The 133,431-nt window shown below is 38.5% G+C and overlaps 3 protein-coding genes across 5 annotated transcripts; 1 reads left to right on the top strand and 2 right to left on the bottom strand.

Annotated features, from left to right (window-relative positions):
• Positions 1-18,722: 18,722 nt before the first annotated feature.
• On the bottom strand, positions 18,723-20,272 carry LOC308691002 (uncharacterized protein; the record flags this gene model as incomplete). The annotated part of the gene is made up of 1 exon (XM_081365830.1): positions 18,723-20,272. The coding sequence occupies one exon, from the start codon at positions 20,270-20,272 to the stop codon at positions 19,055-19,057; it is 1,218 nt and encodes a 405-aa protein (XP_081221956.1). The 3' UTR covers positions 18,723-19,054.
• A 104-nt stretch (positions 20,273-20,376) lies between these two features.
• On the top strand, positions 20,377-34,170 carry ccnh (cyclin H). 2 transcript variants are annotated; one of them, XM_081365832.1, is made up of 10 exons: positions 20,377-20,991; positions 21,152-21,281; positions 22,945-23,067; positions 23,169-23,242; positions 23,336-23,546; positions 28,963-29,126; positions 29,217-29,287; positions 30,031-30,133; positions 33,159-33,222; positions 33,297-34,170. In XM_081365832.1, the coding sequence occupies exons 2-10, from the start codon at positions 21,165-21,167 to the stop codon at positions 33,327-33,329; spliced, it is 960 nt and encodes a 319-aa protein (XP_081221958.1). In that variant the 5' UTR covers positions 20,377-20,991; positions 21,152-21,164; the 3' UTR covers positions 33,330-34,170. The 2 variants fall into 2 exon arrangements, with proteins under 2 accessions (XP_081221958.1, XP_081221957.1); XM_081365831.1 differs by having other exon boundaries at positions 20,840-20,991; positions 33,159-33,490.
• rasa1a (RAS p21 protein activator (GTPase activating protein) 1a) lies at positions 30,176-92,055 on the bottom strand. 2 transcript variants are annotated; one of them, XM_081365828.1, is made up of 26 exons: positions 91,056-92,055; positions 69,614-69,766; positions 67,746-67,881; positions 67,504-67,574; positions 65,610-65,727; positions 65,483-65,514; positions 64,845-64,897; positions 63,773-63,923; positions 63,063-63,141; positions 62,851-62,974; positions 60,824-60,980; positions 60,564-60,651; positions 59,616-59,696; positions 59,128-59,285; positions 58,965-59,041; positions 57,690-57,862; positions 55,750-55,909; positions 48,308-48,450; positions 47,928-48,043; positions 46,629-46,715; positions 46,475-46,542; positions 39,974-40,062; positions 39,774-39,851; positions 39,528-39,662; positions 35,500-35,579; positions 30,176-31,731 (listed from the first exon to the last, which is right to left on the bottom strand). In XM_081365828.1, the coding sequence occupies exons 1-26, from the start codon at positions 91,421-91,423 to the stop codon at positions 31,683-31,685; spliced, it is 3,024 nt and encodes a 1,007-aa protein (XP_081221954.1). In that variant the 5' UTR covers positions 91,424-92,055; the 3' UTR covers positions 30,176-31,682. The 2 variants fall into 2 exon arrangements, with proteins under 2 accessions (XP_081221954.1, XP_081221955.1); XM_081365829.1 differs by lacking the exon at positions 30,176-31,731 and having other exon boundaries at positions 34,859-35,579.
• Between the last annotated feature and the right edge of the window lie 41,376 nt (positions 92,056-133,431).

Here is a 133,431-nt window from a genome sequence, read left to right as displayed (position 1 = left end):
CGATTGGCTGATTGGAATGATGTTCCAGGATCAACAAAGATGTTGATCCAGGAACATGTTGTAATTGGTGAAATCAGGTTCTGCTTCAAAGTATGCAAATCAAAGTACTTGACAGGGTCTCGGTTAACATAATGATTTTAGGAGTTCTGCCCCAAAATTTGGGCCTTGACATTAAAGCTACAATATGTATTTTTTTTTTCGCGCTAGGGGTCGCTAACCTCTTACAATAACAAAGGTGTCGGTTGATGACGCATAAGCGGAATTATGGAACTTGAGGATGTAATAATGTTTATGGATGAGTGAATACATTGATGTTTTTAACATGACTGTGGTATGAAGCAGGTCGCGATTGCTAATGAGAGACAGACATCAGCGCCACACCGAGTCCCGCGGATATAAAGGAATAAGGACATTTCATTCTACCGAACTGACTTACCCGCAAGAGCTGAATAACTACTCACACAGGTCAGTTTATTAGACGAATGAAACTTGTGAGGTAACACAGCGCTATTTCACTTGGTCATATCACACTAAACTGCATTTGAGTGTGTTGAAAGTTATAATGTTATTCTATGTGCTAGTTTATCCGTATGAGACTAGCAGTTTGCTAGATCAACATTAGAATAACATACTGTTCATATTCTAACATTTCATCATGTTGAGCTAAATAACATTGATTAGTTTTATGAACATTTGCTCACCTGTCTAATAAAGTAAATGCAAGAGCGGCGTCTCTGTCAAGTCGAAGTTAGTCGCGGACGTGGAGCTCTCGGCATCTCGAAAACGCCACACTGATATTGATCCTCGTTTTAGTTCTCCTTTTGTCCCAAAGTCTGCTTGTGATGGTCCGTAATGTTTGAACGAAACAACAACAGCGTGAGCGTGCCGCTAGACGTTATACAGTTGTCCACGTCTGTCGCCATGGTTACTATGGCAGTACGAGCGGAAACCAGGGATAACGCGGATATAACGTCATTGACAGGCGACAAGTGTACAGGAACGAGCCATTATTTAAAATTGGAATTTCTCTGAAATTAAAAATCTTCAGGAACTTTTGGGATATTGTAAGTGAAAAAAATGAAAAAAAAATTAATGTCCGCAACACTGCTTTAAACTCCCATATTTAATAAAAAGGCATATTTATGTAAGTACACAACTGCAGGAAATATATCACACTGTGCAAGTGATTTTTGGATATGTTATTACATTTGTTACATATTTATTATATTGTAGCTTTAACAATGACCAGGCAAGGAAGCATTTGTGAAGCCGATGTCTGATATGTGATTTTGGATTGGTGGGAAAGGGCACACAGATAGTTGTTGGGATCAGTTCACACTGCCGCCTGTCTGCTTCTCCAGACACACTGCCTATCTTACAATGGTGACAATAATGGCGGCCCATCCTGCCCCGCCACTCCAGACAATAGGCACGGCCCAGGGCCATATGCTGAGCCTCTTGACATGGGTTCGTTTGCAGGATTGTCTGTGGGAAAGCGGGGATGAGGACTACGGCAGACATCGAAGGTCACGGGGTCGAGCTCCTTACAAAACTGTTGAAAAGGGGCGAGGTAATTTTTGGGTGTATGAGTACTGATGTATTTTTATGTCCTTTTTTCTATGATTGAGATCTTGGTGAGCTGTACCATTATTGAAATCATAAAAATGCATGTTTTGTCCCTGAATAAAATGATATGAAATCCCCATAGAAGCATAGCTGCTGCTAATTACCACCATTACTAGCCATGCTATTTTAAGAAGAATTAATAACCTTCCCCATCATCTTTCAAACAAAAATATGCCATGGCTCAAAATGACTTTCATTATCAAATGCGGTGATTAGCATGTGCGCAATGTAGATTGGATGTACGGCTTTGTTCACACATATACAATTGCACAAAAGATGGACGGCATTAGGCTGCACCTCTTTACCCTTCCCCCACACTTCAGCGTTCCCACCTCCCTTCTTCTCAATGCTACGCAAATAAACATCTTGCTTCTGGTACCACATTAATTAGAGTGTAGATAACTAGCTGCACCCTCCATTCACACTTTTATTCTCTTTTATTTGCATGACACTGGTTAGTAGCCTGCTCTGCAACAATCTCATGGGCCCCTGATTAAAAAGAGGACCCCTCAGAACACAAATCTCCTGTCCCCTTTTATCCCTGGCCTCATATAACATAGCTCTCTGATCCATGCTGGCACTGCTAACTGTCAAGAGTACCTGTTCGCTTCCTTCTCATCACCTCCATCCAACCCCGTTCTAGTTTGTGCCTCTTCAAGTGAGAGTAATTGTTGCTTTCACCTGAAAGCCAAGCCTTACAGATTTAACTGTGACGTACAGGTGTCGCCCAGGACAAAAGCAACAAAAGAAAGCAGGTCAACGTTAGCGTGGAACAAGCCAGCGTCTTTTGTGAGGTCACTTTGTCGCTTGAAAATGTCCTCCTGTCATAATCCACTCTGGTTTGAGAGCATTATTCCTGTCTGGAATGGATCACACCTATCTCTCTCTCTCTCTCTCTCTCTCTCTCTCTCTTTCTCGTTGAAGGATCCAGACCCAATTGTGATCCCCTTTGCAAGCTCAGCTCAACAGGGTCTTCTCCTGTCTTGCTCTGATTTCAAGGTAAAACGTCTCATTAGCTCTGGCCCTTGAAAGACGCCCGCTCCATCTCATATTCATTTATACATTCCCTTTGAATAGCTGTGAGAAGAGAGAGAGAAAGGAAGGCAGGGGTGAGAGCTGATCCAGCTACCTGAGAGAGAGGGAGGGGAAGGCCTGCTGAGGCCTCTATAATTTCATGCAATCATTACTGCCTTGTGCCACAGACACATTGGACTGTCATTTATGCCTCACTTGAGGACAAAAGCTCTCTAGAAAAAGGAAAGTAGAAAGTGTCTCCACATTTGTATATTTGAGGTATGCTGGCCAAATAAAAAAGGGCACTTCTGTTAATGGTAATTGTTTAAAATAATGCTAAAAGGGATTAAGGAGCACACTAGGTGCTTTTTCAATATTATATGTTGATTATTTAGCTAATTTTTTAAGTGAAGATATTTTGTTATCATTAGCAGTAGTAATGTTATAGGAATAGCAAGAGGGTATAATTATTTTAAGACATTAGTTTCTGTAAACCTTTCAAAAGCCTTTTCAGATTTTTGAAGTTGACTTCCAAAAACATTTTTTTATTTTTTTTTATTAAATTAAAATGATTGTGCAAGGTTCAAAAACGTGTTTCTGTAAAATATTTTGGCATTAATCATGCATCCACATCAAAATCTGTTCAGTCGAGCTAGATGAAATTGTCGTCATCTACCCATCCTCAAAACTTGCTAAAATCTCAAATGACTTATTCCCCTAGAAAGTATTAAAATACCATGGCTGCTCTTTTCCATACAATGAAAGTGCATATATATATATATATATATATATATATATATATATATATATATATATATACCACCATGCTTAACTGTAGGCAGAATGTTCTTTTCAACATGCTTCATTCGCCTTCCTCCAGACTCTGATGAATAGAAAGTTTTAAAGAACAGCATTTATCTGAAAAATGTGTAAAAAAAAAAAAAGTCTTATGTAACATTATAAATGTAAAAAATGGTAGTATACATTAATTACTTTTACTCTTATATTGTTTTTGCTATGTTTTACTATAGTTGCATAATCTTGTCTAAAGGATACTCTTTAACTGCCAGAATAACTATTGCTATCCTCACAAGTTAGAGGTGACGAATTGTCTCCAATTAAAGTCATAAGGTCCTCAGATACCATCATAAGAACATTTGTCGACTTTGTTTCTGCCCAGACAAACTTAGACTGAGCTTTGACAAATAAACAAATGTATATACTGTATATAAACTCTGGTTGTTACTTTTTATCACTTTGTCTGCTGTCTTCTGCTCTTCCCCTGCATTTGCCTCTTGGCTGGTATAAGAGTTAACATAGACAAACTTTGTTGTCTTTGAATACCAGACAAAAGCTGATATTTCCTGATGGAGAGAAAGAGTATAAACAAAAGAAACCAGATATACACTGGATATGACAGACCCCAGATCAAGACTAAACCTATTCTTACACACCAGACCTGATCAGTGCCCTATATATGAAAGAGATGTTACCTGTAAGTCAAAGGTAAATCTACAGTAAATGAGGCCTTTAGTGTCCTGTCACTGATTTAGGGATGAGTGAAATCAAAGCAGAAGAAAAGAACTAGAGACCAGAAGCGGAACGCTTTTCACTGCATGTATCACTTCATGCCTTGCGGCACACTGCGGGGGCTGAAACGTTCTGCCCAACTGTAAGCGGCGTCTAAGCAAGCAAAAGGTGTACTGCGGATTAGCTGCCCGCGCTGTAGCCGTGGGCAACCTCTGAGATTCACATGTGGCCGCGTTCAAGCACGTTTTCCCCACACACGTATGCCAGAAGGGAGTCGCAGTGGATGATCGACTCAGACACACTCTTGTGGACGCCGTCAGCAGAATCCAGTCCCATTGAATGATTTCTCATAGCTTTGTTCCTATGGAAACTTACAGACACGCTCTCCAAAAAGGCATGTGAACAACTGAACCGACTTTCTTTTGATTAAAGTACAAATACACTGAAAGAGTTTTCACTTTTCTCCTAACTGATACCGATATATTGAATTACCAGTGTTACAATCCCAGATGTGAGGTCTGAGACACAGAAATTCAATATTTTTGCCACCCTTAATTAGCTTCAAATGACAGACGCTGCATTCTCACTGCTCTCTCTCTCTCTCTCTCTCTCACACACACACACACGTATAGACTCATAAATACTGTGATTCCCCACCGAGTGCCTGAGGAGATGAAAGCCATTGCAGCTGCATCCACCTCAGTGTTCTGCAGTGCCTCTCAGGAGGGGCTCCCAGCGTGACACAAAGCAATAGCACAACCCACACACACACTTACACACAGATTCACCTCATAAACAACATGTAGATAACCCCTCAGGACATCTAAACAAATAAATATATCACAGGTCACCAATTAAATGTATAGCTATCTTTAGAGCTAAATGGATTCAACACACAAAGTAACACAAGTTGTAGATCTTTTAGTGCACTCGAGACCACCATTATTTATTTGTATGCTTGTTAACAGGGACTGTTAAAGTTGTGACAGATCTTTTTTTAATCAGTTGAGTTGATCAGTTGAACAGATGATCAAAAAAGAACAAATGTAGGACTAAATGATTGGAGAAATCCTGCATACGACACTAGAGAGAAGTCTGTAATGTCCACCGAAAGATCCAGGAATGACATTTTGATAAAAAATATGAGGGCAATAAAAAAAAAAAAAAAAAAACATATGCTACATGGACAAATCATTCACAATAAGATCTATGACATGTATTTAGAAAATAGATCAGGTGGATTTTCATTTCATGATGTTAAAACATATTACCACTAAATTGCCTATATAATGTGCGTGTGTGTCTGTGTATTGCAAACAGCAATGTTAAACTATAGCCTTGCAGCAGCACTAAAACCATGTCTCTCTCTCTCTCTCTCTCTCTCTCTCTCTCTCTCTCTCTCTCTCTCTCTCTCTCTCTCTCTCTCTCTCTCTCTCTCTCTCTCTCTCTCTCTCTCGCTATTTATCCCATTGGTCAGAATCCGCGTTTAGCTAATAACATTAAAACTTTTGTTTGTGCCCATCAGTATTTTGGCTCCATTCATTCTTTCGAACAATCCCTTTAAGCATTGTACCAGCAGGGCCAACAGTGAACGCCCCAGTAATGGTGTGGGAACCTTGGCCGTCTGTATGAATATTTACTCTGTCATCATGGCAGGGTGATGCAGATAAATCTGCCTCCTTTAGCTGCCCATGGAAAGGATGGAATGGGGAAGGGGAGGATGACGTGAGTGAGAAAATGGCTGACAGTGAAGGAATCAATTACTGGACAGAGGCGGCTGTGAGATGAGCAAAACAAATGCAGAACAGTATGAATTTATTCAGGGCAGTTACACATATATTGAAACTTGTTTTTCAAATAAGAATCCCATTTTAGCTGAAATGTGATATAAAGAAACAAAATCTTGAGTGTTGAACTGTTTAACTGAGAGACAAATAAATAACCAATACACTTCTTCTTATTATTATTTAGCTGTTTTGTGTTGCCTTAGATTTACAGGCGAATTTTCATATTTACTTTGAGTATGTATGTTGTAAATTACACTGATACTGAAGTGGAAGCTATCTTTGATAGACTAACTTTTAAGTATAGATTTGTTCTTTTATTTATCCGATCAGATAGGTTCACATTTCATTCTATTGTTCCAGATGTTTCCAGTAGTTTACTGTGTGTCTCTCTCCCCTCATTATTGGTTGTTCAAATATGCGCTGGTGCTACCCAACCATGCAGCAATGACATCCCCACAGCATCTCATCTTGCTTCTCCAACAGTTTCACCCTACTTTCCCATCAGGCCATGCTTTTTCTTCCTTCATGTTTTTGTTTTCTCTCTCTCTCCATCTTCCATACACATGCTCAGTCAAAGAGACTCCCCTCCTCAATGCTCTGATTACAGACCCTGTGCACCGAAGGCCTTAAAAGGGGCAGCAAGCTGGAAAATAACCACATGCTGTCCCGGGAAACTCCACCACTCCCAGTTAAGCAGTTTCCCAGGGAGCCATTCAAAAACTTAAGCAGCAAGACAGGCTCACACCCCAGTTCTGTCATCCACCCAGCACTAACCCTCACTGGGTCAAACACTAGAAGAGCCTGTCTTTGAGGGACAATAGGGAACATGGGAAAAATGTGTGATGACTATCTGGCGGTGACCCTGCAAAGCAGGGAAGTGTCCCAGGAGACCCCCCTCTGAGATGGTCAGCAGAGACTGGCTAAACCAAGGTTAAATATTATATTTAAACATATTGATATTATTAATGAGGGACTACTATTCCAGAATTGATAGGGCTTTTTAGACAAACTGTTGAATACAAGCAAACTATTGTGCTTTGTTCAATTATTTCACAAAGTTCATTAAACACATTTCTTGTTTTGAGGCCCTTCACCATCTTATAGATACAAGTCAGCTTTTATGATGATCATGAATTGTACTGTTTTCCCTGTTAACAGTCCTTGTCATTTAACCTCTGACCTATGGGATGTCAACCATTCTACTTGCCCTGCCCTCCACAGGAACCTGAGTCAATAGATAAGCTGGTAAAATGACTCATTTTGGGTGAAAAGGGAGGGGTATTGAGAATTAGGGGTTTGACCAGTTCATCATCAACCACTTCAGTGGTCACTACCAATATGACCTTTAACCAGAGATCTTGTCAATGTCACAGACTCCCTTTGGGAAGGATATGACCCACCATATGGATGAACTTGGACAGAAGTGAATGCCACAGAGGAAAACCACTTTTCAGCTCATTGATATTGATACTTTACCGATACCAATCATTATAGCTTTCTTATCGTTGAGTATGTTCAAAAACGAAATACATTAACACACCTACCAATCAATATGTAGTCCCAGTTTGATATTATAAGCTACACTACATTTCCAGGGTTACAATATCCAAACTCTTGAATTTTATCATTTTTGTAAAAAGAAAATTTTTCAACAGTAAAACTGGTGAAAGGGTTTTTCAATCTCTAGTGTCCTCACTCTTCCAAGTGGTGTGACCATCTCATTAGTCAGACATCCCTAGCATGTGCCCACTAGGGTCATGTTGTAAGAACATACACAATTTGTTTGTGGTCAGCTCTCAGAGCAGACAATAGGCCATGTGTTTCTTAAAACCCCATGAGGGCCTTCTATCTAGGAGCTTAAACACAGGCCTGGTCAAAATTGGAAAGGGTCACAGCCCTTAACAACCAAAGCCTATGACCTTTTCCCAAAGGACCTGCCCCGTTGACTGAAACATAGAATATGAAGAAGAAGAAGAGAATTATGATATTTTTTAATAATACAAGGTATTCAAATATGGAATCATATTGATACTTATTGAACATATTGAACTTATGATTATTAAAATGAATTATGGACTATTAAATTACAGTGTGGAATGGTCACAAACATTGTAGAGAGAGAGAGAGATAGACCTGAATTGTAGCTATGTGTTGGGTGCAGAAAGGACCATCTCAAAGTAAAACATGTTAAAATAGTCTTTGTTCCAGACATGGCACACTTTATCGGCCCTCCAGGTCTACTCCAATATAACAATATTCTCAGTAAGACTGTTGGACTTTTGCCCCGACCCGAGATTTTGGGCCTCTCGACTGAATAAGTAGAGCTGCAGGAGCAGTTGACGCTGGCGCCTAGGCCTCTGAATAATCCCGTGCATATCCCCACAGTTTCTTTTCACACTATACCCCAGCTCTTCCCCCTTCCCTGGATTCTTCCCACTGTCCTCCCAACCCTGACTGTGCACCGGCAGGTAAGGACTCCGATCAGCCCGCCACTCACACTCCAGGGTGACGGATTAGAACACGTTCACCCGCCGCCCGCTTTCATCCTTTGCCAGTGCTCGGGTAGGGGGCTCGTCCGGAATAGGAGCGCTTTCTCCTCCGGCCCCTCCCCCCTTCTCGCCTTACCTCGAGGAGGTGGCTTGGGGTGTGGGGCAGGATACAAACCAAGTGGCATGAAAAGGAGGGTAATGGGGGAGGGGCGCAGAGAAAAGCTGGGGAGAAAAAGAACGAACATTGTCCTTTTCAAATGGATGGGAAACGATTCAGTGGGATTTGCTGGCAATTATACGGTGCAGGGCTAATCAATTCAGACTATTCTGGCCGTGGAGTGGACTGATCCGATAGAACAAAAGGTCGGTCAGCAGGAGAGGTACCTGAGAAATGGGTCCGCTCGGTGTAAGTAGCATGGGGCAACACCTCCCCCTCCTGAACAGCACCAGAGCATATGGACTGGCTATGAACTTATTAGCCAGCGGATTAAGGGGTAAAAGCAAGGGCTCGGGGGGGACACCACAAGCCCCTTTCACTTCGGCACTCAGGGGTTTTACCACTAATAAGAAGATGATGATACCATTAAAAAGACTTAAAAATATTCCTGGTGAAAGCACACATACTTCAAGAGGTGTGGTACTTTTTCATGTGCCATCCGTGCTCAACACACAACCCACAAAAACTCTATCTCACTAATAAGAGGGATCAGATTGCCCAGTATATTCATGAGCAGATTCCTCACACAAGGAGCTTCTACTTGGGACTTTGATGTGATGAGGTGGGTGACAGGTGATCATTGGCCCTTTCATGCCTGTCAGCAAGGCTCCATGCCCTCAAAAACCTCTCATCACATACAGACAGTCAGCAACCTGCTTCAATGGGCTTGAGGGACCTAAAGAGGCTCAATCTGGTGCCTACACAAGATGAGGCTCTACCTGGTTACTCTTGGTTCCAGCACAGGGTCAGTATTGTCATCATCTCAGCATGAAGGGGATAAACTATCAGTCCTTTGATAATTCTTACCAGAAACTAAGGACTTTGTACATGGCATTGGAACCACCTGGTGCCAAAGACCAAGAGATTGGACATAAAAGGCCAAATATACACCAACATAGAGGACATCTGGAGGTGGACAAAGCAACGGAAAAAGACACTATTTTTTATGTTCTGTGTGACTCTATCTACACTGTTTTCTTCACCCTTCTTTAAACGAATATAGCATGCTAGAGTTGTTTAGCCTTATAGTGGGGAATCATACATTGTGTTGATGTTTGTTTTTTACTTCACCTGTACCCCCACCTTTTTTTTTTTTTTTTTTAACCATAGAGGTCAACTTCCTTACAGAAGAGCTGAGAGGTTGCTCTTTAATGAGGAGGGATTTCAGTAGGACTCAGTCATTCTCATCTCCTTGTCAGATGATGCTGGGGTTATCAACTTCAGAGGCCTGCATCTTGACTGGAGTCTCTCAAAACTTCAAGGGGAATCATAGAGTATACCTCTCTCGCTCGTAAACATAAAGACAATGCAGTTTCTCCACTTCCCTTCCCACATAAATGCTGGATGAAAACAGATGATGGTCTAGCTGTCTCAAATCAAAATAAAAGACCTCTGTATGATCAGTGATGTAAGTTCATTGCAACTGTATGCTCATGAGTTCCTGCACATTTTTACCTTTGCGGTCTTTGACTTCAAAAGACTTTTTTTGATAAAAGAGCCATGGGCAGTAGGCCTATATAGTATGGTTCTATATTAGCATAATTGAAAGCCTCTATTGACTGGTGAACTCATGAACTAACTGTTAACAGCAAAGGCCACAGCATGTTATTATAACGAAGACAGATACAACGCATAACAAGCTCTGGTTCAGTCTTTTGTGACTAAACCTTTGACATATAGCTAATGCATCTATCATGCTTAATGATCAAAAAGATGCTCAGATGGCACAGAGCCACATCCATTATAGTCTGGCTATATTAACTGAACTAAATCAAGTTAGATCCTATCCTCTGTCTACAAGTCTTGCAGCTCAACCCTTCAGTAATGACACGGACATACTCTATTTAGCCTATCAAAACCACTGCAGCCATCTCGAGTGCTAATGTACAGTGACCCGTGTCCGGTAAGGTCACGGATGTTTGGGTGTGAACGTGTTCTGATGCGGAGGGTTTGGGAGCCTCTGTAAGAAAAACGTTGTTGACTCCCCAACACGCTCACACCGTGACGGACAAACGGAGAACTTCTGCCTTCCCCCACTTTTTCTTCCTGGCGCTGTCAGCCTGGGTCAGTCGGCTGTCAATGTGGCTATGTTTGTGTGAAGTACCGTGGCATCACGCCTGCCTGTCAGTGTGTGATATCATGCCTGGAGGTGACCACAGGGTTGTGGGTGTGCCAACCTCACCCCTCACCCCACTGTTATAGCAACTGACATTGCCCATCAATTCTTTTCCACGGGTTTGTCAATCAGATCATCAGTATAAAAAAAGGTAAATTACACAAAGCTGCTGTCTATAACTAAATATTAGATTCACTTACATTATGCTGTAAAATATCAGAGAACTGCACATGATAGAGTGCATATTGCATTGCAGTTTTCTTTACTACATGTTATATTTAAAGGATCATTAATACAAATATTGACAATTATATAATGTACTTACTCTCACGTTGTTCCAAACCAGAATTTATTTTATGTAAAGCACAAGAGGTGCTGTTAAAGCTGAATGATCATGATGCTCTTTGCTATACTATGAAAGTGGAGGGGACCAGGGGCTGTCTGCGCCATATCTGAATATGAATGAAATATTTGAATATGCAAATGAGATTTAAGAGCTACGGGGAAAGAAGAATTTCAGAGAATAATGACTCAAATTGTGGTCTCCAACACATATTGTATGTATGACCTTACAAGACTTACTGTGAATGTTGTTAACACACTGGAAGTCACTTGAACAGCATGAGGATTAATCGATGAATTTTCCCTTTTAGGTTCACTATTCATCTAAAATACATTTGCTTTCTAGTCTTCGAAAATGTATTTAGCCAGAATTAAGATTAAGGAGAAAAATTACACCTAAAATGGCCAAAAAAGATTTTTGCTATTGTAAGCTATATTATTTATGGGTGTCACAATATAAACAATTTTATGACAACTCATAAATAATATATACATTATATTCACAATATATCATATGTATTGGTTATTAATAAATATATTAATCCATGGTTATTAATAAATAAATTCATCATTGAATGGAGCTTGAGTTGACCAATTTTATTTCTATGGAATGTTTCCACTGCTTCACATTAACAGTTCCCCAATTAAAAATGAACATTGAACTGTAAATGTTAAATTCACGTAAAAAAAAAAAAAAACTGATTAAATACCGTATTAATAAATGCATTGCTGCTTTTTTTATTTTAATTTTCACTCTGGTCACTGAGGCTATACCATGTAATTTGCCATCCACACATAATCTTTTTTAAATATCAGTTGGGATAGTTTTCTATTATTTACTAAAGCCCTTAAGATGCCCAGGTGTTTTTAATGGGGGTACACAATTTTAAATCTGCCATCAAACATACAGTATAATAAAAATACTATATTTACTGATATAAAGAGGTGAAAATCCAAAGGAAAGGTGATCCAGAGGCAAACAGTATGACAGAGTGCTGATCAAAGCTTCAGTGTGTATGTGTATGTGTGTGTGTATGTGTATAATTGTCATGGATGCAGGATGTCACTCCTGAAGAACAGAGGCATGGCATCTATGTATTATGATGCCATACGCCATACATTTTCATTTTCCTCTTTTACACTCGGTCAATTATGGGTTCCCATGTCACTCACCAACACCAAACACTGCGTGAGGATGAGGCCAAAAAAAAAAAAAATCTTATTGAAGTTTTACTCATTTAAATGACAAAAAGGAGGCCTGCTAACACACTGATAATGGCACCAGAAATTAAAAGACAGAAAATGAGAGTCCAAAACAAATTAAACTTCTATTCTTGACCAATTAAAAAAAGAAAATCAATGTGAACATTTCTGCTTTTTGTGCTGTTTAATAAAACAAATAGAAAAGAAAAAGCAAGCATACAGAGAAACAGACATAAACTAATAAAAAGAGTTCTAAATTGTAGTATTAATCTGCAAGTAAACTATCACATTAATGCATATAATAGACATCTTTTTCTTTCTGCTTCTCTTTCTCTAACTCTCTCTTTCTCTCTCTCCCATGCTCACTATACACAAGAAACAAAAGCTAATTGAAGCGTACTGTTAAAAGGGTTTGAAATTTTAAGAGGGGCTCATACAGCTTTTGTTGATTTAGGTTTTGCACCATCTATCAATGGGTTCATAGGAAGAGGTTTAATCAGGTAGGAAACCCGGACAGAAAGAGGTGGGACGGGGTATTGTGTTGGTGTGAAAGCAGAACCAAAAAGGGGCGTCTTTTCACGTTTCTTTACTTTCACCTGCTGGGATCCATTTGGTCTCTTTCAAGGAGAGAAAGGGGCGAATGCAATGAATAAAGAAAGACAGACGAGTAGCCCATAAAGGCCAATAGCTTAATCAGCAGCCACTTGTAATCACCACCGTTCTAAACTTCCACTGTTAGCTTACAATTTGAGCTCCATTCTCGCTCATGTAGTTAGAAGCACATTAATCAAGCCAGAGAAAGCTAAATAAACTCTCTTAGTGTTGCTTTATTTTGTATGTAGTTTCCAAGATGTTGCAAAGCATGCTATGGAGAGCATTTTAGAAATGCCATAAAATCACATCTGGACAATTTTTAAGGGACTTTACCCAGTCAAACAATGAGGTCATTGCGCCATCTTGAGGTGGAATATTGAAACAATGAAATGTAAAGGTTATCTTTTTTTTTATTCTACTTTATTTACTTTTGTACTCCAATAGTCTTTATTATTATTATTATTATTATTATTATTATTATAATTATAACATTAACAGGCATCTCGAGGGAAAAATAGAATAAGGAAGGTGTAACAAATTCAGATTTCCAAGGCAAAAAAATCAGCATTGTTATGAGATTATGAATATTGTACCGCAAGTTATTCAAAATATTTTACCACATTACCACAAGGGGGCAATTTGCAATTTGATTATAGTACAGTGTAATTATCATAGTTTTTCAAATCAGAACCTTCTAAAAACTTAAAAATCATCTAGTCATATCAATACATTTATAACACCTTAACATTAACATACGGTTGCTTTTGGCCCACATTTATTCCAGAAACAACTTTCAGCAATTTGTGTAGAAAATTGTATTTTTAAATGGCATATTTTCATCTCTCAGTGTCAGTAAACCCTTCTTGCCCTAGGATGAAAACGCTGTCATTTCACATAGTTTGTTTTGAGACACTTTCAACACTCTCAAGGCTGTCAGGAAAATAACATTTTCACATGTCAAAGCCATGCAAATAAAACATTTATTACGCAGTATACCAAACATAAGAAAGACATTTTTTTTTTAAATTCCAGGGACAACATACAGACACACTCTCACAACACACACGGCTGGGTCAGAAGCCCAGAACATTGTGAAGACAGGTCATACATTACTCAGCCAGGTTTGTACACGCATCTATACCTTGAGAGCGCACTGGCTATTTGGAGAGCTACGGACATGGCACTTTGATAAAAGGGTCATTCTGCAGGCTTTGCGGGGGCTGTGTACTGTGAAGGATTGGATTTTCACATGAATGCTCGCACTCTCAGGCTGCCCGTCCTCTTCCTCGTCCACACAGAGATAGCCTTTGAATGGCAGATCTCAATTTCTGATTGCTGTCTGATTATCTATTCACCTCCAGCTATATTGACAGGGCACACTGCTATTGAGAAGTGTGTCAGAATGAGAGTGGCCAGAATTTAGATTCAGAGGTACAAGGAGTGTCCACTTAGCCTATATATTTTCCTCAGCCACTGCAGTAGTGAGGAAAAATAATTGAACTCAAACCCCCGGTTTCACAGACAAGGCTTAAGACTATAGTCCCAGAATAAAATGCATGTCTTAACTGAAAACAACGTATACTGACATATCTTGAAATACGCCAGTGTCATTTTTTTGTCTCAAGATTTGTTTTCCTAAGGCACGTTTAAAAAAGCTATTTAAATATCCTAATTGAACTAAGGCCTAATCCTGGATTAATCTAAGCCATGTCTGTGAAAACAGGCCTTAAAATGCTTAAAGGTTAGTTCATCAAAATGAAAACTTCCAAACCTGTATGACAATCTTTCTTCTGTGCAACACTATATATTCTCTACATTATGTATATATATATATATACATTATTATTTTACAACATTCTTGTGCACCTAAAAAAACAAACAATGGATTTACCAATGGGCGAATTGTGCTTTTGTGACTATTTAAACTAGTTTAGCCAGTTTTGAAACTAAAACTTAAAGTCTGTATTGTAGTGTGGTATTGTACAGCTCAAGTTGCCCTGAATACAAGAGGCAAATAGGATGCAATATTAAGCTGAGGAATCTAGACAGAGCCCAATTAGAGAGAGATAGGATGGGTGTGTGTGTGTGTGTGTGTGTGTGTGTGTGTGTGTGTGTGTGTGTGTGTGTGTGTGTGTGTGTGTGTGTGTGTGTGTGTGTGTGTGTGTGTGTGTGTGTGTGTGTGTGTGTGGAGCTGATGGGGGAAGGGTGTCCGATGCCAACCTGAGACATTTTGATCTCCACACTTGGATTCACAGGCATACATTACTCCGCTGGCAGACAAGGCAGACTAATATGCTTCCATACACACACATGCATAAACACACACAATTGGTCATTGCGGGCAACATGATCTGGGTGGCAACACAGTGAACACTATGACGCCATTCTGTCTAGAGCAATCGCCTTTTGAGGACCACAAGCCAATAGCATCCTGCTATCCTATGCGTTTCTCTCAAATGCATTTTTCAGTCATTTCCAAATATTTTGCTTTGTCGATATAACACTTCCAATGGTATGTCTGACATAAATCGTCAACGGTGTTTCATCATGAAATTGTAAGTAAGCTATGAATACATTAGATCTCTTGATCATGGCACAGTGCCAGCCAGCCTGCAAGCAGAATGGAGATTTGATGAGGTCATGTGACTTAGTAGCTGTTTGCTTCATGGAGAGAGCTGCACTTGTCCATATTGTAGCAGCTAATATCACAACAGCCCTCCGCTGGTGTCCATGGCAACGGGCGACAGAAAATGAAAGGAGGAAATTAAATCATGCTGTCATGGGGGTGCATGCATTAATTTTGCATAAAGAGTGGATGATATGTGAAAGGCTGGGCTTGCCTTTGTTCAGTGCCAATGTCTGGTATCCAAATATATGACCAAGACGAAACCAAAACCGTCAAAAAAAAAAAACATTTGACATTGGGAAAATTAATTGTTCTTTCACTTTGGAGGAGGAATTTGATTTTGCCGTTCTTGCATATTAATGGTTACTTGATTTTATTTATTTATTTTTCCCTTTTTGGCAAAAGCAACAAAATATCAAAAAAGAAAAAAAAATATTGCACAATAACTTTGCCCAGTATGAAAAATAAAATATAGATTTCCATGCCAATATATAGTCTAATTAATGGACAGTATTTGGATATTCTTTACTATTTCAGTAAATAAAAAATAAAAAAAGTAGGCTACAAAAAAAAAAGATTGGTTTTAAATGTGAATTTATGCATACTGTGAAAAATGGACATTATATATTGACAAAAAATAACAGCGTTTTTAAATATGAAATTTACCTTTGCAGTAAACTTAAAAAAAAAAAAAGTTGAATCTTGTATATCTTATACAAAAGTTGAAAATGGCTTAACTTATTTTGATGAGTTAAAGCAATGAGTTAAAGCAATGTAAAACATATATGTTGCCATAACTCATTGCTCATATATATATATATATATATATATATATATATATATATATATATTTTTATTTTTTTTTACAGTGGATAATGATAAATTATAGAATATGTGATGTCGGCCGATAACCAATATGTGACCCTGGATCACAAACCCAGTCATAATTCGCACGGGTATATTTGTGGCAATAGCCAACAATGCATTGTATGGGTCAAAATTATCGATTTTTCTTTTATGCCAAAAATCATTAGGCTATTAAGTGAAGATCATGTTCCATGAAGATATTTTGTAAATTTCCTACCATAAATATATAAAACAATTATTTTTGTGAGTGAATGCAGCACAATCACGAACATAAATGGACAACTTTAAAGGAGATTTTCTCAATGTTTAGATTTTTTTGCACCCTCAGATTCCAGATTTACAAATAGTTGCATCTCGGCCAAATATTGTTCTATCCTAACAAACCATACATCAATGGAAATATTATTTTTTTCCAGCTTTCAGGTGATGTATAAATCTGAATTTTAAAAAAATTACCCATGTGACTGGTTTTGTCGTCCAGGGTCACATAATGATACTGATATTGTGCATCCCCTTTAAACATCAATACAAGTCTCTTACTTTATGTAGCAACAAATAGGCTAAACGAGACAGAAAAAAAATAGGCTAAACATTTTATAAAGGAGCTCCTATATTGCACTAGGTTGGGTGAGAAGTGCTATTGGGTACAGATTTACATAACTAAACAAATTTACATACAATCTTGAGTTCTGGTTCTCTAGAATCTGTACTTGCTTTGTTATGCTGATAAGTTGAGAAAGGCCACAACGGATCATCTAAACAGACATTCTTGTAACATGCATGAGCCAGAATGTAGTACTTGTAGCCTATAGACAATCATTGTGATGGGTATAACGTTGACTGGCATTATGCAGATAAACACCAGGGGAGGGGTTTCAAGGGTTCGGTGCTGTCACGATCACAACTGAGCATATTGCATCTACTATAATATAAATAAGTGGTATAGGGTCAATGACACAATATTGCTCCATCAAGATGATTCGAGTTGATATGTGAAAAAGCACCGACACACACTTTAAATATGTGCATTACACATGCTTCAGCCTGAATACAACATAATAGTGTATTAAAGCCCTATAGAGCTCAACAAGGAGCCTCCATGCAATAATCTTTATTTTTTTCTGCCCATATTTGGTTGGTGAGGGCACAGTGACAGCTGTTCATCATGTCGACAGTACACAAGACATTTCTCTCTCCACACCATCAATTTGCCATGGCTGGACATTGATTTATTCATAACCATCAGTGTGTCTCATTTGTCGAAATTACGGAGAGGGGATATTGACGAATAAATAAAGATAAGCTGAGGCACTGTGGACAGTGTCAGACACATCTGATTTCAGTACAGACTGAAACAACAACACCCAATGACATCAGCTGATAACTAAAGTCATCTGCCAGAATATATTCACAATTTAAGGATAAAAGCTCTGGCACCTTACTCATCTCCACCTGCATTAAATACCAATACAGGCAAAATGTCAAACTGAGAAATTCCTTGGCAACCTAAAGCCTGCGTCTCTAGGCTGAAGGCAGTGCTGACACCAGGAATCAGATGCTGCATGACAAACAGATCATGCAAATGACCTCTGATGGATTCAGGAGTAGGAATCTTACATGTCGGCAGAATTCGACCAGACCACCTGATAATGATTAAAAAAAAAAAAAACTGACCAAGGTTCTTAGAAGCTGCCATCAAAGACATGTTTATATATTTGGTATCATCTTTGGTCTAGACAATAGGCTACACTCATGAGCACTTCACCTATACGGCAGAGCTTGGATCTCATCAATAATGCAACGAAACATCATGTTTATGCAATTCACACAACGAAAGAGCACTAGTACATGCTAGTGACTGCAGCCACATACTGACAACATCCCTACAAGCATTCAACAGCCTATGCCCACTCAAAAGCATGGGAAAAAATGGTGAGTTATTTAGGTAAAATCATATATACATCATGCCTCTCAACTACAGCAGGAGACTAGAGTGTAAAAAGGCAATAAACACTCACCTTTTGATTCAGTTTTGTGCAGGCTCTTATCGGTTCATGGTAGCACAGCACACAGGAAAAATAACTGTAGTGCCATGGTGATATGCAAATTATGGATCACGCTGAATACAAGGACATTTATTATTCATAAATTACTCATGTTTATGCAAATTAGGTTACACAGCCCTACTCAAGTAGGAGGTTGGTAATTTATTCTGTCTTGCTTCATAGGCTTCAGTGGCTTTTTTTTAAAAAAAGGCTATACTATTTTGTCTGACTGGGTGTTATTTATGTAAAAGAGGGAGAAAAAAGGTGTTACAACATGGTATTTTTATTAACGATTTTATGTAAAAAATAAAGTCATTTAACAAGGTACACAAATTCAAGCTAAATCAAAGGATCATGTAATACACATTCATGCTACAAAATAAAATGTGGATTAAAATTAACACTTGATGGAACCACTTTTCCAATTGGGAAATGTGTTATAGTTATAACAAACACTTGGCGCCCCCATGCGGTCATCTGGGAGAGCGCGTTCGTTTAGCACCTGTCCCGTTGTGGTTGTGATTACAGTTAGTAGACTAGTCTCTAGTAATAATCAGTTCATAAAATACTTCAATTCAGATACATTTAAACCAGGATTTTAGGATCCCAGGGTCACAGATCTTCTCACAACATTATCAACCTCTTTTTCAAATTGATGAAGAAGTGTAAAGTCGCAGAATCCTCTGTACAGTAAACCGGTTGCCAGTGTTTTCATAGCCTCCTTCATTTGCCACAGGGAAGGTACAGTGACAGAGTGCAAATCGCCGTTGAGCTCAGCCGTGATCACTGTTGGGTCGAGTTTTGGGATGTCCAGGTCCGATAGTGATTCGCTTTCATCGTTAGATTGGTTCGTTAGACTGACTTCAGACACGCTTGGTGTGTTTTCTGAAGGCTGGATTTTTAAAAGGCTGAGCCAATCTCCGTTTGAACGGAAGTTGCGGAAACCCATCATCCTAGCCAACCGAGTCGCTTCTGAACGAATCATTGATTCATTTACTGTGATTCCGTTCTCACGAGAATGATCGATCCATCTACAAAGCGCGCCTTCAAGTTGCCGGATCTTTGTAGATGTAAAATCCATCCATGGTATCGCCGTCTTTTTATTATCAGACGTGGGCTCTTTTTTTCGGTTGATCTGGAACATCCCTCGTATTACTCCCTCCCGGGTTTTAAAGCGCGTGAACCAGTCTGTGTTCGCCCTGAAGTTACGGTCACCCACTGTCCTGGCCAACCGAGTCGCTTTTGAGCGAATCGTTGATTCATTTACGTTAATGCCGTTCTCACGAGAGTGATCGATCCAGCGCCACAGCGCAGCTTCGATTCGATGCGTCTTTCTGGCCGTGAGGTTTTTCTTGGTCTCTTGAAACCGCTCCGCCGCCGTATTGCCGGATTTGGGCTCTTCTGGTCCGTCTTTTCCATCAAACATCTCTCGTATTACCCCCTCCCGGTTTTTAAAGCGTGTCAACCACTCTGAACTCGCCCTGAAATCGCAGAGACCCATTTCTGTAGCCACCTGAGTCGCTTTTTTACGAATTATTGAGTCATTTACTGTAACAGCGTTCTTGAGACAAGTATCGATCCACCTCCAGAGTGCAGCTTCTATTTGAGATGTCTTGCGAGATGGAAAGACAGTCCTAGGAAGTTTAGATTTGGCAGTTTTCATTTTCCTTTTCCGGAGCCAGACACAAAGCAGAGGTCCTGAGATGTTTAGCAGACGCGCTGCAGCGTTCTGGGACATTGGAGGGAGTTGATCGTATTTCTCCAGTAGACTGTTTTTTTCCTGAATTGATCTGCGAACATATTTCCTCGTGGCCATGTTTATGTGCTTTTGAAAAGCGACGGAGATTTGGACTCTCGAGTCGATTCTTTTAAGTTGGATATTTTCAGCGAATTGGTTGAACCGGTTCGGTCAGAATGATTCGTACACAAATCGCACTGAATCGACCCGAGCAGTGACAAACAACAATTTACAAATAAAACTCACTGGGAATGTGTTTATTACATGACTGTATTACTGTATTACTGTTTATCAACACGAATACAGATCATTTAGCGTTCATTGCAATTGTATGTCTTCCAATTCATTAATAATTTCTTAAAACGTACATGAGAATATTAATATGATTTGAATAACACCCTTGTTTATAAAACCAAATCAAAATAAAACAAAAGTATGTGTTTTTAAATAACTCTAATCTGTAATTTTGGAGGGCGAGATAAAATAAAGGCATGATAAAATAATTGCTGGATTGGTCGTTTGAACCGGTTCTTTGAAACAAACTATTTGAAAGAACCGACTCGATGAAATGAATCAGACTCGTGAGTTAGGAACACAACGTCATCATCCGAAGGCGCCTAAAGAGTGGCGTGACTAACCCGCGACGGGTTCTCGCGATGTTTGAAAACACGCATGTCGACTGTTGAAATTTTGGTTGAAACGAAGATCAGTAGCTGAATCTTTTACAGCCGTTTGATATTTGTACTGCAATCCTTGATTTAATACACAGGCGGAACCTCACCGTGTGCCCAAGAGGGGTGAGATTGAAGCATACTTTTAATGAGACATGAAATCATTGTTTTGGTTAACTGCCTCGAAAAATACAGTACATTAACTTGAATACTAAAAATGTGTATATTTATATGTGCATACTTGTCTATTTGGTGTGTAATCATAGTTGTATTGTTCCATCCACAGCCTAATATTCAACATGTATCACAACAGCTCACAGAAGAAATTCTGGACTTATGATAAAGAGGAAACATTAGATAAATTAAGAATAGAAGCAAATCAGAAGTTCTGCTCAAAAGCCCTATCCAGTGGTAAGGTAAGTCACAATGTGGAGTTCTTTGTATTCTTTTTTGCAAGCAAGACAACAATATCTATCTATCTATTTTTTCTCTCTCTCTCTCTCTCTCTCTCTCTCTCTCTCTCTCTCTCTCTCTCTCTCTCTCTCTCTCTCTCTCTCTCTCTCTATATATATATATATATATATATATATATATATATATATATATATATATATATATATATCAGTGGCGTGGCGTGGGGAAAATTTCTGAGGAAGCCAATTAAGACACAACCTCTAAGCTGTGTGTTTTAAGGGGTGGGGGCAGAAAATCATACGTTACCATTTATATGTTGCTATTTGGATTAACTATTAGAGCGCCCAGCATCATCTTACCGGGACTTATGCTTGTTACAATCCAACACTTTGAGCACGGACGCTCTCTCTCTCTCTCTCTCTTTCTCTCTCTCTCTCTCACACACACACACACACACACACACACACACACACACACACACACACACACACACACACACACAGTCAGTCCTCTTAAACATCTTTCATGGTGTTTTTTATTAAAACATTCGCAGATAGGAAACGCCAACGGTAAGCAACAAGAAGATAACCTTTTTCATTTAATACACCCTTAAATCGGTGTGACGCTCATTAAGGATATACAATAGCGGTTATTCACAAACAATAAACAACAAAGTGCACTCACATGCTGCTTAATCAAAGCACGCAAGAAACAGTAAGAAGAACTATAATCACATTAAAAAAAAATAACACATCGCTAAATGGGCAGTTCAGACCAGACGAGCTCTTTCTCTCTCGCTCTCTCTCTCTCTCTCTCTCACACACACACACACACACACACACACACACACACACACACACACACAGACAGTCAGTCAGTCCTCTTAAACATCTTATGGTCTTTTCATTAAAACATTAGCAGATAGATAGGAAACGGACGGTAAGCAACAAGAAGATAACCTTTTTCATTTAGTTTTGGTGTTGGCCTGCCATCGGATTTAATTCTGAGTTGCTGCTGTAGAGGCAGTTTAGTAAAATATTTTTTTATCAAATACGTCCAAATCTCCACCCTCCATAATTACAATTAATAATTTTAGCTAACTAGCTAAACAAGATGTCAACACAAATCCACAAATCTTCCGCTATTTCATTCATTCATTCATTGACGATGATAACGTGATGTGATTGGCCTGATGCCAACAAGTTCATGGCTTCCCTTGACACTGTCCTGACCAATCACAGGGGAGCAGTGTCGTGACATAGCGTCACTTGATTGGTTAATCATTCTTTTTTTTTTCTATTAAGGGATGCCAACTCAGCCTGGCCTCCTCACAGACACAGGGTGCAGTACCATGTTTTCAACGCTCATTCACCATGTCACTTTTATAGGGGCGCTGTTTTACACATCATAAAACGCTCAGTAATGAATGAAGAGAGACGATAAGGAGATGACAGGATTACGTAAACTGGGAAAACAAAAGTGTTTATTAAATGACGATTATATTCTGAAAAAGTGAGGAAGCATGGCTTCCCTTGGCCTCCGCAAGAAAACGCCACTGATATATATATATATATATATTCACACACTGCAATGCACAGTAAACCAGTCATTTATAGTGTTAACAGCATGCACCTCAATCACATTATATCTTCATCCGTTTTTCAGCCTGGAATAAATGAATCCATGTTGCTTGATGGACGGGAAGAGAAAGTGCTTTTCAGACACTACGAGAAGAGATTGTTAGACTTCTGTGCCATGTTCAAGCCCGTGATGCCTAAATCTGTTGTGGTAATCATTATCAGTTTTATATCAGTTAAAGATGAGATCATCTAGTTCTAGGTCTGGCTTCTTCTTTTTTTCTTTTTTTTTTACCTCTAAATGTTTTTCAGGGAACAGCTTGTATGTATTTTCGAAGATTCTATTTAAACAACTCTTTAATGGAATATCACCCTCGGACAATAATGTAAGTGTATCGACAGAGTGTAATAAGTCCTAAGATCATGATTTTTTTTTTGATAGATTTTGCAGTTCTGACCTTCTCAACTTATCTTTGCAGGTTGACATGTACATATCTCTCCTGTAAAGTGGATGAGTTTAATGTGTCGAGCACTCAGTTTGTGGGGAACCTTCAGGACAGCCCAGCGGGACAGGAGAGAGCTCTAGAACAGATTCTGGAGTATGAGCTGCTCCTTATCCAGCAGCTCAATTTTCATCTGGTTGTTCACAATCCGTATCGGCCCTTGGAGGGTTTTCTGATTGACATGAAGGTGAGCTTAAAGCCTGGTTGCAGACAGTCCTACTCCAAACGCACGTCATTGGCTTAGGCAATGTTATTATGTTCAATGTTGGGAGTAGCTAACTACAAGTAGCAACTCTACTAATTTAACTACATTTTTCAGTAGCTCGACAGTTTCTCAGTTGCTTTGAAAAAAGTGTAGCTTTTCCAGTAGCTAACTACTTTTTACAGCAAGTAGCGATGTAGCTCGACCAAAAGCTATATTCCGTTTTGCGTTTTGACAAATCTGCAGTGCATTGAAGCAGTATAGTGTCGTCGTCTTATTAGATCACAAGCTAAAATTGTGCATTCAGTTATTTGTAATATACAATATTTTTTATAGTGTCTTGTAGTATAGCTAACTAGCTACATTTTTCAGAAGGGTAGCTTGATTGTATCTTAAAGGTAGGGTAGGCAATTTGTTTTTATAAACACTTTTTGCTATACTGGTTGAAACTCTTCACATCCTGATGGCAATCAATAATAGAAGTGGTATAAATATTAAAACATGTACATATATGTACTTCCGTGGAAGTCTCAGGACCGAAAATTGTTTGTCCAATCATTGCATTTGAACCCTGCTTGTGCAGACATCACTCTTAATCAGCGCTTTGTAGACACAGTCACTGAGTGCTGTAAATAAACCGCAGTCCTGAGAGACATTACTGTCTCTCATCTCGTGACGCTTTGCAAACTCTGCTGTGTGCGTTCATGCGTTTTGAAGGAGACGTGGTTTTGGAGATGCTCTGAAGGGAGAGTAGGATCTAATGTAGGGCTGCAAACACATCGATAAAATCGATAATAACCAATAATGAAAATCATTGTCAACGAATTTCATTATCGATTAGTTTTGCTGCCCACTGAGCAAGGAAAACTTCCGCGAGCCGCGTCAAATTACAACACTGAATAATGCATTATGATGGAAAAAATGACTCTAAAAATAGTTGGGGAAACAGAGTGAGCTGTTGCGGGATAGATGCAAGATCCAAGCTGCCCAAAACATGAGAATTCTTTATTTTAACCTGTTAAGCTGCTACCCCACTTTTGAAAAATCCCAAGAAATTACATACCCAAACTGAAACAGATACAGTTCATGAACCCTTTGTACTAAAAGCACAAGTATGATCTCATTTGAAAGCTGACACCTGGCAGTTTATTGTAAATGTAGAATTAATTATTGTCATAATGACAAAAATTGTTATAAATAGCTTCAAAGTTTTGTAAAGTTATTAGAAATTATTTTTTATGAAATATCCTCATGAAAATAAAATTGAAGTTGGCCCTGGAGCAATCTAGAAATGCACTACAGCTAATGCCACATGTCTAAACATTTGATGTTTAAAATCTTAAGATAGTAAGTCCAAAACTCTGTATTTAGTGAAATGTTTTTCAAGACCATGTCATGTGACTTTATTTTGATTTGACGCTAAGATGCTTCTGATGTTTATTGCCATCTTCTAACCATCTATCCAGTATATTGTCTTTATTGTTTTGTGGTGCAAACGAGCCCCATTCAGTCTCAGTCTCCCCCTGAACACATTCACACCTCTCCAGCCTGGTTATGGCTGTAAATATGCATTTCTTTTGTCTGCATTATAGTTACTAACGACTGGCTATTCACAGGCTATTCATATGGTTTCACTTTCAATCACCAATTTCTTTTCTCAAAGTTCACCCTTACATTTTAAACTGTATCTAATGCATTTCTTGAATAAAGAAACATTTCAGTAAGCTTTCAAAAAATAATAAAAATATAACTTCTAGGTGGCAGGTGCACCTAGGGCTAGCTAGCATGTTAGCTTAGCACACCATCAATACACGACAATTTATGAGATTAAAACCATGTTTGTGCTTATAAACTTACTTTATAAAGCAAATCGAGTATTTTAAATAATTTTCTGTGATCTAATTTGGCTTCAGATAAAAAATCAGACAGAAAATATACTATTGTCAGAGAATGTCTAATACTGTTCTGCACAACGATTCTATATAGATTAGCATTACATTATAAATATAATCTATTATTATGGAAATACCTGGCATGGACTGAAAAACACAGGTAACTCAAATATCATAGCAAACATGTTTATTGTCTTCAAAACGTATGGCGTCATTTTTTAGTCAAATGTCATGAGCGTGTAAGACATGCTCACGAGCACATTATGTTATTTCACGCGCGCAAAAATGAACCTTCAGCTGGCATGATAAAAGTACTCGCGCACAAATTCAACAACCGAGAGGTGTACAGGTAGCTGCGAGCGAGCGCCTGGCATACTCTCATGCTTGTACAGTGGAATCCTGCTCGCGCGCAGTGGATTTCTGCTCGCGGAGTGCTGTTTTGCTCGCGCAGTGGATTTCTGCTCGCTCAGCTGATTTCTGCTCGCTCGAGTCTACATGACTTTTGACAATTTGGGGGCGGAAACCAAGGAGGGCACTGACCCTCTTATGATTGGTCACTTTCATCATGGAAAATCTTGGGAAATCCTAACCCCGCCCACCTTCAGACGCAGCGCGCGTCACTCAGCTCGCTCTGCTACTCCGGCTATCTCTGTGTATATTTTAGACAACGAAATATGTGATAAAACACCTTACTAACTATTTTCGTTTTCATTTAAAGAAATCTTAAACATGATAGCCACACAAATGTGGTTCATGCAACGCGTATTGATTATATTCACTGCACATAACGTTTGCCTATTAAAAACAAAACTAAATATAAAACACAAACCTGCCTCTTTTCGTTTTAAATATAATATAAAAACATTAAACATTTTAATATGGTCCAGGCAATATGTGCATTTGTACTAAACAACAGATTTTGCAGTAAACAACATTACAGTTTTTAAATTTTTAAATACAATTATTACAATTTAAAATGACAAAACTCAACCCAGTCTCTTTTTGTTAAATTTCAGTTTTTATCAATATTAGCCATGATAAAAGTATAAGTAAAAGGTATAAGAAGCTATACAAATAAAGCAAACAATTCAGTCAAACACACAAAGTCAGCGCTCTAGTAAAACCATACAACGGTAATGTTAAATAGCTTATAAAGTTATGAAACTTCCCCTCAGCCAAAACGATTGGCCACAATGGCCAGGGAATAAATTATAGATTCACGAGACCAAAAATCGCCCGTTAGATATACACAAGACGAATTATATCTCATGTTTAACCACTACAGAGACCCCAGCGAAAGCGGCGAACGTCAGAAAGACTATAACCGAGGAAAGGCTGTTCCAGGCGGCGTACATGAGCGCCGAGCGCCCGGTCATCGTTGTATGGTTAGACAAGAGCGCTGACTTTGTATGTTTGACTGAATTGTTTGCTTTATTTGTAGCTTATAGCTTCTTATACCTTTTACTTATACTTTTATCATGGCTAATATTGATCAAACTGAAATTTAACAAAAAGAGACTGGGTTGAGTTTTGTCATTTTAAATTGTAATAATTGTATTTAAAAATTTAAAAACTGTAATGTTGTTTACTGCAAAATCTGTTGTTTAGTACAAATGCACATATTGCCTGGACCATATTAAAATGTTTAATGTTTTTATATTATATTTAAAACGAAAAGAGGCAGGTTTGTGTTTTATATTTTGTTTTGTTTTTAATAGGCAAACGTTATGTGCAGTGAATATAATCAACGCGTTGCATGAACCACATTTGTGTGGCTATCATGTTTAAGATTTCTTTAAATGAAAACGAAAATAGTTAGTAAGGTGTTTTATCACATATTTCGTTGTCTAAAATATACAGAGATAGCCGGAGTAGCAGAGCGAGCTGAGTGACTCGCGCTGCGTCTGAAGGTGGGCGGGGTTAGGATTTCCCAAGATTTTCCATGATGAAAGTGACCAATCATAAGAGGGTCAGTGCCCTCCTTGGTTTCCGCCCCCAAATTGTCAAAAGTCATGTAGACTCGAGCGAGCAGAAATCAGCTGAGCGAGCAGAAATCCACTGCGCGAGCAAAACAGCACTCCGCGAGCAGAAATCCACTGCGCGCGAGCAGGATTCCACTGTACAAGCATGAGAGTATGCCAGGCGCTCGCTCGCAGCTACCTGTACACCTCTCGGTTGTTGAATTTGTGCGCGAGTACTTTTATCATGCCAGCTGAAGGTTCATTTTTGCGCGCGTGAAATAACATAATGTGCTCGTGAGCATGTCTTACACGCTCATGACATTTGACTAAAAAATGACGCCATAAAACGACTGTTTCTCCATGTTACAGCGCGATCTGTTGTTAGCTGTGTGTGTGTTCGAGGCTTCCTGGATTGTCACATGATTATGGCACTTCTTCATGTTCTAATACTGTGCACAGGGCGGCGAGGGCGCCCTCAGGCTATTGGTATGAATTGAAAACACATTAACAGAGTATGCAAACGCTCATAATGATTACATCGACGCATTTGGGTATAAATTCAATAAATATTATTCCTGTCTATAGAAATCTGATGTAAACCTATGAGAATATATCAATATTTCTCCAAATCTGCACATTTTTGAGCTAAAGCCTAGAAGGACGTTGTTTTGTGTATCGCTGTCATGACGACGGCACGGGAGTTTTTTTATGAATGAAAGCGGCTGACGCGCATAATTCATATTAAAGGTATCGACTCATTTTTTCATTTCATAACTCCTGACACAAATTAAGAAATAACTGTCGCTATAAGCTTCTCAGAATACAATAGTGGTCAAATACTGAAACTTGAGTCTTATATCTTTTTAATGATGTATAGTTTGTCAAGGTATAACATTAAATCTGATAGTAACTTTGAACTATATATAAATAAAACCGCTTCAGTGCGCCCGCGCTCTGGCAACGGTTAACAGGTTAAACTTCAAAATAATGCATAAGCGTAATGTTTAACATGGTTTGCCTGTCAGGCGCTTTGACAGATGCGTGTGCTGTTTAATGTGTGATATGTTTCCTCAGCGCAAAACTTTAATTTTATGGTTATATCCTTAACTGTAAGTGTTAAAAATTCACGCTATTATTTCCATTTTGCATGAATGCTTGTCCTTACAGTCTGCGTTAAACTTCAGACTTTACTGAATGAGCGCTGGCGCGTGCAAACAGACGGAAGGGGAAGTACTTAGGAAGACAATTAATATTCATCGCAAAAATATAAATTTTGCTGAAATAACTGTTGTTTGACCATGCAGCTCTAATCTAATGCTTTCAAAGCTAGGTTGCTATTGCTAGCCGCTCCAAAATTGCCTACCCTGCCTTTAACTACTTTAAATTTTATGAGTAGCTTGTCAAGCTACAGGTTCAGAGTAGCTTCCTCGACACTGATGTAGGGGTGCTCAAACGGCACCAGTGATGCAGAGATTAGGCACTTCATTTTTAAAAGTTGCTAAATAGATCATTTAAGGGAATTTAAATGCATGGTTTCTGTATTCTCAGACCAGATACCCATTGTTAGAGAACCCGGAGATGCTGAGAAAAAGTGCTGAAGACTTTCTCAACAGAGCAGCAATGACAGACATCGGCCTCCTCTTCTCTCCGTCTCAGATCGCCCTCACAGCCATCCTCAACAGTGCAACACGTGCTGGCCTGAAGATTGAGGCGTAGGTTTCTCCTTCAGCATTCAGAGATTCTAACACTTGAGATGGCAGGATGTTAAAAACATTTTTATATATATATATATATATTTTCAGATATTTGACCGAATGCATAGGGCTTAAAGAGGATAAAGAGACCCTCTCTAAGATCTATGAGTCTATGAGACGTAAGTATTTCCCCCCTTTTTTTACTGTTAAAATGTCACTAGATAAGAGATGCTTAAATCTGAAAACTCCTGTAAAATCTTTATAACAGGTCCTTCATAACACATGGTCAGCTGGTAAATCTTAAAAATGTGACCTGTAAATTCGTCAAAGTTATTTTATGGGAAATTTATCTCCTAAATAGCCATTTTGCTGTGAAATGCCATTCTGAAAACGCTATAGACTATAGAGGACCCGTTCAAAGCCTTCCATGCTGTAATCCTATGTAGATTTAATACACACTAGCACTAAAAAAAACTACTAGTATAAAAATATTAAGCAGAACTGTTTTCAACATTGATTAGACATGTTTGTTGAGCTCCAAATCAGCATATTAGAATGATTTCTGAAGGTGCATGTGACACTGAAGAAGACTGGAGTAATGATGCTGTAAATTCAGCTTTGCCGTCACAGGAATAAATGACATTGTAATTGGTGAGCAAGACGACTTTTTAAAAACATCTTAAAAAAAATCTTACCAACCCCAAACTTCTAAATGGTAGTGTATCATACATCAGATGATTTGATTGTTCTTTGTTGCATTGTGCATAATTGAAACTTTCCTCTTGGACAAACCAGTGACTTTTTGTTTGAAGCTTGTCTTATTTTGTGCCTGGTAAGGGTAATCTTTGGATTATCAATCATTTGCTATTGGTACATTTAAGGATACAGTATAAGTGTAATATTGTGTCTGTTTTCACTATAGGAATAACAAGTCTTATGAAAGCGTACGAGCTTCCCAGAGCTGAGGAGGTCGATACCTGCAAGCAGAAACTGGAGAGGATTCATGCTGAATTTGCTACAAACTTGTGAGTATTTGTGGGGAAAATAAAATGAGAGTACTTGGACTTAAAGCACACAAAACTAATCATACTAAGAGTTTTATTCAGCCAGGTTAGTCACTTGGTGTTTTGTATCTAAGATGCAAAAGTTGTGTTTTTTTAAGTATAAAATATAAAAATAAAAATACATGAGCTACCTGAAATACAAAAAAAAAAAAAGGTAAATCTGCGTCATGCTTTTTATAGATTTGCTGGGTCAAAAATGCAGCTAAATGTACTGTAGAGAATCCCCTACATCAACTCTAGGTACAACGTACACAATGGGTACAACGTGAGCTGTTTCAAGTCAGTGGTAGTGAATATACACCTTATACTAACATAAATGTAACAGGATATTACCATGATTTTAGCATACAGTACAATGGTTAAACCAGTTTTTTTGGACAAATACCATGGTAATATTTCATTACAATGGTGTATGTCAAGAGTACCATGGTATTAGCATCAGATCTCACCACTGTACACTTTTTTTTGTAAGGGTCTCAGTAAGTACAGGACAATGCAACTACCTGTCCAACAAAAATACATTGTAGAATCTTCTAAATTAATTTTTTTGCGGTTTTACATATTTCAGGGAATAATAATACACATCCAGAAACTGCCAAATTAACTCATCAAGCAAGTCTGATAAACACAAACAGGCTGATATAATAAAATAGCAAAGTTTGATAGTCAATAGGTCTTTCTTTTATGATGTGAAATAAACCAGGAAGTTCATAATCCACTCGGCCCATTCTGGTGAAAAGCTATAAAATGAATTTGAGTTGGAGTTTGTTGCTGTTGCTTCGGTGGAAGAACAGGGGCAGGTTATTAAAAGTGGACACATGCACCAACCTTGTGTAATCTATCCTCCAAAATTGAATCGGTCTCACTGATCTGCTCATGTATCACACAAACACTGGTTTGGAGATAAAAGCCAGGATGCAGCATCTTGTCAAGCGAAGCGGCTCAGAAGGTAAGATAGGAATCAGTTGCTATCTGTAGGATCTAAGCCTACCTGCGCCTGAAACCGCAGTCGAAAACAGGAAGAGGTTGTGCGGTACAGTTGAGTGTAGAGACGGTTTTTAAGGCTTGCACCATTAGTGCATCTTGCTTCCCTGATGGTCAAGAGCAATGCAGTGCCGAAGTTCTTGCTTGCTACAGATGCCAGTCTAGAACTCACGGCTCCCAGGTCGGTTACACCAGCGGGTGTGAATTAAAGTCGGACAGATCCACGTTGATTTTGCAGGTTGGGTCAACAAGCATTTGCGATTTACTCAATTTTGGTTATCCTCTTGGAGTGTTCATGATTTTCAGTCTTAGAAGACCCTAGGTATACTTTTCGACGGACAGAACCTCTAACCATCGATTTGATGGCTTATCTGTGAATTCAAGTTTTGAATCAGTTGGTTTGAGAGATTGAGATTGGCAGTGTGTTGCCTATCTAGAGTCCGAGCAAAACTTGGTTCGTGCATCCACCTTCTTCCTTCGCATCTGGTGAGAACAATCTTGCTTTCTTTGCTACCAATCTTTTCTTTCAGAGGATCTGGATTGTGGTGGCTACAGCCATAAAGGTACATTCAGTTCTGCAAAATAAAGACAAAATTGGGCATGGTGACCTTTCAGGATTATGCAAGTCTTGAGCGATTTATAGTGAGCCATAAGAAATGTCAAGCGCTTTCAGAAGGCCGTGGCATCGTAATGCCTACATGCAATGGATCAGCTTGTTTCTCACCCTGTGTGCGCTTAAAGGGGTCATATAATGGTACATGCACTTTTACAAGTTGATTGCACTGAAATGTCTGTTGGCAGTGCCTGTACACAACCATCCTATCATGATTAAAATCCATCCAGTGGTTTTGTTTTAATCTCCTTATATGTTTGACCATCTATGAAATCAAGCCGTTCGATATTGTGACGTCATAAGATCGTACGCCCCTCCCGCTATTGTGATTGACAGCCGTGTTTCAACACAAGACCCGCCCTGAGCGAGCTGTGACAGCTGTCGTCTGTAGTCCGCCATTGTTGATATGCAGGAGTAGAATGGCGTCTACGCGATTGTGCTGTTCTGTTCTTAGATGTAATAAGGAACACAGCAGTCATTTGGATGTTCCTAAATCTGAGCCGTTGAAGATGCAGTGGCTGAGTTTTGTTTTTGAAGCGATATGCCCAAAGGATTGACGCGGGGATTCCCTCACGGGGATTCCCCACGATCGTCCATGCTTTCATGTTTACGCGAATCATTTCACACCAGACAGCTTTACAAACGAGAAAAAACGGATCGGTACCAACGTATTACTGCTGAACCTCCAGAAGATGTGAGTGTAATGTTTTATTAACCTTTATATTAGTATTTATATTAATCTTTGCGAAATTTGCAAACCTTGCTGCAGGCTTCACGATGAATGCATCTAAGGTTTACACTCAGGGTACATTACAGCATGTTTTCTATGTACGACGTTCTCAATATAATTCATAATCCCACGTTTATAATGAACAACGCGTGGTTCTTGTGTTACAAACGGTGTACGCACAGAACAGAGGGGCGGGGTGAGCAAAGCTCATTATCATTTAAAGACACATGCACTGAAACGGCGTGCTGAAAACAGAGCTGTTTTTGACCAGGTAAAATTAGTGTTTTCTTACAATACTAATGAGAATTTTTAATTAAAGTATATTACAAACTTTTAATTTAGACCCTAAAGAATCATATTAGCTTGTACAAAAATGGCATTATATGACCCCTTTAAGATTTCTTCTTATTCCCAATATTTTTAAATGCCTACCTGATACTTTTCTGTTGTGGCTATAGTTAAACAGCAAATTGACAGACAAAAAAAAACATCTATGATCTTGATCTATAACTACACAGTTATGAGCTACAGTGATGCACTAGTTTGCATGCTTGGATGTGTGTGAGTGATGAGTCGCCAAAGACAGTCACTAAATGAATGCCGTCTTCAGATGATAACAGTGTATGGTTCTGATGCTTTCCTCTGTCCACGGCCTTCAGGAAAAGAAAACATGGATATGAAGATGACGATCACGTTGTGAAAAGGCAGATGGTTGCTGAAGAAGTAAGTTTAGATTGGTTCCTCAAATGCACATCTTCTGGCTGCCACTTGAAGCTTACGGATTTTCTGTTTTGCAGGAATGGACTGATGAGGATTTGGATGCATTGTGATGAAATTGTTTTTAAGTCAGCAACATCCTCAACAGTTATTTCATGAACGGGTTGAGTGATTCCATTTAACACTTGTCATGTGGTTCTAAAACTAAATTGTAAATATTTCAGCAAAATGTCATGTCTTTTACATCTCTGAAAATAAAATATTTTTTTTATTCCCATTAGTTTTTATTCAGAAGGGATGCATTCAATTCACCTAAAGTGACAGTAAATATTTTTATATTGTTATCAGAAAATCTCTCCAAGTGCTGTTTGTCTGAACTTTCTATTCATCAAATATCGAAAGAAGGTTTCACTGTTTCCACAAACTTATTAAAGGGGTCATCGGATGTCCATTTTCCACAAATTGGTATGATTCTTTAGGGTGTTCATGTAAAGTTTGTAATATACTTTGGTTAAAATTCCTCAATGGTTGTGTAAAACAACACCCTTTTTACCTTCTCAAAAACAGCTTTGCTCACAGTGACCTGTTTTGGTGAATGTCTCTTTAAATGATAAGCAACTGCTCACCCCCTCTTCCGTGGGGAGTGTTGAATGGCTGAGGGCAGAAATATGCTAATACGGGACAGTCCGTCAGTGGTCGTGGGCGGAGCATGAGCATTATGACATCAATTATAGTGCTCAGAAAATCCAAACTGCCTGATTGAGTGTTTAGACTTTTTGAGGATTAAAAAAAAAGTGAATGGATTTTTTTTCATTGTGTGGTGGTTGTGACCACACACTCCAAAGACTCATTTAGATGCAACACCATATAAAAGTGAATTTTGCATCCGATGACCCCTTTAAGCAGCACAACTGTTTTCAAAATGAATAATAAAAAGAAATGTTTCTTGAGCAGCAAATCAGCATTTAGAAATGATTTCTGAAGGATCATGTGACACCGAGGACTGGAGTAATGGCTGCTGAAAATTCAGTTTTGTCATCACAGGAATAAATTACATTTTAAAATAGAAAATTGTTATAAGAGGTAATATTTAATATTACTCTACTTTGGATCAACTAAATGTAGCCATGGTTAGCATTAAAGACTTGTTTCAAAAAACATTTTTTGAATGATAAGTGTACTGGTAGTTAAAACACTTAAGATCTGCTTGCAACTATTTAGCATATTTACAGTACACGTATAACAGTGACAGTCTTCTTAAAGAACTGGGGTAAAAGGGGAGTTCTGGGTTCAATTGACATGAAACAGATGCTGTCGATAACCATAATAATGGTTCAATCAAGAACTGATAACAGACAAACACTCTAGAATATTTTTTAAGAATAGTCTTATTTTCAAAAGCTGCTTTCATGAGCTGATCTGAGACATAAGCCAGTCAGTACTTTATAAAACATGTTTAATAAGTGCATGCATTCCTGATACAATCTTTCCTATTGTAAATTTTGTAAACATTTTTTTTTACCTTGAACTTTTCTCCTGAGAACATGTCTGGCTTTGAATTTGTCTCAGGGAAGACTGAACCAATCAAACACAAGTACAATATGGAAAACAAATCATGTTACCTCAAATTATATACTCATGATTCCAGCAAGAGAATTTATTGTTCTGATATAAAATAATCATACTGTCTGAGGATGATAAAAAGAAGAAGAAAAAAAAATAAATCCAGTCTACAGCACAGTTCAAACTAAACGGAACAGGATAAAGGACAAAGAACACTAGTCTGAGCACATTTTGGATATTCATAGCCATGTAAATCAGTAACAAATTACAGTATAAAAATCATTTTAGCTCATAATCCAGTTATAGAGAAGAATCGTTGCAGCCTTGTGTCAGTTCAGTTTCAGATCAAGCAGATGAAAAGATACACTTTGGCAACCTGTATTCAAAAACATTATTCTGTGGACTTATTGGGACATTGGTTGGTCGACCCCTCTGTTAGACTGATATGTACCCAGGATACTGCAAGCAGTCAAACCGATTTGGCTGTGTGATTATAATGTCATTGGTGTCGGACTTCAGGAGTCCAGCCGTTTTGTTTTGCAGCTGTAGTTTGCATAGTTCTCGTGGCACAGACAATGAGGCGCAAGGAAAAGGGATGATGGAAGATATGGGGAGGATGGGAGCTGACATGGGGATGAGGGTGGAGCATGCTGGGGTCCCATTGGCTACTCCAGGAAGACGGAGACAAACTGACAGACAAAATGACCGAGGTGGAACTACCTGTTGCTGTTGGACATGGCATAGTGCACCTGTTTCTGCTGGAGGAGCTCAGTGATGGCCAGCAGCTTTTTCAGCACGTGCTGTGAAGAAAAAGAAAAAGACAACGGGCAATGACTGCATTATAATCTTCACCTGCTGGGTTAAAAATGGCACAGCGAAGACTTGTTTCAACGTATTGTGATGTTGACAGTCATTTTCACATGCTTTCATTTCATTTCAATATAGATGGTATCCGATTAAAAAAGAATAACATATACAATCAATAAATACAGCCAAATCACAGAAACTGAAGAATGCCCAATTTAATATCAGTGTCAGGTAAGAGTAAGATACTTGTCTAGATATCACTGCTCACTTATGCAAATTTATTATAAACAGCCACTGCTATAAACTCAAAGTTCATTTACATACGTTTTTTATAATAAATTATTCAACCCCCATTGCAAATCAGGCTTATTGGCTAAATTTACTGACTTTAAAGTCCCTGTAAAGTCAAAATTAAGTATGTGTTCTGAGTTTGTCACACCACAGAAAAATGTGTTATTAGCCACCCAGTCAAATTTTAATGATAAAAAAAGCCGGCAAGTACATAAAATAAGCGATCAAAATCTTGAAAAAATGAGCAGTAGTCTCTGCTCTCAAACGCTGGGGGCGTGTCCGCTGGCTGCGCTGAAACCACGCCCACTCGCGGGAAAGCACGCTGCCGTCGACTCACAACAACACTCAACTGTCACCGCTACAGCCGGAATGGATGCTCCTAGCAGCTTAATTTGTTTTACAAAGCCATACATGTTCGAGCCTGGACTACCTACTATAAGTATAACATAAGCAAAGCACACAAGGCAACTTACACTCATTGGTGGGCACGCACTGACGACGATGGCACCAGTTGTCGGCGCGACGGGAGGATGAAGGCCGAGGCGGGAGATAGTCGGTTCGGCCACATTCACCAGTAACAGCGGATTATCAGTGAATGAATCCCAGTTGTCTCCGACGAAATCATGTAAAATGATCACTACAGAGGCGGGTTTTGGCGGTGATCCTCAGCTCTCCATCAAGGTGGCTCTTCACAAAATTAATCCACCTCTTGTTGATATGATAGTTTTTCGGAAATTTAAATAAGGACACCGATCTGTTTTGTACGTGATCGCATCCAGGTAATACGCATTTCCGTGACGAAGGCATAGCTAGCTAGCAAACTGTAGGATGTAGTAAATAATAGTACTGACAGTAACTCGCGATTGAGTTGCAAACTGATGCGAATGGGGCTCCAGTGCGTCATCAAGTAGGGGCGTGTCCAATAGCTCAGGGGGCCTCAGTGCGTCATCGAGCCCCCGTTTTAGCCCCGCCCAAAAAATCCGGAACACAGCAACGGTGAAAAACTGTTTAACGGTCTAACTCCACAATTCAGTACTTTACAGTGCATAGTCTTTGTAATATGATTTAGCAATACATTTCTAACATTTATAATGTGTTTAGAACTTTTTTTTTGAATTGCCTTTACAGGGACTTTAAACTGTTTGCAATGAACCAATCAAACTTCTGCAGTCTCAAAATTGTTCAACCCCCTGAATAGAATCCCTCACAACAACAACACATCTGCAAAACAGGTGTTGTCTCAAGCACACCTGATGCAACTAATCAAGGGCTTCATCAGTTGCACCAGGTGTGCTTGAGCTAGAACACATGAAATATCTGAACTGGCTAGGTTTATTGAGTGTCATGTTTGACTGAATGTTAGAAATAAGTCAAAAGAATGGTCCAAAAAGTTAAGAGAAGATATCATCGCCCTTCACAAACAAGGAACAGGATACAACAAGATAGCAAAGGTACTAAATATTCATAGAAGCATAAGCATAGTTCGCAAGTTCAAAGCTAAAGGAACAGTGGTTGCACTACCTGGACAGGGCAGAAAAATAAAGCTATCAACGGCTGCAACCAGATTTCTGAGAAAGCAGGTTCAGAAAACCCACCAGTGACTGCAGTCACTTAAAAAGTATTAAAAAGAGCTTGTGACAAAAACCTTGTTACTCCACAAACTGTCAGTAAAACCTCATAACCGCCTCAATCATGAATAAGTGCCACACGCAGTTTGGACTGACTCTGCTTGTTTGCAATGGCAGGGTAAAAAAAAAAAAAAAAAAAAAATTGTCTTTACTCAAAACACACTATATTTGAAGGCTAATGTTTATGTATTTGAGGAGCAGAGAAGAGTGTCTTAGGGTGCTTTCACACCCGCCTCATTTAGTTTGGTTGAATCGCACTAGACTCCGTTTTCCCCATTGGTGCGGTTCGTTTGGGCAGGTGTGAATGCAGTAATCGCACTCGGGTGCGCACCAAAAGCGGACCAAACAACCTCGGTACGCTCTGAAACGAACTCTGGAGCGGTTCGTTTGTAGTGAGAACGTGAACCGACCTCGAACTGAACCAACTGCCAAAGAACTGCACATTTTTGGACTAAACCAACTGCCGTAGTCATGAGTTACTGTTAAGCAATATTATACTACAGGGCCGTTGAATGCTTGAATCTGATTGGTTGACGAACGTTCTAAGGTGTGCATTATTTTCAGGGAAACGCACAGCTAAAGTAGTTCCAGGCAGGTCTTGACCGCATTACAGTTCCATATCACTTCGTGTAGTTAACGGTAATAACGGAAAATAGGATACAATTCATACGATTCATAACAAGAAAAAAACATTTAGCCGCATGAGCTTGATCTGGAATTTTCAATGTCTAGCTTCACAATCAATGGAAACATGCAGTTTAATTTGAATAAATAAAGTATATTCCTATCTATAATCAATAGAAAATTAAACTGAATATAGGCTAAATAAATGGATAATCCTGCAGCACGGATTATTATTGCAGATAATATAACAAATAAATAATTATTGATAGGCCTACTTGTTAAAAGGGCTTTGAGTTTCATTCACTTTCTGCTGAAGTGACTTGCGATGCGCCTTTACCACGTGCAGTGCATTAAAACATTATTTTCAAGCCGCATCCTTGCTTCATTCTCCAATGTTATTGTTTGCCTAAAGTGGTGTAGACAAACTATATAATAAACTATGACCAGCAGGGATACAATCAGCACACGCAGTCGTCTCTCCATAGTAAAAAGTGTTGTGTTGTCTGCTGGATTTTCCTTCTGTTTACTTCCGCGAGTTCTGTTGGAATTTTCCCGCACGTTAATTAATCTAAATGCAGTTATGGAAATACGTTCAAGATACATCTGGCCAACGAGTGATGTGGATGTTGTCACGTGACTGCATTTTGGTTCGTTTCATCAACTCATCAACTGATTCGGACCAGAGTAATCAGTGTGGTGTGAAAAGGAACTAAAACGGCTGAAAAATGCTACAAAGTATAATTGTTTGCCCTTGGTCCGGACCAAATGAACCGAACTACAGATGTGAAAGCACCCTTAGTCTAGCATTATGTTGTCGAGTCATAGCCAATACTGCCTTAAATAGCCTGTGCGTAGCACTTTATCTTTAATATCATGAGATGTTGGCCAAATGACAGAAAAACCACAGAGTAACCACATAAATTAAACTTTAAAGTTGACGAAAACAATGCGATGCACTTAATACCTCAGATGCAGCCGTTATAATGACGGACAAAACTTTGAAATTCGCTGGTCAAAAAACTCATAACACCATTTGAGCTTGATTTTGGTCAAATGTTAAAAATAGTGTCCTACAATATATAAAGCCACAATATATAATAATTAAACGAATACTTGATTCTGATTGGCCAATCAAGACATTCTGTGGTATGTGTTTATATAATGACTGCTAAACTATATATTTGAAGGTTTTCCCTGGTAACCTATTTTCTCCATAGCTGTGCTAGTTTCACGTTTCTCAAAACAGCCTCTTTCATCTCATTGACATATTCGACAAGTAGTTGTGTAATAAGCATGATAACAAAAAGTCAGTCTATACATTCATGTCAGGGTCCCGGCTGACTGCACATTATGTCTTATATATTTCTTACTATCATGCATGATGAGAGAGACGCATACCTGCTGTGCTCCTCTCTCGTTGCTGAGGGTGCGGAGTTCGTCAGAATGAGTAACACAGATCTCATGCAGGGCAGCAAGGTCACGGGACAAATCTGTCCTAAAGTGCTCGGTAGATTCCGGGAGATCAGGAACATTCTGGAGAAACAACACAGAGAGGATGTTATAGGAAAGCTACTTCACACAGAGCTCATAAACAGAGCCGCAGGTAACCCATGCTGCTTTAAAAATGGATACAGGGCAGTTTACCCCCAGCTCATCCAGAAACATGATCATCCTTTGTTTGTTGTTCTTGATGAAAGGATTCACCCCCTCCATGTAGGGCTCCTGCAACACAAACACATCACAACAAACGATGATATGCCACTGCTGTAACATTAGCATTCACAGACTCTTTGACGCCTTTTCAGGGTAACTCATTTTCTAACACAGCGTGAAAATCAAAACACCTTAGCGCCAAATTCCACCAGGTTGGCCAAGTTCTGCACAGACTTTGCTACCAGGGTGAGCGTTCGACCGGCTGTGGAGGATGGAGGGTCTGCAAAAACAAAACATTTTCATCATCGTTAATATCATAGTAAACTAGCAGCATTAACAATGTTTACACTATAGTCAGTTTTTTGACAAAAAAAAAAAAAGACTTGCACTGCATCCCAAATCACATACTGTCTGATTAGGAACTACATTTGAATTTGAACTTCACAACTATGTGTTTTATATAGTATGAATGTGGGTAGTATTAAATTGGGACGTACTGCATCCGCCATGTTGTTACTGTCACGTGACCTACCAGCATCAGTTGTGTCATTTCACTGCCATTCATAAATCCTATCCTGTGGCATCATGGGATAGAAAAATGTCCATCAAATGTGCACTTCAGAATCTCACCGGAAGAGTAGGTCATCCAGGGACTTTCCACCTACTGTTTTTCGAATAATATGCATTCGGACATACTACTCTGTTGGCATACTGCTTTTTTCGCAAACTATATAATAGGGAACTATTTGATTTCTGTCTTTTTTTTTTTTTTTGGTCATGTCACATTAGTAAGGGATTATGTAATTTAATGTAGTGTATTGTTTATTAACCTGTCAACTTCTATATGGTCTACGAAGTATAATGTTAAAGGTATAGCGGAGGATCTTTCCGAATTTTAGATAAGAACCGCCCTCTCCACTTTTTGAAAAAATGCACATGCGCAACACACTACATGCTCCCGAGAGGGAACGCCTATTAAACGTGTGCGAGGTTCTCCTCGTGCACGCTCTGTTTACAAGTTGCTGTCGGCATCACTCATACAAGATTACTTTCCAAAAGAAGATTTGCACTTTTTCACCAAATAGCATGCCAAACTTTACCTGTCGAGTAGAAACTTCGCGACTGAGGCATCAGTGGGAAGCCCAACCTGTGTTTTCAGCGCACGCCATCGTGTGAAACAATCTCCCAAAAACACTCTGATCTTGTTTCTCTCTTCTGAGGCCTTTCTCTTCTTCTCATACAGTTCGTACAAACTTTTTCTCTTGCGACCCTCAGACATTTTCAAAGGACCCGGTGAAACGGCGAGCTTCAATGAATGGCTTAAACCGTAACTCTAGCTCACCACCACACATAAACACCTGAAAGTGCGCATGCGCAGAAAGCGAAAACTAAGGGACGAGCACGTACGACGGCCTTACGTAAACATATCACCAGAATGATTGACACTTAGGTGGACCAATAGTTTACACTACCCACCCGGAAAAAGAAAATCCTCCGCTATACCTTTAACTAAAATTGGCATTTTAGTTTAAAAGTGTGTAACATGCATGTAAAACTATATATACTACCGTTCAAAAGTGCAGTCGATGAAATTTTTTTTGTTTTTGAAAGAAGACATTTTTTTAAGAAAATACAGTAAAAAAAAAAAAACAGTAATGTGAAATATTACAAATTAAGAGAACTGTTTATATATATATATATATATATATATATATATATATATATATATATATATATATATATATATATATATATATATTTATTTATTTATTTATTTATTGAGCGGTAAGAAGATTTGAAGTCAGGTCAACTTTATGGTAATGAGCTAAGACACGGTTCGCCGGCAACCAATCGGAATGTAGAAGTCCTCCACTTGAGAGGATTCCAGAGAACGCAGTCATGTAAACTTTGGTTCAAACCACATTAGTTCCCAAGCAAAATAGAGGAGAGGTTGATCATGTGAATTTGAAGGCGGCGGCGTGCAACACTATTTCCTACTTTCACATTTAAAAGATTCCATGAGGTTAACTTATACCCTAGTTGGTCAGTCTGCAAAATAACGATCAACATGCTTGTTTGCTTTGTGGCCCCTTTAAAGGGGCAGTAAGTAAGAATTACTCCCATCTAGTGGTGAATTTGTATTTTGCAATCAAACTAATTTTGCTCTCCAGCGCCTCGCGTTTTCAAATGCGCGTTGCATCTACGGTAAGCGATATGTACCAAAAAGCTTTGACAGGATGTCTTCTAATAGCACCTCGTCGAGTTTTCCTTCTGGTGAACTGGTTTGTTATTTCAAACAAACTACAACTTGACACAACGAACAAACGAATGTTACAGTTTTGAACAAACAAAACTTACAACCTTGTTTATAGGACCATCTCTACTTTACTCAATAGCTGCTATTCATCAAAGAGCCTGTTTAACTTTTAACTATGTTCTACTGTCTATATCAGTGTTTCCCAACCTTTTTTCAGTCAAGGCACCCTTTGAAATTTAAAAAAAATGTGTGGCACCCTATACTAGTGTTGTCACGATACTACTTTGATACTATACTTTGAAATGTGCTGGGGTTTTTTTTTTTTTTTTTTTTTTTGATGTGCACAAATAAATGACAGGTAGGCTACCATAAGATTTTCTTCTTCCTGTTCCTTTTTTTTTCTTCGTTCATGCATGTTACAAATGAATGAATGATTTTTTTTTTTTAAGAATTAAACATTTTTAATTTTATATAATATATAATTTTGTTATAATTGCACAAGATAGCTTGTTTTTACTATATTTTATGTAGCCTAATAATTTCACAGTAAATCTCCAAATTAATGTAGAAACATCATAAAGACAGTATATTTCAAATAATTGTTTAATGGCATCTTTTTATGAATGAAGTGTTATTTGATTCTGATGTCACTGCTGCACTGTCACATGTGGATCCCACAAGCGTCCCATTTTCTCACAACTCTTAACGTTCATTTAAGACTTTATTTAACTAATTAAAGACTGCTCTCATGAGGATACTCAAAGCGAAAGCTCGAAAGAGAAGTCGAGTCTGGCGCGCGTCGTGTCAGCATCACAGACAGCGCATTCTCTTTTGTATTTTCTCGCTTGCATGGTTAGAAGCATTTGCATGAAGAAGAACGTGATTATATAATGTAACGCTAGCCAAAGGATGACAGAAAAAAATGCTGCTTTAATTGCGTTAAATATTTTTAACGTGTTAAATTGAAAAATATTAATCGCACGCGTTGCGTTGACAGCAGCACAACCGATGTGAATACGCGGCAAGACGGACGTTGTGACAATTCGTGTGTATTTGACTGTAAGCGCATCAATGAAAAATAGGCAGCTTTATGTGGACGCACTGGGAATGAGGCACGGGAATAAAATCACATGCAAGCGCAACCTCCGCAATTCAACACCAAAAACTTATGATTTGCATTTGTATTATAAATTTGTGCGCATTATTTGTTGTTATTAGAGACTTCCGACGATCCGAGATTGATGGTAAAGATTTGTTTTTTTTTTTACACAGTTTCCCGCTGGGAAACGCTGGTCTATATAGGCTAATAAAAAAATAAAAAGCCTGTAATTAAGACCTTAACATTGACTTACCTGTCGAGAAGAAAGCAGGCAACTTCAGCGTCTCTTTTGAAAGCTTTCTCCTGCATTAGCTATCCCGACATTATAGCTAATAACCCGTGTTTTTGTAATCTCCGATCACGTTTCCTTTTACGGTCTTATTGTGGAGTTTTTCGACTAAGAGGACTCGTTATCCTTTGACTTAACCGTGCAGTGCAGCCTTTTAAACTTGCCGGGGCAGTGACAAAAGCGCCTCTCACTGCTCTGCTCCGTTTCTGCTGGTTTCAGTCACTTGACGCGGGCTCTGAACGAAAACGCGTTGTGGAAACGCGTTGGCCTAGTACTTTTTGTCCCTCTCTGCTATTATAGTTTTTCAAGATGGCGGAACTACATGGAAGCCTCCGTGGACCTACCCGTCCCATGCATAGACATAATATACATAGACGCCCTATTGGCCGCTTTGGAACGTTGCTGCGATACGTCAACGCGTCCGCCATTTTGTGGAGGGCAAGACTGCGCTGTAATCAAATGCAAGTAAACTGCTGAGCTGCGGTTTTTCTTTATAAAAACCAAAAAAAAATACATTTATCAACCGATTTCGGTGGTTTGTATGTGGTGTACAAAAAAAGTTCCATCTGTAGTTAGTTAAACTCTCGATAGATAGACTTATATATATATTTTTTTTTTTAATAAGGAATGGCCAAAGCTCTTGTCATGTATTTAGCTTTTCATTCTTGGATAAGAATTGTGAACACCCCCATACTGAGATATAATTTAATTTTCACATTAAATTAAATAAAGTTTCTTATTGTGGGAAAAGCATATTCTGTCATTGACCCGATTTTAGCAATAACAAAGATAACTGATGGATCATTTTATGGTAATATGATATGGTACAACTACAGTGCAATGCAAATAGTAAATATAAGATAAAGTGAGAGGTAGGCTAATAGTAAATAGTTTAGTCAATAAAATAAACAAACAGTATACAGTAAATAAAATAGTAATGAAAAGTATAATTATATAATATCATATGTACTAATATAATAATAATAATAATATATTGATAATAGCATATAGTTTATGTATACTATAATAATAGCAGTAGAATATGAAATATCAATTACAGAATATAGACAATAAAAAATAATAGGTTAAATAGTTACTATGAATAGTAAAATAATTTGACAGCATAACTATAATAGATTGATAATTGTAAGTGGTATATTATTATAATAACAATAATAAATAATGTAAATTTATACATTTTAAAATATTATTACATAGGCTATATAAAATAAAATGACGCAACCCTGTCTCTTTTTGTTAAATTTCAGTTTTTAAAAGGTATAAGAAGCTATACAAATCAAGAAATAAAGTAAACGACCCAGTCAAACATACAGCAGGCTACACTGTTATAATAGCCTAAATATATTAAGTTATGAAACTTCACTTTGCCCTCAGCCAAAACAATCTGCCAAGGAACAAATTATAGATTAATGAAACCAAAGATCGCCCGTTAGATATACACAAGACGAATTATTCTCACTAGACTGACAGCGACGAACGTCAGAACTCAGAAGCGGTGTACGACATGCACTATAGCCGAGGCAAGGCTGTTCTCGGCGGGGTACATGAGCGCTGAACGCCCGCGGGGATCGCTGGATCTCACAACTCCGAAACCGTCAGATAACATTTTTAAAAAGGCGCTATCTTTATAAATAAACCACAAATTTGAGCTTTAAACAACTACATTGTCGACTGAAAAACTCTTAAAACTACATTTCGTGACACAATAACAGTAGTATTTTTAAATTTCGTGGCCTTTCTCCTCTGAAAATAAAAATAGTAAATGAAATGCAACCAGAAACAAATTTTCAGTTTTGCTTGAGAAAGGTAATTCCCTGAGACCTGTTTTCAATTGTGTGGCGATTTGTAAAGCCCCAAGCAGCACAAGAAATAGGCATTTTTCTCAATTCTCGTTATGAGAGGTATGGGAAAGTTGCCCTCCGCAGTATGGCGGCGCCGTTGACGTACGATCCAGCGGCCAATAGGGCGTCTATGTATATTATGTCTATGGTCCCATGTATATAAAGATAATAAATTCTTCGTTTACGAGGATAAGTCAGATCATTGGCAGAGGTATTTGGACACCATTGAGGACATATTTATGAATAAAAATATTGATTTTAGATAATAAAATACCTAAAAAGTTACTTATTGTCCCTTTAAATAAAGTTTTAAAAAAGACTAAGCATTCCATCTATGAGCTTCCACGAATCTTTCTACGGCGTCGTTGGCAGGGTGGCGAGAGCGGTGTGAACGCACAGTAATATGCTGATTTGCTGCTCAAAAATAGATAAATAAAAAGTTCAAAAGAACAGCATTTATTTGAAAGAATTGAATAGAAATTTTATAAAAATTCTTTAAAACGTTTTATTCAGTATAAGTGACACTAATGTATTTTAAAAGCGAAAAAAAAATGTTCTCAAAATGTATAAACATTCATTCATGTAAACACTTCTAAACAACTTCATACAACAGTGATATTCAGCACAACAGAACAGCTGCACATCATGTGACGTTGCTTAAATGCAGCCTGTAGGTGGCAGCCTTGAGCTCCCATAAGGTCATGAGACATAAATCCTATCCTTCATATTCTGAAATAAGAGGCTTATAATTAGTATGCTCAAGTAATAGGTTCTTTTTAGAAGTCAACTAAACCAACTATATTGTTTCTAGATTGTTATTTGGCTTTATGTTTGAAAAGCAATACATTGCAGTATTAATTTTGCCTTGTCATATTTTAGCCAACAGTGTATGTAGTTTTCATTCAAACTGCAAAATCACAAAGCATTTTTATTAGGAAGAATTTTAAAACCCTTTGTTAACAAGTAAAAAAAACTGATGTGCCAATGTCCACTTTCACATAAAAATAAGAAATAGCCTGTCGACTGTCACTATGACATGTTTATGGGTTTACACATTTGGACCGTTAAGTGCTCTTCTATCAGACTGAAGTTCTAACAGGTGCAGAATGAAATATCTGAGTGGGTACTTGACCTAAATGTGTTGCAGCTGGAAAATGGAGCTTGTGATGCAAGCTGTGCACTCACCAGCGATGATGTTGAACATTCTGGGGTTGAGAATGGCAGGACAGATGAGCCTCAGGAAGACGAAACCACTGGGGGACAGAGACAAACACATTTTGGCACTTTGAAAGATGTTCCTCTGTAAACATGCCCAAATAGCTTAAATGCAGCTTGCTACCTCACGACTCGGGTCCTCATTGTAGTGTTGGTAGGCCATTTCTGCTGCACAGACTTCTGAAGACAGCCATAAATGTACCTCAGGGTCCTTGGACAGGGAGGAAACAGACAAACTATGAAAACTAAGACCGCAAAAACAGCACAGTACTCTAAAGAATAAATGTAAAAAAATATATCAATGTAGCACTACATGGACAGGAAGATAATATAGTAGGGATGCACTGATATAAAAACTTTGGCCAATATGATGTTATAGTTATTTTAGCTGATAGTTATTTCCATGTTATGGCTGATGTTTTACTAGTCTGTCTAAAAAAATCATATATATATATATATATATATATATATATATATATATATATATATTATATATTATATATATATATATATATATATATATATATATATATATATATATATATATATATATATATATATATATATATATGAATTTTAGACAAAATATATGTGTAGATAAATTGCATTACAATTTATTTAAAAATACATTAAAATGGTTAAATTTTTTTATAATCTTTTATGACAGTTTTAAGAATATTTTTTGTAGCAGTTAAATGTTGCAGGCAAATATTTGTTAATTTGTTGCAGTTATTTCAAATTGCAATAATATTTTACAATATAACTATTTTATAGTATGTTTGATCAAATAAATGCAGCCTAAAACTTTTCAAAACATAAAAAAAAAAAGATCCGACTTCAACACCTTTCAGGTCATCTATAACGAAATTGCTGTTTAAGAAATAATGCTCTTAAAACGTTAAATCTTTGTAATATTTACATATTTAAATATAATATTTAAATATTCACGAGGTAATGCAACGCTGTTTGCTAACAGCCACAACAGAAAAAAGAAAAGAAAAAGCATAATAAGGGACGATCTACGCACCAACCCAAAACAAGAGTTCAGATGACACGCAAGAGCTAGCCTATATTCGGAGTTTCAATTCATTTTTGAAAAAGACTACAAGAGTGGAAGTTTTACTTTTCATTATTCTATTTATTTTGTACTTTTATAGCTGATTGTGAACTCGTATCGAACCGTGACCCCAAAACCGAAGTACGTACCGAACCGTGGCTTCTGTGTACCGTTACACCCCTAATATATAAATGATAAATATTGGTCGATAACTGTTGATGATAAAGATACATTTTTGCATCCCTACAGTATATACACAGTGTTGTACTGAAACTAGCAATGCCAAGGCAGTATATGGATAATCAGTATAGATACAAGGCAGTAATGTTGATAGGACACTATATGGTGGTGTGCTATCATGCTTACGGGGGCAAGATCTCAGCAGCCATAAATATCTTCTCCACCAGCTCTGACAGGATGTTGAGTAAATGAGCTAGATTCAGATTAACATCCTCATTCTTCTCCAGTTTAGATGGGTTCAGCTACAGAGGGAGACCAGAAAACACTCCACATGAGGGAAAAGGATTCTGACTGTTAGTTCAGTTTATTCACTATCCAACAGAAACCTGACAAAAGCCAATTTGCTCAAGGCAGGAGCTTTGGAGAGAACCTCATGTTGGCTCAGACATACTAAACACAAACCATCAGGGCAGGGAGAACAGAACGTTCACAGATCTGAGGCACAATGATGTTAACAGTGAGACTTTTTTTTTTTTTCTGCTGAATGTTCTGTTTAGTTCCATTACCTCACAGGACTGCTTGCTCTCCATGATCTTCAGTATGGAGTCTTTGAGTGCGTGGTGGACGAAAGGTGTGGCGGTGGCCTTCATGTACTGTTCCATCAAAGTACTGGCCAGAGTAGTGGCACGGAACAGCGTCGTGGCTTCATCTGCAACGCCAAAACGGAAAAAAGCTACATTTTTAGGGATTGGCAGATTAAAAAAAGTAATGTCTGAAATACTGCATCCTTTTCTATACCTTTTACTAAACAGTTGAAATACAGTGAGGAAAATAAGTATTTGAACACCCTGCTATTTTGCAAGTTCTCCCACTTGGAAATCATGGAGGGGTCTGAAATTGTCATCGTAGGTGCATGTCCACTGTGAGAGACATAATCTAAAAAAAAAATCCAGAAATCACAATATATGATTTTTTAACTATTTATTTGTATGATACAGCTGCAAAAAAGTATTTGAACACCTGTCTATCAGCTAGAATTCTGACCCTCAAAGACCTGTTAGTCTGCCTTTAAAATGTCCACCTCCACTCCATTTATTATCCTAAATTAGATGCACCTGTTTGAGGTCGTTAGCTGCATAAAGACACCTGTCCACCCCATACAATCAGTAAGAATCCAACTACTAACATGGCCAAGACCAAAGAGCTGTCCAAAGACACTAGAGACAAAATTGTACACCTCCACAAGGGCTGGGAAGGGCTACGGGGAAATTGCCAAGCAGCTTGGTGAAAAAAGATCCACTGTTGAAGCAATCATTAGAAAATGGAAGAAGCTAAACATGACTGTCAATCTCCCTCGGACTGGGGCTCCATGCAAGATCTCACCTCGCGGGGTCTCAATGATCCTAAGAAAGGTGAGAAATCAGCCCAGAACTACACGGGAGGAGCTGGTCAATGACCTGAAAAGAGCTGGGTTACTGTTGGTAATACACTAAGACGTCATGGTTTGAAATCATGCATGGCACGGAAGGTTCCCCTGCTTAAACCAGCACATGTCAAGGCCCGTCTTAAGTTTGCCAATGACCATTTGGATGATCCAGAGGAGTCATGGGAGAAAGTCATGTGGTCAGATGAGACCAAAATAGAACTTTTTGGTCATAATTCCACTAAACGTGTTTGGAGGAAGAAGAATGATGAGTACCATCCCAAGAACACCATCCCTACTGTGAAGCATGGGGGTGGTAGCATCATGCTTTGGGGGTGTTTTTCTGCACATGGGACAGGGCGACTGCACTGTATTAAGGAGAGGATGACCGGGGCCATGTATTGCGAGATTTTGGGGAACAACCTCCTTCCTCAGTTAGAGCATTGAAGATGGGTCGAGGCTGGGTCTTAATGACCCAAAGCACACAGCCAGGATAACCAAGGAGTGGCTCTATAAGAAGCATATCAAGGCTCTGGCGTGGCCTAGCCAGTCTCCAGACCTAAACCCAATAGAGAATCTTTGGAGGAAGCTCAAACTCTGTGTTTCTCAGCGACAGCCCAGAAACCTGACTGATCTAGAGAAGATCTGTGTGGAGGAGTGGGCCAAAATCCCTCCTGCAGTGTGTGCAAACCTGGTGAAAAACTACAGGAAACGTTTGACCTCTGTAATTGCAAACAAAGGCTACTGTACCAAATATTAACATTGATTTTCTCAGGTGTTCAAATACTTATTTGCAGCTGTATGAAACAAATAAATAGTTAAAAAATCATACATTGTGATTTCTGTATTTTCTTTTTAGATTATGCCTCTCACAGTGGACATGCACCTACGATGACAATTTCAGACCCCTCCATGATTTCCAAGTGGGAGAACTTGCAAAATAGCAGGGTGTTCAAATACTTATTTTCCTCACTGTATTTTACAATTCAGAGGAAACTGTAATAAGATAATATGATAATACTCAATTAGAATTAGAATTACACTAATGTTAAAAAGTTTGTGGCTGGTAAGATTTTGTAAATGACTCTGTAATAATATTTTCTGTTTTGGCTGTATTTTTGATCAAATGAATGCAGCCTTATGAAAAGACTTCTTTCAATGTAAAATAACTGTTTTCTATTCGAATATACATTTTTAAAATGTAATTAATTCATTTTGTTTCCATGAGAGAGAAAGCATGCCAATATGCTGATTTGGTGAAAATGTATTTACTGTCATCATTGATCAATTTAATGCATCTTTGCAAAATAAAACTATTACTTTAAAAAAATATATAATAATAATAATAATAAATAAATAAATATATATATATATATATATAAATTATATTATATTATATTATATTATATTATATTATATTACAAACTCCTGAACCGTAGTGTAAATTTAGATTAGATTAGAAAAACTTTATTAATCCCGATAGGGAAACTGGTTTGCCACCAACTTAGACCATACAGCCAACAAACACATTACACAACTAACAGACAGATAAATAATTATGCATTAAGAGACTATTTAAACCTGATTAAGAACCAGGGAGACATGATTTAAAAAAAAAAAAAGATTCAGTTTCACAATTCAAAAGTACAGAATGCAAAAAACTGTAAAAATTATATTTAACAATTAACAGTGTTCGTTGAAATATCTGACCGCTGCAGGAACAAAAGACCTTCTCATTCGCTCACTAGAGCACCGAAGCATTACCACTCGCTCACTGAAAGAGCTTCAGAGTCCTTTAAAAAAAAATTGTGAAGTAGATGGCCTTCAAAACGCAAGACAATTTTTAGTTTCAACCTAATTCTCTTCTCCACAGTAACCTCAAATAAGTCTGGGGTAAGACCAATAACAGAACCAGCTCTTTTGATCAGCTTATTTATCCTATTTTTGCAAAGTGCAGCATAAAAAAAGAGCACTAGCTAAGATCTCTTGATAAAAAACATCTAAAAGCTTTGTGCTGATGTTGAATGATCTGATGATTAAAGAGATAGTTTACCTGAATGAATTTCTTTCTTCTGTTGAACACAAAAGATGATTATTTTGAAGAATGTGGGTAACCAAACAGTTGATGGACCCCATTGACTTCCATAGTTTTTTTTTTTTTCCATTCTAGGGAATTCAATGGGGCCCATCAACTATTTGGTTACCCATATTCTTCAAAACATCTTCTTTTATGTTCAACAGAAGAAATAAATTCATACACAGGGCTCGCAAAATCGCTCGCCCGACGTCCCGGGGGCTATTGTGTTTTCCAGTCGGGCTACCAAAATGCATAACCGGCCTGTCCGACGGGCTATCTGAAATAGTGTTCGCTTCAGTCTTGTTATAATCAGATTCAGCGCGTTCTTCATCTTCAATCCGCAGCAGCGCCGAGCAGAGCGCACCTCAGAAACAGAGGACAGGGTGTGTGTGTGTGTTCATCTGAGCCTCATTGGTCTGTCAATGTCAGAATATTTGAGATGACCAATCAAATCAAAGTAGGCGGGCTTTACACAGAAGCTGCTGAGCGCGAATTTGAGCAGAGCGACTCGCTTCAGTTTACGGTTAAAGCCACACCGTGTAACTTTTCAACCTTCATAATATATTTTCAAGATCCTTGTGATGGTACATCGACTTACAAAAGGTTGAATGACAAGTCTGCCATAGCCTGACGGAGTCTGTATCGCTTTTACTGGCACTATGTTACTTCGGGGTTCGGGTAGTAACCCGAGCATAAAAAGAACTACAAAATTCGACTGCTTTACGGCATACGTCACTTCCCCCACCACTTCCTCAAATTCGGACGTGAGCGTTTATATACTGTCTATGGACGTGAGAGGCCAACCAGCGTTTGTTTTCGGCTTTCGTGCGTATGTTTTTGTCATGAGGGCTGTTGTGTTTAGACCTGGCCACTTCATGTGTTTTCTCAGATCGTATAGCTATCTGATCGTGAAAAGCCCAGGTGTAAATGTCCTCCGAAACGCATTCAAGACGGATTTGAATCTGATCGCTTAAACTACTTCAGGAGGAGGTCTGAGACGCATTCCAGACGACAAAAACACAATTTCTCCACAGTGTCCCTTTAAGTATGAGATAAGATGTAAGTAGCTAAACTAAACACTTCATATTTGACAGCTTTTTAGGTCATAAATGTGAAATGAATGACAAAAATAATAAGACAAACGAATATACTTTTGTCGAATTTCGCCATTTTGAACTGTAAATAGGCCTATGTAACGTGACTAATAATTAGTTTACTGTCATTGTGAGGGGGCTTTAACAGAGCATTAACAAAGCCGTTTTCATGTTAGGCACAAGATTAATAATGAATGTGTACATCGTGAGAATTATCCAATTTGTAGCCTTCAGTAAATTAACCCTTTCACGCATAGTGGTCACTACAGTGGACAGCTATTAAAAAAGCATTTTCTTGAATTTGCACGGGTTTTTATGGCAAAGTTGCACATCAATCTCTTCATTGGACCCTGGTGCATCATCCTATAAATTGCAACCAAGTGGCAAGCCTTTGTGTTTCGATTTTTTCCCCCTCCAAACCAAGATGGCCAAGGGTCAGTCAGACATGCCAACTTGCTCCAAAATATCCATCCATTCCTTCTATCCTAGGAGACTCTTGTAGGTAAAAAAAATATTGCAGCATAAAGCAATATCTAAGTCATATCACAGTAAAATTTTCCAAGTTTTGATTTTAGATTGAGAGAAAACTCTGATTAATCACATGTCCACCGTAGTGGACGTCATGCATGCAATTGCTATATTTCAGCTACAATTCATAATTATAATGTGAATATTGTTTTTGAAATTTAAAACTTAAAAACTTAATATGCATTGACTTTTTCTACTGTAAAAAAATGTATTTGTATTATTAGAATGTAATTTTCATTGACATCGAAAAAAGTCATGTGATTACATAATGTATGACACTTGTAATGCATTACTTTACTTGTTAGATCAAAAAGTAATCTGATTTTATAATGCATGTTATTGTAATGCGTTTTTTTTTCTAATAACATCAAAAAGTAATCTGATTATGTAATGCATGTTACTTTTAATGCGTTTCTTTACTCATAACATCAAAAAGTAAGCTGATTACATAATGCATGTTACTTGTAATGCGTTTCCTTACTCATAACATCAAAAAGTAATCTGATTATGTAATGTGCGTTATTGTAATGGGTTTTTTACTCATAACATCAAAAAGTAATCTGATTACATAATGCATGTTACATGTAATGCGTTTCTTTACTCTTTACATCAAAAAGTAATCTGATTAGGTAATGCACATTACTTGTAGTTAATTACTTGTTAGATCAAAAAGTAATCTGATTAGGTAATGCATGTCACTTGTAATGCGTTACCCCCAACACTGATCATTTCAGATGAGATTGAAAAAACGTATCGCTAGGTTTTCTCAGAGGATGGCTATGATAGAAATGTGCATGTCCATCTTGAACATAATCAGAATTATCAGCTAATAAGGGTAAATCTCCATACTCTGGTGCACTGGAGGGAACATCTGAGTGGTTTCACAGTTGTACCTTGACAGGCTGTAGAAAATTCTGATGGAATCACGTCCTCATGTTCTGATATCATAGATACGCGAAGTGCAATTATTTGATATAATTGCATTGATTAGTTTGTTAAATTCACATACTTTATCTGTTTGATTATTGTCTTATATTTAATACAGTATATCTTCAGTTTAAACCAACCGCATACTGTCCACTCAAGTGGACATCTGAAGATCTCTTTGAAAAATTTGTAAAAAAAATAAAATAAAAATCAATTCTTGTTTTTCATGCCCTAAGAGCAATAAAAACACATAGGAAAAAAATCCTGACTGAGGTTATCATAATTCATGCATGAAAGGGTTAAAAAAGTTCAGCTTTAGGAGGGGAAGAGACAGGGCAAGATGAGGAGACAGAGAAAAACAGCAAGAAGTGAGAGCAAGTATTGACACATAATCTACTGCCTGCTGACATGGTTTTAAAGCTATTATCCTTTTTTGGCCTTCAAACGTCTTGAAATGGACATATCAGAGAAATAAAAAATTTGAACCCCCTAATAATCTTAAATGTAGGACCTCTTTGATTATAAAGCCCTGTCTACGGCCCTGTATTAGGAATAAGATCAATAATGAATGTGTACATACTGTGAATGAATTTAATAAACTTAGTTAGGCTACCTAGCTTTCCTAGTAGCTTTCAGTAAATTAATGCGTCTGAGAAAATGATTCATAAATCCACCTATCAGTTGACCCTTTGTTTACTTCACTGACAGACAAAAATGAAAAGCCTATATCAGTCAAAGCTCAGCTTTAGGAGGGGAAGAGACAGAGCAAGAGAAAAACAAAGAGAATAGGAGTGTGATGCTGATGAGGAGAGAAAAATAATCAGCTGCCCACTTAAATGGTTTTAAAGCTATTGTTATCCAATTTTTTTTGGCCTTCAAAACATCTTAAAATGCACATAATAGATCAGAGAAATAAAAATTTTCTCTGGGGTGCCCCTGAACCCCCCTGACTAGCATATCTCACATTCGGGACCTCAGTGATGAAAATACCCTGCCATCTGCAAGTTAATGAAACTTAATAGTGAGCATTAGACCCTAAACTAAAGTGTTACTTTTTTTTTTTTTTTTTTTTTTATCATACCCTCATTGGGGGTTGAGCCACAGACACAGACTGATTCATGTTCAGTACTGGTCACACACATTAAAACGTTTTGAAAAAGTTTTTGATTCCTAACAAATTTTCTACATTAAAATGGTCTTTTTATCTGGGCTAGTAAAATTCATTTCGGGCTACCAAAATCTGAAGAGTGCCTGCCCGAAGGGCTACCAGCAATTTTGAAATTTTGCGAGCCCTGATACAGGTTTGGAACAATTTAAGGGTGTGTAAATGATGACAAAATGTTCATTTTTGGGTGAACTATCCCTTTTAATTAACTTAAGTGTTCTATATGAACTTGGTATTTGGATTCATCCATGTTCTTTCTGTGATTTAAGTCTTAGCGATTCATTTCAATGGTTAATAGTTTATTTCACATTCATACTACACTGTCCAATCCACTCAGAATTAGAGTCAAGATGGATTAATTAGATGGATTTTTTAAGAATACTACTTATAAGTCTTAGCTTATAAATATTAACTAGATCAGTTGTTGCTTCATAACCTTCCTGCAGGTGAAGTCACAATCTAATATTCCCAAGGGAAACTTTCACCATGGTTGAGTTTGTAAATTCACCCACAAACCAAATTGAGTCGATACTACCAATAGTGGTTTCGTGAGAGCTCTTCTCAGAACAGAACAATACATTTTCAAGATGGTGTTTGATTGCTCAGTTTAAATGAACAATTGTTCATTGCTTGAAAAGAAGAACTGTGTAAAACGCACAAGCAAAACTGAAGCTTTGTTCTATAACTAAAACATGATGAACAAGCCTGAGGGAAGCTGCCCAGCCTCGATGCAGCTGTGACATCTGTTTGCGGTTGAATACTGAACTTTGAATAATACAAAGAGAGAGCCCTACCCTCCATATTAATTTCTCGGTCATTCAACGTCCTCAGCAAGGGAGCTTCGGCCCGCTCGTGTCGTAAGATCCGGAGCAGGATGCTGGCCAGCAGGGTGCGGTCCTGCCCACAAACGTGAGCCAACGCATAGATCACATGATAGTCTTTCTGCAGGATGAGCTGGGGACGGACAGCGGGAGGCATGTCAGCAAAAGATGCTTTATTCAAAAATTATGTTCTAAGAAAATGTTTCTAACATTCACGATAAGTCCTGAAAACTTTATTTCTGAATGTTCAAAACAATTTGAATTTTTTTTTTTTTTTCTTGGTTAAGCGAATATAAAGGTAACATTCAATTTCATCTTTTTGCAAACATTATGGGAAGGTTACTTTTGAATGTTCTTTGGACATTCTGAACGAAAATCCAACTAAAACATTTTTGGGGAAAAAACATGAATAATGTATAAATAATACTAACATTTTGTGAACATTAGTAAAGACCAGGTAACTTTAAACAAACATCCTATTAACGTTATTGGAAGAATCTTTGTTTATAACTTTAGAACGGAAGCCAAAGCTCTGAGAATGTTCCCTGTTAGCTGGGAATCTAGCAAAGTAAATTTTTTTTAAAAAATGTTAAATTGCTTTAATTCTTTTTGTAACCAGCATGGGGTGCGTTTCCCGAAAGCATCTTTAGCAAACTATATGTTCGCAAGTTCAGTCATTATCAGCATAGTTCAACGAGTCGGTGTTTCCCCGAAACCCTAGTTCTAACGAACATTCGCAAACAGCATCGCAAAGTTGTGTGGTCTGAACGACGGCTCTCGACCTGTGGTTACAAGCATAGTTTCTTGTTTTCATTACAGGTTGACTTAATAAATTCCTATCTTGAGCAAAATAAGCAAACTGACATTCAGTACAATCTGTATCTCTTATTTTGAATATGAAAATTTATGAGAAATAGTCCTCAGATACAATGTCCATAACTTATAGCAAAACATCTAGCATTAATTCGATGACAAACAGATTAATTAAAATAAGAAGAACCACCAACGTGGTTGAACGAAAACTTTGCGACAATATGGTTTCGGGAAACAGTCGTGACTAGCTAGATGATTTCTTTAACGATGCATCGTACTATGGGAGTTAAAGGGATAGTTCGGCCAAAAATGATATTTAACCCATGATTTACTCACCGTCAAGCCGTTCCAGATCCATATGTCAATAATTTTTCAGACGAACACATTTTCAGTTATTTTAGAAAATGTCTTGGATCTTTCAGTGGTTATGATGTCAAGTAATGGGGTCCACTCCTTCAAGTCCCAAAAATGTGCATGCATCCTTCACAAAAGTAATCCATCCGGCTCCAGGGGGATAAACGAAGGCCTTCTGAGGGTAATCCGTGCGGTTTTGTCGTAAAAATATACATATTTAAAACTTTATAAATGAAAATAACTGGCTTCCGGCAATGGTCAACGTGCGTTCACGGCAGATAGATGCCGGCGTATGACGTAGGACGTAGCGTTTGATTTAGCTATGCTTCGTTCTACGTCACAACGCTTCCTACGCTACGTCCTACGTCATACGCCGGCATCTATCTGCCGTGAACGCACGTCGACCGTTGCCGTTTATCCCCCTGGAGCCGGATGGATTACTTTTGTGAAGGATGCATGCACATTTTTGGGACTTGAAGGAGGTGGACCCCATAACTTGACATTATAACCACTGGAAGATCGAAGACATTTTCTAAAATAACTGAAAATGTGTTCGTCTGAAAAATGATTGACATATGCATCTCGAACGGCTTGAGGGTGAGTAAATCATGGGTTTAATATCATTTTTGGCCGAACTATCCCTTTAAGCAGCGAGCTGCATCGTTTTACGGAAACGCACCCCTGTATGGTTAACTACAAAGCCACATCCCCATCTGTGTGTAAAAAATTACCATGTGCACACTCACTTCTTTGAATTCACTGTACTCTTCCTCAGGCATGATCTTCTCCATGGAGAATCGCACTCTTACGCGGAGTGAGCCTGGTTCGATTCCCTTGAGCGGCACATAGGAGCTCAGAGGAAACCACTCATCGATCATTTGCCCCCTCTGCAGCTTGCTCAGCTGGCAACGCATGAACACTGAACACATACAGAAGAGAAACAAATTAGAGAAGAGCAGTAGTCGTGCTTTGCTCTACAAAGTGCCAGCAGAGGGCGCACTTGTGCAAGGAAAAAAGAACGGAGGGATTAAAGGAATGTTGCAGGTTCAGCAAAAACTAAGCTCTATGTATGGAGCATCTGTGACATGCTGACAAATACCACAGATAATATCTGATAATAACAGATCAAGGTTACAATTAATATGCACAGCACCAGACAATAAACATCAGCTGTTTTCAACATTAATAATAATAATAAATGTTTCTTGAGCACCAAATCAGCATATTATAATGATTTCTGAAGGATCATGTGACACTGAAGACTGAAGTAATGATGCTGAAAATACATCTTTAGGAATAAATGACCTTTTAAAATATATTGAAATTGAAAACAGCTATTTTATAATGTTATAAAATTTTACAATATTACTGTTTTTACTGTATTTGTGATCAAATAAATGCAGCCTTTGTGAGCATAAGAGACCCCAAACTTTTGAACAGTTATGTACTGTGTATATATAAGGATACGAGAAAGTCTTCTAACAGGAATGATGTCAATAAGACATAACAAAAAGTGTATCTAACTGTACAGCTTAAATAATACACTTAAATTTAATTATTAGTGCTTTAACAAAAAATATAAGTTTTGGATTTGACCTTTTAAACCCTCAGTATTGTAAATGCATTGCTATAACAGCAAAAAACTAAATAAAAAGAGTTTTCTGTGGTAACTGACATTATGCCACAAATGCTGTCGACAGAGCTTCCGGAATATTCCTTTGACAGCTCATGGTCCATAAATGTCTTGCTGCCTAATTTTAAATATTATTAAGAAGTACATTTTATTTTTAAGTGCTTAACACCAAGACTGCCTCATACTACATATAGACACTGTAGCTTTTTCTATTTGCTTCAGTCAGACAATCAGTCATATATCATTCAGCTAATTTTATTTGTCTAACCAATCATTTTTTTATCCACACTTGATACTTGCAGAGTTTTAATTTTGGACCAACTGTGAGGTATTATCAAAAATAATCATCACTATAATTGTATGTGAAAGAACAGATAATGATACTCACAGATGTCACTTTCTTTGCTCTTCTTGGTCTTGTTGCTTAAGCTTATTTCGAATCTGTTGATGTCGCTTGACAGGTCACTGCCAGAAAGAAATAGAAATTAGAATCTTAACCCGAGCAACACTTTTAAAAGCTCTAAATGAGTGGAGAGTCACGATGAACTCACTCAAAGATGAACTCTTCAGTGAACACAGGGTTCTGTCCCTCTCTAGGGTGAGTCTTCGCCACCTGCACACTGTTCAGAGAGATGTTGCAGTAGGGGTTGGTGAAATGTTTGATGGGAAGTTTGTGGGCTTCCTCCACATACAGGACTAAACTGCTAACCTAAGGTGAGAGAATGACACGCAAACGTTAGATTTTTCCCTGCTCTGTAATGAATAAGTGATGAGATGTCAGACTTTGTCCAAAAATATGCCTGCGGTAATGAAGATGACGATGTTCTTTTTAGATTTAGCCCAAATGGCTCGCCTGGGATCAGGTGCTCTGAAAGGGGTTTTCACCCCCCTGCTCACCAGCATCCAGACTGTTCAGCTGTGGCCCCTTCTGACAGCACATTCAGAGCCATCTGAACACCCGACTTCATGATTAAGGGAAAGACAGCCACAGCCACATTAAAACAGTGAGATTTCACACACAACGACTGCTCTCTCTTACCTGACGCAAACGCTTGTTGAATGTGGTCTGTAAGGGCTTCCTAAGATTATTGCAGAACGTCTGTAGGCATTTCAGCCAGTCCTGTGAATGCAGGACATAACATTTTGGTTATAGATTCATTTTGTGTGGACAGAGAGAATGTTTTTAATATATTTAATTATAAGAAGATGCAATAAGATTATCAAGCAAAGATGCATTCAATTGATCAAAAGTGACTTTTAAGACTTTTACTGTTACCAAAAAAAAAAACAAAAAAAACATTTATTTCAAATGAATGCTGTTCTTCTGAACTTTCTTTTCATCAAAGACTAAAAAAAAAAAAATCACGGTTTCCACAAAAATATTACGTAATAAGTTTTTAACATTCAGCATATTATAATGATTTCTGAAGGATCATGTGACACTGAAGACTGGAGTAATGATGCTGAAAATTCAGCTTTGACGTCACAGGAATAAAATACATTTTAAAATATTTAAATAGCAAACAGTTACTTTAAATAACTACTCCTAGAGTTTTAAACTGTACAACCACCAAACTCGGCTCAGACCTTCAGACTGTTCTGACTTAGTTTGAACATATCGTCAATGTAAGTCTATGGGATTTTACACAAGTCTAACATCAAACTTCACCAATTTAAATTCCCAGAAGCACTTTAAACTCATTTAAGCTTTTATCTATCCATCCATCCATCCATCCATCTTCTTATAGACTGTATTGCTTTCTAAACCATCAAACTTTAAGCTTAAAAACTATTTTAAAATTCAAACTATTTCAAACTTAAAACCTTTGAAAACCAAAGCTTTTAATACTTATTCAAACTTCAAAGTTCGTTTTCATAAACTATTTTTATTGTAGTTTTGATCAAATAAATGCAGCCTTAGTGAGTATAAAAATATTCCCAACCCCAAACCTTTGAATAGTAGTATATCTGTAGAAGAGATATGTACCTGTGCCTGCTCAGGTGTCTCTCCAGCAAAGTAGAAAATGTACTGCTCCTCACTAAAGTGCTGAATCACAATCTGGAAACAGTTTGGCCTGGACAAAAAAATAACATCAACAGAAAACATGTAACGTCCATCTGCAAATGGCACACTGGCCCCAAATTGAATTGAATTACATACAACATATCAAACCAAGAATCATCTGAAAGCAAATAATGATCAGATTGAAAGACCCCAGTGGCTTGAGTTGCATTTCAATCACATACCTGCCAAACAGACTGTCGTGGACCCCGTACACAGAGCACACACTCAGATCGATTAGTCCTTTGGGTTTGGTGGCTCGCTTCTCACTCTCAAAATAAATAAGCTGAGCGTCGTTGCCCTCCAGGATGAAGTATAAGTGCTTCCAGCGCTTGCCCTTACCTGTGGAAGTACAAATGAAAATGTGAAAAAGATGCTTCAGAATTACATTATCTTCTTAAAGGGTATAAACATTTCAGATCAAGGGAACCAAACTATGGGAGAACACCTGATTTATTTATGTCATACATTTGTATGAGACACGCATATACATTTTTGCACAGGGAGCCTGTATAATAAAAGATTTTAGTACACATTCAACTAGCTGAATGCTAAATACGAACAACAGCTGAATGGCAACAAGAAAATGCATCAGAATTAGGTATGGAGTATTGACACGTTTCATGATTCGATTCGATTCACAAGCTCGATTCAATTCTGATTTTGAGATCTATTAATTTGGATATAATATATCAGTTACAGTACATGTAACAAGCCATTTTTAGATATAAATCAACAATCAAAAGTTGTATACAAACAAATGTTTGTTTCATCATTCTACAATGTATAACATTTAAGCAGCGGCTGTCATAACTTGATTTCACAACAGAATTATTCAAACATACATGAAATGATGAAGACATATTTAGCAATATGCTGCTCTCTAAAGTTATTTTCTTTCTAGTTGACTAATGAGCTACGAGCTTTGAATGGCTGAAGTAAATACAACGTTACGTGATTTTACATTGAAACATTGATTGAGTGATTACATGAAACATGATACATTTCAGTAAGCTGTACAGTAACTTTTGTTCATTAATGTTTATTTCATGCAATAACTAGTAGTAAAGAGGAAGAGATGATCAGTTCACATGCACTCTGAAGCACTTTCACTAGTTTGCTTGATGATTATGTAATTATAATGGCATAGTAAACAGATTTGGCTTGCTGTCCATTATTAAAAGTTTACTCTTAAATTGAGATTGAGCATTTAGATTCTTCCCGCTTTGAGAAATATATAGAAAGATAAATGTAGGCTTAAGATGGAGAAGGAGGGATGCTTGAGTGACGACATCGGGATTGTAAGCTAAGGCGCTGCTTATATACCCCTTGGAACATGACTGGATTAGATGAACATGCTCCTCCTGAATTTACATCCTAAACTTTATATAGCCTAGTCACTTCACATTAAAGAGATCCAAAAAAGCATAATATTATTATTGGATGGCAGGAGGACTGCAAATTATTATTTTTTGTTTGCGCATAAAACAGCATAGACTAAAACATTGATCTTGGGATTTAAGAATTGATATTGGTGTATCAAAATGAATATTGATTAAAATTGATTAAATTATACTGTCAACTCAGCCCTAATCAGAACTGTGTGAAATTCATTTTCAAATGCAGAACACTGAGGTACTGTATATTTACAACAATGCCTGAGCAAATACATCAAACTCATTTATTTATGTCTTCAATAGTAACAATTTAATTTGAGCCTTTATAATACAACCAGGATCTGAGATCAAATGATTTCAGTACACATTAAACCACCTGAATATTAAATACAAACAACAGCTGAATACCAACCAGACAAGGTGCCAGAAGTAATTCAGATTCATACCCTTTGATCAGTGAGAACACCCCACAGAGCGCCAAATCTCTTATTAAGCAAAGCCCCTGTCATTGAACTGGACAGCTCTATGTGTTCAGGTAAACGCTTTGCTTTTTGTTCTGCGTAGCTCATCCTGAGCGGTCTATGAAGAGCCTTGCTGAGCGTTTCTCAGGTGATCAAAGACTGTCAAGGTTTGACAAAACCACACTCAGATGGGGCTTATGTGCTACAAATTACCCACATCCTCTCATGATCAACTCACTGAGACAGATTGAGCACTGAATACAAATGTACTGAGTGTCAAACAGCCGTATATGTTGATAGCCAGTAAAAAGTCAATGGATGCAGTTGGCTGCATAAAAAAGTAGCCTGTGGTACCTTTGTTGAAGAGAAGATATCCTTTCTTGACAATGTTTTTGTAGAAAGCATCTTTTGTTTTCCGTCGAATAGTGTTATATATTTCTCTGCCATCAACCACGTCTGAGAGGACTTGTTCTTTTTGCTAAACGGCAAAATAGACACAGTATTATGCTCGGTGTTGAGATGATCTTCAGCGATATCTGAGCTTATTGGAATGACCTTTCATTTACCTGGACTGAGACAGGATCTTTCAGAGTGTAGCCCTCCACGATCTGCTCTTTTCGGTAACGTTCGATAATATCGTCAACACTGCCAGGAAGAGCATTATTCAATTAGAGACCAGCTGGATGTAAAGCTGAGTGATTTTTCATTACAGTGTGCAAAATTAAAAAGTATTACATTTTAATTAAATCAGCTCTGAGGCACAATATACGGGACAGGGTTTAATATATAAAAAGCTTTCAGACAGGCAGCAAAAATCAGAATTTTGGAGCATATGACTGAAACTCTTTAGTTTATTTGGAGTGTTAAAAGAAATTATGTTTGCCGGTATATTAATATTTTATTATGTGTATGCACAAATTATTCAACTTTGTATGTAATAATCAAACGCTTAAGTGAGGAGTTAGTTTGTATTAGAATTATAATAGTAAGAAATGTGGAACCATCTTGCAACCAAATCATTAATTTTATTTATAATATAATAATTACTATATATATATATATATATATATATATATATATATATATATATATATATATATATATGATAGGTTAATGCAAACACTGCTTAATACTGCATAGCAGATAAGGTTATTAATGCTGTCCTGATAGATGGGAAGGTGCTTCAGAGCAGGATATAAGTTACAAGCGGCCATTTTCAGCCAGATACAACACAAGCAATGTCAAGGCACTTTAAAGCCTTTGCCTGCAGTCCTACCTGTTATAGTACCGCCCTCCCATCATGTACTGGTTGTTGGGAGTGGGGCTAATCTTGAACCTTTGGATGTTTTCATTGGTACGAAAGAAGAGGGAGTAGTCGCCTGGTGTGTTGTCTGACGGCCTGACCAGAAAGCTGCAGACCTGGCCAACTGGACAGCAGAGAAACAAAGTCAGAAGTGCTTTTGAGTAGATTTAAATAGCAGATATGAAATAATAACAGCTTCTGTACTACTTTAACATAATAAATAATCTGTGCCCCTTTTAGGTTTGCAAATATTAAAAGTTTGTAATTATGCTAATGCATGTGAGTCTGGCCAAATATGACAAATTATGCATATAATGCCCTTTTATGATGCATTTAATGCGTTCATAAATCAAAAGTCCTAAACACATGCGCAATTTCATGATTTAAAGGAATAGTTAGCCCAAAAGTGGAAGTTATATCACCATTTAGTCTGTTCCTCCAACAAATCTAGCAGTAAATAAACTGATAGGCCAATAATTATTTTGGCTAATAAGAGATAAAAGAGTAATGTATGATAACTGACCATTCAGTATGAAAATTTGATATTCACTTAAGTACAATATATTTTATTTACAGTAAACTTAAACATCTTTAGCTTTCTGAAGTGCTTTAATCTGCTGTGTCTTCTTTATAAAAAAAAAAAAAAAACTGATCTTAGGTCTGTATTCCAAAGCATTCATGAATTACAACCCTTTAAGTCTGAATAGTGCATTTCCACATCTATGTTAAAAAGGGGGATATGACAGTTAATAGGTTTTAACTGTTAACTTTAAGTGGGTATTCGATGATGCAAAGGTAATCTAAATGTAAATATATGGGACACAAGCATGAACAATTACATTTTAACTAACAAAAATTCAAATAAAAAAAATTGTAAAATAATTCGAAATTTTCATTTTGGAAGGAATTATTCCTTAAATTACGCATATGCTAGTGAAATGCATTGAGCACATCACTTAAAATTACCTGTCAGGTTTATTTTTTTTTATAATATGCTCATTACACAAACATGCAATAGCCAGCATTTGATGTCACGCTCATGTACCTGTCATTAGCAGGTTGTACGCCTCTTGTTTGCTTATCTTCCTGTGGTACCAGCTATGAAGATAGAAAAGGAAAAACAAAGGGAAACAGGAAATGAGACACAAGTAAGCAGGGCAGAGAGGGCAGCACCCCAGGCCCTGTGAGTCAGGTCTGAGTCAGAGCAGTCTAACACGGTCACAGCACAAGGGATCAACTCTGATCAGATCCACAGCCTCAGGCTCAAACCCTCTCTTTCATACTCAGGAGTGTAGCATTGCTCTCTACATCTGACAGATGTTTCTTCTGCCATGGCACACTGAACTAACTAAAACAAACTGTGCAGAAGAGATACACATGTGAAGCTAAACAAAGATGGCAGCAGAGAAAATAATCGCTTCATGATTCTGAGCAATTTAGTCTGGTCAGTTTGGATAGGATTATATTAACCTACACTGGTACACGTAGTAAATGCACCATTATGAGCGCAAAAATCATGTTTCTCCATTGACAGCCATTCAAAATTAACCATTAACCAAAAAGAAATAAAGAATAATAATATAAAATATTTCATGATATTATAGTAGATGTTTTAATAGTGCCCATGTTTTGAGGGCTATTAAAAATGCAACAGAAATGCTGTTTTATACTACATGTACTTACATTTTTCCCTCATGTGGATCCTCTTCTCGTCCCTGTGAACATATTCAAAGTAAATTATTTAATGTGCAAATTATCACTTAAATCTTTGTAAGGAGTATTTATAGGACAAAAGCTCAGGGACACTTACCACCTCCTCCACAAGATCATCCACGATAAGGCCCTGTTCTTCTGTCCGAACATTGGTCACCCACATCCACCCATCCTCCAGTCCATTGTGAACGATAAACATGTCTCCTTTGAGAAAACTTGAGACACACAATAAAGTAGAAAAATAAACAATGGAGTGAAATGACAAAATAATTCTCAATAAATAATATTTAAAAAAATATATATTATAAGGATATAAAAAGTTATTTGATCCTTTTAGATAATCTTTTTGAAAACCAGCATTTTGAATGTAAAAGTAACTATAAATGTGACTGGCAGAAAACATCTGTTTCTCAGATAACGACGTTACTGGAGGGTCCCTGTGGGAAGTAATACTTTTTGATATTTTTAAATTGCTGGTGGCTTAAAATGCTCCAAATGTTATTTAAAAAGGGTCTTACATTTAGGGTGGGAATTAGTCTGTTACACAGGATTTTCCAGCTTTTCTTGCAATCTAAATTGCTTTCCTGTAGTTACTTTTGGTAGCTTCCTGTAAGTGCCACTGCACACCACAGAGGAAGATTATGTGAACCAACAGCTCAGGTGAACCATCTCAATCCTGGTCCTGGAGTAGCCCAGCACTGCACATTTTGGATGTCTCTCTTATTTAACAAGTGATTTCTATCAGCAACTCATTACTAGAGGCACCAAGAACTGCCCCGCATCCGAATATGCCTGCTTAGCATGTGAAATGAGAATCCACCCAACATTCTGAAGTCTGACGGACACTTTAATATTGCATAAGGCAACAGGTAATTCATCTTATACATAAATGGTGGGAAACAGAGACAAGGCTGACATTGAAGGTCACATGGTGGATGCATGTGTCTGAATTGTATTAATACTACACAGGCTCATATAGTTGGATGGCGAAATGGATGGAGTGGTATTACTGAAGTACTGAATTAATCATGATTTTTCTCATTTGAGAAATTTATTTTTACATTTTATCAGAATTATTGCACTTTCACGCAAGCACAAATCAAGAGAATGCCAAATTATATGCAGGATTTTACCTCATCTGGTTATTTGAATTATTATATTTGTCATATACATTAAGGTTGGTCACACTTAGCAGGTTTGGTTCAATTAAAACAAACTGGTTCGATTACTTTGTTAGTGTGGTTTATTTGAATAAGTGCCACGCTAACCCTGGTGCGCACAAAACAGGAGGACCGAAACCCCTAAAAAGGGGGTTCCAAACAAACTTGCGTTTTGACTAAAATATGAACGCAACACGGACCAAAGGCATCTTAGAGAACCAAAAACAGGATATAATGTCACAAGATGTGACCCTAAAGAAGACAGAATGCTCAAGAATGCCAGGTTTTCCTCATCATAAGAGCCCCATTGCCCGTTACAGTTCAGTACAAGCTTCTGAACCGTGTTTCCTTGCAGTAGATCTTCATTTATGTACAACACATTTTATAAGCTCTTTGTGAGTTTTCAGCTGGTAAAAATACCATCATATGTATGCAAATTCAACGAGCGCATTTAGCCCAGTGCACAGTATTGTTTTGGATGTTTGGTGTAAGTTCCGTTGAAAAATATAACAGATAAAAGCAGTTTCTTTTTTTTTTTTTTGTATCTTTAGGTTCAGTCTTAAAACTGACACTGTGTGAATGATAAGCGAACCAGTACTAAATGTATGAACTAAATGCATGTTTTCTTTTTGGTCCAATATCGCAGAAATGCTTAATTAATGAGAAGCAGAAATCATGATTGCAATTAAAATATGATTAATCGTGCAGCCTTTGTTTCAAACATTGAAATGGGTTTAAATTCCATTCCCTCAAACAGGCAGGACACAGTTAGACACTTCAGACTGGATTGTGAAATATGAGATATGATGACTTTTAAGAAGGTTTTTCTACCTGATCTCATCAGTATCTGGCACTTTGGTGTATGGAAGTATGGCCCTCACTCTTCGCCTGTCCTCCACCGGCTGGAAGGAGAATAAGAGGTTATAGCAACGCCACAAGGACAATTGCACATACTATGATGATCAGCACTGAACGATTAACAAAATGCAATCCTGCTTCTGGATCTACAACCTTAGATATAGCAACAAATAAGTAAAAAAAAAACCTGTTGTCATTCGAAAGTCTGATCGTACCTCTGGGGGAGCCACTGGAGACGACAGTTTTTCACCTTTAAGTAGGCAAGACACATAGCTGTAGTAACCAATGAGGTCTGACAGGGACGAGAAGCGTCGTCCACCGATGTAGTAATCTCCACACATCGCAATGATCCTGAACACACACACAAAAAAGAAAAGTGTTTTGCCTTACTTGATTAAAATGATAATGCCTGACTGAATTAGACTGACATTTACTGGATTAAAGAATTTACTTCTGTGACTGAGTCATTCCAAATACATTCAACAGGAGCACAACAGCACTTACAGTTGTGTAGACGAATGAAACTAGAAGCATGTGTCATGGAGAATAAGATACATTTATTACTACAAGACTTTTGTTTGTTTGTTTGTTTGTTTATTGCTTGTTTCTTTATGAAAAAAACCACAACTTTTCAGAATGCCGCAAGCACACAGCAGGTCATAAGACAAGAACCAGCTTCACCCTTTCCATAACAACATTGAAAGCTTATCCAAAATGGATGAACATCTGATGATAGCTGTACAGTGCAGGGTTTTTTCTTATCTCCATAAATATATCTAGTAGCAGAGCTCATGCAAGGGCTAGAAATCCATTTATCCATTGCTGAAACTTAATTGTCTTCATGGAGAACGCTGCCCATGATTGCTTAGCAATGGCATCTACTGCAATTATCTTTATGTAGGTATAAATCAACGATCTATTTCTCGACTTCAAAATGTTACAAAATGCTGTGGCTAGACTTCTGTCGGGTGTACGCAAGTGTGATTACATTACCCTGGTTTGAATGACCCTTCATTGGCTTCCTGTCCATTACAGAACTGATTTTAAGATTATTTTATTTGTTTTAATCTTTGAATGGACTGGCACCTACTTATTTGTCAAGCCTTTTGTCCATATACAACCCATCGAGATGCCTCAGATCTTCTGATCATAGGCTGTTGACCGTTCCTAGGGCAAGACTAAAATTGAGAGGGGATTGGGCTTTTTTATGTTATTACCCCTAAACTGTGGAATAATAGCCTTCCACTGTGTGTTAGAACTGCTCAAAAACTTTCACATTTTTAATCTAAACTAATAACTCATTTGTTTTTCTTGGCTTTGAATGCATTTTAGAGATTAATATAATCTCTTTTTATGTTGTTAAATATGTATCAATGTAAAGCACTTTAGTCAACTTGAAGCTGTTTTAAACTGTGCTCTAGAAATAAATTTGACATTGAAAAATTATTAAATGTATACTACCATTCCAAAGTTTGGGGTCATCAAAATATTATCTCTTTTTTTTTTTTTAAAGAAATTAACACTTTTATTCAGCAAGGATGTATTAAATTGATCAAAAGTGACAGTAAATACATTTATAATGTTACAAAATTTTTCTTTCTATTCATCAAAGAATCCAGTCAAATTGTATCAAAGTTTCCCCATAAATATTAAGCAGCACACTTGTTGTCAACATTGATACCAATAAGAAATGTTTCTTGAGCACAAAATCAGCTTATTAGAATGATTTCCGAAGGATCATGTGACACTGAAGACTGGAGAAATGGATGTTGAAAATTCAGCTTTGCCATGACATTTTAAAATATATTAAAAAAATTGAATTGTAAAAATGTGGTAGCTAGGGTGTTCTTGTTAGTTACTTTACTGGTCCAGGTCACCGCTAAGTCTCTGTAATATTCTGTTCTAAATATAATTGAGGCATCAGTCATATCAATAGTAGATACAGTGCAGGACCATGTACGTTTAATAGTTAACAAAGACTATTGTACAACAACTGCCTGCTTGAGGGGACATAACATTTTGTGAAATGTAAAGGGGTTTGTGCGCATTAGTGAAACTGTATGATCCAGTCAGCACTGCTCACCTGAAGTGATTGACCACATTGGTCACGCTGAGAAAGGACAGTACGAAGGAGCCAGGCCGGCGGTCGCTTTCCCTGATGAGGTAGCTGCCCGGTGTCCGAGCCTGACGCAATCGCTCTTCTGCAATGGTTCTGTCCAACATTCCATGGTACCATCTGAAAGAAAGCAAGAACAGATCAAGGAGTTAGTCAGCAATAAATCAGATTTTAGTGTCTTCCTCTATTTGGTCCATCAGCATCGATGTTAATGCAACCCTGAATGTAAATGCTGAAGTAGGTTTTTAAAGGCTCTTTTTGGCATGCTGACATAAGCCTATATTTAGTTGATCTTATTCCAAATTACTTTGCAGATTTTTGAAAAGCTTTTGCTATAATGCAGTAGCTCTGTAAAACGAGACTTGCAGAGATTGCATTGGATTTTTTGGGAGTTTTTAAAAAAGACATGCATGCAAGCCGCCCTCTCACTCCAAAGAAATGTGACAGGGCTCCGGCTGCTGAATTTTTCTCTTGAGAAAAACTCATGCGGAAATACTGAAAGTGAAATCTTGCTCTAAAAAGGTGCCTTAGCACAGCGAGAAATTTTAAAAAGGTTTTACTGCAGAGCCTCAGCCATTAAAAACATGAAGGTCTCTAAATTAAACAGTAGCTTTTCTAACAACACTGGTTAATGTTTCAGAGATTTGAGATCCCTGGAGAGAAAAAAAGAAAAGAAAAAAAACTTCTCTGATTCTGATTTTGTGTCTGATTTTAGTGTTTTGCAACAGGAGGTCAAGACTGAGCTGATGTATATTTAACCCTACAAATATACAATGTATACATTGTGTCATGTTAACATGGATAGACAGATGGAGACTGCACATAAACCCACTGTATCTCTGATAATCGAGATAAAACAATTATTTTGCCCCATTCTGTCCCTGTCTAGTGGTGTGCTTTCGCTCCGCCTCAAAAGCCCAATCTTAACGTGCAAATCAATAACATCATGTAACATGACTTTCATTAAATAGGACGTGCTGAGGACGGGTTTATGTGCAGTCTCAGTCTGTCTGTGTTGAATTCCTCTTGCAGTAATCATTCCTCGTCGTCCTTTGTCTTTAGTTATGAGCTGTTTGGTTGCCAAATGCTCCAACTGGACTGCACATTGCAGATAAAACGAATAAAAAAATTTAAAAAGTAAACCTTTTTGCAAGTAAAGTGATTATCCAGTGGGTCCTGCAGTGCCACTTGTGCACACGGTAATGTAGTTTGGTCTGCTTACTTATTTGCTCTCAAAATAATAGGCTACTTTGTCTAAATGAGAAACGGTTTAAAATAAGGATCTCTACAGAATAAGATCATCTTGCGATACATATGTGACCCTGGACCACAAAACCAGTCACATGGGTCAATTTTTTGAAATTGAGATTTATACATCATCTGAAAGCTGAATAAATACACTTTCCATTGATGTATGGTTTGTTAGGATAGGACAATATTTGGTCGAGATACGACTATTTGAAAATCTGGAATCTGAGGATGCAAAAAAATCTAACTATTGAGAAAATCGCCTTTAAAGTTGTTGTCCATTTTTTGTTCGCGATTGTGCTGCATTTACTCACAAAAATAAATGTTTTATATATTTACGGTAGGACATTTACAAAATGTCTTCATGGAACATGATCTTTACTTAATATCCTAATGATTTTTGGCATAAAAGAAAAATCGATAATTTTGACCCATACAATGTATTTTTGGCTATTGCCACAAATATACCTGTGCGACATGTGACTGGTTTTGTGATCCAGGGTCACATATACAGTAGGGACACATTGATATTACCTACATTTTGGCTGATACTGAAGCACGCAATTTAATTATATTCATGTCATGGCAAATAACCAATAAATGACTGAAAATTCAAAACTATTTCATCTATTAAAATTAAAAAAACAAAACACTAAAAACTTAGCCTAGAAATCTAGACGCACCCTAGCGGCAGCAAAATGTATTTTGCAGCCAGGGCAGTCTAGCAACTCTCCATAGACTTTCGAGCTGCAAAAACCTAAATTGGGTCAGGCCAATCACGTCGCATATAGAGTAGGCGGGGCGGGCTTAACATATGACGACAGAGTTGCGACGGTTACCTGCTGCTACTTGAAAACAAAGAATGACGGCTGCTGGAGAACAGTCTTTCGAATCGGCTTTGGTCGCGACTCTGGAGGACTTGGAGTTAAGTTTTTCTTTGAGAAAAGAGCAAAGAACGGCACTTAAGTCATTCTTAAAAAAAGGAAGATGTGTTCGTCGTTTTGCCGACCAGATATGGCAAAAGTTGAATCTATCAACTAGCTCGGCTGTTGGGAAAACGCTCTGGTTGGTTGAAGCGCTGTCCTATTGCGTGCAGAGGGAATTTGAAAGACAGCCGTTTATCTCGCCCCTCGGATTAAACCGCGTCTATGGTGAGTTTCCAGACCTAACATCTTGATGTAGGTCTGGCTTGCCAGGCTACTAAAAACTAGAATAACATGATAAATGTACCCTGGAAATCCAGAGTTCTCGTGAGAGCACAAGGTGAATTTGCTCAGCGACTTTACTCTGGCGTCGAGTAATGATGCTCATTAAATATGCCCTTGTATCCGAGCTGCACCAATCTCATCGGGTTATCTGATATAGGCGGGCCAGAGGTGAGCTAAACAGATGACGACAGCGCTGTGACTAGTAAACATTGCAAGATGGCTATGGATGAGCAGCAGTTGTTTGAAACGAATTGATCCTTTGTAAGAAGTGTGTTTTTGCTGTTTTGCCGACTGGATATAGTCTAATCTACCAGTTAGCTCCGCTGGTAGCTAAGGTATGGGGCTTGTTGTGATTGGTTTGAGATTTTTAAATGCATGCTTGGTCATCATACACAAAAGATGATATTTTGAAGAATGTTGGTAACCAAACAGTTGATGGACCCCATTGATTTCCATAGTATTTCTTCCCCATACTATTTGGTAGTCAGTGGGTGAACTGGGTTTTGGGTGAACTATCCCTTTAAATATAGTGAAAAGCAACCCTTCATGTAAAAATGTTTGTCCAATCCTGAAATAAATAATTCTAATCTGGTTTAAAAGTCAAAAGGTCCTTATAAAAACAAGCCAAGCAGAAGTCTCCAAATCTAATAATGATTTTGCATTTTCACTCTTGTTTAGGGTATAAGACCATATGTAATCTTAAGTTTTTCCATAGAACACTCTTTTAAATAGAATAAAGATCAAAAACATCTAAAACTGTGAAAAACTTCACTGTATGCACGTATATGCTTACACTTTGTTTAGACTCAATTGAGCCCCACAGTTAATTTCGTTCAGACGCATAAGAACAGCAAGACAATTAGCACTGCAAACATGGGCGAAAAATACATCAATTAAAGCAAGAAAAAAAGAAGTCAGCACATATAGGCCTATGTGTGTTGTTGATGTGGTGAAGAGGAAATGATGGTAAGTGAATGGAGGAGGTGATAGATGAGAGTGAGACACAGGAACAACTGATATTTTCAGAGTCTTGCTCATGTTGAAATGTCACACTGACTGCAGTCTGCATAACATCATGTGGGCATGCAGCCCTCCCACACTCAAACTTATTGTGTTCATGGGGAAGCATATGCACCAGTGAGTTTCATTTGTGCTGAATGTCAGTTTTCGGTTTAGATTTTCAAAAGTGTTGCTCAGTGTACAAGAGATGCTGCAGATCAACTTTTCACATTTCTATACTCTGTGTGTAATAAAATCCAAAAGAAATTTGCCAAACTGCTCATGGCGGTGTGTCACCAAGGCACTGGTTTGTGGTTTCAACAAATGTTGCTTGTCTATACAAATGGACTTAAAAAAAAAAACGGGATGCAGGTCGGTGAAATAGACAGCGTTTTATTTTTTTTTTAAGTTGAACTTCTTTCAACTTGAGCGCAGTGGCATAGCGGAACGCAATTTCTACCGAAATTAATCAAGATTCTGATTATAGATTCAAGATTCTGATTCTGATTATATAGCGTTTCATTGGAATGTATTTAACAGTTTAATGAGCAGTGCATTTGAAGATCCTAAATATGTAACACTCGATCTAGACTTTTTTTTATCTAGATCAACAGTAGGGCTGCCCCCGACTAATATGCCCCCGTCCTTCATTTAAAGGCCCACTGAAGTGCCTTGAAACATGCAGTGTTATTCAATGTGTTGACGCAACTTCCAATGAAGAAGAAAGACAGGGCAAGACATAGAGCAACTCCTCCCCTTTTTTAAAATAGCCAATAGCGTTTCGTTTATATCACAGCTCGGCCAGAGCAGTTGACCTCGGCAAAGCCACAATTGACAGCTTATGACAGCCACGTTCTAATAGATTCCCTTTTAGATTTAATATGAAACTGTTATTAAAACAAAACTGTAATCAATCATGCTGATGATGTGTAGTTTAAAAAGTGAGCTATTTATGTTGGTGCATGGCACCGGTGTTATTTCTTCTACTCGACAGTGTCGTTTCTAATGCAAAGTCTGTCTAATATTTTCTCTCCTAACCTCCTCCATATTTCTTTAAAATATAGCATTCTGTGTAGAACTCAAATGGGTCTGATACATTTTGTGGTTCTCTACCGACTCGCGTATGATCCACTCTGTGCTATCGTGTCTCTGGACCAGAGCAGACTTTGTGCATGCTGAGGCAGTTCGCCTGACACTAACGTGAAAACAGACTTCATTCGCCTCAATGGAAAGCATATTTAAACTGTCTGAATCATTCCCCATCCCTTGTTTAGTGTAATATGTTCAATTTACCACAGAGAAAATAGTAATTGTGTGTACAAGTGACCGATTTCAGCCGCAGCTTCAGCATTTATTTATAACGTAGGGGGCGGGACGCTTTAGATTCTAGAGAGCATTTGACTGGACAGGAAATATGATGAGAAGCTGAAGTGCAGAGTGATGTCATCAAAATCATTGATCCATATTTGTGGAAATGAGAGACTAGTTTGAATGCTTATATCTTCTAAATGTGAATTTTGTAATTGTTTTGGAGCACACTAGCTTTTTTTAACCATTTAACTAATTTTAACTATCTAATATGCACCTAAGCGCACATTTATCTAGATTCACATTAAAGATAGAGCAAGCGGCCATGAAAGTGATTAACTTACATACGTTTTAAATAATAAGTCGTCTAATTAAAATTTAGTCAACCAAACCTTCTCGTCTACTAAAATTTAGTCGACTATGAGGGGGCAGCTTGAAATTTGCCATTATTTAATATTATGTATATTTTGGCTTCACAAGCAAAGATGTAGAGACAAAAAACAAACAAAAAGGAATTAAGCAAATGTAGAAAGCATTTGCATGTCTTTTTTCCTCTGCAGGAGTGCGTTATGCGAGCGCACCAAATGAACTCTGCATTGCTCAGGTGTGCATGAATGAAAGTATAAACAAGGCCGAATTTGCATAAATTATAATTTTTTATATATTTTTACTATTGCATAATACTATAATATTCATACTAATATTTGTAATTATAACAACAACAGTAGTTAGTATTACCGGTATATAATATATTCCTTTGTTCCAAAACAACCTCAGTGTGAATGAAAAGTGGACTAAAGTGGTCCTAAAACAGATGTAAATCATAAATATTTAAAATATTATTATTAGCCTATTCATGTCATTCTACCCCTGTACAATATTTGTTTGCAAAGTCATTCTAAGTTAAATGTGAGTACATTATTTCTTCAAACAGTGTTGTGTATTAGGCTTCCACTGTAAGTGACATGAACAAAACGGATATTAAATTACAACTATTTGTATGATGAATAATCATCAGCAAAAATGTTGTCATCATGTCAGTCCCAAGCTCGGTCTACAACACATAATATGCAATCCAAAATGTAAAATGAGAAACACACTTGGTCATATAAACTATTGACCCATTTTATCAACCACAGTGATACAGACTGCAGGCGTAATTTGCATACTGCAGGCCTAACTAGGCTAAGCTCCTCTTCTCTATATATTAATTTATTGAATAGACAGGCTCTATGAAGCAGTCCTTTGAGTAAAACTGCACCGTTAGCAGAAGGACAGTCCCTCATAATTCCCAGAGGCTGCGTTTTCTCCTCAGCGGGACTGCCTCGCAGCTTTCTACGCTATAAAAATGACATCAGCAATACAGGGTTATTAGCACACTGGATAACGTGCTCTATTAAAACTTCTGTGGTCAAATGAATCACAGGCTGCTGAAAACACAGATCTGTGAAACGGGTGAAGAGGAAGATTAGATGATGTACAAGCAAACACATAAGCAACAAAAGTCACACTTCCTTAAGGTCTGTTTACATCAACAACAACCCTTTAAAAGGACACACTACATTACTTTGGAGCCCATTACACTATCACACATCTTTCATAACTAATATTAAACTGCCCCTATTATGCTATTTTAAAGTTTCCTAATATTGTTTTGGAGTCTCCAACAACAGGTTTACATGCATCAAAGGTCAAAAAACTGTTTCATTTGCCCATAAAATACACATCACCACATTTACAATGATTCTCAAATGACTCATCAGATGAATCAATCTTTCTAAATCCCTCCTTTCCGTGAGCTACTCTGCTCTGATTGGCCACACAGCTCAGTCTGTTGTGATTGGTCTACCACGTACAGCGCACGTGTCAAAACCAAAAATGCCTATTGCCATAACAACGTCAGCTCTGCTTGTCCTGAGGCTTCCTACACCGTAAACTAAACACAGTAACAAACGATGACGTCGATTTTACCATATCAATCCGAGCGCGAGTCCAATAATGAAACAATGGAAGAAATAGTTCTTCAACCCGAACCTCCATCGCAAGGACGACTCGAGTAGGACGTTTCTCAGTGATTCACTACTCAGTTTGAGGCACATTATGAGATGTTGCAACTGTAATTCCTCACCATCAGCATTAGCAAGTGCATGCCCATCAACAAACAAATTATTTTACTTATTTATTTACAGAGTATTTTTCGAATTTATTGCAGTGAACACGTGGAAACTGTATCAATAACAGTGCATGTATGCGATGTTAGCCGAGCTCTGGCGTGAATGACTGATGCTCCATGCTTAATCTTACCTCAAAGTAGAGAGAACGACAGACAGACAATCTGCATTAATAGACAGTTTTATGTAATAGTGGCCCACAACTGACTAGCAGAAGTATTTCAGTAAGACAGTAATAATGTGAGTTAGCCAGAAGCAGGAGACCTAATCAAAACTAAGTATTTTGAACACCATCTTTCAAGAGCAAGCGGTTTGAAAATCCTGCATTGAACTCTGAGATTTGAGAAGCAGTCTTCAGTAAAATAAAGGGAACACAGCAAAAGTTTAGGATTATACTGCTGTGATATCGTGGTAAAGATTCATTTTAACCACTGATTCTTCACATGCTCCTCCTTGGGCAGTGGAAAAATACTGGCTTTACCTTCACATTGTAGAGCTCAGTGTCTTCTCGACATGATGCTCTCCAGTATCCACAGGAATCAACTGTTGGTTTGAGGTTCAAGTTTTCCCTGATGTCTGCGTGCGCAATAAGTGGGCGGACAATATGCTAATGTTTCGCCTTGACGTCACAACGAAATGGCTTATGACTTGTTTGACAGACGATTAATTTCATTGATTCAAGAGTCGACTCTTATTTTTGAAAGACGATAACTTTATATACGGTGAACTTTCAGATTTAAAACTTTTTAACGTTACACACACTACATGAAAGGTAATTTTCAAAAATACATAATAGGGGCACTTTAACATTTTTAAACGTCTTTTTCCTAAAATAATTTTGTTTGGATGCCAAGCAATTAATTCAGGCATCCTTTTTTCCCAGAGAATGACATCAGACTCAGTATAAACAGGCCTTTAGGCTAGTTAAGTGATTTCACCATTCTTCCTTCATAGCAGCAGAGTTCAGTTCCTGTGTCGACAACAAGGCCTATGGGTAAATAACCGAACCCTCTCCAGTCTGCACATCCAGATGATATATATATACAAGCACCTCCTGAGGAATGCCTGATCGTGTCAGTGCTTGATCACTAGCTAGAAGTTAAAATAGCTAATTACATCATAGTCTCTTTTCCTCCCAGGAAATTTATGCTTCCATTAAATTAGCTGACATGTATACTGTGCCAAGCCGTCGAGTGACCTGTGTAGTGTACCTGGAAAAAGAGCAGGTGGAAGTCTCATATTCACTTGTGTAAGTGAGTATTAGACTATGTAATAGTCTACTCTACACTGATGGCGCTTAATGTAAAGAGTGATGCCTTTTTGGTTTGCCAATTGGATTTTCATGTAAAACCAAAAAGGATTTAAAAAGGAAATTCTGACATGTTCGACCCGAGTTCGAGTCCCAGCATGTGGACCTTTCCAGATCCTGTCCTCCCTCTCTTCTTCCCTCTCTCCCTCTCTCACCCACCTCACTTCCTGTCTAGCTACAGTCCTATCCTAATAAAAGGCAAAAAAAAAGAAAAAAAAAAAAGAAAAGGAAATTCTGAATATTAAAACACCTATTTACAGAGCTAATTAAATTGAGAAAACATTTTTCAGTTATAATTTTTCTGGATTTTTTATATATATATATATATATATATATATAAAATATATATATATATATTTATTTATTTATATATATTTTTATTTTATTTTTATTTTTTATTTTTTTGTATATTGAATATTTTTTTTATTTAAAAACTTGCATTAAGGTGGTTTTATATTTTACCAAATTCTCTTTTATTTTTAGAAATAGTTTTAATGGTTTAATTAAATTTTAATAATAGCAAAGTATGTCTGTACTAATTTTTCAGTACAAGTCAAAAGCCAAGCGTCCTGAAATTAAGAGCATCTTCATTAAACACTGATAAACATCTCTGCAAACACATTTGCATTTGAGATGAATGAAGCTAAAATACATCAAGCATGACTGCAAAAGGTGTTTGCCTCAGACCCGATTCATGCAAAGGCAGAGGAACAGGAAGTGTGTTGAGAGGGACAGGTGGCACTTTCTTAATAACACTCAAACCACTCACACGCCTTGCCGTTTTTTGTGCCTTGCTGTAATGGAAATCAACTGATATGTGCAGCACGGTCGGTGGACAAAAATAAATGGTTACAACTACAGCAGCATGTCATCAGCAACTTCATTCACAGCCTTGACACAACAGAGCTCTGAGCCATAAATAGGAGTGTGAAATATGCACTGTCTAGTTAACCATGTGATCGTTAGCCACAAACATGAGATTATAATGACACTTCACAAGAAAAGTGGCACTTCACACGTGAAGTGAAAAGGCTTGTTTGACTGCAAAATTAACCCAATAAGAGAGTCAATGTTCAGCACTCAGGCACTTAAACCTCAGCCTGAAGCACAAATCTCTCAGCACTTGAATACGTTATGATTTCCAGACAATGGCTGTATTTTTAGATCCATATAGAAAAAATTTTGCCTTTTGAATTATTCACCAAAAATTCCATGAAAAGACCCTGACAAGATACCAGGGAAGCATGGCAATATTCTTCCTTGCAAGTTGTTTCTTCATAGATGGCTCACTGAAAACAGGACATGACCTTTCTGTGGTTAGTCCATGCCAGCCATCAGGGAAGTAGTCGGACCTCTCAATTTACAACACTTCATCTAGGAGGAAGCGAGGGCAGAGCGGGCTTGTTGAGACTTGATTGAGGGGTCGTATTCGCTCTCTTAAGCACTTTCAACACATCCGTCTCTCTTTATAGGTCTCGAGTCGACTACCTCAAAAAACCTCTAAAGTTGTCACGTCATTGCTCATCAGTATTACAATGATGAAACTGCACAGCCTTACGTTAACAGTGCCTTTCAAAACTGATGTCAGCTGTCATCTGAGCTCATCTCTCATTCTACTCAAGGAGAACACCAAAGAACTCATGATCTCCATCTGATCCCCAGAAAAATGGCATCACTGTTGTGAAAACACCCTGACAGGGTGAAACTGATGAATAAGCAACTTTGTCCTCAAATGTTTTAAAACATTCATATTGAAGAAAACACATCACTAATTCAACAGCTCTTACTACAAGCACTATGTAGGCTAACCATCCTTAATTACAAATTCATGCATCAAACATCTGTCCATCCGATACACTTTTAATTATTTCATAACTAAACACATTATTTCATGACTAAACACATTGTTGATAGTCAAAATATATTATATAAAATGTAAGAAAAATAATAAATCTTCAGTGAGAAATAGGGCTGGTGGGTGATATAGCTTTACAAATTCTCCATAGTTTTTTTTGGCGATATTCGACATATATCTCAATATGTATGCATTTGCTTAAATTAATTAAAGGGTTTTTTTTTTTTCATTCAAAATAATTAAATATTCAACTTTTTTATTTTTTTATTTATAGACTCCAATATTACAAAACACAGTAATAAATAGTCTAGACATATTTTTACTTAAATAGGCCTATGGAAAATGTATTCATAAATAAGTAATTAATTGTACAAAAATATATATTTAATAGTTGTTGTTCCAACCCCCGTAAGACTTTCGTTCATCTTCGGAACACAAATTAAGATATTTTTGATGAAATCTGAGAGCTGGCTCACTCCTTCATAGGCTGCTAGGAAATCGATATCTGCCATCCCAGAAAAGTTAGCAGAGACATCGTTAAAATAGTCCAAGTGACTACAGTGGCTCAACCTTAAGTTTAAGAACTTGAGTGAGTTCACGTAGTGTAACAGTGCAGCGCTTCTGGGTTGTATGTCTGAACGTAGGCTCACTATTGGCCGACGCTGGTCATGTGTGTGATGCATGTGATGCTGGCATTCATGTGTGTGATACATAGACAGTAAAAGAAATGGACACAGCGACCCCATTGGATTCAACGGAGACAAAGTGAAGTCAATTAGAAACTCTTACTTCCTTGGGGTCGAGCGTACTGCGCAGACTCAAACTGAGCTTGACGACGTAGATGTGACGTGAGCAACCCGTCTGTCTTCTAGTAGCTGTGCCAAGAGAAATCTGAATCATTCCCTTCCGAAACTTGCAGAGACAGAGAGTGTGAGTAGGAGCTGTCCATGAGCTAGGAGCAGGAGAAACTTTTGCTATGTATTCTGATTAATTATTTTGCCATTTTGCCTTCACGTCCCCCCGATTGCCAGCGAGCTTCTCCTCCCGTCCATACGGTAATCTCTCTACTGTGCGACAGAGAGTCGCGTGGCTATGACGCAATCGTTAGCCTAATTTTACAAAAATTGCTTCTATGGGGCCATAACATAAGATACAAGGTAATGGAGCCTTTTATACATTTTCGTGTTTCTTTAGAAATAAATAATGGACAAATGGAGTCTTTAAACGCCTCAGATGTGAAGTTATTCGCTGCCAAAGTGACGCCAAAATGAATGGGAGTCAATGGGATGCTAACAGCAGGTGGGGGTCCGCTAGCCAATGGCGGCGCCCGGGGTACCTTCAAAATAATAGAAAACCCTGCCCCCCTGGTGTGATAGGGAGCCTACGTTCTGACGTACAACCCAGAAGCGCTGCGCTGTTCATTAGTGTTCTGAAGATGAACGAAAGTCTTACGGGTTTGGAACAACATGAGGGTGAGTAATTACTGAAAGAATTTTCATTTGTGGGTGAACTAACCCTTTAAATCTGTGGCATAACGAAGTAGTTCTGCACAAAAGAGAGTTGTTGTTTCTTATTTATTTACTCCCTTGTGCCGTCAAACTGTTGTATAAACGCAATATTACACTCGTAGCCATGTGATATGGCTGTATATATATACACACAAGCAAATAAACAAAATATATATAAGAAATGTAAATTGATGATATATATATATATTACACACACACAACAAATGCCACGAAAAAAATTACCATGAACATTTTTGAGTGAAGACGAAACAAACAAATAACTGAATAAGCATGCTTAATTGATTCTGTAAAATAGACAGATTCACAAAAATATATTGAAAATCCCAACTGTAATGCCATTTTTGCTGCTTATTTTAATTCGGATAAATCCACTATCTGTGGCAATAACTGGCGAGAACTGTGTTTATCAATTTCAATAAGGGCGTACTTTTTTATTATATTATTAATATTTTTGGAAAGTGAGAACGGAACAAATTAGGCAAAAAAAAGGAAGTTATTGACTCCATATTCTGCCAGTCTGAGCTCCGAACAGCAGCATTAGTGTCCCACTTACGCTGAATTCATCCTCTGCTGCATCCTGGGCTCTCCGACTCGCTCTCACTCACTCACAAAGTAATCCCGCTCAGCTGCCGAGTCGCTGGGGTCTGTCTCTGTCTCACCAGACAAACATCCCATTTGGTCGTCGCCATGTCCCAGAGAACCTGCTGTTCGACTGCGATCGCCACACGGCTCTTGAAGTCAGTGAGTAGAAACTATGTCTGCATGAGGGGGGGCTCTAGCTCACATATGGTCGGCACAGTTTAAGATGATGTCCAAAAGAGAAATAATCCACGCCGGTTATCACTCCTTCAATAGTACAATTTTAGATGCTGGAGAATGAAGACCTTTCGCTTGAATTTGCCTTGTCTGCCTTTGACATCCTTTCCTCTGTGAAGGCAGTCACTCAAATAATGCAAAGTATGAAACGGCTCAGCAAAAGAGAGCAACGGGAGGGAGGGGACAAACGGGATGCGAGACGCTAAGAACTCTAAGGTGGGAGGACACAACCTGACCACCACTCAAGAGACTTAAATAATAGTTTGTTCCTTATGCGATTCGTCATGTCTGCAAATAATGGTTTCAATTTTTAAACAATGGTGTTCCAAACAAATTTGAAATTGTTTCAAAAATGAGTTTTCCATTTTGGACTATTTTTTAAATGGAATTTTTGGATCAGACAACCTTTATGATTCAAACTTTTGCACACCCTTTCCTTTCCTTCAAACACCAAAATAAAATCGTCACACTCTGTAAGTGAGCAAAACTCGGCAGGTTGGAACATCAGCAACCAACTGGTTTCTCAACGACCAACCATTATGTAAAGTGCCTGTAGCGATGTCATTTTTCAAGAGTTTCCACACTGGAAAAAAAAGGTGGAGGTGAACAGGGTCTATGAGCAGCTGCCAAACAGCTTTGTTTTTCTTCACACATGACGGAGTGTCACAGCTTGTTAGAGTCAGCACACGGGGACTGTCTTCCAGCACACAGATGGATGACTAAAGAGCCCATCTTCAGCAAGCAGTTACTGTGCAGCAGGAGCTGAAAAGGGGTCACACGAAGGATGGATTACACATCCTCAAAGTGCTGTACAGTGATTCACGAATCTGCTGTTAGTTGAAAATGGGCTGTGTCTTTTTCAATCAAATGAAAGCCACTGCTATGTAAAATTAAGTGTTTTTAAACTTGACATTGTTTACTAGTAATATAATTTGGTTATCTGCAAACTCCTACTAACTCATAGAAATGAAAATCAATAAGTTTTGATTTTAAATCTTACTTAAAGTAGGCTAAATGAACTTTTATTTTAAACAACAGCTCTGTCCCAATGAGGAAGACAATGAAGAGTTGTTCCAAAAGTTAGGTAATTATGTTGCCTCCAAAGATACTTTTTTTGGCCAAATTCAAAATTTAATTAAAAATACCAACTGTGTTGCCATTTTGCTGCATATTTAACATTATATATATTATATATCATGAATGGGCAATAATGTAAATTAACTTTTATTTTAAACAACAGCTCTGTCCCAAAACCAACGTAGATGAAGAAAATGAAGAAAGCTGTTCCAAACGTTAGGCAAGTATTTTGCCTCCTAAGAGACTTTTTTTGGCCATTTTTGCTGCTCATTTTAAATCAGAGTCGATATTAAAACATCTGTCTTATATCATGAATGTGCAATAAATCAGCTATCTGTGACAAGAACTGTGCTTAATTAAAATATAGGTTAAGTGAGTACTTATGTTAAAATTTTTGGAAAATTGTATTTTATATCTTACTGAAAATAAATGAACTTTACTTTCAGTAAAATATAAATTAACTATTCTAAAAAAAAAAATAACTAAAAAAAACAGCTTTGTCCAAAAACCAACTAAAATGTAGAAAATGGAGAAAGTTGTCCAAACGTTATGTAATTATGTTGCCTCCTAAGAGACTTTTTTGGCCAAATTCAAAGGCGCCATAACAACTATCCTTCATAGCAATGACAATTCCAGACTGTACTGAAACAAGCTGCATGAAAAACAAAATCCAAGATGGTGGATAACTCAGGAGAATTGTTGGTTATAAATACTTGATGAAAAACAGACTATTTTACCTAAAATATATTTTATTAAATTATGGTGTTGTGTGTTGGGCATCACCTTTTTCTTGCACGCTCTTAAGACTGGAATACACTACATGACTTTTAAAATCTGAACGATTTTAATCATGCACTAAACTATACTGAGGATCATACACTACCATACTTTTAAATCATTCCGAACACAACAAACTCACACAGAGTATCGGTAACAGATTACAATGGGAGTTAGAGGTGAGTGGTATAGTCAGTTGTTTTATCTATGCTGATGAGTCAAATATTGAGGCTAATTTGTTACATGTTCTGTTCAACCCGATCTCATGAAAGTGTGTATCTATCAGTGTTAATTTTGACAGCAAATTTTGATTGTCTATAGTACAAATTTTATTTCTTGTGCCATTTATACGGCAAAAACAGTTTTTGCCGTATAAAACACTTTATGGCGTGTAATACGCACGCACTCCACACCCCAATCCTACCCAAGGGGTTTACAGTGCGTACCATGCACGCAAAAACTATTTTTGGCGTATAAATAGCACGAGAAATAAAATTTGTGCAATAGATACGCACTTTCATGAGATCCTGTTGGTCCTGTTAATTGTATTGTTATTGCAACACTGGTAGATAAAGTACAGCTTCAGTTTCAGTAGCAATATGACATACACAACGATAAGTGTTCTAAAATCGGTAAAAAAAACATGATTTCATATCCTCCAACTGGATGGAATCATAGTCTGAAGAAAAATTGGATTTTGTGCCCATCATACAATACACAATTTTTTCTGTGAGATCTGTCAACTTTAAAAAATGTTTGCAAAAGTCATATTCCAGCCTTTAGTTTAACATACAGAGTAAATCAGTCACTTCTGAGGTTCCATTTCAATTAGGATACTGAAAGCCTATTTGAACTACTTAGAAGGCAGACATCTATTCAGACACAAGAGAACAAGGCAGCTTGCTCAAGGCACTTGGTTTTAGAACAGATTTATTATGCCTAAATGTTCACATAAAAATATTTTGGAAAATGACAAGGCTTGTTTGCAACTGCAAATTGGGCAAAATAACCAATTATCCCAAAATTACAGAATTGGTTGATTCATTTTCTTTCAGAATGTATTGCTAATTTTCATCCAATATCATGAATATATCATGACATTTAAGAAAAAATTAGACAATCCATAAAAGGATATAACCTTTTATAATACGGAAAAGCATCATATCAACTTGGCCTGACCTAAATTCTTCTCAAGAAAAATCAATAGATGTCCAGAAACAGCAAAGCAATGATATTAAGCATGTGCAATGCTCGAATTAATCCTTTTGCTCAGATGTTTTAAAAGAAGGAACAGGGAGGTGGTTAAAGTAAATGCAGAAAACATTTTAAGAGCAATTTAGAGATGGTTAAAAACAATAAGTCCAAAATAATTGTTGCTTTATACACATATGGTTATGAACGCAGTCAAAAAATAATAATTGGAGAAGTTGTTCCAGGCTATTTTATGAAAGAAAAAAAGAGGAAAGAAGACTTTTCTAGTGCATAAGCCTCTCGAATGCATAAAGAACATATTTCAGCGCAGTAACCTGCAGTTTCAGCTCGCAGTGCCACTTGGCACTCCAAAGTCCCTGTATTTCTCAAAAAGAAAAAAGAAAAAGGAAATTAACCAGCATGGGTGCTCAATTAGCCCTTGATTGAGAGTGTGTTTCTTGAGCAATTGCTTATCTAGCAGACACAATATGCACTTATGTTGATCTCCAAATCAAACTCTTTCTCTCTCTCTTTCCAGCTCTTAATGACTCAAAATCCCTTCTAATCTTCGTGGAAACAAAATCAACCTGCTCTTTCTCCACAGTGCTGTTTGTTTGCTTTCAAAGCCCAGTGTTTGAGAAAAGCACTACCCAGCTCTTCATGCGCTCTCCTTTTTGTCTTTGTTAAACAGTAGAAAACATCTGTGAAATATTTATTCCGCTGCTGGCATCATTGTTTATGAATGAAGTGCACAGTAGTGAGGCGTGAACGATCATGGCTGTCTTCTCTGCGCGACTAAAGCACTAACTTTAGTCACACATTTCTGACAAGCTCCGCATCCAAACCGGAGAATGTGTACCACACTGCGCTGAAATTCAACTTACTACTGTGAGAAAACATTGAAACAACTGCCTCAGCTGAAAATAAAATGAAAGTGGAAATGATGAAATCAATTTGAATATGTAGCTATACACTTTATACAAGTTATGTACTTCCTACACAAGAAGGTCTTTCTTTTTTTCTTTTTGTCAGAATATACACCAAAAATAAAACAACACAGTCTGCATGTTGTTAACATCACCAGCACCGCATGGGACACTCGGGCGCTTCCTCTTCACTGCAGAGGTGTTGCACATTTTAGACGTGCACCGAGCCATAAGCCGACACAGGCTTCTATTATGTCACAGCCTAAGCCATTTAGAGCAGATATGGGCTGAAATGTGAATAATACCTCATCATGCAGCAGTCGCTGAGTGCATGCGGTAATATAAGCTTATGGAGCACCTCTGGTTTAGCGTTGGCGTATCAGAAAGCAACTCTGCCCAGCCTTATAGGCAGTCGAGTCTGTCAGAGTCAATAATCTGGAAGCTCTGAGGAAACTTTCATCCTAATTGGGTCACCAGTCTAAGGCAACAGAGTATCTCAAGAGTGAGCTGTATGAGCAGAGCAGCAGTGCGCAAATCACAGGTCAGGCGTTTCTCTTTTGCACTGCGCAGTAGGCCTCCTTAAAAAAAATAGATTCTGAAACTGAAAGCCAAGAGAAAACTTTAGGCCTAATTCATCCCCACACTTTCTGTGACAAGTTTCAGCACTTTCAAGGAAACCACTGACAACAGGGTGTTATATCCTAAAGAACTATCATTGAGAAAATACATGATTTACATTTTTTTTGCTTTGAAAGATGGGAGCTGCTGTCAAAAGCATCATGCTTTGGCTTGATCAATTAAATAAGCATGAGTAATGCATTACAAAACTTTTTGTATTTTTGTTTGCATTTTAAAATTCAGTTTAAAGGGGGGGTGAAATGCTATTTCATGCATACTGAGTTTTTTACACTGTTAAAGAGTTGGATTCCCATGCTAAACATGGACAAAGTTTCACAAATTAAATTGTACGTTTGAAGGAGTATTTCTGTTCCAAAAATTGTCCTTCCAGTTTGTCACAAGTTTCGGAAAGTTTTTTTCGAGTATGGGTCTGCGTGACGTCAGCTGGGGCGGAATTTCCTTATATGGGTCCTAAGGGCACTTCTGCCGGAACAGCGTGAGCGCGCGCGCACTCGTAGACTAGAGCGAGAAAACGAAAGCAGTACCCCATCAAAGCGCTCTGCTCGGCTTTAGGAAAGTCAATGTCACCAAAGAAGTGTGTTTTTGGTTGCCAGGGCAAGACAACCCTGCACAGATTCCCAAAGAACCCAGCGTTAAGGGACCAGTGGATGGAGTTTGTTTTTTTCTGAGCATCAAGGGAGTTGTGTAAGACTGTTTGTTCCCTGCATTTCGGCGATGATTGTTTTATAAACAAAGCCCAGATCGACGGATTTGCAGATCGTCTAATGCAGGGGTCTCCAACCTTTTTTCATTTGAGAGCTACTTTTTAAAAATGAAAGTGGCAGAGAGCTACTCATGTAATGCAATACTTAAATCTCTTAAATAATGTCTCATAACTCTAATATTAACAACTATGCAAACTGTTTTTGACCTAAAATAGTTATTGTAGGCCTATATGTGTCACCCTTAATTGTCAGAGATAAAAAAATATGATTAATTATTGTTGATTTTATAGTGCATCATAACTAGAGATGAAATGGTATGAAAATGTAATTTCATGATTATAGTGACCAAAATGTTCATGGTTATCACAGAATCCTGTTCAAAAAGTACAAATACTACACAATAAAATCAATTCACCTCAATTCACATCAAGTTTTATGTTGAAAACCAGCAAATAGCAAATAAACTTAGCATCAATATGCACTTTTTGTTTACATAAACATTAAAATAATAACATTAAAAATGATGGCCAAATATGAAAGGAGTGACTTGCAACATGTACTAACATGTACAAGTTCAAATAAAGTTTTGACCAAAAAAAAGAATGAGTCAAAAAAGATAAATTACTGACATTTACAATGCACATTAGCTTATCTTTTATTATTAATAGTAAAATTCGGTCCGATTTTCCCGTGGAGTCTGTCGTTGCTATGCAACCAAGCACTGCGCTCTCCACAATGACAAAGAAGTTTTAATAGCTAATGGACTTCCACCACCAAAAAACGCTTGTTGTAGCTCTGCTACAAGATTTATTACGGTGAAGAAAAAAACACCCGTAGTGTTTGGGTGCACCCCCATCCTTCATGCTGACTCGCTGCGCCTGGAAAAAATGAGCGCGTCGCTTCAATTATTTGAAATAACGAACTTGAGCGCGCAAAAGACGCGATATGTGAACGGCCCTTGGCAAGCTACCTCCAATCAGGCCACGATCTACTGGTAGCTCGCGAGCGACGTGTTGGAGACCCCTGGTCTAATGCTTTAGGATCGAGCAGTCACAATGATAAAGGTTCGCGGTCACAGGCGGTGAGTAAAACTGCTTCAAATGTCTCTGTGTGTTGTTGTTAGCTCGGCGGGTTAGCACAGCTTTAGCTTCGCCCACACGGCCCGCCTCCAGCCGTTCGTTTTTTTTTCGGAAAGCCTCGGTACAGCCTATCTTTCTTTTATAAATATAATAAAACTAAAGACTTTTTGGAGATATGAAAGATGCAATACTACTCTATACTCAAGATTAACAGGAGATTGAGTGAAAATGAGCATTTCACCCCCCCCTTTAAGAATGAGCTGAAACAACCGTGCACAATATAAAACTCCAGGCCCGATTATCAACCTGCTCTTGAGCAAACAAAGAAATAAGAGAGCCATAATAAATTACACACTATAATTTAGCTTATCGTGATATAGGAAGAGAGTGTCACCACCCTGACATTCTTCATTAGATTCAGCCACTGATCTCGTCACCAATATGATAATGGATGACACAGAAAGCAGTCACAAACATTTATCAGTAACTGTGGTTTCACAATGTGTGCAGAAGGAAGGTCTAGATAAATATAGGCATTCAAAAACTGTATTAATGCAATGCAATAACGGCAGGTTATTTTTTCTATCCAAACGCTGGGTTGAGCATGTTGGGTCATTTTATTGTGTTATTTTTTCCATGGTTGGGTATTTGTTGTGTTTGGCAGCCGTTGGGTTGGTGGCTGGTCAATCTCACTGACAGCTGAAATGATACACCCCTCCCCCACCCACCCTCAGACACAACAACCCAGCTGATGGGTTACACAGAGGGTGGGCTTTTTGCACCCTCATCAGGAGAGAGCAGTTCTCAATGGCCACATTTCATTGGCATGGTTTGTATACATTTTATTTCTTCAATAAAGTATTTACTGTGCTGTAAATCATTTAATTTAATGCAATACAACATACAGGGATGATATGTCAGTCAGCTAAATGAGTCAACCAGCATCGGTCATCTCGCATGATGGTAACGTTTGAATAAACTGAGTTTTATTCGTAATCATACTGAATATTACTAATTTGGATGTTAAAATATGTTCTCAGAAGTACTAATCGAAGCCGAGAGGAGAGAGGATTTTGAAAACTAGCTGCTGCGAATTTTGGCTATAGTGCTTTTAGTCTGTTCGTTGGCGTCAGCAAAAATAAGCGAAATATGGTCAAATTTTATTAACTATTTAACTTTTAAAAAGCAATTTTGTTTAACTGTATAAGCTGTATAGTTGTTGAGTTGTCATTCTTTTCTGAACTTTTTCACTAACCACACATGTACAGTTTTATTTTTTGACTTACTGTTGCGTGTTGTTACTCTAGGAATTTTGTGTGAGATTTTATTTTCTCAACGTATTTATGGTTCATTTTAAGCCAGCGATATAGTAATTTTAATCAATTGTTGAGTTTAATAAAAACAACCAAGCACGTTGGGTCAAACATTTAAAGGTATAGCGGAGGATTTTTTACTTCCGGGTGGATCACCTATACTATTGGTCCTCCTAATTGTCAATCATTCTGGTGAATCAATCAAACTTTTCAAAAAGTGGAGAGGGCGGGTCTTATCTAAAATTCGGAAAGATCCTCCGCTATACCTTTAACCCAACCAGCTGGGTAAAACAACCAAATTGGGTTGTTTTTAATCCAGCATTTATTAGTGTACAATGCATAGGTCACAATTATACTCTACAACTAAAAACAAAATGATGCAGGGGCGAAATACACTGAAAAGACAACACGAGACAAGCTATCTCATGAGGAAAGGTGGTAAAGTTATATGGCTATCCCATATTACAATATAAATAGCATAACAGCTAGTCAGCAACAGAATGCATACCCTCACATTCTGCAATACGAGGAAGTAAATATACCATCTGAAAGCTGCCTACCTACTATCAAAAATATAAAGAAATAGTGCAAATGCTAAAAAGCTAATACCTGTTTCAGTGTAAGTTAATAAACAGTAAGAAATATTATAATTATTTTAACATTTACTATAATTTATATTAATGATTTAACAAAATGTATGAATTGTGCAAAATTCTATTATACAAAACTAAATATAAAATATATTTAACAAGAAATTGACTATTGTGGGTTATATTAAAAAAACTCTTATTTTGTCATCAGTTCTGTATATTGCAGTTTTTTTTTTATATACATTTAAAATGAGTTAATGCTTTATTACGTTATTTTACTGGCGTTTTATCTTTGAGTTGATAACACGATGTATTAGGCTACATCATTTTGGCAACATTTTTTGAGACTATCATGTGACCTTTCATTGTATCACCTGAATTATCACAACAAGCAGGTTTCCATAGCTGTTAGCCTATACTATAATATTCTAGACGTATAGAGTTATAAAAATCACCTAATCCATGCAATTTCACTGTATTTTACGGTAGATTTCTGGAAACAACAACTGCAGGCCATTTAACAACAACGGAATGACTGTAGAATACAGAATCAACCCAATAGATGTAAGTTAGACAGTTCACTAGGTGTTGAGAAACAGCCAATAGGATGATGCTTTCCCATCATGAATTACTAACATAAAATACAGATGTGTGCGAGATGAATCCTTACTGGTTGGTGGGCGGCGCAGAGAGGGGGAATACAACCTCCTCTTCCTCAAATTCTGGCCCATCCTGTTGATCACTTTCATCCACACTCCCCTGCGCCCCGATTCCAGACGGCGGAGGGGGCGGCGGTAAAGGTGGGAAGACAGTGGGCCCGTCGGTGGGTGACATCCGGCTGCTGCCCGGCCCATCTGAGGAGGGAGACTCGCATCCAGCAGCTCCTCTCCCCGTGAGATCTTCTCCTCCAGCGCTCGGGTAGATCATCATGTCAGGATCCGTGACCCGCGTTCGCGCAGGTTTGCTGTAAAGAGGAAAGTGGGTCGAGTCGGGGCCTCTGCTGCCGTCCGATCCCCTGTCCTCGCCCCTCACCTCCATGCAGGAATCTAGAAGACAGCCTGAGCTTCTTCTCCAAGTCTGTCAAACCTTCTTCTGCTTCCAGTCTTTTAAAGCGACGGGAGAAAGTTTCCTAGAGAAGAGCACACTCTCTCTCTCTCACTCACTCACTCTCACACACACACACACACACACACACACTCTCAGCTCCGCGGCTAGCACATGAGTTTAGGTCTTCATTGTTTCCTGAGTTTCACAAAGAGAAGATGGGCTTTTCTGAAGTGATACAGGAGAATTGTCCGAGTAGATGAGAGGATGGTGTGTCGAGGCCCTGGTTCGGACTGGTGTCAGTTGTGGTCTTTTATTGTCAGTCTTTCGGGGTTGTTATTTTGTTTGCATTGAGTTCAGAAAACGCGCCGATCTGCTACTTCGGACGCTTCGCAGATGACCGCGGACGTCCGACACGTTTCTCCTCAATCGATTCCGCTCAAAGAGTACGTTAAAGAGTTTTCCTTTGCAGTAAATTGTCTATTCTTCTCGAGATTGCTGGACTGGTGAAACATTTGCCACAGCTGCTCCCAGTCCCACTCCTCTCCCCAGCGCGTCCCCGCTCATGCGCAGACCAAGCTAGCCGATCACCGAGCCGATGCATTCACAATTTCACATCAGTGAGCTCGGCGATCTAGTAGAAGGAATGAAAATAGATATTTGCCCTTAAAAAAAAAACACACCGTCTCAACTTTTATCCTGAAGTAAATGTTGACCGCAGCTCAAATATTTATACATCAATAGTCTGTCCTTTCAACCTAGGCTGATATAGTGTGCTGATAAACTAGTTGTTGTTGATGTTGTTTTTAATGAAACCATACCATAGCTGAGTCATCACTACATAAAATATTTTTTTGACACAGTGGCTATGTTCAGATACGTTTTGAAATCACTAACTATTTACTGGCATAGCGTTTGTGGTCTCTGACTGTAAAAGTCACATAAATTAATAGCCTAAATATTTTAAACTTGTGATAGCCTACTATTTAGTGCTATTTAAGAAACACAAATTAAACAGAACTGACTTAGCTTGTGTCTGTTGTAGACTTATAGCATATATGTTGCTCTTAAAATGAATTCGAAAGCTGATTGCCGCATGAGTGAACTCCAATGTGGCAGCTTTTTTTTCTGAGAGTGAATAAGTCAATTTATTTTTCAGTTCAAAATTATTTATTAATGGTGTTTATTTACCTTTACAGTTGAAACCATATTTTACAGCTGTGCTTGAGAGGAGGCAGAGATGTTGCTGGACATTTAATCAGGCAATGATTTGATGTAGCCATGGGAACTAAGGGCTTGCAGATGCATTTGTGTTCATTGTTCCTTATCTACAGTCAAAACATATCTGCCTTCAGTGCAGAGGACTATATAAAGCTCAATGACATTTCTCTAATGTCAGGTGACCAAACACTTGCCTCTGCCATGTTGATATGCACACAGCCTGTACATTGTACATTGCTGTGGCAAAGTTTCATTGGTGAATTGATTTGCACTTACAAGCATATTTTACAATCCTATAAATAAAATTTTGGAATTTCAATATTATCAGGAAAATGGACAGATATGTCAATACAACACTTGTTAAATAATTTAAATATAAGTTTATTGTTATTTAAATATAATAATTTAAATATAAGTTTATTGTTATTTTACTTCAGAATTTTTTTATTATCCAGTTTAAATTTAAATCTTCTTAAAATTCTTCTTAAATTGCAATATACCATTCAAATGTTTTGGAGTTTAATGTTTTGTTTCTCTTATGCTCACCAAGGCTGCATTTATGTGATCAAAACTGTAATGTTGTGAAACATTGTTTCAATTTAAAATAACTGTTTTCTAATTTAATATATTTAAAAATGTAGGTTATTCTTGTGATGACAAAAATATCTTGGTTAGTAATGTAACCCTCGTTGTCTGATGGAGGGAACGGAGTTGTTGTGTTGAAAAACTGACAAATGGGGTCTCACTTGGGAGCCCCAATCCCCTCTGAGTTTTAGAAAAATGGCCAACGGAATTGGTGAGTCCTATCACTCAGGTTTTCACTGAGGAGCCGAGATGGGGATGCCGGCCATTTAGCGGTGATACCGGACATAATGTCTCTGTTCCCTCCATCACAAACTAGGGATGGAAGGGCAGGGCTTACCATGGAGACGGTCATAGCTGCTGTTCATTTTACATTTGTTGTTTCACGGGAAGAGAGCTTCAGTTCTCAATTCCCATTATTTTTTTATTTTTTTTCCAGCCATGACCAGTGTTATTAACGCTGGGGAAGCGTACCTAGTCCAATGGAGAAGAACGGTACATAGGCCATATCCTACCCATAGGGAGGAACATGAATGAACTGACCTGTGGGGCAGTGCTACATATGAAAAGATCTCTGCGGTAGGTCCTGCTTAGACAGGGATAAAACTACTACAGAGACAGGGAGGGAGAGCAAAATCTGCCCAGGGAAAGACACAGGTTTACCGACAGGGAAACCTTATTGTGGAAGAATACACATGGGATTATCAAGGGGGAATCACAACTTATGGAGCATTTAGCCCAGTACAAGGGTTGACCGACAGGGCATGCACTAAAGTACTGGGCCTGGCGTCGGACACCTCCACCGCGTCTGACTGCTGAAGGATGTTCGAAGTAACTTACTCCAGGTTTCACCATGTGGGAACTCACCTGAAGAGCAAATAAAGCACTCATATCCCCCCTTATAGGGGAATGGTGGTGTTGCTCAGAACATCTGAGGCTCTGCATGCGGTCCACGTAAACAAACATGGCACAAAAGGGACTCAGCAATGCAAGGGCTGGGTCTGCCTCCTCTGGGAGCAGCTCTTTCAAGTTCAGCAACCTGCATGGTCTTGAAAAGGAGTGGTGGGAACTTATATGGTGGTAACATATGTGGTAACATATCCGGGCCGCGTTTTCTGAACTCAAGGCACAATTCACTGACCGAATGCCTGCAGATTCACCATCCTCTTGATGGAAGTGAACGTGGTCAGGAGCACTGTCTTTGTAGGCAGGATCTTAAAGGGGTCATGACATGGTTTTTGCTTTTGTTTTATTATGTTCCCTTAGGTGCAATTATAGTATTAATATAGTTTTCTGGACAAAAAAACGTTTAAATTTGAGTGATTTATGACCTTTTCCCACCCTGTTTCTCATCCTCTGATTCAAACAGTCTGTTTTGGGGGTGTTTCCCCTTTAAGAGTTCAGTGTTAACGCCCACTGTTATGATTGGCTAACGTCATTGGTTAAAAGTAGTTTTAAGATGAAATACATTACTTAAAGTTTGCGGTGGCGTCGTTGTTGGGCCCAGAATATTCGGCACGGCCTGATCTTTAAGCAAAAGTTTTCTGGCAAAGCCAGCATCATACTGCGATTTGTTCTCGAAACAGTCATCCTTGAAATGTAGAGAACACACGCTTAAATTAACACTGCCGTGACTGGGACGTTCGCAAAAAATAAACTGCATCCATTTTTCCCTGACGTCTGGATCGATTGGCAGTGTATTCAAACATTTTGTTTGTCCACAGCCAGGAACAGCACATCTGCGTGGCATCGCAATCTTCTTGTAAACAGATCCAATTGCTGCACGACGGCTGAACACCTGTGGGCGTGACAACGATGCGATGATGCGAAATGAGGCGTAGTTGTCTTGCACTGGAGGCGGTCATATGCAAACGTCTGGTACTTCACTTTGGACCGTGACGTCGCTTCTTACCATGGATCCCCAACAAGCTGTAATTAGAGCTTGATTAAATAAATGCTTCGTTTATAATGGAGAGGACGTCTTAAGTTATGAAAATAGCCGGAAGTTTTAATGGTACAAAGACCTCTTATATACCGAAGGATCAAGGCAAATTTGGTTTCTCATGTCATGACCCCTTTAAGCTCAACTGACTCAAGCGGCTCAAAGGGAGCTCTCTGCAGACCAGAAAGGACCACAGAGAAGGATTTAAACTCCTGGTGCCTCTCAGGAACCAAGTCGTGCTTTCCTAGTGACTTATTGTAACGTGATGTGCCGCAATGGCGGCAACATATAGGTGGAGGGGTTCAGCCTCCGCTCCAACCCTTCTTGCAGGAAGGAAAGCACAGAACCGATCTGGCATTTTCGGAGGTCTTCTTGATGGGAAGAGCACCACTCAGTGAACAGACTCTACTTCAAAGCATAAGCTCAGCTAGTAGAGGGGCTCTGGGTTGAGTGATATTGTTTACCACCGCCGGTGGTAGGCCTCTTAAGTCCTCCAAGTCCCTTCCAGAAACCACACGTGCTGGTTCCAGGAGTCTAGACACGGGTGCCATATGGTCCCCCGTCCCTAAGAAAGAAGATCCTTTCTCAGGGTAATCTGTCAGGGAGGGGCATCTTGCCTGAAAACCAGGTCCGGATGGGTCAGTAAGGCGTAACCATCAAGACCTGCTCCTTGTCCTCCCTGACCCTGCACAGTGTCTGTGCGAGTAGGCTCACTGGGGGAAATGCGTATTTGCGTAGGGGCCTCGGTCAGGGAGTAAAAGAGCTTTGAGCTGTTGTGAGAGCGCCTTGACCGCACAATTGAGCTCGCCTGGAATGTATGGTATGGAGCGACCTGAGCTGCTACACAGGAGAGAGCTTCACCACCTCCTAGTGGTGCGTTTAACACCTCCTGGTCGAGCGCAGCTCCCCTCATCTCTGGACCGCTTGAATCAGGGCTGCTTCTATGGACATTTGGAGGGTTTAGCGGCCTGAGGGACGGGCTGTGTCACCTTCCTGCTAGAAGCTTGATGGGGCGGCTGGGATGATTTTACCAGTCGTGCTGGAGCAGATGTAGATGCTGAATGGGGGATGCCCTCTATGATGAGCAAACTGGGGGGCAGACCGTGACGACCTGGTGTCACGACGAGGCAGGGTGTGCTTTGTCGCCTCAGTCTGCTTCTAGACTGCCAAGAACTGCTGGGCGAACTTCTCGACAGTGTCGCCGAAGAGGCCACCTTGTGAGATGGGGGCGTTGAGAAAGCTCACTTTGTTGGCTTCCCGCATCTCAGCAAGGTTCTGTCATTCTGCCAGATATGACTTTCCTGGACCACCAGAGTGGACATCGTTTGACCAAGGGCCCCCGACGTGACTTTTGTTGCTCGGAGGATGATGTCAGTTGCTGTGCGCAGTTCCTACAGCAACCCCGGTTCAGAAGTACCCTAGTGCAGTTATTTCAGTACTTTGGACTGGTGTACTTGCAGGATGGCCATTGCATGCTATGTGGAGGCGGCCTGTCCAGCAGCACTGTAAGCCTTAGCAGCCAGAGCTGCCATCGTCTCCACATACCCATTGGGGCTGCAAAGCAGTGAAAGGTGCCTTCCACAACTTCTGAACCTCATCATGCACTTCTGGGAATAAAGGCACCAGGGCGGCACGTAGCTGTGAATCGCGCGCCGCACCCAGGAACTAATCATCCAACTGGTTCCACTCAAGTCCGATGCCTGCGGCGACCCGGACAAGCATAGCTGTTAACTCGCACCCAAAGGGGGAAGCTCAGCTTCATCTTCCTCTGCAGAGGACAATAGCCCGCTCTCTGATGCTGCTATCAACATCTGATCCTCACCTGGAGTGCCAAATGACACTCTGGGTCCCCCGTGAGAAGGAGGCCATTGAGACGCCATCACTTGGCATCTCAACAGCAAAAATCTGAATGAGTGGATGCGTTCCAACCACTGGGGATTTCTTTAAGACTGCAAGGGAAGCTCGGCTTCCCCTATAATGTCAAAAAATTAATGGTCAAATATGTACTATTGTGTTAACATTTTATTGACAAAAAATACGTTAGAACACGTTCATCTCAAAGACGAGTAGCAGGTCGGCTGACTCGATTTCCTTCTTATACATTCCCGTAGCGTCACAGTGCATTTCCCTGTTGAAGCCTAGTGTCCATTGACTTCAATGGGGCTGCTTTGAACAGTTTTTTTCAGTGCTTCAAAACTAGACGGTCATTGGATAAATGCTGCGATTATGTCCCGCCCACGGACGCTCATCGTCTCTGGGGGTGAATGAAGGAGTGGGCTGGCCTGGACTCCGGGCTTCTGCGTGATGATTGGAGGGTTTGTCGAAAGGCTGTATCTCCTTTTGATTGACAGCGATTTCATACTATATAAAAAGTCGCTGATGCTGAAGCTATTCGAGCTCAGTCCCATTGCGGATTTTGACAAGTGACAAGTGAGACAAACTGCTGCAACCTATTTCTTGGTATTTGCTTGGCGAAATTGCTTGCCAATTTTCATCATACATTTCACACAATTAAACATTTATACCTTTATTATATTATTACTTATTATATTTTTATATTATTAGTAGTAATAATTAAAAAAAAGATTAAAATAATAAAAATAATACAAAAAATATTATTATTATTATTATACTTTATTATATTATTATTTATACCTTTATTATATTTATACAATTATACCTAGCTCTGCTGACCATTGAGAGGACACTGGTCAAGTCACTGGAAAAGACGCCTAGTTGGTATGACAGGGTCACAGAGCATTTTCTTGAAAAGGAACGTAGGGCAGAATTTACGTATAAATAAATGGACAATTTTTATGATGTAGGCCGAAAATGAGCTTCCCCTCTTTGAAAGACCAGCAGCCGCCACTGGTGCCGACATCTTATATACCCTTGGAGTGGCTCGGCATGCAAATTCCACTCGCCCATTCCATTGGCCGTTTTTCTAAAACTCAGAGGTGATTTGGGCTCCCAAGTGAGACCCCACTGTCATTCTTTTGTCTTTCGAACGTGAATGACAGACTGGAAATTGAATAAGCCATTACTCTAGTCTTCAGTGCCACAAGATTCCTTAGAAATGCTGATTATATTATATTATATTATATTATATTATATTATATTATATTATATTATATTATATTATTTTATATTATATTATATTATATTATATTATATTTTATTATATTGTTAAAAACAGCTGTTCTGCTTATTACTTTTGTGAAAACTGATCATTTGTTTTCATTCTTTGATGAAGAGAAAGTCCAAAAGAACAGCATTTTTTTTATTATTATTATTTTTTTTTTATGGAAATCTTCTGTAACATTATGAATATATTTTTCTGTTTATATCCTTTAGGAATTTATAGGATTGCTAATGGATTTATTATAATTTGGCACCTATAACCCACATTTTTTTATTTTTGAATTCTGAATTTCATTGCATTCATTACAATCTTTTTAATTCTTAGCAGATTTGTAGAGGATTTTTATTGGATCCCATTAGGACCCTTTTAGATTATTTCTACATTATACTAAAAAATTCTATTAGCAAACCTGTACATTCTTCTATGTTTTCTTTTCCCCCTAGGCAGTCAGAACATAGCAACAAATTGTCAAGAAACTGCAAGAAAATCACCCTTTCCCATACACGCTGTAATAATTCATTCTTTTGTGCTCAAAGTAGGAGTGAGGCCATGTTGTCTCAGTGGTGTGATTTGGCTGCACTGCGGGAAGCCAGCTTGTGTTGTGTGGATGATTTGTAGGGAAGAGGGATGGCTCTTTGTCCTGCTGCACAGGCTGCTGCAGCCATGGCGTCTGCCAGACCCACGATAATGAGATTCAAAGCAGGGTGCAGCTAATCGTCCATCTTAGACTGTTAGCCAAGTGGAGGAGCACCAGCACAGCACCTGTTGATGAGTATCTACCAGCCCCTCACTTTGTCATTATGGACGTCTTTCTGTGTGTGTGTGTGTGTGTGTGTGTGTGTGTGTGTGTGTGTGTGTGTGTGTGTGGCACTGCTGAAGGTACTAAAGACAATTGGATATAGTACAAGAATCCAGATATTTTTTGCTGAGAGTAGATCAGTGGTATCTCTTGCACCACAATAGCCATCCAAATGTCTGTATACCAGCAACAACCAGTAAGGTCAAGAAGATCATGCTATGTCTGCTGCCCTCCACTGTGTCTATAAATCAAAATATCAAAACAAATAATAATAATAAATGTCACTTGGGTTGATATTTTGTTTTGTAATGTAATGACTAACATTTAAAAATACATATTACATTATCCTATACAAATACAATGTTTCAACCCATTTTGAACAAAAGGTTCAAATGACCTTTTGTGAAATGACAATAGATGTTAAAGGTTATTCATGGTACCATATGCCAATAAAGAACCTTTATTTTAAGAGTGTATATTGTTTTTACAATATGTGCCACAGTCTGTGCCTTAAAAGATAAAAAATAAAAATGTTTTAACCCAACATAAACTGGCCACCCAAACTCACTACAGTTAGATAAAAATGACAACAAATCTTTCTCTACATTATATAAAACTTTAAAGCAGGTCAGGAAGTGTCTGTAGGGAATTTTAGCATTATCACTATCTTCTCGAAAGTCTTGAAGGGGAAAAATGTCCAAAAGCAGTCAGTGCCCTTAAAAATAAATGATGTGAATTTTATATTTCTAAAATGAGGAAATCCATGAATGTTTAAGCAATCTTCAAGCCAGCTCAATGCATTAGGGGATATGAGTGCTTTCATACACATAGACGAAACATTCTGGTTATGGACAAATTAAGGTCAACTCATGGACAGTGAGGTCTCATCTTCATCCTGCAGATATGTTTTGATATATACTGTATTTCTATTTTAATGTACACTCTTAGACAAAAAAGGTTCAATGGGGTTCTAAATAGAACCCTTGGGTTCTTGTCTCAATTTTAAAGAACACTTCTTTTTCTATATAAGAAATAGGGGAAGCCCTAAAAGTTTTTATACGAAGGTTCACTGAAGGTTCTATACAACCTTTTCTTCTAAGAGTGTATGCGAGCATGATCTTAAGACCATGACCAGAATATTTATATTCTGTTTATATTCTGAACAATTTTCTGCACTCACCTGTTAAATCGCCTCCTTGTCAGTACATAACACATAGTGTATTCTGTCTGTCTTCCATGTTTTTGTTTTGTTTTTTAATTGGGCATCTGAAGCCACAGTCCCTCTCATAGTTTGTCTTGGTCCTCCCATTCTTGTCTTGATTCACATGTGCTAGAAAATATATGGACTATCCACACCACGCTTATCAGAGTTCCCATGAGGGACTGGGGAGAAGCAAACAGGCACACATCCATGATGCATTGCTGCTAGGACAGCTCAGGGTACACGTAGTGTGGGGTTCTTCTATTATAATGGTTGGCAATTAGATTTTTGGTCGCTCTTGCAATGGCTTCATGAAATATTTACAGTGAACACAGAGAGCTCTCTAAAGTATGGCTGTATAACAACATGACTAGTGGTAAAAGAAGAAAAAAAAAACTGTAAAAGCAAGGAGAACTTTTGAAGTATAATAAAATGATGATTCAAATGGCTTTGAATCACGCTGCCAATAATTTCTGACAGTGGAGTGCTTTTATTATCACCCAAAATGTGATCTGTGAAGAAAAACACCAACAGATTTCATTAAAATTTGTTTCTGATTTATTTTTGAGGGTAAAAAAAATAAGTAGAACAAGATACTGTGTGTGTGTGTGTGTGTGTGTGTGATAATCTAATTTATTGCCATATTGAGCACATAACATGTCTAATTCCATGTCCCTAGAGCTAGGGTTGTCTAGGCCCCCGCCTTCGACTGCCGCCCGATCCACTTAGCACCGGCCCCTTACGGTCCCTCCTGCAGGTGGTGGGTCCACGGGAGGGTGGGTCCACGGGAGGGTGGGTCCACGGGAGGGTGGCCCCACGTCGCTCCTTCGGGCTGAGCCCGGCCGGACCCAATGGGGGGAGGCCCGACCACCAGGCGCTCACATACGAGCCCCAACCCCGGGCCTGGCTCCAGGGTGGGGCCCCGGCTGCGCCATACCGGGCGACGTCACGGTCCTCGTTTTTTTTTTTTGCATCATAAGGGTTTTTGAACCGCTCTTAGTCTGACCCATCACCTAGGACCAGTTTGCCTTGGGAGACCCTACCAGGGGCATATAGCCCCAGACAACATAGCTCCTAGGGGCGTCACCTCTTTTTACGTCACCTCTCTGGCGGGGAAGGAGCCTGAGGTTGTGCGTGAGGTTCAGAGATTCCGACTAGAGATAGTTGGGATCACCTCTACGCACGGCTTGGGCTCTGGAACCACACTCCTCGAGAGAGGATGGACTCTTCACCACTCTGGAGTTGCACCATGGTGAGAGGCGGCGGGCTGGTGTGGGTTTGCTTATAGCCCCCCAGCTCAGCAGCCATGTGTTGGAGTTCACCCCGGTGAACGAGAGGGTCGCTTCCCTGCGCCTTCGGGTCGGGGATAGGTCTCTCACTGTCGTTTGTGCCTACGGGCCGAACGGCAGTGCAGAGTACCTGGCCTTCTTGGAGTCTCTGGGAGGGTTGCTGGAAAGTGCTCCGACTGGGGACTCCGTCGTTCTACTGGGGGACTTCAACGCCCACGTGGGCAGCGACAGTGACACCTGGAGGGGCGTGATTGGGAGGAACGGCCCCCCTGATCTGAACCCGAGTGGTGTTCTGTTATTGGACTTCTGTGCTAGTTACAGCTTGTCCATAACGAACACCATGTTCAAGCATAAGGGTGTCCATCAGTGCACATGGCACCAGGACACCCTAGGCCGAAGGGTCGATGATCGACTTTGTGGTCGTTTCATCCGACCTCCGGCCGTATGTCCTGGACACTCGGGTGAAGAGAGGGGCGGAGCTGTCAACTGATCACCACCTGGTGGTGAGTTGGATCCGATGGTAGGGGAGGAAGCTGGACAGACTCGGCAGACCCAAATGTACTGTGAGGGTCTGTTGGGAATGTTTGGCCGAATCTCCTGTCAGAGAGATCTTCAACTCCCACCTCCGGCAGAGCTTCGACCAGATCCCGAGGGAGTCTGGAGATATTGAGTCCGAGTGGACCATGTTCTCCATATCCATTGTCAACGCGGCCACTCGGAGCTGTGGCCGTAAGGTCTCCGGTGCCTGTTGAGGCGGCAATCCCCGAACCCGGTGGTGGACACCGGAAGTAAGGGATGCCGTCAAGCTGAAGAAGGAGTCCTGTCGGGCCAGGCTGGCTTGTGGGACTCCTGAGGCAGCTGATGGGTACCGACGGGCCAAGCGAACTGCAGCCCGGGTGGTTGTGGAGGCAAAAACTCGGGCCTGGGAGGAGTTCGGTGAGGCCACGGAGAAGGACTATCGGTCGGCCTCGAAGAGATTCTGGCAAACCATCCGGCGCCTCAGGAGGGGGAAGCAGTGCCCTACCAACGCTGTTTACAGTGGAGGTAGGCAGCTGTTGACCTCGACTGGGGATATCACCGGACGGTGGAAGGAATACTTAGAGGATCTCCTCAATCCAACCGTCACGTCTTCCATTGAGGAAGCAGAGGCTGAGGGCTCGGAGGCGGACTCGTCCATCATCCAAGCTGAAGTCACCGAGGTAGTCAAGAAACTCCTCGGTGGCAAGGCACCAGGGGTGGATGAGATCCGCCCTGAGTACCTCAAGTCTCTGGATGTTGTGGGGCTGTCTTGGCTGACACGCCTCTGCAGCATCGCGTGGCGGTCGGGGACAGTGCCTTTGGACTGGCAGACTGGGGTGGTGGTCCCTCTTTTCAAGAAGGGGGACCGGAGGGTGTGCTCCAACTATAGGGGGATCACACTTCTCAGCCTCCCTGGGAAAGTCTATGCCAGGGTACTGGAGAGGAGAATCCAGCTGATAGTAGAACCTCGGATTCAGGAGGAACAGTGTGGTTTTCGTCCCAGTCGTGGAACACTGGACCAGCTCTATACCCTCTACAGGGTGCTGGAGGGTTCATGGGAGTTTGCCCAACCAATCCACATGTGCAAATCCGATGCCATGGTTCTCAGTCGGAAAAGGGTGGTTTGCCCGCTTCAGGTTGGTGGAGAGCTCCTGCCTCAAGTGGAGGAGTTCAAGTATCTTGGGGTCTTGTTCACGAGAGAGGGAAGGATGGAACGGGAGATTGACAGGCGGATCGGGGCAACTTCTGCAGTAATGCGGTCGATGTACCGGTCTGTCGTGGGGAAGAAGGAGCTGAGCCGCAAGGCGAAGCTCTCGATTTACCGGTCAATCTACGTTCCTACTCTCACCTATGGTCATGAGCTGTGGGTTATGACCAAAAGGACAAGATCCCGGATACAAGCGGCCGAAATGCGCTTTCTCCGCAGGGTGGCTGGGCGATCCCTTAGAGATAGGGTGAGAAGCTCGGTCACTCGGGAGGAGTTCAGAGTAGAGCCGCTGCTCCTCCACATTGAGAGGGGTCAGTTGAGGTGGCTCGGGCATCTTTTCCGGATGCCTCCTGGACGCCTTCCCGGGAAGGTGTTCCGGGCATGTCCCACCGGGAGGAGACCCCGGGGAAGACCTAGGACACGCTGGAGAGACTATGTCCCCCGAGAAGAGCTGGAGGAAGTGTCTAGGGAGAGGGAAGTCTGGGCATCCCTGCTTAGACTGCTGCCCCCGCGACCCGGTCCCGGATAAGCGGTAGAAGATGGATGGATGGATGGATGGACATGTCTAATTTACATGGTGTTCAAGAATTATTACACCAAAGCAAGATCAATAAAGACATGGTTGTTTGAGTGTGGAAGAACTTGTCTAACATCAGTCCCTGATCTTATATGAATGGGCAAAAAGTTCCCAGAAACACTCCAAAAACTTCTGGAAAGCCTTCCCAGAAGAGTGGAAACTGTTATAGCTGCAAAGGGGGGACCAACTCCATGTATTTAGAATGCAATGATCTTAAAGTCCATTTTGGTGTTCTGGTCAGGTTTCCCCAACACTTTTGTCCATATAGGATCCGTACTCCAGGGCACTAAATAAGGACACTATGTTGGTAGTTTGTGTCTTGTTGCTACGCAATTCAATTTCTTGTATGCAATCAATGTCTAGAACTTTAACAAAAGCCTTACATGAATAGCCTTACACTTGCACACACACACTGAAGGAGTTTTGTCACTTTGAGAAATGCATTTTATGGCACCTACTAGCACTGAACAAGCAGCTCACCTCTGTTCCTGTCTGGGTTTGCCATGGTAAGACTGATAAGAACATTCAGAGAGTCTGCTTGAGGGCTTGTCTCTGGGAACCTTTTTTTCTCTTAAAATTCACTAGGCTGAAAGATCCATAACATGGCAGACTGAAAGGCTCTCATGGACGACAGGTTTCTGAAAAATAATGCTATGCTGGATGACATCAATAGAGCATGAATACTTTGTCAACATAAATTCAAAATAGAATATATATATTTAATATTTATTTACTTTCCTTAATGCACTAGTCTTATTGTGCATGAATATACAAAGTAGAAAAATACTGATATAGTATCTTTGGTTTTCTTTTAGCAAAATTATCCACCTCTGAAATGTCTTTCTTTTTTGGATGATGTCACAAATCCTTTTTATTTAATTTTCATCCCTTCCCCTTCAATCACCTGGCTTTATTCTGGTATATAAAACCAACATTTATGACCCTTGGAACTGAAATACATGAGATTATGAAAGTGAAATCGGTTACAAACTGTGTTTTATTACTTACAATCTTAAAAGCACTTAATTTTTTTATATTATTTTGTATAAACAAGAAGTTGTTTCAGTATACTTTTTTGTTGTTGCTGTAATCACTTCCAGTTAATATGTTAATATGCATTAGTTATCATTTAGATATTTGCATTAGTAATAAAGCATTCATAATTCTTAGATTATCTATATGAGTTTAAATGAATATAAGAGCACAATAGTGTTCAAACTATCATTATAGAATAACCACACAATAGTCTAATATCATCTGAATATGTACATTTAAAACTTGAAAGAAGAAGTCATGATTGGTTATGAATGAATTTTTAAACATATGATTTGCATAAATCAAATGTCATGTCATGTTGTAATCTAGCAGCATGTGCATTGATGTTTTCGGTCTATAATCCTCAGGTGAGACTCTGTGATGTAGCAGCACGCTTAAAATCTTCATTCCACTGGCGTACATTCAAAGACATAATGAGTGATATAACTGCTGTGTGTTAAGACACATTGGAGCCACAGGGATTGACAATATAGAATCTTAATGAATTTGTGACAACTATTCAGGGATACTAAGCTCTCCTATCACCACTGTGGCCCTGAACACGGCACTTAGTCCCAAGATACTGCAGAGCTTCTGCAGTTAGTTGGATGACAAGCATTAGTTAAATTAGCAGTAATGAATGTTATCTGCTTATGTAAACGGGATCCAAACTCTGACTCCACTTACATTTGGAAATACACAGAAAGTATAATAAATAGGAAATACTTAAAATGTTCCATATCTGCGGTTCACACAAGCAACAGTCTGCCTTATTTAATTAAAATACTATTCATACATGAGCATGAAAATATCGGTAAACCTTGGAATGTCAATTATTGGAAATTACCTTTTAACTGAGTAATGTTTTCTTCATCTGCCCAGATGAGGTTTTACTATCTGTCCAATTTGACAACGTTTCTGACTTCTTAATGACAGGCGTAAGGAACCGATCTCACAGAACTAATTTTTGCTTTTAAAAATGTGAGATCCTGCATTATAGTATTTTTTTGATAACACTTTATTTTACAGTGTGTTGTAAAGTTTTTCTTTCTTCAAAGCAGAGACCAGTGAGACAGTCGGGATCGCGTTCAACAGAAGTTATTCTTTATTGAAAACTCCGCTGTACGTGGCTATAGAACTTCCAACATGATCTGACTAAAACATTATACATAGTAGCTATATACATTCCAAGGGGGAGGGATTACATAGAGGCGGGAACTCTGAATAAAGCATGCAAATGAAGTGGGAACACACCCTACTCTGAGTCCAATTGAATCAGCATAACTATTCACATGCTGATACTAGCCAGGAACTCCAATTCCAAGAGCCATCCCAGAGCCATTAAAGACAAAAGGTGAAAGTCAATCAACCTAACGATTCAACGTCTGGGCTCCGAAAGGTGAGAATCAAGTGATCTGACTTATTTAAAACACAATAGAGAAAACAGGTCTGGCAAGAAAAGTGATTCTTTGCTGGAGACTCCATAATCACCTGAAATCAGTCTACTAAACTTTATCAGTTTATATACTATTGCAGTGGAAAAACTAAATTAAACATTTAATAAAATATGTAATCCAACAAGTGTATATGTTACACGTCACATGTAGTTAGTTATAACTATAAATGATGCATAATTAGGCTACATTCAACTAATCCTACACCACACCACACCCCAATCCTAATCCCACAGTAAGCACATGTAGTTAATTATTATTACTCAGTTCTTAAATGTATAATTACACTGTAACAAGGACACCTTAAAATAAAACCCCATTTTTAATAACGCAGCACTCATGTGCGAGACCCTGAAAAAGCAGCAAGATGCAGCACAACGGTAAAATAAGTAATTTTTTCACTCAAAATATTATGCTTTATTTCATTTGTAGTACAATTTTTGTACTACATTACAAAATAACGCAAAACTAGTGGCCTCAATCTTGAACCCACTGCATATAAATTGTGTATAGCATAAGACAGTTCAACAATGGTGCATACAATTTATTAATGTTTGCTGACACGGCTTTATGTTTTACCAAAGCTTTTAGGAAATGGAGGGAAATGAGAAAATTCAAGGACATGAGCCTTGCTTTATGAGATTTTAACTGCGCTCACCTTCTTTTTTCAAACCTCTAAAACACACAACCCCTTGGTCAGTGACAACATGCAATTCACAATCTTTGTGAATTCTCTCTTGCTTTTAAGCACCCATGGTTTTATTCATGAGCTTCTTATGGATGCTGTCAGCTCACATTGAGTCCACAGGAAGGCAGACTGTAAATAATAGAAAGTCCCAGAAGACATTTTCTGAACTGGCCTTCTCCTCTCCATAATATGCCTCATGAAGCAGAGTCAAAACTCAGTGCTGACCATTCTTAATGCTAATGTAGAACTACTTTACAGTGACATGGGCACAAAATTTGGTGACACATCTTCTCTCATACTTAACAAAATAAGAAATATTTACACAGATATTGCCAGCAGAAGCATAGTAAAATAGAGTGGTTCATCATTTGTGAAATCTCTGACAACCAAGCTAAGCACGGAGTGAGTTAAAATCATGTGATGCTATCACTGGTAACAGTGATTTGTGCAGACGATCAATCACAGAACTTCTCAAGATGATTCAATAAAGCCACTCGTGAGAGAGCTGGATCAATAACCTTCCATCAGACGTTCATGGAGTGAGAGGATGTGAATCGTGCGTTTAAGATTCCCCTCAATGTGCCTATGTTGTATTTATAGCGTATGACAATATGTTGTTACAGTAGAGCCAGACCACTCAGTACTCTCACCACATTCATTTTGACCACGTGAAGCATTATACCTAATCAACTAAATGTAATGAATAAGAAGAAAATATAAGATGTGCTTGACTCTGCAAAATATTCCATCATGATGCTAATGTGTTAGCATCTTGCGAGTTGTTGTTTATAGCCAAATTACAAAAAAAGCGCCCATCCCCCAAGCCTCCCTAGATCTGACTTGCATCTTTCCTTTGTTGTAAGTCTGTGGTATTTTTCCACATTGTCCAGCATGCAAATGCCATTTGCAAGAACAGTAACCTTTAACCCTTGCACTAACCGCACAATTTGAGGTTTCATTCATATCCATAGCACAAACGGTAACAGATAACGGTGAATGCAGATGAGTGCAAACAGTATTTATTAACAAAACACACAAACAAAGATAATCCAATATGGGTAAGGCAGACGACAATTAATTCAAACAAGAAAATATAAATCCAACAAGGAAGACGAGCATAATCCAACAGGAGACACAACAGCTTTACAATGTGATGTAAAGACATCAACCGACCAATAAAGACTGAAACACAGGGGTATGTATACACAGGCTAACAAGAGGTAAATGAGGAAAGCGAGGTGTAGAAAATGAGGGTAACTATGAAAACCAACAAGGGAGCAAAAGAAACAAAGGAAACAGGATCTAATCACAGGAAACTAGATTTACAACATAAAGGTCCTTGAACACAAGACACAGGGGAAAATGTGACACTAACCTTAACAAAGATGAATAAACAAATATTGTTCATTGTTAGTTCATGTTAGTTAATGCATAAATGTATGTTAACAAAAGAGACCTTGTTATAAAGTGTTACTGCTAAATTAATAGTGATGTTTTTTTTTACAGTGTAAAGCATTCACTCAAAACTGTGGTAAAAAGTGTTGTGTATGCATTGCTGACGAGAAACCATGTTAAATAAAAAGTGTCCACTTGGTCCTGCAACATTTCTGTTGTGAACAGAGAGAAAACATTCATCCACTGCAGACTAATGTCTGTGTGTCCTTTCAAATGGCTGAAAAGTGGGGCCGATCAATGAAAAATCACATCTATCATTCCTGTCCCTTCTTGAGTCTAACCATTTGACTGAAGAAACATTAATGACCAGCACTTTACTGAGCTTACATAACTTGTCGTAGCAAGCATTTTAACAAGAGTCCTCTGATAAGAAAGGGCAGAATATGTATTTTGCTGAGGGTGTGATTTAGATGTGGACACTAAATAGAACACACTTCCTCTTCCCTTTTTATTTGGAATTGAAAAAGCAAAAGGAATAGACAAGACATCCAGAAGTAATGTGTTTACACTAGTAAGCAAGTCTTGTGTATAAAACGGTAATGATGATAAACTCCTCTTATGACTGACTAAATCTCAATTACTCAGCTAATGTTTTGGCCTCTCTTTATGGCCAAATGACTCATCAAAACACCTGTTGTAGGTCTCAGCTTTCACATTTTAGAGAAGATGTTGATTTGCCTGCAGATTACAAAGGCATGCTTTTGTTCTTACTGGCAATAGATGGGCTATTTTTTTCCAACTTTACACTGCTTGTCTTGCTGTGCATGTCTCTTCATCAAAACGAGAAATGAAACTCTGAGATCTCTGAATATTTCTTCATATTTAATAAATAAATTGATTATGGTCAACATATATGACAGATGCGAAAACATGCTCTTGTTATTTTATGTCATTTTTACTAAAGACACTGCATGCTCTATTTCTCTTTGTGAAGAAAAGCTGATATATTTTATACTGCACAGATCATTTAACCCTTAAATGCATGTTTCACCAATCATTATTACATAATTTGGGTCTTTAGCGATCATGGATGGATCTCTACCTGTCGTGATAAAATAAAACTCTCAGAGTAACAATTACAGAAGAATAAAATAAAGCATTTTGCTACCTTTTGGAGCTTGAAAGGGTTCAGTTTGAGCAGATGTTTTATACCATCATCACTCTCCGTCAGAGCTCATTTTATCATCTGGCTAATATTCGCGATCTCAAACTCAAAATCATTTTAAACATGTTCAGAATCAATATTTTGATCGCTGACATTTTCTTCACCAGATCCACCATCAAATGACAGTGACACTAATATCTGATTGCGTTCAGTTCTTGCTCTGCAGTAAATCACTGAGACATCTCAGTTTTGCTGATGATACTTCCTATTCTTTTGTTTTCTGCCTGCGGTAATTATGAGCGAAATGTCACTTCCTCTTTGTGTATCAGACATTGCCACCTTGTGGAATAAAGGTGAATTGCACTTGGCCTATTCAGTCATCAAAGATTCAAATATTGTTGTGCAGAAAAAAATATACTTACACTGTTAGGCACCTTGGGTTGTTAGCGACCCTTTTTATAACAAAAAGTAATGGCAAAACAGACATTATTTTATGATTTTATCATTTTTGTCTTTTTATATTGTTTATAATGAATTGATTGAGGAATACTAAGAAGGTTGATGTCCAACTTTAAAAAATGAATGAGGAGGAGGGTACGTCCAGGGTCATTAAAGACTCAAAGTATGCGTTTAGGGGTTAATTGTGGTATCAGTGAAACCATTGTAGAGCTCATTCTCAAAGTCACTATGAAATTAACTAGATAAAAAAGACAAACTTTAAGTTGGCATGAAAAAGCATAGCCAGAAAGTTTGAATAAGTATTAAAAGCTTGAAGTCTGATGTTTTTAATAACCTCATAATCTTTTAATAACTTCCCCTCCCTCTTGCAGCGACATCTCTTCTCCTCTGTGATGATCACGTATTTACTGGCGTGCATTAGCAAACCACAACAATCCAATGATCCAATCAGTTCCTGATAGACAAAATCAAGTCCCGCCCTATTTTATTTTCTTGTTCGAGAAACCGTTTCACTCGGATTCACAAGTCGCAATGCTGACTATTTAAAGGGATAGTTCACTTTGAAATAAAATTTTGGTATGTTTTAGCTTACCTCAAGGGCATCCAAGATGTAGGTGTCTTTTTACGCAGTAGTTTCAATTTTGATATTTTTAGGTCAAACCGTTCTTGTCTGACTGACAGTCATATCATGCAGGTCTATGGTCACCCCCTCAAAGAGCATGCACAGAGTCCAAATTAAAACAATTACCCATCGTCCAAATTAAACAATTCCCTATCGTAAGTACACATTGATGGCTTAAGACACGAAACGAGCGGTTTGTGTGAGAAAACGAACAGTATTTATATCGTTTTTACCTCTTATAACACAGCCACGTCCAAGTGATCTGAGGGCGCGGGCGCTTCCTGCTGTCTGACGTGTGCGCAGACTGGTGCATATATATATATACACTAGATGTCGCATTAAAGACATTCGTTCCAATGAACTGCCGTAGCCAAGGCGACATCTAGTGTATATATCTATGCACCAGTCTGCGCACACGTCAGACAGCAGGAAGCGCCCGCGCCCTCAGATCACTTGGACGTGGCTGTGTTATAAGAGGTAAAAACGATATAAATACTGTTCATTTTCTCACACAAACCGCTCGTTTCGTGTCTTAGGCCATCAATGTGTACTTACGATGGGGAATTGTTTAATTTGGACGATGGGGAATTGTTTAATTTGTACTTCTCTGTGCATGCTCTTTGAGACAGTGACCATAGACCTGCATGATATGACTGTCAGACAAGAATGGTTTGACCTAAAACTATCAAAATTGAAACTACTGCGGAAAAAAAGACACCTACATCTTGGATGCCCTTGAGGTAAGCTAAAACATACCAAAATTTAATTTCAAAGTGAACTATCCCTTTAATGCCGACTTTAACTCATTGAAAAATAAAATTGATTATATTTGGAAGATACATTTCGTAACACTTGGAGTCATCACGGTACACCACGATGCGATAGTTATTCGTTGTGTTTTACATAGGCCAATGCGTGTTTCGTATGTTTTAGGCTGCTTTGATTCTTTTCTCGTCAACTGCGATAAGATTTGCCAGTGGTATGGATGTCGACATCATTAGTTGGTGAAATTTATGTCTAGCGCAAGAACAAAAAAGGTGATTGGCATTGGTTCATACAGTCGCAACTTGAATACGGTATGTAGGCTAGTGTGAACTGGACAGTTTGGGAGTCACACCTGTTATAAAATACTGTTGTCAATCCCAAATACTTACTGTGTGTTTTGAAAAAAAAAATATATTTTGCTGGAACATACAATACTGACTATTCTGAATAGCCTACATTAGAAAACTTGCTTGTTGTTCTGGAAAGTAAGATAAGTATCTTCAGTGCAGATTCTCTGGACGGTTGATTGCAGGAAGCATTTGTGGCTCTGATGAGGTTGAGTGTACGTGACAGCTGCCCATCTGTGACTCCTGCCTGCACAGGAGCCCTGCGAGAGTACTGCTGTCCTATAGCCTATGCAAACCTTCTGCTCACACACACACACACACACACACACACACACACACACACACACACACACACATGTCTGGTTTACTATCTTTGTGGGGACTCTCCATAGACTTAATGGTTTTTATACTGTACAAACTGTATATTCTATCTCCTTACACTAACCCTACCCCTAAACCTACCCGTCACAGAAAACTTTCTGCATTTTTACATTTCCAAAAAAAACTCATTCTGTATGATTTATAAGCTTGTTTACCCATGGGGACCTCGATTTAGGTCCCCACTGTGACACGAGTCCCCATGAGTCTGTGTGCATTCAGGTTTAAGTCCCCACCGGGATAGAAAAACATGAACACACACACACACACACACACACACACACCCACACCCACACACACACACACACACACACACACACACACACACACACACATGTCTGGTGCACTATCTTTGTGAGGACTCTCCATAGACGTAATGGTTTTTATTCTGTACAAACTGTATATTCTATCCCCTTACACTGCCCCTATCCCTAAACCTACCCATCACAGGAGACATTCTGCATTTTTACATTTTCAAAAAAACTAATTCTGTATGATTTATAAGCTTTTGTACCCATGGGGACCTCAATTTAGGTCCCCACGGTGACACGAGTCCCCATGAGTCTGTGTGCATTCAGGTTTAAGTCCCCACCAGTGTAGAAAAACATGTCCACACATACACACACACACACACGCACGCACGCACGCACGCACGCACGCACGCACGCACGCACGCACGCACACACACACACACACACACACACACACACACACACACACACACACTAACAAAACCAGAATCATCACACTCCCAGTTTAGACTTCATACAAGCATGTCCATGTGTGCAAGAATCGTTTATGCTGTTCTGATGTCACATGTATCAAAAAGGCTTGGGTTTCCTGTCGGTTCAGAAACAAGCTGTTCTCTTATAAGTCTGCAGAGTATGTTTTCTGATGTTTAGTCTGCTCCACTCAAGTTTTTCATTAGCTTTCTATCTGAGTGCCCTCAGGCAAGCCGCATCCAAGAGCTCCTTTATGAGAGACCATAACAATGACAGAAAAAAAAAAAAAAAAAAAAAAACTAGATTGGCCCAGAAGCCTCTAGGCCTGCTTCATTTCTGAGCTCCAAGTACTGACCTATTCAGTGAGATGAAGAAAGATAAATAAACAAACAAGCTGATTGAATGTTACTCTTAGGGCTTAGAAAGTGAAACACAGGCTTTATTAGCCTCTGACAAATTAGTTGAACAAGAGAAACATCAGATTCCATTCAAATGTGCACATCCTGTTAGAGGCATTCAACCCTCATTTGCAGACTATAGTGTGGTGCTGATGCTGTGTGCAGGGTCACACACCTTTCTAAACAGTGAATTTACATGACTTTCACTTGTGGATCCGTAAACATAATATGCTTTATATTATTATATACATGTATTAAATATTTTATATAGATTTTTATTTTAATTTAGAGTTGAGGGTAAATAAAAAAAAATGAAATTAATCAATGGACATTTTCATAAATGTTCTGTGATTATTTGAGATTGTATCATTTCTATAGCTTTTCCATGCTTGAAAATGAGGTTTTCAGGTTTTAAAGCTATTATTATTATTATTATTATTATTATTTGGATAAATTTAATTTGTGAACTGAAGTTAATTCCATGACCTGCTGACATATAATAGCAGCAGTCCATTAGCCATTAAGAAAAGTCATGTTTATGTAAGATAAACTGAGCCATATAACATATAGGAAGCTGAAGTGACATGAAAATTGTGTTTGTGTTGCCCTCGTTTGGTTAAACTTGGTATTACATTACCATTAACATAGCTAACATAGTAGCTACTATTAATATTAGCACACGAAGGCTTTTTAAATGTGATTTTACTGTCCACTGATTTTTACATCCTTCAATTTAAATCTATTTATATTGCACTTTTCCCAATACATATGGTTCCAATGGGAAATAGTGCCTTAAACTCCCCATTGAGGCAGCTAAAAGTGTCAGTGCTTACAGAAAGCTAAACAATTTGATTCAAAACATGATTGCATATAGTAAATACTCCCAAGGAGCGATTGTAGTCCACTCACTGACTGTCTGATCCATATCGCACACAAAACAGCAACAGCCTGCTGAAATCAGCAGATAGGCTATTATTACTATTGATTCCAATTTAATTTGTATATTTAAGCTCTTGGTCAGAATAAGCTGAAAAGTTGGCCGCACTTCAAACACGCACGCGCGCGCGCACACACACACACACACACACACACACACACACACACACACACACACACACACACACACACACACACACACACACACACACACACACACACGTGTTATTGCATGTTGTTGTATGTTGTACCACTGTGTATGTTTGTTTTGTTACTTTTACTGAAAAGCTGTTTAATTACAGTTTTTTTCTTTTTCAAATTGCTTACACACAATTTCTGAAACTATGGCTCTAGTTTTTTGAAACTCTACACACAAAACCACAAAACATTTAAAACATCAGAAATCTCTTGCAAAGGCAAACACTTAATTTAAAACTATTTTAACTCTTTCAAAAATGGTGTTTTTGCATTGTAACTACATACAAACATCAAATTATTAGCCACATACACACCAAACACAGATGTGAAATATTGTAAAACACTACTATCATGTGTAATTTGTTTGTTCAGTGTACAGTGGAGTGTACAGGAGTTTGTCACACGTACATGTATGTGCACCCATACAGTATGTATGCACACACTTGATAAATTTTAAAGTTATTGAACTGAACTGAATCCACACTGAAGTGACTTGAGCTGAATAATGACACTTTTGGCTTGTTGGAGCTTCTGTACAGCAGAATTTGAAATTGTTACCATTGTGAAGCAACTTTGAAACAATCTGTATTGTATAAAGCACTATAGAAATAAAGCTTACGACTTACCGGTATATGTTCAGTATATATTTACAAAATGCAAGGGTGAAAAGTATATTTGTTTCTCAAAAAATTTAGTTTTGATTTCTAAGTGACCAATTTATGTTATGTTTTCACACATGATCACTGACTGTAGGCAATTAGGAAATGATGTGGCACATAAAAAAAACAAATAAAACACAAGAGCACAAGAGTTTTGAGTGATGTGTCTAATTTAGAGAACTGCGTTTAGAGTTTTGCAAAAAGTAAGTTTTATTACTGAGTGTAAAGGGTATAATGTGCTTGCAATTTTGCAGACTTAATCTGAAGATTAGGTACTATATGAGTGAATGGTTTCACTGAGTGGGCCTCAAGTTAAACTTTTAGTGTGTAAGCAATTTGAAAAAACTGTCAAATAATCACACACAATGCCCTTACATACACACGCACACGCATGCATGCACACACACACACACACACACACACACACACACACACACACACACACACACACACACACACACACACACACACACACACACACACACACACACACACACACACACACACACACACACACACACACACACACACACACACACACACACACACACACACACACACACACACAAAGATAAAAACATTTTTTAACAAAAATTCTCTCCAGCAGGGGTCCCTCTGGCTATAGCAACAAAGGCAGTTCAGTCATCCAAACAGCAGATAATTCAGTTCTCCTGATATAGAGAGAGTGTCTTTTCATTTATGTGACGCACTGATATATTCCCACTAAAGCCATAGACAGTCAGAGTACAGCAGTAAAAGCGACAGGATAGCAATTTTATGAATATTTTATTGTGAAGGACAATGACAATGTGTTTCCCAATACACATCACCAAATCTCAGTAAAGCTTAAGTCACACAGTTATCTAATATGGCATCTTCCATAACTGCTATAGAAAACACTAAACTGGCAGCAAAACGCAACTATGACAGGGCATACTTAAATGTGACGAGTTAGCCTCTGTTTCACCTCATTACAGATATACAATATAATACTGTCACCTGTGGCGTGTGAGAGATTTGGGCTGAATTTTTCCAGATTTCCTCTTTCATTCAAATTTCATTCCTCTCTCTCTGAGCATTTTTTCTGCAGCCTTGGCCTCCATTCTTCCTAACAAATTTGGGCCTTTTCAATGACCTGATCCATAGAATTGGCTGCACCAGAAACCAGCAGTCTTACAAATCAATGACGTCCAGATTTAAATGTGATGTTTTCTCGTGTGTGACATGTATGACCGTGCAAGCATTGTGTCCTTGTGTTGTAGGAACAATGAGAGAGAAAGAAAAAATCCCCAGTCCCCAGACACCAGTAACGGACCAATTCTCTCAGCCTGACCTCTGCACTCGTAAATAAAGGTAATTATAGAAATGCTTAATTAAAATGCATAAATCCTGTTTACAGTTTTCAGCCACAAGAAAAAATTCAGTGGGCAAAGTTAGTGTTGCACTGGGGGTGAATTATGTTTCTTGAACTAGGGACCCCAAGGGGTGATTTATTGATTTAATTAAGCTGATATGACAAAGGTGCCTGGCATTGACTTGACTTGACTCCAGTGCCAAGCAATGAAACCAATTCAATCAACCCAACACCTCTGAGTTGTTGTAAAGCTCTCTTATAATGTCGTAGATTCACACTGAACGTCTTTGACAGTTGCACCACTTGCTTCATAATTTTTTTTTCCTGGTGCGAAGTGTTGAAATTTTCTCCAACTTTGCTCGTCACAGACACCATTTACCCAGCCGTCCATTCACAGTGGAGGAGGCATGGGATCAGCAGTCACATTCTACTTGTACAATGACCAAACAACAAAAAAATCAATCAACATTAAAATATGAGCTCAAACTTGACTTTTGACCACAATTTTGAAGTTACTGTACTCTGCCTTTGTATTGCCTGCAAAAAGTGAGAAGTCACACCAAGGCAAATGGCAGTAGGCGAACTTCCACATTATCAATATTTGGTTGCTGATCACCATTTACAAAATCATTATAGTAACACCTGTATAAATCTAGTGATCATGGCATTTATTTTGGATGAGATCGTAGATTACGATCTGTAATTTTTTTGTCTAATGCATCTTTTGTGTTACACAATTTCTTATCTTTTCTATTCTTTTCCTTTGAGAGCAATGGGCCATCCTTAAATGCTTTAGTAAAAACAACCACTCAACTGTTTACTTTACCTACACTTTAATTCAGGTATCGTGTGTGTCAGAAGTGCTTCAGTGACAGATGTATGACACAGGCTACACTGTAATTTAAACGCAGCAAACTTTAAAGGTACAATATGTAAGAATTTTGCATTTAAATATCCCAAAATCTCAAGGCCAGTGTTATATATTTTGTTAAGTTGATTACTTACAATATCTCAAAAGTTTCCAACTATTTTTAAATAGTGACAAAATTGCGATTTTAACCAAGGAAACGGGGCGTGTGAGCAGGGGTGAGCTGGGAGTCGCCAGTCAATGGCGTCATATCCACGTTACCCTCGGTTTCCACTCGTACTGCGTGGAGTCCTGGACAAATACGGAAGTTGTAGTTGTAGCGTCTATCAAGCAACAAACGTTAGCTTGTTTCTTGCAGTCGTTATGGAACACAATTATTCTTTACCGACTGCAGCTCGTTCTGTCGACAAAGCATGCTTAATTTTATATTTTCCAAATGTAGCATTCGGGAATAGTAATTTTTATGTAAGGAAAGTTTTATTGCTTTAGATTTGTGTTTAACGTTAGTTTATTGACATTGACTATCTGGTGTTTATGGCAATGTAAATAAATATAGCATGTGTTATACATAAAGATTAATCAGTATTTTGGCAAATGATGTGGGTATTTTCGAATGTACTTTTACAACAATTGTTTAGAACATGTAAAACTGCGCCGCGTTATCACAACAATGAATTCGACATAACATCTATGATAAACAATATAGTATTAAACCTTACTTTTCTTGCGGTTAATTCATTTTAATGAAATAAAAGTGTGATGAGGTTCAAGAGTCAGGAAGGAAGAAGACGGGTCGGCGTGACTGGGACTCGTACTTTATTAAAATAAAACAAAACAAAAGTCGCGCACAACGCGCATTCACCGTGGCAACCGCGACGGCACAAAACAGTTAAAAAATGAGAGCTCGGATCCACCGGTTTACTTTCTCTGCATCCAATTTTCTCTCCAGCCTCTCTCTCGTTCCAGCGCGGCTTATAAGCGGTCTATCCACGCCAGTAATACTGCAATAAGACACAGGTGTTCGTCATTTGCACTTGACCTACTTGCGGGACGCTCATCTCGTTTCTCTCTCCCGTTACAGACCGCGCTGAACCACGCCCCCCTCGCCACAAAAAGCATGTCATTAAACATTAAACATTTATAAAAATAGAACTTTACCTCATCCGTGAACATGATTTTTCGATTCCCGTCTGACTGATTTACATCCACGGTAGAATTTAAAACGACAGTTCCCATCATTCCACGCTCCTTCACATCGTCATCAAGCTACGCCGTTGTTGTTGTTTGGAATGTAGCGCCCTCTAGCGGCAAAAAATCCTGCATATTGTACCTTTAATGGACAGTAAAACAAAGGCAGAATACCGTAACTCCAGGCTAGCACAGTTACTTCTAAACAATGGATAAACAATAGCAGAGTACTCTAACTCAATTTTAGACACAACAGAATTGACTCAAGATACTTATCCACATGATAAAGGAGGTCTTGAATGTCACAAAAAAAAAAATAACTCATCTTTGACCAAAAATTTGCCGCTGGCAAAACCAACAATGCAAGTTTGAGAGGTGGCGCCCCGCCAAATCTTGCGAGAATCACAACTTGCTTTACGGCACGACGTCACATACATCAACAACATATGAAGCAGCCTCTATGGAAGACACTAGCACGCATTTCAGACGTGAATCATGGCAGAGGCGACGAAGAAAACGAAGAAAGTGCGGTCGGAAGAGTGCAGAGACGGCTCTGCGCGAGTGGTATTTACGACATTAACGTTAAATACAAGTACTCCACAGCAACTCTAGAGGTCGCTGTTTGAGAAAAACGGAAACTGCATAGTGTGCCTTTAAAGCACATATAAACTTTAAAAAAAAAAAGTTTTTTCTTTATTGTACTCTGTTCTTAGTGAGCTTAGTTCTGGTTTCATAAAAGACGTCCGATTTCATCTGCCTCCCCGGTGACTCGCCTTTAGATTGTGGGATAAATAGGCTATCGCACAAAACGCATGAATAAATTCAGTAAATGATGTTTTATTTTGTCAGAAGCTTCAGAATGGTCATTTCTATGATTTGAATTATTTCTACACCATTAGGTATGCATAATGTGATTAATAGCGTACAACAGGAACTGTAACCCAGGAACTGATGAGCCATTGTGTGCAAAATCAGAAACTGTACACCCACACACAAACACGTTTCCAATGCTGAGGGGCTTTTAACTTGCAGAGAGATCTTTCTCCCTTCATATGCTGTTCTCCCCTCCATCAACCACTTCTTTCTGCTTTTACACTAAAGTCACTGAACAGTAGCTCTTGATTGATTGATATTAAATTAAGCTTCCTTTTGAATTTGCAGAGTTCATGCAGTGTGTTTCGTGCCATTAGCAGCATTCAAAAAGATGAATAGAGTGCATTACCAAATACCTAACGTTCATTTATTATTTCTGTAGTGTAATAGCTGTAGCTTTCATGCTACAATATTGCGGATTGCGATTTGGACTTCAGGCCTGATGTTTTTCCAATATCTCTCCAGCATTTTTTTTATATCGCACCAGTATTATATGATGTTGTGACTCAAAGTTGAATAAAGCTGATGTGTCATTGGACTGTTTTTTACTTTCTTCAAAAAACTGAAAATTTATTCTGTAGTTTGTATTTGGGGAGATTATACATTCAAAGTTTGTGCTACCTCTTGATTTGGGATAACAGTTTAAGTTGGATTGTTATTCAAAGGAAGTGACACTGATTTAGAATAATCCTAAAGGGAAATGCAGGAAAAGCCACTCTCCTTTTAATAGTATTTCTGGATCTACCAAAAGAGCACAAACACAATCATACAAAAACTGAACGCTTGGTGCTCTTTTTCTTATTGGCTTATTTCGCCTTCTATCACATATTTGATCAATTGTCATAAATTTGGTGTCATTCGAAAGCTTACAGCCTCAGTATTCATCCTGTGAAAACCATTTTGAAATCAGACCATGCCTTACCAGGTCTGAGACTCATTGTCCCATATTTGGTAATTGTTTTGTGATAGAAGTGATATTGTGACATAAATGTATTATTTTGTGACAGGAGAACGCATAAAAACAATTCTGTGCAATGTGGGTTACACTCGGTGGTTATTTTTGGAACAGCATCTAAATAAAATCTCAAGGGAACTTTAATTTTGGTGATATCAACTTCAAATTTGGAACACAACTTGGTTAGATTTATGGCTTTGATTTTATAGCATTTTTTAGATTAAAAATTTGTATAAAATATATATTTATTCACTATATTTAGTACAGAACATTTGCTTTACAGTAAATTTAAACTTCTATAACTTATTTTTTAAGGGCTTTCACCTCAGCAATAATCTCCTGAGTGTCTTCTTTAAAAGGAGAACAACCTTAGGTCCATTTAAGTTTGGATAGCGCATTTTCACATCTATGCTCAAAAAGGGTGCATTCTCACTAACTGGCTCGCTTACAAAATGGTAATTTCAGTGTAAAGTGGTGTAGCTTGAACCCAAAATAGCGTCCATCAGAGAGTGCTAAACACTGAAGGTGACAGGACAAGACCCCGGTCCATCTTGGCACTTAGAAAACCCACTTAAGAGTCCATTTAGCCCATAATTTCCTCATGTAACAAGGCTCTCATGTGATGGGCAGGGAAGCAGGACTAGAGAAGCTCATATCATTACAAGCTATGTATTTATGGATGGATTACTTTGCATAGATAGATCTTGAGAAATGTAATTTAAAAGTGAAGTAACTTTTATGTATGAAATACTAAAATATGGAAGAGATGGGGGAAAAGGTGGTATGCGTTTTTGGAAAATAATCAAGGTCCATCAAAGGAAGCAACTCAGAACAACAATTCGACTTTATAATTTTGCAAACATTATGGGAACATTGATTTAGAATGTTCACTGAATGTTCCAAAACAAGTATTAATATTAAACAAATAAAATAAAAACCTTATATAGGTTATAGCCATGTATAAGCTAATAGACAAATATCCAACTAAAATATTTCAGAAATATAACATTCAATGAACGATTTTTGTGCTAACATTTTGAGAACATTATTATAGAACAGCTAAACTTTAGACAAAGGCTCTATTAATGTTACTGGAAGAATGTTTATTCATAAAGTTCTGAGAATGTTACCTGTTAGCTGGGAAGAATCCAAATAAACTACAGTCATCCTATTAATTGTTGTTGTTTTTTTCTTAATATTGAAAATATCAGGGAGAGATCTGTGTTTGGAAGCATAATAATACAAATAAATGTTTTGATGATAAATCCTATTGCAATTATTTATATGTTTGATCAGTAGTGATGTACATAGCCTTCACAGACAACAAAGACAGATGAACCAGAATCCAGATAAGAAACAATCATAATTTTTGCATTTGCATTAGGTGCGACTAATATAATAGAAATCACACACAGCCTTTAATATAAATATATGAAATTATAAATCAACAATGTGAAATATTCTGTTCAAAAGACAGTATCTCAGTATTCTCTCTTGAGATTTAAACTTTGCTGCAAACAAGCACCCGAGGGAGAAAAATTAACCTCAAATAACCTTTAGATTTTGCAAAACAATAATGGAGTAAGAGTTTAAGATCAGATGAAATGGTGAACATACTCTGAAAAACTGACTCGTGATAAAAGCGGATATGGACTATTGAGCTCACAGCAAGGAAGAAAACATAATAGTTCATTTCTTTGATTTCATATCCAGGCAGAGGGAGGTGATAAACAAACTTTGATGTTTTTGCTGAACAACAGCGCATATCGTCCTCTCTGAGTTGGCGCTCAGGTATAAGCAGTCAGCACTTCAGTCACATTCTGCTGCATACGCACACAGAAAACCCTCCTCCTCTTCAGTTTTCTCCCTCTGAGACTGAGTAGAAAAGGTCTGACCAAAGAAGGGGAGGTGCTAGATTGTATGGTGGAGGGAGAGAAAGAGAGATACTGATATCAAGACACACTGGTGATAATCAATTTGACTGATATAGAACATATACAGAACAAAAGAACAAAATCTTCTGTTTCATGGTGACCTAAATAACTATTGGTTATTATGAATATTAGTGAATATGTGGCTGTTCATAGATTGCAACAGTGACCGCACAATTTTTCAGTGGTGTTGTTCCAGAAGTATATATTTTTTTGCATTCATTTCTCCATAGGGATATAACAAAGTCTGCTAGTGTTATAACCACGAATCAAGCCAACCAGCTATGAGGTGAACCATAACATTAAAAAAATGTATTTGAAGCAAAAAAAAGTATTTGAAAACCGGAAAAAAATACAAAGGTAAGTATTTAATGGCTTTAGTGAGGGAAAGAACTACGATCCCATGAAGGATTGAGAACAACATAATCGAATTAAAAACAATGATAAAAAATGTCAAAACTACTCATTTATATACGAAAACAACTTATTGCAAAATATGCATATTTACACAAAGTATTTTGAGTGCGCAGGGAGACCGACTCAATTATGTAATTTGCGGTGCTCCATGGGAGTGGGTGGAGCTAAAGAGCTTTTGACGCGTTGTGCTTGTTTCGTACAAAACCACTTAAAGGCAAGCCTGCAAGTTTAGCCAAAACATTTTTAAATAAAAAATTCAAACGTAATGCCTGCTAATGCTGTGGTACGCAGAGAAGGAGACCAGAGGCAGTTTTTTAATGGATGTTATCATTCAATGAATCAAAAGCCGATAACATGTTTGCTCTTAAACATTAGTTTTGGATTGAACAAATTCTGTTTTATTAGAGAAGTCACGGACAATTGCGAGACAGGTAGAATTTCGTTTACTGCACTTGTCATTCATTTCTATGGTATTGATTGTCGCACAACCTTGAACGAAATCAATGACATCAAGGCTGAATGTGGTTATCAAGGCACATGTGATCCAAGTTAGCCGTTACTCTTTCTCCAGTGGTAGAGCCACTGACCATTGTATCTCCCAATTGACCGTTCGCAAAACCCCGCCCTCGAACGGTCCTCGTCCAATCCTAGCTTAGCAACTGTAACTAAGGCGAAGGACCTCCGTCAAACATTGCGATTTCAGCAAGAAGGTGAAACGATGCGCCTATAGAGCTGGTAAGTCCCGCCCCTTCCGCTAATCCCCCTGGACCTCTTGGTTGAAGAATCGTCAATGCAAGTGAATGGGAGAAAATAATTATTTTCTGGTCCCGTTTGAATTTTGCCATGAATGTGAACATTATGTTGTCTGTGAATTTTTTATATAACTTTTCGTGTAAAGAATGATACAATTTAGCGTGTAGAAGTTTGATACGGTTAGACTTTGTGTGAGAGCACTTTGTGGACTACAACTCTTCGCTGCTTTCGACGCGTTTGAAACGTCAACACCACTAGCACACGGACACTAGCTCACGGATCCCGCTAAACATGGCTGTGTCTTTGGTGCACTTCATCGCCTTCTTTCAGGGAGAGGACAAAATCGTTTTGGTTGGCGAAAACCACGGGTAAGTCAACTTTATGGGGTGACGTCACATAGGCGACATGTAGTCTTTCTCGTTATGTCTTTTCCACAACTGCTAGCCGAAGAATCATCATACCAGTGGCGGCTGGTGAAAAATATTTTAGGTGGGGCTGTTTTTGCGGGGGGTCTGGGGGAATTTTCTCCCCCAGAATTTTTTTAATTTCATATATGTGATTTCCTGCATTCTGGTGCATTTTAGGCCACCCATGTCCCTTGCTTATACCAATAAAATAACTCAAACCAGTCAATACCAATGGTCTAAAAAGACCATATGAATTGAACTGCCATGTAGAAATCAACAGTTTCACAGGTAATGATAATGAACAAGTTGCATGTTTATTATGCTCCGTTTCCAGATAGAGACACAGTAATCCAGCTCAGAACTTCGAAACAAAAAAAAGCAAAGCAAACATACAGTTACATTCCTATTGAGATCACTATTTTAATGGCAAATGTGTGTGAAACGTGGTGTGTGTGACTGAAAGTAAGAGAGATACATCAAGATTTAGCATATGAATCTCAGCAATGGTGACAAACAGATCACCTCTGATCACAAGCTCATTATTTATTCATGCAGCAATGCATGATGGGAGCCATGAATGAGTTTTGATTGGTGGAACCCAGAATGCATTGCAACATGCATTATTGAATATTTTTCATAAGAATCATACATTTACAATTGTATATAAAATTAAAAATATATTTTTTCCAAAATAAGCGTTGTAGTATAACCATCAGGATAGCAGTGATGTGTGAACTGAATTTGGTAACAATACAGTGAATTACAGTACAGTTATGGAATATTTTTCATAAAAATTATAAATTTACAATTGTATATACAATTTAAAATATATATTTTCCCCAAATAAGTGTTGTAGTATAACCACCAGGACATCAGTGATGTGTAAATTGAATTTGGCAACAATACAGTGAATTGCAGTGCAGTTATTGAATATTTTTCATAAATAATAATCATAAAAATTATGCAAAAAGATATTTATACAAAATAAGTGTTGTAGTATAACCATCAGGACAGCAGTGATGTGTGAACTGAATTTGACACTATAGTGTGTGCCAGTGAAGTTATTGACTGTTTTCGTAGTAAGGCTTTTCGGGGTTTTGCACTTTGCAGACGGTCCCTTCGGATCTGTCTCGCTGCCGCCTGCGCATAGAGATCAATGTATTTTGTCCACTGCGAGGGAAAGCTCGTTTTGAGGAAAATTAGGTTGCTGCTTGTCTACATTACTACGATTAAAAAGAGGTGTTATTTGTGTAGTAACAACGTTTAGCTCACCAGTTATTGACCCGGGAAGTTCGAATCTGTGAATTTATTGCCAACTTTACTCAACTAATGCTACTCGATGTCGCCAGCGCTGCCATACTGCACTCGCACTCCTCTGAGGTAAATGTCCCGTCCGTGGTGCAGCAGGTGCACTGATCTAATCTTGGTACTACGGGCGATATTTTCAGAGCCCCCAAACCATAAAATTCGACGACGATGATTGGCAAAATATAAACTTTTTTGCGTAGCAACAGGGTAACCATTGGCTTAAATTTCAGCACTGTAGGGCTGAGCGAACTGGAGCCCAGGGAAGACAGCCTATTGGCTAATACTACACCAACATGAAGTGAATGCAAATATCATTCTGGAGAGTAATAAAAACATTCTAAAGTAAAACCATTAATAGCATGTCATTAACACAGATTATTTTTCAAAATGAGAGATTATTAAAAACTTCTTATTATTAAATAAAAAATTAAATAAAAATAAAAAACTGGCAGGGAGGTCGGCGCCCCAGCGCCCTCTATGGGCGAGCCGCTGCTGCATCATACCATATACTGTCAAACTCGTAACATGAAAAGTTATATAAAAAATTCACAGACAACATATGTTCAATTCATGGCACAATTCAAACGGGATCAGAAAATAATTATTTTCTACCATTCACTTGCATTGACGGTTTTTCAACTTTGAGGTCCAGCGGGGTTTTACGGAAGGGGCGGGACATACCAGCTCTATGGCACCTGCAAGTCTGACACCAGGTACCCCATAATTTTAGAGGGAGGGGTCGTTTTTTTTGCCTTTCCAAAACCCAAGACCCAAGCGGAAAGATGCCGACAATGGATTAAGCAGTGTGGGAGACCTCACTCACAGCTAAATGCCTCGAAGATTAATAAGCATACCTGCTGTAAGTAAAGCTAGCGAGCTAACTTAGCATATCAGTTATCAATAAGTAGTTTAAGTAAGTTACTCTTACAACACTTTGCAGTTTTAATGATGTCCTGTATGAATAAAATGATGGAGTATTTATTTTTATGTTTCCACTGTTTGATCGTGCCCGTGCCTCTCTCTCTCTCTCTGACACACACACACACACACACACACACACACACACACACACACACATAACAGCATTGCAATCTTGAGATCGGAGCCTGTTCATTATGCTGCGTTCACACCAAATGCGAATAGAGCGTCAAATTCGCGTGTATCGCGTCTAGTTAGACGCTTGAACATTTTGAATCCATTCGCGCGTCCAAAGCGAATAGGACGCGAGCGAGCGAGTGTAGTATGAAATGTTTAAAGATGATGATGAAAGGTTAAACGTGAGAGGTGGGGAAACTGTAGGCTAATAACGTTACTTGTTTAGGTTGGTCGTCATCCTTAGCTTAGCTAGCTAACCTGTCATACCTCTGATAGAACAGGTAGAAACTGAATCTTTGTAACCTAAACTAGATTGCAGCCTTTTCTGTCGTGCCCTGGAGGATATGTCCGCTGCATTACTCCAAAACCAATCACTTATACCAATAGGTATGGAGCTCAACCCAGCCATGGCTATGTCTGGTTCTCAATTGTTTGAAGGGCGAAGTAACAATAACTAGGGGGCGTGGCTTTTGCGAACGGTCAATTATAAGTCCATCTCTGGTTTTGACTCTCTGATGATAATGTAGTTTTTCACCACAAATTCCGCTGTTAAACACAATTATTTTAAAAGGAAGTTGAACTAATACAGGCTGGCAGATTCAACAGATAATCGATTGTGAGCTTGTAAGACATGCTGCTGCTGCACATGTAATATACATGAAATAGCCCCCCAACACAGCAGGAGACAAGACATGAGAAAAGTGCTCAGCCCTCCCCCACACAAACATCTTTTTCCAGACAGTTGAAGGCTGTACAGCCAATGCCACAGTTGAGCAGCTTTTCCCAGTCGCTCTAGATTTTTGAGTTTGGAGCACAGTTGTGCAACAGCTGAAAGAAACTATTGCTATACATTTGTAAAGCAACTTTTCATTTGCATAGTTGCACAAGTTACTGGAAGAAATAGACCATTGAGCATATGAAGACCTCCAATGCAAAAGCCTCTAAAAGCCACCTCTGTCAAAAATGAGATAATACTATTGAGTGAATGCTCTCCGCACATAGTATACGTTCATCAAATACTTTCACTTCAAACTCACTAAATCCCAGCCTCAGCCCATTCAGAAATGCCGGTAGGCTACTTGGGAAACCTATACATAGGAGCCTGATAAAAATGTCAATATTAAACAAAAACTTAAGACAGACTTAGAGGCTTTTGCATCTGAAGTCTTCATATATACACACGTGCTGCTGAGTGAGAAAACAAGCTGCATAGGCAGATATGCATATATTTGTATACATGAACATAGACAGAACAAGATTGGACAAAATGCACACCCCAAACAGGCAGATCTACCGCCAAGATATTTGAAAGTTAAGGATGTTAAGTTATGGACCAATTAGCCTGCGCCATCTAGAGTTTCATGCCATAACTGGGTATAAAAACAATAGAAAAGCGGTGCAGTGGAACACAAATACATGTTCTATGTAAACTGCCCCTAGGGTGTGCTTCACATCGAACAAGTATCAATACATGTTTTTTAAATGTTTAACTATTTTTAACTTGAGCACCAAGTTTTTAGAACGCTGTGTCATGAGACAGTGCAAAAGACACGAACGTAATGGTCAAACATGTTTACATAGAAAACAATGGAGAAGCAGTGCAGTGGAATGCAAAAACAAGATGTGCGTAAACAACTATGACACTGAAATGAAAGAAAGCTAAACTTTAGAAACTGAAAAATCGAATGTGAAAAATCCATGAAACAATTCATTCGCAATTTCACGAGTTCACACTTACAAATAGTCAAATTAGAGTAAAGAGTATGTGTATTTGGCGTGCTGTCCGAGTAGAGGGCTACAAGCGAGGAACCAGTCAAGAGTGAGGAGTTGGGGTGGTGGAGGGAGGCTGAATATATATATATATATATATATATATATATATATATATATATATATATATATATATATATATATATATATAGGCCTCCTCTCATGCTGTAGCCATGCAGACTGCATTGAGTAATAATTATGTGGGCATATTGTTTTTTGGGGGAAAATTGAACCACCTCCAAATGCCACTTGCCCTTTCTCTATTTTTCTTTCTGTAATTCGGAGTTCTCACATGCTATCTCTCTTTTATTCCTTATGGAGACTAAGATTATAAGAAGCACACAGATAGAAGTCCTCAGTGGGCCCAGCTTCTTTTCATCCGAGGACTTTATCAAGAAGAACACTCTGTGTTAAACACACCCACACTCTGTCTCCTTTTCTCACATACTCTTTCTCTGCCTCATACACACACCACATATCTCGTTCTGCAGCTGGAAGCAATGATTTGATTCAGTGCTTTTGAGAGATTGGACCCCCATCGTTCATTCGGCCACAGCCCATCCCTGAACTCTTTCTCGCTGTCCGTCAGCGGCTTCAAACTGTGTGTTAGATTGTCTATCTTTAAGACTTTTGATATCTCTTCTCCCATTCAAAGTTGACAACCATGACACATGTAATGCCTGTTTGATCAGACAAATAACATGGACTAAACAGTGATTTTAAGGAAACCCATGCATGGTTAGCTATGTAGATTCTGTAGTACTTTAAATGTGTTGTGTCTAGGGTTGCAAAGGGGCGGAAAATTTCCGGTAAATTTCCGGAAAGTTTCCGGTAAATTTCCATGGAAAGTTAAGCTGGGGAATTTTGGAAATATTCATTTCCACGGCAACCGCTTGCGTGTCCACTCTGAAAGTATATGTACACATAAAGGACGGATAGATACATTATTTAAGGTTATTTCTATTCGTTAGAATATTGATATATGAACTTGTTGTCAAGCTGGCCCTTTTGTGAGCTTGTGCGTCTCTCTAAACTTTCAGTGTGCTGCACTGCTCTAGTTGACTTCTGTGCCTTCCCCCCCGAAAATATCACGTTAATTTTGAAAACGTTATTCCTTTTGTGGATCCTCTTGGTCTTTCTTCATGTTTCTTTTGACAAATATCAGTGTCTCAGTCTCACGCACACTGCACATGAGTTAACCACGCCTACTTATTTACATGTCGCGGTATACACGGAATAAAAAAATCTGTTACGGCTGACATTTTCTTCCGCGGTAACGATATATACCGTCATACCGCCCAGCCCTACTTATGTGGTAAATAAAGCTATGCTAGCTTATTTAGCATCTAACTTATCAGCTTGCTATCTACTAGATGAATACATTTTTATGTGATATTTGCAATTTAAACATTTAATAAATATATTTTCCCATAATATCATCAAAACTTACTTCACTTTGTTTAGTCCACAGGCTCAAATGTGTGCCTTCAATAGTCTTGTGCTTTGGGCTTCTGTACATGTGATGGAGGCGTGCACAGTGCCAGTAGGGGGTGTGGTCTCAGTAGCCATGCAGTAAGCAGTGTGCAGTATGCAGTGTGCAGTAAGCAGTGTGCAGTATGCAGTGTGCAGTAAGCAGTGTGCTATGTGCATGTGATTGAGGAATGTCATGGATATTCAAGTGTATTTGAATGGCATCTGTTTATTTTAGTCAAGATTATGCTAAAGTATACTTTCCTCAACTATATTTAAGTTCCCTATGAAGAGCCAACCTTCAACTTTTTTAAAATTCCCAGTTTATTCCCGTTTATTCCCATAAATTCCTGTTAATTCCCTTAAATTCCCATTAATTCCCATGGAAAGTTTCCAAATTTGAAAATTCCCAGAATTTTGCAACCCTAGTTGTGTCTTAGTGGGAAGCACATTATTTATTTAAATGTTGGGAGAGTAAAGTTTCTGTAGCTAACCCAGATAACAAAAACATGTTAGGTTTTTGAAAGTGTTATTTCTGAATCATCATTTGAATTTTTTCAACATGAAGGGAACATTCTATTTTGTAATTTTGCAATATAGGCATGCTACTTTTTAATGGTCTCTGAACATTCTGAAACAAGGATAATTTGAAATATTCAAAATTCAGCTCAGAGCCCTTCCCTTGGACGCCAAATATCCTATATCTGATTATTTATAAGTGTGAACACGTGAAATTAAAGTATGGAAATCTGTATTTATTTACACAGTCCTGCTACTTATATCCCCTCTGCGTATAGAGACCAGTGAACACTCTGTGAATTGTAACATCTTTGTACTATTGCTCATGGGTTCTCTAGTATTTCTTTAAGATCTTAAGTTTAAATATAGACTTGGGGTGCAGCACAGCTGAACCTGGCATTAATTTTCTCATGTCAACTATTTCCCTCGAGGGAGTCTGACCACTTCTAGCTGAAATTAAATTAACGAACTGCTGATGCATATGATCAGACCATTGACTCTATTTTCTTCAGATTGTTCTTAAAGACATCAAAAAGCCTGGAACTTTTATTAACCAATATCTCAGAGACTTGGACAGAAAGAGATGAACTGATATGAGGAAGAGATGGCATAAAGGCTATACTTATTCAATCTGCTGCTCAACCCAATGGATACATCTTTAATGAAGTAATGATTTATGGTTTAATGATAATTTAGAATTACAGAGAACACAGCTCATTTATCATAGACTAAAACTGAATGGTTAATTCCAGCCTGACTTACTGTGAGACTGAAAAAGAATGAGTCATTTTAAGCATTAGTCTTCTAAATCAGTATCATAACGGAAGACAATTTTTGGCCTCTATAAAAAAGTAATTAACTTTTCACAACCCTTTATCATGCCCACCCATACAAAAATCACACAAAACGATTCAGGAAGGAGAGGTGTATCACATAGCTAATCTACAATAAGGCAAATCCACCCTAAGCTTAAGGATCTTGAAAATCCATTAGCATTGCAACAAAAGTTGAAGTAGTCTTCCATCAGGAACCACATTGTTGAGACCTGGAAAGCAATTTAATAAATTCAATTAATTAAAGTATTCAAAATTGAGCGGGGCACTGAGGCTGGAACTGAACTAAATGTAATTCAATAAAATGTAATTTGTTTGTCATCTTTTACATAGCCTATTAAGCATATTCCCAGTATTAGCCAAGTACATTAAAGGGATACTCAAGACTGAAATGGGTAAAATATAAGTTTGCACTGTTGTCAAAACATTTACAACCCATGCTCATTGAAGAAAGTGCCTGGCGACATATCTGTAAAATGATATATACGTTACGTTTCTTCGTGCACATTGCGCAATATTTCAAAAAGTGAAATTTGCAGTTAGGGGAGCTAAAAGCGTGTTTAGAATTATCCAAAACTGATGACTGTGAATCTGGTTTTATTGTTGTAGCTGAATAAATAAGCTTTCAATTGATGTATGGTTTGTTAGGATAGGACAATATTTGGCCGAGATAAAACTATTTGAAAATCTGGAATCTGAGGGTACAAAAAAATCTAAACATTGAGAAAATCGTCTTTAAAGTTCTCCATTTATGTACGCGATTGTGCTGGATTCACTCACAAAAATAAATGGTTTATATATTTATGCTAGGAAATTTGCTAAATATCTTCAAGGAACATGATCTTTACTTAATATCCTCATGATTTTTGGCATAAAAGAAAAATCGATAATTTTGACCCATACAATGTATTGTTGGCTATTGCCACAAATATACCCGTGTGACATGTGACTTATTTTGTGATCAAGGGTCACATATCGTGAGAGTTGAGTGGCCCAACGAATGGCCAAACATTCTTTTTCAATGGCGCTGTTTGAGAGCTTTCGACTTAGATACAGCACCGGCCGCTCCTCTCCTCCAACCACCTAGGACAGGAGTGCACCCATCCCCAACATCTGGATTTGGGTACCAAAACTATCGGGCTCACCCAGTTGCTATGTGATTGTTCTATTAAGTCCAACTCTAGCATGGCCTGTATTCATCCTGTACCACTTATTTCTTGTGTTCAGGTAAACGATAGTGATGGCTGAATTTCACTTCACCTCAGAGATAGTTCGATATGGTGCTTTGGTTCTTATGCTTATGCTTTGGTGGATATGGTTCTTTGCTTCCCCCATGTGGCCTGCCATGGGACTAAAATGAGAACTTAAACTCGAAAAGCATTTCCGGATGGCTTTTTGGCACTAATAACTGGGTTTTATTTTCCTTTGTCTGGGTGTCTTGGGCCACCCAATACAACCTATCTTTCATAATAGAAAAATAGGGATAGGAGAGAGGCTGATCAGGCTGAAGTAGCTGTGTCTCTAAGCCACGGCTTCTCCTGTCCCTAGCCCTGTCCACCAAGAGGCATCCACACACAAAATCCCCAATAATTGTGTAAATGCTGGCCAATCTGTAAATCTGCCCAAAATCAGCAGATTCCAAAAGTGGGGATTAACCGCCACCTTAACTCTATGCTTTTCTCCCCTAAATTGAATATTAACAGGTACTAAAGGATAATCCACCACATCCCCCCACACACCGCACCTTAACCTTACGGATCCAATGCATTCTGTTGCATCAGGCTTTGATGAATGGAGGTTTGTTTACAGCTTGAACCCACCAAAGCTTGATATGCACCCCCCTTAATACTCACAGGTATTTGGTACTACCGTGTACATCATGTGTCTGGGCCATCAGCCACTTGCGGCAAGCGTCCCGGAGCTGTTGGACCATCTCGAATGAAGGATGGCCCTTTTCTGATTATCTTAAGCCAGGAGGTTCTCCACAGCTAGCTGTTGTGCAGCCACCTGTGCTTCCCTAGGCAGCAGGATCAGGCGCACCAGCCATTGGGCAAAGCACAAAGCCAAACGCCTCCACTGTTTTTTCAAAGAGGTCCACTCCAGGTCGTCCTGCGGAACCATCTTGACCAGAGGGACGTGGGCAATAATGGGGGCTGCGTCCAGGGCAAACTCCCGGCCGAACAAGCTCCGGATGATCCGTCGGTCTTCTTCCTGTGCCATTCACTTTAGAGAAAGAGCAACGTCTTTGTAGTATCTCCTTGGTTCTAGCTGGTGGAAAATGAAGGTTGGACATTAAAAATATAGAGCAGCCTATAGGATCCTCTTTGCAAGACAGGACACCATTTTTTTAAAGGGGGGGTGAAATGCTCATTTTCACTCAATCTCCTGTTAATCTTGAGTACCTATAGAGTAGTATTGCATCCTTCATATCTCCAAAAAGTCTTTAGTTTTATTATATTTATAAAAGAAAGATAGGCTGTACCGAGTCTTTCCGGAAAAAAATGAGCGGCTGAAGGCGGGCCGTGTGGGCGGAGCTAAAGCTGTGCTAACGCGCCGAGCTG

Source organism: Scardinius erythrophthalmus (genome assembly GCF_964197995.2).
Source record: "Scardinius erythrophthalmus genome assembly, chromosome: 5".
Taxonomy (NCBI): domain Eukaryota; kingdom Metazoa; phylum Chordata; class Actinopteri; order Cypriniformes; family Leuciscidae; genus Scardinius; species Scardinius erythrophthalmus.
Note: the sequence above shows the minus strand (reverse complement) of the source record. Positions and strands in the feature narration are given on the sequence as shown.

Coding starts and splice junctions, on each gene's coding strand:
- ccnh (XM_081365831.1), top strand. CDS start 21,165: ATGTATCACAACAGCTCACAGAAGAAATTCTGGACTTATGATAAAGAG. Junction 23,068..23,168: donor TGATGCCTAAATCTGTTGTG/GTAATCATTATC, acceptor AATGTTTTTCAG/GGAACAGCTTGTATGTATTT. Junction 29,288..30,030: donor GATCTATGAGTCTATGAGAC/GTAAGTATTTCC, acceptor TTTTCACTATAG/GAATAACAAGTCTTATGAAA.
- rasa1a (XM_081365828.1), bottom strand. CDS start 91,423: ATGGAGGTGAGGGGCGAGGACAGGGGATCGGACGGCAGCAGAGGCCCC. Junction 65,728..67,503: donor CCAGATACTGATGAGATCAG/GTAGAAAAACCT, acceptor GTGTGTCTCAAG/TTTTCTCAAAGGAGACATGT. Junction 59,697..60,563: donor AGACACCTGAGCAGGCACAG/GTACATATCTCT, acceptor CTGCATTCACAG/GACTGGCTGAAATGCCTACA.